This window comes from Lynx canadensis, chromosome C1 (assembly GCF_007474595.2).
Source record: "Lynx canadensis isolate LIC74 chromosome C1, mLynCan4.pri.v2, whole genome shotgun sequence".
Taxonomy (NCBI): Eukaryota; Metazoa; Chordata; class Mammalia; order Carnivora; family Felidae; genus Lynx; species Lynx canadensis.
This window is the reverse complement of record NC_044310.1, coordinates 171919704-172063882: the sequence shown is the minus strand read 5'-3', so window position 1 is coordinate 172063882 and position 144179 is coordinate 171919704. Positions and strand designations below refer to the sequence as shown.

Below are 144179 nucleotides of genomic sequence, written 5' to 3'. Positions count from 1 at the left end.
TCATGATTTCCAAATAGAAAATCTGAATAGACCAATATCGAATAAGGAGTTTGAAGCATCACAAAAACCTTTCAATAAAGAAAAGCCCAGGAACAGATAACTGTACTGGTAACTTCTATCAAACATATAAAAAAATTAATACCAATACTTCTCAAATTCTTCCATGAAACTCAAAGTAGGGGGAGGGGGAACATTTCTCAACTCATTTTATGAAGCCAACATCACCCTGATACCAAAACCAGTCAAGAACACTAAAAAAAAAAAAAAAAAAAAAAAAAAAAAAAAAAAAAAGAAAAGAAAGAAAGAAAACTACAGGGCAAGATCCTTGACTAACAAAGGTGCAAAAATTCTCAACAAAATATTACAACAACAAAGAATCACTAGCACATCAAAAAGATCATATACCATAATTAAGTGGGATTTAATCTGGGATGCAAGGGTAGTCCAATCTACACAAATAAATAAATGTGATATATCACATTAACAGAATGATAAAAATCATATAATCACCTCAATTCATATAAAAAAAAGCATTTGAAAATATTCAACATGTTATCATGGTAAGAACTGTTAACAAATTTGGTGCGGGTGGAATGTAAGTCAGCCACAATAAAGACTGTATATGACAAACCCATAGTAACATCACACTAAATGGTAAAATGTTTTCTAAGATGAGGAAAATCAGGAACAAGTCAAGGATGCCCACTCTTGCCCTTTCAATTCAATGTAGTACTGGAAGGCCTAGCCAGAGCAACTAGTTAGGAAAAAAAAAAAAAAAAAAAAAGGCATCTGAATCAGAAAAGAAGTAATATGTCTCTGTTAGAAGATGGCCTGATCTTACACATAGAAAATCCATCAAAAAACTGTTATAATACATGAATTCATTCAATAAATTTTATGATATGAAATCAATATACAAAAATTAGTTGTGTTTCTATATAGTAACAATGATATACAGAAAGAGAAATTAAGAAAACAACACTGCTTACAATAGCATCAGAGAGAAAAATATAATAAGCATAAATAAAAATAAATTTAACCAAGGAGATGAAAGATCTATACAGTTGATTCTTGAACAACATGAGAATTAGGGGTGCTAACCCCTCACCACATAGTTGAAAATCTGCATAGAACTCTTGACTCCCTATCAAAATTCACTATAGATATCACCTACTTCTGTTAGGATATCTATTATCAAAAAGACAAGAGAAAATGTTACTGAGAGAGAATGTGGAGAAAAGGAACTTTTGGGCATTGCTGGCAGGAATGTAAATGGGTACAACCCATATGAAAAATAGTTTGTAGGGTCCTGAAGAGATTAGAAGAAGCAATCCCACTTCTGTTTATATACCCCAAGGAAACAAAATCACTATCTCAAAGAGATATCTGTAGTCCCATGTTCGTTGCATCATTATTCACAATAAATAGCAAGATATGGGAACAACCCAAGTGTCTACTGACAGTAGATAAAGAAAATGTGGTATATATAGTGGAATATTATTCAGCCTTAAAAAAGAAGGAAATCCTGCCATTTGTGATAACATGGATGAATATGGAGGGCCAAACAGAGAAAGACAGATCCTGCACGGTATTTCATATATGTGGAATAACCAAAAAAAAAAAAAAAAAAGAAAAGTCAAACTCATACAGAGAGTAAAATCATGGCTGTCAGGGGCACGGTGTGGGGGAAATGGAAAGTGTAAAAAGATACAAAGTTTCAGTTTTAAGATTAATAAATTCTGAAGACCTAATACATAGCATGGTGACTATAGTAGGTAATGCTATATTGCATAATTGAAATTTGCTAAGATCATATATATTAATGTTCTCACACACAAAAAAGTTAACTATGTGAAGTGATGGATTAATTAACTTGATTGTGGGAATCCTTTCACAATGTATACATGTATGAAATCATCACATTCCACCTTTTAAATATATTACAATTTTATCAGTTGTGCTTTGATAAAATTGGGAAAAATACAAAAAAATATTGTCACTTTGATTACTTATTTAAATTCACCACTTCTGGCTTATTTTTCTGATTAGTCTAGTTATCAATGGGTAAATCACCACCATATTAGGCTATACTGAAGTGTCATTTTTTTTTTGAGGTAAGTAGGATATCCTATTGTTGTAGGAGAAAAAGAATATCCAATACATCCATCAGCATGTTGAGAACATACTTTTTATCATATTTGGTGACTAATCAGAATTCACATTTAATGATTCCAGAATTTTAACAGGAAAGTGTGACAATCACCTTATAATATTACCCTATGCTTATGCCATCATAACTATTGTTTTTTGTTTTTTAGTTTTATTTACAAATATTCAGCTAAGTAAAGGTATAGTGAATTGTGGTTAATTACTAACAGGTTGTAGAAAATTCAGTGCTTCTTGTGATTCAAATATTTGGAAGACACATCTAAATTACCTTTTTTTTTGTTTTACATATTCAATATTAATTAAACATACTAATATGTTTTCTTCCTAGATAATCACTTTAAAATATATAATTAGCTCATTGTTTTCATTAAAGAGGTATCAGTATAATCTTTGTTGTGGTGAAGCCATCATCAAGTAGACACAAGCATCTTTCCTTTGCAGATGGCCTTATTTTTAGAGTCTCCTCAAATAACATCACTTCACAATTTGATTTATTTATTTATTTATTATTTAATTGATTGATTTTGTAAAGCATATTTATTTATTTTGAGAGAGAGAGAGAGAGAGAGAGAGTGCAAGTAAGGGAAGGTCCAAGAGAGAGGGAGAGTGAGAATCCTAAGCAGGCTCCACACCGTCAGCACAGAGCCCAACTCAGGGCTCGAACTCATAAACTGTGAAACCAAGACCTAAGCCAAAATCAAGAGTCAGATGTTTAACAGAATGATCCATCCAGGCGCCCCTCACTTCACAAATTTAATTTCAAGTCAGCTTGACCAGTATGAAGCCATTCAGTGATCTTTTTATAACCAGTGCTAAACCTTTAGTATATGTGCACGTGTGTGAGAGAGAAATAACAGAAAGCTAATTATATTCATATTTCTCCAAATGCTTCAGGACATATTAAGAATGGCCACAAGTTTCTGGGATGTAACATTTCAAACTGGGTTTAAAAAATTTATATAGACATAGATACATATAGTCTTGTCTCATTTCTTATTGCTTTTTATCAATCTAAGTTAACTTCCACTGTGGGCGTGTTGATAGAAAAAGAATCATCTGTAAAATTTTTCCACCCTATTCCATAGCTCTCAAATTGTTGTTGACATGCTAGCAACCTCAACATCACTTGGGAACTGGTTGGTAATGTTAATTCTTAGGCCTTCACCCCAGTCCTGCTGAATCAGAATGTCTAGGAGTGGATTCAGGAATCTATATTTTAATAAGCATTACATTCGTCTTGTATGCATATTTAAATGTGAGAACCACGGCCCTATGCTATTCCCAACCCGAGGTAACAACTTTTCAAAAGATGTTGATATACTATTCTATGAAATGGAAATGTCCTCAGATATCTTAATTGTTCCACTCATTTTCATAGAAAGATAATATTTTTTATTTTATATTAAAACATGTAAGGATATATGAATAAACATTTGAACTTTCTGCATACAAATCCTTTGAGATGATACTATAACCATGAACACTAGCACTTAAGGAAGTGAAATATGGCTATTTATGATCATTCAGGTGATTTCTGAAAATTGTCAGTCTAAGACAATTTTAATTAGGAGTTTGAACAGACTTGTCTGAGAAAATGTTTTGTAGACATGCTGCAAATGGAAAACTAAAGATCATTGCTTTGTCCTCTTTTCCCTTCACTCATATTATATCAACTGGAATAAAAATTCCACCCAAATAGCCTCACCAGTTAATTTCATACCTGGCTGCACAGAAAATGCTAACTAGAGAGGATCTCTTTAAGCAATAAGTACAACAACTATAACCATACTGGCAATTGGTATATTTTCTTTAGCCAGAGAAACGAAGCATGAATTTGCAAGGGAAATTTGAGTTAATTGTCCTTTATATAAGATGTTACCATATCCTGGGCCGTAACACCAATGATGTGGCAGTGATCACTGCAGATGAATTGCAAGTATGAATTATCTAGCCATTGGTGAAAACATTATTTTTATGATAAACCTGAGTGATTAAGCCAAATGTAGTCTATTTCTTACTTTACTTGTGTTAATGCTTAAGTATAATCAAAAATACATGTTCATTATTAAAGTAATGGAGAATAATATTTTCAATATTGAGTTTATTCAGAAATATTTAATAATGTTTAGAAATCGTTTGTTTAGCTCTGGTCCCTTTAGTGAATACGTCGCCCTGTGTATATTCACACAAAATACGGATGCAGATTCAAGTAATCATAAACTACTTGTAAGTCATTCACATCTGTGTCGAGATGAGAATGTGCCCTCAAGGAGACATGTGAATTGCTTTGCCTTTACCTTCCACTGTGATCCCACAGAAATCCATGGAAACACACTCTTACAAAGTACTTCATTCCACTGCAGGTGATGTGAATGAAATACAAGTTCTTAGCAGGTGTCACAAAATGATATTAGGATGATGAGGAAGCAAGGAAAGTATAAGAAACAAATTTTAAAAATAGGAAAAAGGCTCAGTTTTTAAGCATATTAAACTGGGGACTAGAAAGACAACAAGGTGAAGAGAAAAATAAAGACACAGAAACAGGAGATTACTTCATTGTCATTGTTATTGTCAGGGAGGAAACATTTTTTCCCTACTCCTTTAGGACTGGTCACTGTGGTCCGTAAATTAAACTGATAAAAGACAAATTAACAGGAGAAAGGACAAAGTTTATTCTCTTAGGTTCATGGAAGTTCACAAGGGAAGTGGCTTATAAAAGTGGCTAAAATTTAGAGTTTATATACCATCCTAATAGGAGGAGGACAGGGGAAGAAAGGTCACTTAAAAAAAAAATCATGACTTTTAGGTAAAGACAAATGGAACTTTAGGAGCTTCTATAGGAAGTGTGATAGCTTTGTGACCATGTTTGTTTTTACGATTTCTCATCTAGGTGCTGGCTTCTCGTTTCCAGTGATAGCAGTCAATTTCCTTGAAGGGAGATTTATGGCAGTTGAATTTTATTTTTGGAAGGCTCTACTTTTAGGCAGACAATTGGGGCAGTGTTCAGACAAAGCCTTTCTGCTGAGAATCTGTTGATTCTCAGGTGTCTTCAAATCAAAATAATCTTTATGGCATAGTAGTAAATTCTGCATCATTTTGTCTTCTCATTAAAAGTCCCAGGTGAAGAAAGAATAGAGGGACAAAAGTGCTAATTGTACTTCTTGCTGTCATCAATGTGCGATACTTGGCATTCACATTTATTTTATTCCTGAAGGGATTCCTATCATACCTGCTAATTAATCATCTTTAATTTATTACAATCTTTTTATATTGAATTCTTTTTCTTTCCAGACATTTAGTCAACAACAAATCTAGCAATAGCAAAAACAAGATTCTGTTTCAATTTGGCACTTGTTAGGTTTCTTCTGATAGTGTATGAACCTCTATTTTCAGTTATGTGAAGAAAGAGTTCTCACAATGGAAGAAAGTAATGACAATGATATAAGATGACAAAATGTGCATATACTTGAAAAAATGGAATATGTTTGAATTTATCAAGAATTTTATAATGCCTAAATCGTTCGTCTTATTATTTGAAAAGTCAACTACCTTAAAAGGTATGCATGATTTTTAGCCCCTGAAAATTGGTGTAATCATACAGACAAAACAAAATCACTGGCAGTGTACTTAAAAAAAAAAAAAAAGGCATAGCATAGTGGAATGACTTTTATATTCAGCCATTGGTATAAGAGTCCGCTTATGAAATCAGAATTAATATATCAGTATGTTTTTTATTTATTCAAAAAAATTCTTGACATATGGAATCAAAGCCTGGGTGGAAATCCATTTCAGTCACCTGGAGAGAAATATATGAGCTAATAGAATAATCTGTTAATTAAAAATTCTAAAATGTCAAGCAAAGCTATTTAGTTCTAAATTACATAGTTTTTTGATTTGAACAGCATTCTAAATGCAATGTGATTAGAAACTCTCTTCCTTTTGTGTCTCAGTTGTTTCTGAACACAATCAATTTGACAAGTATCCCAGGAGTTACCCTCCAGCAGATGCTCTCTGTACTGTCTCAATCAGCTGTCCAGAGCTCCAGAAAATGAAGATAAAACAATTTCACACTTGTCCTTAAGAGTCTCAGACACAGTGTCTATTGAATTATTTTCAAGCGTGGGTATTATTTTCACAAAGCAGATGTTGTTCTAATGAAAATATAAGTATATAAACATGCGAATCATGGCATGGGGTTCCACAGCCTATAGAGTTGCTTTTAAAAAGTCTTAAAATTATCTACAATACTGGATTTGTCATCTTTAACTATAGTAGATACTTTTTTCTAAATATGATATCACGAAGAATACTAATCGATTGAACAAATTAAATTGCTCCAAGAAATAAGTTTCATTTCTTATTGTGAAACAATCCATTAAATAACCCATAATTCACTAAGGTAAATGCAGGGAAATTGCTACATTTTGCCAGAAATACTTTAATAATCTTGAACATGCACTTTTTAATATTCTAACCTGTAGTCATACTGGTTTAGTTTTACTTTAGCACACACAATAATGAGAACAAACTAAAAAGACGTCTTGAATTTTTCTATAAACCTCATTTAATACATAGCAATAACTTACATTTTACCACAGGCAGTAGATTGGGGCAGGGGGATAGAATAATTTTCAGAGAAAGTAGACTGGATTTCAAGTTTAAGGAAACAAAAATGTTTTTATAATGCAATGAGATCTTTAGCGATTTAAGGATGTTTTAGTAAAGGTACACTTGACATTAAATCCACATTACAGATTAAAATTATATACTGGAAGATCAGGAAAATTATCAGTTATTAGTAAGTTTTTAGAGAAATATCTTACTTATTAATAGAAAATTAACCAATTTTTACTAGCCAGCTAAATCAAAGAACCCATTCCTATGCAATCCTTCTCACTCTACTTTCATGCCTAATTCAGTATTTCAGAGAGCAAAAATATGCAAATACATATGACAGAACTTTGTAAATTGGCTTGGCTATGTAAATATGTAAATATGGCATTTGTAGTAAAGAGTCCTGCTTAGCCATCAACATTCTTTCTCTGATAAATATATTCCTCTCAAATATATTCCTCAGAGCATAGAAGCTTAGAAAATCAGCATGTGTACACTCACATCATTAATTTAATCATGGAAGGACAAAGAACAAGGCATATTTTTGCATTAACATATATATTGTCCTGAGATAGATATTTTCAAAAATTTCCAATTGATATCTCTGAATCTATGAACTATTCCTTTTTTCATAAAGGTAGCAATAATTAAATATAATGATGTAAGAAAATTTAAAATAAACAATATTTTCTTGACTGCTTTAACAGTAATGTGATGTATTACTGTCTTTGTTTGCCTTCCCTCAGAGTAAACCTGGAGGGAAGGTTTCCAGGGAAAGTAGTTTATTTGGAAGATGATCATATGAGAAACCAGTAGGGGAGTAGTAAGTGTCACTAAAGAGTAGATTATCAAACCAGTATACCTGTAGGCAAATGGAACTAAATCCCACTCAGAAACTCTGAGAGCCAGAGTAGGATACAGAGCCTAGAGTAAGTCTGCCCTAGGTGCTGGAGACTGTGCTACATCCCACCAACACTCATTCATCTGTGGCTGAGGGCTCTTTGGGAGGTGCCAGTGAAACCCCTGGCTCTGCCAGCCTGGCCCACCAGTGGGGAGAATGTCCTCTTTCTGCTAGAGAAAGGCCTCTGTTAAGGCTTTTATGATATGTCAACTTGACTAGACTCTAGTCCCCAGTTATTCAGTCAAACATAATTCTAGGTACTACTGTTAAGGGATTTTGCAGATGTAATTAAAGTTCCTCTCCACTGACTTTAAGTAAAGATTATCCTGGATAATCTGGCTGGTCCTGATGGAATCTGTTGAAAGACTTTACATGTGGGCCTGAGACTTCCTGCAAGAGAGAAGAAATTCTCTCTGTGAGCAAGAGCTTTGACCCTTGTTCATGTGTTCCAGCCTGCTGAGTTTTCCCCTTCCTGATTCTGCCTGCCCTATGGGTTTCAGACGTTCTTAGCCCACTCTTGCAATCATGTAAGTCAAGCCAATGGCCAATGCTTGGAGAGAGAGGAGAGAGAGAGATTCTACTTCTGCTTCTCTGGTTGAAACTTGACTCATATGCTCTCTGCCAAAGATACAGAGATACAGTTGCAGGCAATTGAACCTTGAGCTGATGTGCATGGAAATGATGTGTCAAGTTGATATAGGCAGGGCACTGATACATTCATAGCCCATGTTAAATTCATTCCATCTTATCACTGATTTCCCAAGGTGACTGCTAGTGACATTCTTTAAAAAACAGATCTCCATTAAAAGGTTTAGTTTATATAAGCTATAGTAACCTTGCCATTTTGGTCTTGGGGATGCAACTGGTATTTATCATCTTCCCTCTTCCACCATCTATTCCAGATATCCCTCATTGTTAAGTTAGGTGCCGGCTTTAGTTGCCTGCCTCATAGGGTGACCCAGATCTTTATCCCTGAGGGGTCTGAGACCCTGGTTATGGTGCCCCTGTCATGTTCTGGTTGACTTGGCCCTCATGATTGCTCTAGAAATAACAGCAGTGGGAATTGAGGTCAGAAGTTCAGAAGGACAAGTCCTATGCCTCAGTTGTTTTTTCATGGTTTCCAATCAAAGGTAATTTGATATCCTCTAGCAAGAGCAAGAAAGCCACTTACAGCAGCCTAGGGGGTTCACGGAAACCTGGGGGGTTCAAGATTCTCAAGTGCATCCACTGAGGTGTTCTATTTCAGGTATTACTCCTTCCCTATCAGTGTCATTACTTTTAAATAAATGAAGTTTTTCCTGCTAATTTTGTTGGAAGAGGTCAGCAAGAAAATGTGACTGCTTGTTGGTCTGCAAGCTGAGCGTGAGTGATAGGAGGCTCTTCACATCCTCTCCTGTCCTTAGAATGCATTCTGCCCACCATCCCCACACTGGGAGCTGTTTTATAGACACAGCCTTGAGAGAGCAATGTATTGTTGACACCATCTGGACTGAATACATGACTGAACTCAATTTAAAGCTTCTACAAAAACTTTTCCAGAGTCTGGCAGGTAGGTGCAGAGCTCTATTCATCTTGTGGCCACCCAAGACAAACCTCATATATAAGTTCCCTTGCTGATTAAAGAGGTTACTTACCAACCTAGATCTCCTTGTCTTCCACATATGGGGAGGTGTCGGAGTGGCAGAGAGTTGTAGTTTCAGATTTCACTCAGGAATCTCCCAATGTGGGGACCAACAAATACAACCAAATTATACGTCAGTTTTCTGCACAGTCTGCCTTGTGACTGCAGATCAGAGTTCACTGCTACAGAAGGCTTATGACTTTCACAGTGTGCTCTGAATTCATAGATGGCTGACCACTTCCTATTTGTTTGTTTGTTGTTTCTTTCAAGGAATCAATAGCAGTTAGCCAAAAAAAATAAAAATAAAAAAGTAAAACAAAAAACTTATTTCTTATAATTTCCCCTTGTAGCTCTCAAATGTTAGAGGTTCTAGATAAGAAAGTATATCCTCTTTTACCTGCATTCTGTTTCAAATCACCATGCCAGAGAATATCATTATCTCCTTACTACTGATAACAGTGTCTTTCTTTCTTTCTTTTTTTTAAATCTGCTTGAAAAGTGATCACATTTCAGAACTCAATCCTAAGGCTTTGCTTAGGACCACAAATGATATCATCTTATGTATGGTTTCCCCCCAAACAGAGCCTGAGACAAAAAGGTAAGTGCTGGTAGTTATGCAATAAAATATCATAGAAATATTGAGAGAATAATATATAGATTTGAATTTGGGTAGAATTGATACAGAAAGGGAAAAAATCAGCAGAGTAAATTGTCAATCATGTTATAATATTTAGGAGGTAGTAAGGAACAAACCCCTCAGAATAAGTCTGCCAAATGAGTAACGGAGCTGCCAGATTATGCACCAGCTTCTGCCACTCATTGGTTGGGCTGATGGGGAAGCATTTCTATGTCCCCAGTGTCTGGCTTACAATTCACATAGGTAGTGCATTCTTCTTTGACAAGACAAAGGTCTTATGTGAAGAGGCACAGGTGCTGACAAAAGGTAGACAAGCAGGCCTGCAATATTCAAAATAAAATAAAACACAGTAAATAATTAGTAGATATGGATAGAGCACCAATATCTGTCCCATTTACCTTAAATACTAATGGTGTATATTCGACATAATCTGTCAACCGTTGATTACTTGGAAAGGCAAAATGTACATTTACAGTGATCATTAAGAAAGCACAGTAACAATTTTGAGAGAGTCATTGGGAACCATTACTTATAGTAGATGAGGCAGCACCATAAGTAATGATGTATGCAGCGTCAGCATTGAATAAATTCTAAAAGGAACTAGAGGGGCAGGAACAGCTACATTATCATTTCAAAACAAATATCCATATGAACATGGGTGAGAAAAGACTTTTTTAAAAATTTAAAAAATTAATATAAACAATTGAATTAGCATCTGGGTGATTCTCATTCAACTGGTCCATCACCACATTAGTATTATTTTTTAAATCTTTCTTGTCTCAGGTTCATAAAGGCATGTTTTTGTCTACAAAAATGTAAAGTATGTAATTGATGTAAAATAGATTTTTATACAGGATGTAAAGTAGAAATTATTTTTATTTTTAATATAATTATATTTCCTAGAAATATATATTTCTATATTTATATTTTTGCATGGCTGTTTGTCTGAACAATTCTTACAAGAATGTATTACAAGATTTATGCATCCATGTGAAGTAGAATGCTTTTTTGATGAAGATTTAGAATAATGGATAAAGATATTTAAGTATTTGCTTATTGTCCTGTCTTGCCTGTGAAGATTCTTTGTAACATGTAGGAACTATCTTTTACTGTTTAGATCCAGGAAACAACTCTTCATATTCTTTATTGTTAAATGTGTGTGTGTGCCATCATGAACAAAGGGTACCAATGCAGTTATTATTTATAACATCATGGTAATTGAGAACTTTTGAAAATGTAATATAGATCTTGACTTTTCAGTTTCTTTCAGCATTTTTTCATTCTGATGCTGATTATATCCTTACCCAAGGTGCTGCATCCCCCATCATGAATACTAGTTTCTAATTATTCTCTTCAAAGTTGTTACAGTTTTCTTAGCGATGACCACAAATGGACATCTTACCAAAAGTATGCAGGGAAATGTTAATGAAAATTTCTTTTCTGGCCATGTCAAATTTACCATTCAGAATTGTATAGTATTGCTGCAGAACAACACATCTCCTAAACATTTTTTCTCTTGAATACTTTGGGCCATAATTACTCTATTTCTAGAATGTGATCTCTTTCAGTGATGATCAATCACACTGCAGCCTTCCATACACCGTCAAGGAGCATAGGTAAGTCCCGTGAGCAGAGTACAAAAAGTGATCTCCTTCAGGAAGGAGTGTCCATCCTCCTCTGACCAGGCTTAACATTGATTAGAGAGAAAACAATGATATCATACCTATCAAAGTTAAGAGTCACTGTATGTGGGAAGGCTGGGAACAGGTGTGAACTTGGTGAAAGTATCTTTCTGTGGCTGAGGCCATCTCTGAAAGGAGGTGACAGCAAGACTATCTGCAGGCAGAACTCCCATCAGGTGGTTATTCAGGGAGTGTTTCATTCATGCAGAGGAAATATGGTCAATATATCACAACATCCTCCACAGGCATTTTTTCTAAATCAATTTCCAACTATTGGTTATAGATATATGGTAAAGAAATTGGATTTTTAATTTTGATTATATATTCAGCACATCCACTAAACTTTCTTGTTACATCAAATAAATGTGGAAACTTTGATCCAATAACTATGAATTACTTATTTTATGTTGAACCAACTTTAAATTCTTTAAACAATATTCAACATATTCATAATATATTTATTTTTGTGCATATAAAACTTTATTTTGCTGGTTCTATGTTCATGGTTATCTAAAAATTTTTCCAATATTATGGTTACATTCATTTCTTAAATTATTTAGAATATTTCTTATTTTATGTTCTCTGAAAATATACTATGAAATACTATGATTATCGATCTTTGAATATTTGTAGGAACCAACAAAACAGAAAATGCTATTTTATTTGGTTTATTTGTGGCAACATTTGTACTGGCTTAATTTTTTTAGTGATTCTACAGAAGTTCAAGTTTTCTATCATTGTCTAAGAAATTTTCTACTTTACCTAAGCTAATACATGTAATGCCACACAGTCCTGGTAGTTTGGGCTTGTTTTTGGCTTTTTTAACTTTGAAATCTCTTCTGCATGCTTAATAATGTCTTTTTTCACGGTGAAATGGGCACCAAGCAATCAGAAGTGATAATGGTTATCAAACACTAGTACAGATATACTAGTGAATATTTGAATAAGTGATTCTCACTGTAATATGACTACATTAATTTCCATTTCCCTCTATTTTTTGTTCTATTACTGACTAACCGCTTAGGGTTTGGCTCATGTAAATTTAACCTCTCTTGTTTGTAGTAATAGCTTTTTGTTTTTTCTTAGTTGACAGTTGTGCCTGAAGAGTTACCTTGAATAATTCCTTATTAGTCAGATTATTTTATAGCTTAAGCATTACATCGCAAAGTGATGCCACCAAATTAAAATTATCCTTAAAAAAAAAAATACAGAAGTTATGACTAGCACTGTATTGTTTGTTTTCCAGCCCCAGAAATTCTATTTATAATGTGCAACACCAATCATAATTAAATGATGGTCTTTCCTAGTTTTCACATTTTTTAAATTGGTGAAATTTTTTGGTGCTAAATAAAGATCTAATAGGTGCTTAGATATATGAAACACATATTATATATTCAGTGGATTGAAAACCAAAAATTAAAACTTCTATGAAGTATGAAGTACTGGTCTAAAGTCTTTATGGTAATATCTACTTGTGTGTATGGTTGTCTGGGATTCTAATACCTAAAGATGGGATTATATATCTGCTGTACAAACTAATTATGCTTTCATTACACCCAGCATATGAAACCAGAATATGTATATAATCCTTGTATGTGATGGTATGAACATCAACAATAATTTACATCATAGTAATAATAATTGTGAAGCAGCATAAAATAGCCTATAATAAAAATACTATTGTGTGAAGTCTTTGTGTTTTAATGTGTTTCATTATAATGTGGTTTTTAGAAAATTGCTGATCTGTGGTTCATGTTTGTAGTAACTTCATAAAAATAAAAAGATTCTTTACAAACCATTCCTGATCTGCTAGGGAAGATCGTTTTTACCATAATTTTTCAAAAACTTGTAACTGTAGCTGAAGCTCTTTTAAAGAGAGATAAGACCAAGTAGCAGATACAGTTTGTCTGAGTACCTGGTTCAGAGTATGGGGTGGTTTAAGTTTGGACATAAAAAAAAATAAGTAAACAAAGATATATATTAAACTTCCACAAATCAAGTTATTAGATATTTACTAAGAAATTGGATATGGTTTCATTTCACTGTACTCTATAAATGTTTTATTTCTTTGAAAAAAGTTTTTGTTGTTGTTGCACTTGTGGGATTTTTTTCTTTTAAGTTTTCTCTCACACATCATCTTTTATTTGATCTAATTTGTGAAACAGTTTAAATAAGTCAGCACACTTTTAATCCTCTCAAGATGACAAATAACTGAGATGCTTAGTGAATGATGAGTTTCTTGAAAAACATTATGTTAAAATGATTTAGATTATCTAATTCTAAGCTATGACTTAATACAGCTATATGAAAATGATTGTCAAAAGGCTGAATCTTCTGAAGCACCAATACTTGGAAACAACTATATAAATCCATTAGAGTTACAACTCTAAATTGTAGAAAAATAGCGTAGAAAATTTACTGAAATAATTTTTATTCAAACAGCAAATATAAACAACTGTGGATTAAAAATTAGTGCCCAACAAACATATAATGCAAAATTATTATTCCAAATTATTTTAAAGTAAATATCATCAATAACTCAAATGAAATACACAGATTAGTTTAAATATATATTAAAATGAATTTCATACGCCATATTGAATATAAAAGCACTTTTTGATTATTTATACATGACTGATTTTTAAAAGTTCTAACACTATGGGGGAAATACAAAGGCATTTTTAAAAAGCACCTAGTGTCAGGGGTGCCTGGGTGGCTCAGTAGGTTGGGCACCTGACTCTTGATTTCAGTTCAAGTCATGATCCCAGGGTTGTGCGATTGAGCCCCAAGTCAGGCTTCATGTTGAGCATGGAGCCTACTTAAGATTCTCAATCTTTCTCTTTCTCTCTCTCTCTCTCTCTCTCCTCTTCTCCCTCCCTCCCTCCCTCTGTCCCTCTACCCTGCTCATGATCTCTCTGTCTCTTAAAAATGAAAAAATTAAAAAAAAGTTTAATAAATAAAAAGCACCTAGAATAGGGGCGCCTGGGTGGCGCAGTCGGTTAAGCGTCCGACTTCAGCCAGGTCACGATCTCGCGGTCCGTGTGTTCGAGCCCCGCGTCGGGCTCTGGGCTGATGGCTCGGAGCCTGGAGCCTGTTTCCGATTCTGTGTCTCCCTCTCTCTCTGCCCCTCCCCCGTTCATGCTCTGTCTCTCTCTGTCCCAAAAATAAATAAACGTTGAAAAAAAAAATATTAAAAAAAAAGCACCTAGAATAAAAAAATAAAGTTCTATGCAACATACTATAAGAAAAACTATATTTAAAGCATTCTAAAATTAAGCCTAGGTAATTATAAAATAAGAAATTGGTAGAGCTGATATTAAATACAGACTTTGAGGAGAATAAGTTCCAAGTTCTTTTTTTTTTTTCAAGCTCCAAGCTCTTACATAGCTGGTTGTAGTGATATCCCTCACTTATGACTAAAAATAATGTTAATAGTAATTAAAATGACATTGAAACTCAAATTATTGGACCAAGATTTGGAATTGTCTTACCACTGTAGTTGTACAATACAATTAATTACTTGTAAGCATGAAAGAAATCTGAAATGTTGTGACTCATGCTATCTAGAAACAAATATAAATTGACATTGAGATTCGCAACAAAAGCAATAGTTGCTTTCATATCTACAACAAAAATGCTATGTTGTGAAAAGAAAAATAGTTTATTTTTCTCAAATTTAAAAAGAAAATATAAAGACAGAGGTATTATTAAAATATTAGCTATCCAAATATTATAATACTTATGAATGAAAATTGGGTAATATTTTTACATATGATAAAAAATACAATAACAAAAGTTTAGAATTAGGCTTTTCTACCAATTTGAGGACTATTTCTTTCTAAAAACCAAGTCTAGTTTATCCTGAAGTACAAATAACAGGTTCTAATGACATCTAGTCAGCATGTGATCAAGTAAATACATGATTGGCTTTTAAACAGCATTCAATTCTTCTCTTTCATCTTTCTCTACTCCTCATAATTGCCTCTGCTCTAATTCATTGCCAGTGAAGATCAAAGGCAAAGCCTCTCCATTTTAAAATAATAAGTGAAGCCATAACCTTGATTAATTTGACTCAAGCCCATGGGTTGAACCAATTTTTTAAAAAGTAGAAATCTTGAATTTGTCACAAAGTCAGCATATATGAATAAGTTGACTTTCTTAGGTCTTTTCCTTCTATGTACCCAGGATAAAAAGAGTTTGGGTCAGGCTAGTCAACTCCCCTCTTTAAATTCTGTGTCATTCAGGAGGCCACTGGTGTGTGCCTGCTACCTGCACGTGAAGATTCAGGCTGACATCTAAGCTATCCATTTGGAGGCATTAAAACGACCTTGCTCACTCATTCTTCCTTTAGCTCTCTCTGATTCCATTGCTTCTTTACTAATGGATGTGCTTTCATTTCACTGAATTAGAAGTTTCCAGTCTCACATTTGGACTCACAAACCTATAAAATGAAATTTATAATACTTTTATTTTTAGGAGATTTATACTGATTCAGTTAGCTAATTTAAGTAAGTTTTGTTTGTTTTTTTTTTGTTTTGTTTTTTGTTTTGTTTTGTTTTTCAAATGGCCCAGAGTAGTTAATAGAGTTCTGGAATTGAATTATAAGACCAAGAACATGAGTAATAAAGTATTCTGCGGTTTGTTTTTCCATTGTACCCTATACTTATATTTTAAGACAGAAAAAAGGAGGGGTGGATGACTGAAATCATATTAGGAATGTATCTTGAATTTCTGTTAATATTTGCAAATAACTGCATAAATATTTTACTAGAACACAATATCGTAATATTTCATAGAAAAAAGTGATATAGTGATTTGGTGAAACAGGTATTACTACTTTGCCACTCTTTAGTTTACCATTAATTTTCAGATACTTATTGAGCATTTGCTACATTTCAGGTATTATAGTAAGACAAGTAATATAAGACCAGTACTGTTCTTACAGATCACAGTTATAAAGGTGAGGTAATAATAAGGGGTGCTCAGGTGGCTCAGTTGGTTAAGCATCTGATTCTTGGTCTCTGATCAAGTCATGATCTCGTGGTTTCATGAGTTTAAGCCCCATGTCGGGCTCTGCGCTGACAGCACAGAACCTGATTGGGATCCTTTCCCCCTCCCTCTCTCCTCCTTCCCCACTCACACTGTCTCAGTCTCTCTCAAAATAAGTAAACTTTAAAAAAAAGGTAATAATAAGTAAAATACACTATGGTAAATGTTTACACTTATCTCTATTATCAGTACTTCATGTTCATAGTGAAGACTCAGGACCCTGACAAATCACAAAGAAAATTCTCCAGTTTAGAAAGATCATATAATCTTTAACATAATTTTAATATTCAGATTATTTTATATAAAGTGATGATTTAAATGTCTATTCCATACAAAGAAGTTATAATAACTCTCTATTATCCAGAGTGTCACCATTAATTGGGTTTGGAGGTTAATGAGATTCAACTAAAGAAAAGAAGAGACAGGGAAAAAATATTGAAGGAGAGGCTGTGACCAAGGACTGAACATAAGGGGAAAAGAGAATGCTTTTTCATGCAGTAACTAAAACTTTAGCTGAACTTTTCAGTAAATGTTTTTATTGAGCAAGACATTATTTTAAATGATTTGTTTTCTTTTTTCATTTACTGATATATAATCTCCTAAATTTGAAATTAAGATTGTTTCATTATAACTATTAATATATTACTTAAAATAAAACACTGTATTTAACACAATGAAACACTTTTTAGGATGTTTAACTTGAAACAAAGACTTTTCATTTTTTTCTTTCTCTCTTTCTCAGCATTCATAATGGGGACAAAAGATCCTACCTCTTATACTTTAAAAAATTCTTTCAAGGTATGACATATAGTGCTTATAACCACATGCCTGATATAAACAGTCGAGAGATCCTCCATAGTTTGTGAATCCCAAGCAGTAGAAAAGTGATTTAAAAAGTCAGATTAGGCCAAGGGATATTGAATAGTGAGTGCAACTGAAACAGACTTTCTTGGTCTCATTCTCCCTGTATCTAAGATGAAGAACTTAAATAGCATGTTTTCTAAAGAATACATTGGTAGATTTCTCTTCACTGTAAGGTAGGAAGGCTATGATTTCTATTTTATCCTTTTTCCTATCACATCTGTTTGATATAGATTAGTGAATCTCAATTGTTGATAATTGCATCATATAATTCAGACTGCAAATTTGCCCATCTTCTTAGCACAATTTTTTGATTCCTATTTCTACATACAGTGTGAATCCAAGAACAGGACAGAAAAACACATAGTCATCTAAGCAGGAAAACTTTAGTGAAAATAATTATTCATATGAGATCGTATTAATGGAATATTGGCTAGGGGCGCCTGGGTGGCGCAGTCGGTTAAGCGTCCGACTTCAGCCAGGTCACGATCTCGCGGTCCGTGAGTTCGAGCCCCGCGTCAGGCTCTGGGCTGATGGCTCAGAGCCTGGAGCCTGTTTCCGATTCTGTGTCTCCCTCTCTCTCTGCCCCTCCCCCGTTCATGCTCTGTCTCTCTCTGTCCCAAAAATAAATAAACGTTGAAAAAAAAATTAAAAAAAAATGGAATATTGGCTAAAATATAAACTGAAGAATGACTTAGGGATTGTGGGAGAAATTGAGAAGAGAAGAATCCTCCAAGGATTCCCATCCAAGGATTGGATTCATATTAGAGAAAATAGGGTTTCAGCCCCTGGATATCACATGAGTTCACTGGATTGTCCTTGGCCAGTGATGCTTTATACACAAAGGGTCAAAAGTGATAGTTCAGGAATCAACTGTTGTGAGATCAAGGAAATGTGATTGGAAACCAGTGGAGGAGAGACAAGGCTGTTTGCTGTCAAACTTGATGGAAAATCACAGGAGGTGTGATGTGTTCATGAATTCCTTCAACCGAGTGTTAGAAGAAAAACTGCAGAGGTGTAGCAGTGTAATTTGGGAGCGTATATTTCCAATTGATAAGTTGCAGATTTATAATTATTATAGGCAGATTTATAGGTGAAAATATAAGCTAAACCAAATAACAAGCAAATAAAATAGCATTTTCATGTAAAACCCAAACAACTATATCTGAACACAAAAACTGATAGGCTCCTGGACAGCTGAAAACAAATGGACATACATCCCTATTTTAGTTTTTGTGTTTACTGTACCAGATGTGCTAGATTACTTAAAGATATTCAAGATGAATAATAATGACAAAGACAAGAAAGAAATTCCATTTTCTCTACCTCAGGTAAAGTTAGTTTAAAAAGACTTTGTAAGAGGGCGCCTGAGTGGCTCAGTTGTTTAAGCGTCCAGCTTTGGCTCAAGTCATGACAGCACAGTTCGTGAGTTTGACACCCACATCAGGCTCTCTGCTATCAGCATAGGGCCTAACTCAGATCCTCTGTCCGTCTCTCTTTCTGCCCCTCCCCTGCTCTCTCTCTCTCTCAAAAATAAACAAACATTTAAAAAAGATTTTTTTTAAGTCTTTGTAAAGAAATTCACAAAAATAAATGATATACTATCATTAAATCTTCCTCTACACTTTGATAATTATCAATATAAGATATTCTGTAGTATATTAAGAAAGGATTTTATACATATATATAAATTTCCCTCCCCAAAACTACTCATAACAAATATGTTTTTAAAGCCTATAATTGTTATTATTTCATTTTGGAAATTAAAAACAGTAGAGCATTACTATTTTTAAATTCTAAGAAGTAAAACTATAATCTTATCCTGCCCTATATTTAAATCTATCTCTATGTATATCTGATATGTGTATATTTATCAGTGTGTTTTCAAAGCAAGATAAATTATTTCATCTAGGAACATAAATAACTTTTTTGCTTCCATGGTTGGGCTCAGAGTTTATTCTAAATTAGAATTTTTTTTTTATCCTAGGATTTAGTATGCTGTATGTTTCCCTTCACAGCAAAAACTTTAAGAGGAATAACTGATACAATTAATAGTATTAAAAACTTAAATTGGCAGTATATGAGAGTAAAATAAAGATGGCACGACAATTGCAATTTTATGAAGTTCTTTAGAAAAGCCTAAAGGGGGTCAAAAGATGTGATTACTATCTACAAGAACTAGGCATTATGGAAGACATTCTTTTGTGTAGAAACAAGAAAAATAATGTGAACAATTGATTTTCCTGACTGATTTGTTTAGTGATGTATATATCATCTTTTGAATGCTGAAGTACTGAAGAAAGAGAGAAAGGTAGGTGAAATGTGGGATCTTTTAAAATAAGGAAAACATTGGGCTAATCAATGAGAATTCATCTCTAAATCCTTGTTGCAAAAATTTTAGTTCACCAGGAATCATTAATAAATGCTATTACTTATAATTGATATAAAATAGAAATGGGTTTATAAAATTAAAATACAAAATATTTAATCAAAGAAAATGTATTTGTTAATACTCTTGATGCAATATTTATGCATGTTAAAAGATTTAGAGATGTCTGACTTTTGCTTCCTCAGTGTGCATATCTGAGACATTTAAATGAGGTGGTTTATGTTGACTAATGAATAATTTCTTATTGCCACAGGGTACCAAGATGGATTTTCCCCACATAATTTCATTCTCCCTTTGCTCACCATCCCCATCATCCCCAACCACCCATTTTTGTACTGGGAATCAGTTTGTAATATGTAAATGAGATTTAATATTACTCTGAGTATCTGCTAAAAACAGCCAATATTGGAGTTTATAGTTATAAGCAAGGGCATTAGAGTCTGAAATTTAAGGATGTAGTTATATGTTCGAACAAGAACAGGAAAGAATTCTCAGGGACTAATAGAATGATTTACTTAAAGGCAGGCATCTTTGACCTTGAGGAAAACTATAACTTGCTCAGACAATAAATATTTAAGTGGCTTTGGAAAGGAAAAACACCTGGTAAAATCTCTCATAATGCATTAGCAAATCAAGTCACCCTTAGCCAATGTAATGTATTGGGTCTAAGAGCAGACAAGTTACCCAATGTATCTAATTATACAGAGCTTATACCCTCTGACCTCTTGTCAGTCCACCCTCACTTTGCCTGTAATGGACATAATGATGAATATTCTAAATCACAAATTGTGTCATTACCAATCCATTTCAACTTCTTTATAAGTAAAAAAAAAAATAACTTAAAAAATACTGCTTACTCTTGCAACTACTGACTCATTTGGTAAGAGCTATATTAGGAATTGTTTCTATTTGCAAATTTCCCAACATACATGTGTAGAAAGAGTTTCACACTATGTCTTCTCTATCAGAGCACAGAAATTCACACTATGTCTTCTCTATCAGGGCACAGGGAATTGGTTCTATTTGCAAATTTCCCAACGTACATGTGTAGAAAGAGTTTCATACTATGTCTTCTCTATCGGGGCACACAAAAATAATTTCTGTATACACACACACACACACACACACACACACACACACAATTTCTCTAGAAAGTCTATCCCTGACTGGACTTGTAAAGAATTAGTACCATCACAGACATGTTCAAACTCCTCTCTTTGGAAAGAGTTATCATTCTAGAAAAGAGAGAAATTAGAGCAATCTCATTCTTTCTCCTTTCCACACTGATAATTAAAATGAGTGTAATTAGATTATCCAAACATTTAAATAACATGGAGATAAGTGTCACATAAATAGATCTTTGATTAAAATCATCAAAATGAGCACATCTGCCTACATTATATTCTACATATATATTGAAATGACAACATGTGTGACCATGATTGCTGTATCAAGCCCCAAAGTAATTAATGTAGTTGCAAGGAAAACCATTAATCTTACTGTGTCATTTTCCCTCATTTTAGAAACTTTAAACTTGCACACTATATTAATCTGATATCCAGCTGTCAGAAAGTACATATTTGTCCCTCAGGGTTTTAAGTGCATTCCATATATTTATTCAACTAGAGTATTTAAGAATATTTTGACCTGTTCCTGAGTTTATTGCAAATTTATTTACTTAATATTCTAGTTTGTCATAAAAATACAGGAGACCAGAACTTGCTAGGCCACATGGGAGACATTAAAATACTATGAGGAGTTACTTTTCCTTCCCTTCCTCCCATGAAGCCAAGACCCAGAGAAAAAAAACAAAAACAGAAAAATATATTTCTATAATTATGTGCTAAGTTGTATGGTTCAGAATGTTAGTGTTATAAAAGCGCTGAGAGGCACCAATATTGGATGAGAACTAAGTAGTTGGTAAAGAAACCTTGGAGGCTGCAAGTCTCTGGAAGGGGAAAAAAATGGGGAAGAACATTCTGATTGTGGAAGCATAAGGAAGAAAACTAATTGGGTGGTAGTTGAAAATAAGGCAAATAAATGTAGGTTAGATGTTGGTAGGAATTAATTGTGACTTTCTAAGCCATTAATTACATGATGAAAGTCCAATTTTAAGAATTTTAACACAGCCATGGAACATAGGATCAGTTGTAGGCAGGACAGACTCAAAATTTCTTTTCTAATGTGTTGCTCTTGAGGGTAACTCTGTAGTTGATCAGTTAATTTTGAGTCCACAGTTGGGTTTGTTGGAATGTATTTATCGAATATTTTAATGAATTAATTGAGTGAATGTGTCTGAAGAAAATAAGAGGATAATTCCACTTCTGCTTGTTTGTAGCTAGCTGAAAAAGTATCATTTCTACTCTAATAACTAGAAGTAGGCCAGAAAAAAAAAATTGTAAATTTTCTTGAACCCATAAGGAAGCTGAGCTTTCAGGGAGCCACATACATAGTTTGAAATAGGACAGCTCCTTCCCCTAAGAAGAAATTGCATGCCTAAACCTTCTCAACAAGAAAGAAAGGCAGGGCCAACATATAAACAAGGAGGATCAAGTGAGATAAAATATTAATAAAAATCTAAAGGCCAACTGTGAGCTGATTTGACAGTGTGGAGCCCACGAGAATGAGATGCAAAGGGAGTTTGCCCCCATCCACGGTCTCTTTCTTTCGGAACCTTATGGTACAGTCATAAGAAAACAGAGAACAAGGCTGGAAAACACCTAGAGCTACCCCTCTGTGTGGCAAGCATAGGGAAAAGGATCAGGCCTCTGTAGAGAAAATGGACTGTCTCTGAAAAGCATTTCACATCAAAGGGAGGGATAGCAAACCCCAAGAGCAGAGGGAAGGATATAGAAGAAAGATCTCTAACCATGAGGAAGCTGAGGAAAAATTCCCAAGGCAGGGATGTTATATCAAAAATGGTCTCCCCAACAAGAACCAGAGAAACACAAGGCAGAATTCTGGCTGTCTGCCATAGGGAAAATGACAGAAATGCTGAGAAAATCTCACATTGGAGGCCCACTATTGAGGCTGGAACAGTCTTCCTCCTGCCCCAGGCCCTAGCAGAATCCTAGCAAGACACAAATTTGCAAACATCAGAAATCTACTCCTGGGGAAAGGTTACATGTTTTAAGAGAGAGAATGAGCTCTTCTGTTGTGCAAGCATACATGGATAATTCAAAAGTGAGGTTGTAGCACAAACATTAAGAAGTGCTCTCTGAGGAGTACCTGGGTGGCTCAGTTGGTTAAGCCAACTGACGCTCGGTTTTGGCTCAGGTCATGATCTTGCAGTTAGTGAGTTCGAGCTCTGCATCAGGCTCTGTGCTGACAGTGCAGAGCCTGCCTGGGGTTCTCTCTCTCTGCCCCTTCCCTACTCATGCCCTCTTCCTCTCTCTCTCTCTCTCTCTCTCAAAAATACATAAATAAACTTAAGAAAAAAAGAAAAGAATTGCTCTCTGAATCCCAGACCCCCACCTAAGTACAAGGCACCAGTAGACTAATTTTAAGTTTGAATTTTGACAAGATTGATTCAGTACCCCCATGCTACTGCATGAAAGAGGAGAACATATTTCCAGTTATAAATACTATTTACCTCAATCTTTCCTCTTTTACATATGAATCCTAGTATCCAATAAAAATTTGACTCAAACACACACAGTCACACAAACAAAATAAGAGGAAATGAAACAAACTCATGGTCAAGAGACAAAGCAATTGGCAGAATCAAACTCAGAAATAATCCAGATATTGCGACTAACAGTGTGATTTTTTTTCTTTTTTAAATGTTTATTCATTTATTTTGAGAGAGAGGGAGAGAGAGTGCAAGTGGGGGAGGGGCAGAGAGAAAGGAAGAGAAAGAATAACAAGCAGGACCCACGCTCAGCTGATGCAGGGCTCAACCTCAGGACCATAAGATCATGACCTGAGCTGAGATCAAGAGTCGGATGCTTAACTGATGGAGCCCCCCCAGGTACCTCCAGTGTGAATTTTAAAATAATGAATATGCTTAGAATCAATATGCTTGGAATCTAGTAGAAAACATGGACATGTGCGAACGTGGGAGAATCCCGGTAGAGAGGTAAAACTTTTAAATCAAATATAATGTTAGAAATGCAAGTGATAATGCCAGAGATGGAGAGTTATGTTGGCACAATTGAGTAAATGATCAGTGACCTTAAAGATAGGTTAGTGGAAATCATTCAAATGAATACACTGAGAACAAACAGTGGGAAAAAAAATCATGTAAACAAATCATGATGATATAGAAGAAAAATATTTTTACTATTAACAATTAATACAATACATACATAAGTAGATACATCATGTTTAAATTGACGAAGGCAAAACATAAGAAAAAAATCTTGAAAGCAGCCAAAGAAAAAGACACATTACCTATAGATGAGCAAAGAAACAAATATGCAAGATTTCTTGCCAGAAACAATGCAACCTCAAAGACAATACTGTAATATTTTTAAGCAGTGGAAGAAAACAAAACCTGTCATTTACACTCAGTGAGAATATGTTTATAACTAAAAGTGAAATAGATTTTTCCCAATAAATAATAGCTGCTAGAATTTATTTCTGGCAGACCTGGCTTCAAAAAATGTTCAAAGAAGTTTTCAAGCACAAGGAACAATACCAGAGAGAAACACACATCTACAAAAACAAATGAAGTACCCTGGAATTGGTAAAAATAAAGATAAATGTAAAAGTCAGTTTGCTTACTTTTAATTGCTGTAAGAGGTGATTTATTACTAAAGACCAAAAAAAAAAAAAAAAGTATCAAGGGATGGGGTATATAACACATGTAAAATATGGGATGCGATAAGACAAAGGCTAGGAAGGAGAATTGAAAGTCTGTTGACTAAGATTCGTAGACTATATGTGAACTGATATATTATCTAAAAGTAGACTGTAATAAGATAGTCCAAATCTAGAGAAACTTCTAAAACTTAGAAAAATAGATACAACAGAAAGCCAGTAATGGATGTAATGATAAAATATATCCAGTCCAAAAACAGAGGAATAAGGAGCAAAGAGTAATTAAAACAACTAGAAAATAAGCACAGGGTGGGAAACTAGAAAATAAGCACAGGGTGGGAAATTAAATTCAATCATTGCAACACTTAAATGTAAATTGTCTCAACATCTCAATTAAAAGTAGTGACAATTCAGCTGACTTTATAAAAGGCCCTACTATATTCTCCCCATAAGAAATACACTTTATGTATGAAGACATATATAAGTTAAAAGCTACAAGATGAAAAACGTAATACAAAATCAAAAATTAATTTCAATTAATTCCCCAAAATTAATCAAAAGAAATGTAGAACAGCTATATTAATATCAGAGAAAGTAGACTTCAGCACATGGAATATTGCCAGAGAAAAAAGAGGGACTTTACATGATGACAAGAATGATAAATCACCAAGAAGATATAATGATGCTGAATGTATAAGCACATAACAGAGCTTTGCAATGAAACTAATATCAAAATGAGTAAAAGGAGAAATAGACAAATGCACCCATGGTGTTGAATTGTCTTTTTTTACTTTCTATATTTCTGGTGGCTTTGACATTGGAAGTCTTGTTAACCCTGAAGAGACTGTGCCCTAAGGGCTAGTCAGTTCCTACAGATGGTAAATTATTTGTCTTTGCGCACACTTTTCATATGCAAACTAATCAGTCAAGAGCCCATATCCCCCAACTGCCTTCTTTATCAGGCTCTTACAGTCAGGACCACTGATAACCCACCTGGGCTAGGTAGCAGCAACTAGCAACAGTTCCTATGTCCTAGAGATCACTGCAATTATTCAAAATAGCTAATTCTTAAACCTGCTTATACTATGTCACCTGTTTTTTTTTTTTTTTCCCACAGAAACCACAATTAAGGCCCTTGTCCATATTTTCCCCCTGGTCCCTCGACCTCCTGACCAACCCTGATGTTTCCTTGTGTAGTTCTGTGTGGCCTGGCATATCCTCTCTTGGAAGCTGTGAGGAGCAAACTATCTTTTCAATGTCAGTCATCACCTGACCTATTGGTCTCACCATACCTCAATAATAGTAAAACCTACATTTAAAAATGTACTTAAAGACTTCAACACTTGTCCCTCATGAGTTGAGAGTAGGAAACAGAATACCGCTAAGGATATAGAAGAACTGAATGACAAAACATTCTACCCAAGATCAGCAGAACACACTTTCAGGTACAAATGAAACATTCACCAAAAAGACCCTACACAAGACATAAAACAAACCTGAACACATTTAAAGAACGGAAATCATACAAAGTATTCTCTGACCAAAATTAAAATGCAAATCAAGAATAGAAAGATATCTGGAAAATCTCCAGATATTTGGAAACTAAACAATATTCTACTAACCAAGCCATGAATAGTCACAAAGAAAATTAGAAAATATTTTAATTAATAAAAATGAAAACATACCACGAATATTTATAGAATGCAACTAAAACAGTGCTTAGAAGGGAAATTATAGGGCGAAATGTTTATCTTACAAAAGAAGAAAGGACTCCAAAGAATTATTTAGAGAAAGAAGAGAGAAACTCAAAACAATCCAAAGAAAGAAAATAATAAAAATGAGATCATTGGTAAATGAAATCCTGAACCAAATATATCAATAAAACCAAATGCTCGTTCTTTGAAAAGATTGATACATTTGATAAACCTCTAGCTACACTTGTAGTAGAATTCTCACACAGAGAGTCACGATGCAACGGCCTTTCTTTCCAGGAAGGAACTTTATTCGTGCCAGCGCAGGCTCAGTTGGGTTCTTACTGAAAAACTGAGCCCCAAACACCACGTGGTGTAGCCTTTTATATATTTTCTACTGTTTTGTCTCCCATATACGGGGTAATGTATAGACATACAGTCTGATTGGGTGGTCTCATGTTACAGGGTCGTGAGGGATGTCACCTACGCACTTAGCCAGGTTGCCTTCCCTTATCTTGAGGTTTCTTTCTCACCACATTCTTTAGGGAGGGCACTCAATCACACACTGATGAGAATTGAAGGGGTTCAGAATAGTACCCCTCCCCAGAAGGTGCCACTTGGGCATGTGGATTATTTTGAGCTGAGCTGAAGGCACTTGAGACCCTCCCTTAACTACACAGAAGAATCTAAATTTGGGGGGGGGTCTTTCCAGAATAGGGTTATTTGCAGAGATAAATTTTATCTGAATGACCCAAGTATATGGTAGGGCAAACATCAAATTACCAAACATCTGCTCTTTTATCACCCTGTGAATTGCATTTTTTCCTCTGAAGTCCCAGACCCCCAACCCCTTCTCCTTAGCTCAGGATGACACATATACTTCATTTTGCCTATCTTTGGAGTTTCCATGTCTATGTGGATTCCCTATATGTACCAATTTGATTTTCTCCTGTTAATGTCTCATGTCAGTTCGATTCTTGGTCCAGCCTGAAGGACCTTTGAGGGGACAGGAATTCTTGCTCCCAAAAAGAATGAAAGATATAAAATAAAATTACCAATATGAGTAATGAAACAAGGTTGTCACTACAGATATACAGGCATTAAATGGATAATAATGGAATATTATAAATGACTTTATTCCACTAAATTTGACAATTTATGTGAATTAAACCTTTGACAGCCACAAACTTTCAAAAGTTGCTCATAAAAATATATAAGACTTATTTGAAAATATTCAGAGTAAAAAGTGAAAAAAGTTAGATCACATAACGTCTCTGCTCAAACCCTCAATCACTTCCATTTTATTAACAGTAAAAGTGTTTAAAATTCTGCACAAAGTCTTGTATAAACTGTTTCCTTTCCATCTTCTATGACAATATCTCCTACTTCTTCTATTTATTTCAGTCTGTTCCAAAAATGAGCCTCTTTGTTATTATTTGAATGCACAAAGTATGCTCTTATTTCAGGGCCTTTACACCATGTACCTGGCTTGGAACATTCTTCTCCCAATAGTCAGTTTTCTCCATTACCTCTTTCAGCTGGCCTCTGACCAAAGGATGCCTTCCCCAATTATTCTATTTAAACTAGCACTCTTGGGGCACCTGGGTGGCTCAGTCGATTAAGCACCCAACTTCAGTTCAGGTCATAATCTTGTCATTTGCGAGGTCGAGCCCCACATCGGGCTCTCTGCTATCAGTGAAAAGCCCCATTTGGATCCTCTGTGCCCCCCCTTTCTGCCCCTCCTCCACTTATGTGCATGAGTGCTCTCTTTCTCTCTCTCCCCAAAATAAATAAACATTAAAAATAAATAAACTAGCGCTCTTCTCTCAAGTCAACAGTACCTATCCTGTCTTGGCTATCAGATAGTAAAAACATAACTTGAAAATATAGCATGGGATATTTTCAGTAAGTTTCAATCATCAGGACTTTGAGATACATTTGGCCGCTGAGCTTTAAACTAGTCAAATTTACCTAGATGACTCCATGTTTCTCATATGCATGAATCTGACACATAGCAGATGCTATTCTTAGAAAAAGTACTAAGAAGAAAGACTGCGTTCCTCAGGGTATGGCAAGGTTTTCCAAGAACTGAACTATGCCTTTTATAAACTAGAAATTAAATTATACAAAGTATTGTATACCATTATTTTGTCATCTGTAATTAATCTAAATTTCTTCTTTTTTTTTTTTTTTTTTGAACTCCCACTGAAAACCTAGAGACTTGCAAGGATGGGCAAGAAAGGAGAGGTAGATTGAGAACTTTAAAATTCCTAGCAATTTATCACCATACACTATAATGTAAAACAACTTTACAGGTCTGTTTACTTTTTCTTTCACCACTGTCCTTATGATACAAGTGTCTGGGTAGGGCAGAAATTTTAAATGTCTTTGTGATTAATAGGCAAGGAATATGGCTCAGATCTGTGTGTGCACACACACACACACATATATATATATATACATATATATATATATACACACACAGATATGTAATAGTTATATGTGTGTGTATATATATATATGTCTGTATTATATACAACCTACATTGCCCCATTTTTTTATCTGGTACAATTCAAGGCATATTCTCTCCATGATGCTTCCAGGGGTCTTCATCATCCCCCAGGTTGATTAGACCCTGCTGCAATTCTTGATAGCCCATAGGTCTTTTTTAAGTTTGAACATGACACACATCCAATCTCTGTGCCCCAAATTAAACCTGCAACAAAATCCTTCATTGTTTTGCTTTTCTTTTTCTTTTTTTCTTTTTTCTTTTCCTCATAAGAGTCACATTCTACAGGTTCAATGCCAGGATAAAAGAGCTGTAGGAGAAAAGTAGAAATTAATTTTTAATTCTTTCCTCTCTTCCACTCCAAAGGATCTGTTTCTTCCCTGTTCTATCTTGGATTAAGTGTGATTACTCTTTAGCTAGATATGCTACTAGGTTATATGCATTATCTCTGGTGGCACTAAGCCTCATGTCTTATTCCAAAGGATAGGCAGGGTAAAGAGGAAAAGAGATTCACAGGAAGGTGAGAGAAAAATTCAAGATTCAAATTTTTCCAAAAGATAATATTTACTATTTTATAAAATAAGTAAGCAGATTACTCAAATCGTCTAGAATTCTTTATTGCTACTTATTTTTAGCATCAATTTCTGTCTTACTATTTTCAGTTTCTATACTCAAGAATAGTCATCAGTAATTGCCATTCTTCACTTCTATAATTGAATTGTTTTTAAACTTTGTTAGAATCTAGCAATTTTTCTCTTTTTTTTTTTAGATTTTCTTTTCTTTTTCTCAGCTTCTTTCACATAACTAAGGCCTCATATGGATTGATACTAGCTTTAATCTTTGCTGCCGTTCAATAATCCACTTCTGTTAAGTCCACATAAATCCTATCTACTAGTAATAGATCAACAAACAGCTGTTTATCTCAAGATTCCCATTTTTTTATATTTGATTTTTAATCATCATCTTCTCAAATTTAGTAAGTTCTGTTCAGACACTTTTTGGAGACAATCAGACTACCCCATTAATTAGGTGAATGTACAGCAAATTTAAAAGAATTTGAAATTATAACTGTTCACATTTGATACAATATAAGAATCCCCATATGCTTTAACACTGTGTAAATTGGGAAATACAAATGCTGGTAAGCTAAATGGTGTCTGAACAAGAATGACTTAAAGATATACTCACTGTATTAGTCAGGGCTCTCCAGAGAAACAGAACCAACAGGACGTGTGTATACATAGAGAGAGATTGATTTTAAATAATTGGCTCACACAATTGTGGAGGTACAAGTCAAAAATCTTCAGGGTACACTGACAGTCACGAGACCAGGAGTCTGCAAACTGAATTCCCTTTTGCTTAGGGGAGGTCAGTCTTTGTTCTGCTAAGGCCTTCAACTGATTGGGTGAGGTCCACCCACACTACGGAGAATAATCTGCTTTATTCAAAGTCCATCTGCGTATATATTAATATCATTCAAAAAACGCTTTCACAGCTATCCAAAATAGTGTTTGGCCAAATATTTGGGCAATATGTCTCAGCCATGTTAGTACGTAATACTTAACACCACCTGAAACCCTTTATAACTTAAGTATGAACTATGTAGATTAATTGGTAAATATTACAATCATAGATACCTACACACATTTGTTGTTCAAACAGTGGAAAATATAAGATATAAGACATACCAATTAGTTCATTTTTACAACCTTAAAATGACAAAGGCCTTCTGTTCACAGTCACACCTTGCAGACAGCACGATGTTATTTTGCAAATACCATTTACATGAGTTAGACAGCAGGCAATACTGGATGTGCACGTAACAGGTAAGGTTTAAATTCCATTAAGACTGTAAACAAGGGGAGCTCAAAGGCTGCAACTCCGCAGCTCATTACCTGGTGGTGCTCTGGTGGGAAGGACGAATCCCCAGGAACAGAGTGGGGTCCGGGAGGTTCTCAGACCACATGGGGAAAAGCGGTTCCACTGCTGGAAGGACATTCGGTAGAGACTGTTGAAGCTACCTGGTCCCAGCAGACCCCAGAAAACGGCCACATTCGCTGGTGCTGGAACAAGGTCGTTGAGGGTGAAGCCTGGTGCCAGATGTGTGTTGTGATTTTCCATAATCCCTGAAACGCTGCTGCTACACTGTCTCACGAACTTTTTCTGGGGCGGGCTGGCACCTGGCCGCAGTCTCGGGGCACCGGCAGCAGCAGGGTCCAGCAAGCGTTCCTGGGTGCAGCCGACATTCGGCCATTGCTCATTCGGCCACTGCTCGGTGAGACCCTCCCACAGAGGGGCGGAACGGGTCAAAGCCGCAGCCCTTCGGAAGTAATGGGTCGGGGAAAACAGCCAAATCTGAGTCAAAACTCGGGACAGAGGTACTGCCTGGGGCTGGTCATGGAGAGTGAAAAAGCAGGGAGTGGACAGAAAGCTGAAGGCAGAGGACAGCGCAATTGCTGATCTCAGGAAAACAGATTGGTGAGCTGGCTGGCGCCATTTTTCACTGTTCCCACGCATGCGCACCTAGGAGGGCTGCAAGTATACACCCCAGTAGGCTGTCAGCGCCATCTAGTGGAGAGCGGAGATTTTACAATGAGCCCCGGCCAACTGGGCCAACTTCGCTCTTCAAGAACACAAGTCTCACCATCCCCCTCTTAGTTTATGCACTATAAAGCGCTACATCAACTGACTTTTAGGGGAAAATGAAGTAACTTCAGTCTTATTTATATCTGTTAGCAGGTTCATGTACTCAATTTTCTTTCTTTTTTTTCTTTTTCTCTTTTACACTTCTTTTCTTTTTCTTGAATACAGAAAGAAAAAATTCATTTTTATTTTCAATTTTTATTGAAAATATTTTCTTTAATTTTCATTGCTATATTTTTACTTTTGTGTAATTTTTTTCAAATTCTATTTTACTTCCATCATGTTATTTTAGTTGACTTCAGTGTATTCACCTTTCCAAATTTTCAAAAAAATTCCTTTTATTTCTTTTTTTTCTCTTTTTCATTTCTTTTTCTTGAATGCAGAAAGAGAAAAAATTATTTTTACTTTCAATTTGCATTAAAAATATTTTTATTTAATTTTTAACTATATTTTTGCTTTTATGTAAATTTTGTCAAATTCTATTTTACTCCCATTATTTTATATTAGTCTACTACAGTGTATTCACTTTTTCAAATATTCAAACGATTTCCTTTTTTTCCTTTTTTCTTTTTCTTATCTTTTTTCTCTTTCATTTTTTTCTTGAATAGAGAAAAAGAAAAAATCATATTTTTAATTTTTATTAAAATATTTTTCTTTAATTTTTTTCTACTGCAGTATTTACTTTTGTGTATATTTTTTCAAATTCAATTTTACCCCATCATCTCATTTTAGTCTACTTCAGTGTATTCATTTTTTCAAATTCTCAAACAATTTCCTTTTTTTTTCTTTCCTCCTTCCCTTTTTTTTCCTCTAATCTGTCAAACCACTTTCAACACCCAGACCAAAACATACCTAGGATCTAGCATCATCTATTCCATTTGTGTGTGTGTGTGTGTGTGTGTGTGTGTGCGTTTAATTTTTAATTTAACATTTTTTTATTTTAATTTTTTTAATTTCAATTTTTCTACCTCATTAATTCCTTTTCTCCCTTCAAAATGACAAAACGAAGGAATTCACCCAAAAGAAAGAGCACGAAGAAATGACAGCCAGGGATTTAAACAACACAGATACAAGCAAGATGTCTGAACCAGAATTTAAAATCAGAATAATAAGAATATTAGCTGGAGTCAAAAATAGATTAGAATCCCTTTCTGCAGAGATAAAAGAAGTAAAAAATAGCCAGAATGAAATAAAAAATGCTATAATTGAACTGCAATCATGGAGGGATGCAGCGGCGGCAAGGATGGACAAAGCAGAACAGAGAATCAGTGATATAGAGGACAAACTTATAGAGAATAATGAAGCAGGAAAAAGGGGGGAGATTAAGGCAAAAGAGCACAATTTAAGAACTAGAGAAATCAGTGACACATTATAAAGGAACATCAGAATCATAGGGGTCCCAGAAGAGGAAGGGAGAGAAATAGGGGTAGAAGGGTTATGTGAGCAAATCATAGTGGAAAACTTTCCTAACCTGGGGAAAGACACAGACATCAAAATCCAGGAAGCACAGAGGACCCTCGTTAGATTCAACAAAAACCGACCATCAACAAGGCATATCATAGTCAAACTCACAAAATACTGAGGCAAGGAAAGAATCATGAAAGCAGCAAGGGAAAAAAAGTCCCTAACCTACAAGGGAAGACAGATCAGGTTTGCAGCAAACCTATCCAGAAAGGAGTGGCAGGATATATTCAGTGTGCTGAATCAGAAAAATATGCAGCCAAGAATTTTTATCCAGCAAGGCTGTCATTCAAAATAGGAGAGATAGTTTTCCAGAAAAAAATTACAGGATTGTGTGACCTCTAAACCAGCCCTGCAAGAAATTTTAATGGAACTCTCTGAGGGGAGAAAAGATGAAAAAAAAAAAAAAATATATATATATATATATATATAAACAAATAAATAAATACCAAAAGCAACAAAGATTAGAAAGGACCAGAGAACACCACCAGAAACTCCAACTCACAAGCATCATAATGGCAATAAATTCATATATTTCAGTACTCACTCTTAATGTCAATGGACTCAATGGTCCAATCAAACGACATAGGGTCACAGAATGGATAATAAAACAAGATCCATCTATATGCTGTTTAAGAGAGACCCACTTTAGACCTAAAGGCACCTTCAGATTGAAAATCAGGGGATGGAGAACCATCTATCATGCTAATGGTCAACAAAAGAAAGCCGGAGTAGCCGTACTTATATCAGAAAATCTATACTTTAAAATAAAGACTGTATCAAGAGATACAGAAGATCATTATATCATAATCAAGGAGTCTATCCACCAAGAAGACCTAACAATTGTAAACATTTATGTGCCAAATGTGAAGGCACCCAAATATACAAATCAGTTATTTACAAACACAAAGAAACTCATCAATTGTAATACCATAATAGTAGGAGACTTCAACACCCCACTCACAGCAATTGACAGATAATCTAATAAAAAAATCAACAAGGAAACAATGGCTTTGAATGACACACTGGACCAGATGGACTTAACAGATATATTCAGAACATTTCATCCTAAAGCACCAGAATATACATTCTTCTCCAGTGCACATGGAACGTTCTCCAGAATAGACCATATACTGGGACACAAATCAGCCCTAAGTAAGTACAAAAAGATCAAGATCATATCATGCATATTTTCAGACCACAACGCTATGAAACTCAAAATCAACCACAAGAAAAAATTTGGAAAGGTAACAAATACTTGGAGACTGAAGAACATCCCACTAAAGAATGAATGGGCTAACCAAGCAGTTAAAGAGGAAATTAAAAAGTATATGGAAGCCAATGAAAATGATAACACCACACCCAAAATCTCTGGGACGCAGCAAAGGCAGTCATAAGAGGAAAGTATATAGCAATCCAGGCCTTCCTAAAAAAGGAAGAAAGATCTCAGATACACAACCTAACCTTATGCCTTAAGGAGCTGGAAAAAGAACAGCAAATAAAACCCCAAACCAGCAGAAGACAGGAAATAATAAAGATTAGAGCAGAAATTAATACTATCGAAACCAAAAAATCTGTAGAACAGATCAATGAAACCAGATGCTGGTTCTTTGAAAGAATTAACAAAATTGACAAACAAATTGATAAACAAAATTGATAAACAAAAGCAAAACTGAACTACTGGGACCTCATCAAAATAAAAAGCTTCTGCACGGTGAAGGAAATAATCAGCAAAACTAAAAGGCAGCCAACAGAATGGGAGAAGATATTTGCAAACGACATATCAGATAAAGAGTTAGTATCCAAAATCTATAAAGAACTTATCAAACTCAACACCCAAAAGAAAAATAATCCAGTGAAGAAATGGGCAAAAGACATGAATAGACACTTCTCCAAAGAAGACATCTAGATGGCCAAATGACACATGAAAAAATGCTCAACATCACTCATCATCAGGGAAATACAAATCAAAAGAACAATGAGATACTACCTGATACCTGTCAGAATGGCTAACATTAACAACTCAGGCAACAACAGCATTTGGTGAGGATACAGAGAAAGAGGATCTCTTTTGCATTGTTGGTGGGAATGCAAGCTGGTGCAGCCACTCTGGAAAACAGTATGGAGGTTCCTCAAAAAACTAAAAATAGAACTACCCTACGACCCAGCAAGTGCACTACTAGGCATTTATCCACGAGATACAGGTGTGCTGTTTCGAAGGGACACATGCACCCCCATGTTTATAGCAGCACTATCAACAATAGCTAAAGTATGGAAAGAGCTCAAATGTCCATCGATGGATGATTGGATAAAGAAAATGTGGCATATATATATACAATGGAATATTACTCAGCAATCAAAAAGAATGAAATCTTGCCATTTGCAACTACGTGGATGGAAATGGAGGGTATTATGTTAAGTGAAATTAGTCAAAGACAAATATCATATAACTTCACTCATCTGAGGACTTTAAGAGACAAAACAGATGAACATAAGGGAAGGGAAACAAAAATAATATGAAAACAGGGACGGGGACAGAACAGAAGAGACTCATAAATATGGAGACCAAGCTGAGGGTTACTGGAGGGGTTGTGGGAGGGGGGGATGGGCTAAATGGGTAAGGGGCACTAAGGAATCTACTCCTGAAATCATTGTTGCACTATATGCTAACTAATTTGGATATAAATTTTAAAAACTAAAAAATAAAATTAAAAAAAATAATCTACACTGTGATGGCTTTTCATGAGCCTTTGCTACCTTATATTTTTTCAGTAACTACCAGGATCCAGCCTAGGTGAGGGTATAAGTAATAAAGTGATTTGAACAGCCTCCAGAATAATGGATAGGATGATCTCAGATAAAACCATGACGTAGAATTTTCAAATAAAAACAGAACACAATTTCATAATACTGCCATTTAGATATGTATTTCTTACACATTGCCACATATACCTCCCAGAAGACTTTTTTGGATCTACACTTTTCATTGCTGATGTCAGTGGTTTTCAAACTTCTTTCTCTCAGCATTGTAAGTTCAGTGTGAAAACCACTCAGTCCTGGGCAAACCACAGGGCTTGTCACCCTAATACCAGTGACTGATTCGGACATTGACTCTCAGTATGGAGTGCATTTATAGGGGTGGGGAGGACATAGACCTGTAATACCCATATTTAAGTTTCAGTTTTTGAAAAGAATAAAAAAAAGAATTTTAGCACATAAGATTACAAAAACAAAATCCAATACTGTAGTTACCACTATTGTTCAATAAAAGAAATCAGAGTTTAAGGTTTAAATATGGCAAAATAGAAAAATATGATCTCAGAATAAAAGACAATCCTTAAAATTGAGAACACTGTATTTTCTCATTTTATCATAGGTGGCTGAAAATTTCCCCCACTGGAGGGAAGGGGGCATCTGGGTGGCTCTGTTGGTTGAACCTCCCACTTCATCTCAGGTCATGATCTAAAGGCTTATGAGTTGGAGCCCCACGTCAGGCTCTGTGCTGACGGCTCAGAGCCTGGTGCCTGCTTCGGATTCTGTGTCTCCCTCTCTCTCAGCCCCTCCCCTGCTTGTGCTCTCTCCCTCAAAAATAAATATTAAAAATAAAATTAAAAAAATTCCCCCCCTCATGTGACTAATAAGCTTTATCTCTCCTCCTTTCTGTCACATGAGCCTGTCCCTTCCCCTTAAGGATACATATCACATCTATTTTTTTTTCTTTTCTTTTTGAAAATACAAGTAATTCTTCTTTAATTTGAAAGAACAGGGTAAGTGGTCCTTAATACTTGAGGAAGGGAGAGTACATGGCAGTAATGCTTTAGGGTTTCAAAAGAATCTACTCCTTCTGAAAAAAAAATGCACACATGCACACACACAGAAAATATCGCCTATAATTTCAGGGACTTCACAAAGCCTCTGGAACCCAGGGATCCTGGGATCAGAGCTCTTGTTCAAACACAGCTGACAAATGTTTAATTATCTTCTAGTCAAATACAATCAAATGGCTTCCTTGTGCCTCACAACAGCAGTGATGAGAAAACGCTTGTACTTCTCTGAGGCCTCCACTGACACACATCCCCGAGATCAGCCACATCAAATACACCAGCTAGGTGAAACTCATAACACCACGGAATAAGAGTGAATGAGGCAACTGGCCTGGATAGATTTTTGTCACAGAGCAGCATGACAACGGAGGGACTTTATAACACTTAAATTTCAAATAAATATTAGTCTCAGGCATACAGAGCCTTTATACATGGGTTAACAGAGTTTTGCTTTCTGGGGAAAAGATTCAGGTAGATGTTTGCTATTTAAATCTTCTCAGGTAATTAGTCCCTAAGGTGCCTTCTCTTTCAGCCTCCAGCTGTTCATGCTAATGAGATGTTACTCGGTGTCAGGAATTCCCATCCTCCAGCATTAAGTGGTTAACCAATAATGGGGTGCTTGAGAAAGCTGGGCACATAAAAGGAGGTGATGAACAACTTAAACTTAGTTACCTCTGCTTTTATCCACCAAAATAATAATAATAATAAGGCAGATTACATCTATAAAATTAGTATTAGTACTAAGTCCTTCTCTAATAAAGCACGTATTTTAAAAGAGAAGAAAAGATAAAAGGTTAATATTTCAGCCACAACTTTAGATATACCACCTGATTTCTGAAAATATTAAGCCCGCAAAAGTGATTGAATGTTTCTAAAACATCATGTCTTGTCTCTCATATTGACAATACTTACGTGGAAAATTCTAGCTGGCCCACATAAAGGGCTGTAGAAAGTGAGTTATGAGCTTCACATTGTGTGTGCTGTGCTTTCACAACACTGTTTAGCCTGCCCTAGCCTGGCACTGAGTGCATCATAGTTTGAGAAACTGATCATCTGTGCGAAAAGTCTTGAATTTGATATTTAACTTATAATTTAAAGATAATGCATTGTCACAGAGACACATTTAGTAATTTCTAAATAGTCATATTGCAGAGCACATGCTGATCAAAATGCAATAAAAAAGAAAGTGAAGCTGGACTTAAAGATATATGAAAAAACTAACATCAATGTTTAAAATACTTAGATGAATGAGTAAAACAAAATTAAAAATACAAAATGAAAGTTTGAAAAATAAAGTGAATTAAATCCAACTTCTGGGTATTGTGAAGGCTATGCTTTTATTATTAAACAGGAAAATGTAAATAAATTCATTAAATTTTAAATAAAGGAAACAGGAACAAAAATGAAAGGTTAAGGAACTATAATATAAAAGGAAAACTAACAAATTACAGTATATAGAAGAAATGTCAAAAAAGACATATAGCAATCCTCTAAGCTGGTTATAGAAAGATAGTAGAAATTACACTGAAAATTACTCCTTGGACAGCATGCCCAATAGAAAGGATAGAGAGACAAAGACAGAGAGAGAAGAGAGAGAGAGAAACTGAATTTACATTAGGATAGAGAATGGGATAAAACTAAATATACTGAGAAAAATAAAAGATTTACAAGTGGATAAAAGGAGAAAATTTTGTCAATAAATTTAAAAATATAATAAGTTATAAAAAGATTGATCTACTGGGACACCTGGGTGGCTCTGTGGGTTGAGAGACTGACTTTGGTTCAGGTTATGATCTTACAGTTCATGAGTTTGAGCCCCACATGGGTTTCTGAGCTCACAGTGCAGAGCCTGCTTCGGATTCTCTCCTCTTTCTGCCGTTCCCCCACTCGTGCTTTCTCTCTCTCTCTCAAAATAAATAAACTTAAAAAAAAAGATTGATCTACAGAGTATGAAAGGATATTTGCCATAAAATTAAAAACAAAGATTTATAGTTCAATCTACTATTAATTAAAATGTATTTTGGGGGGTGCCTGGGTGAGTCAGTCGGTTGAGTGTCCGACTTCGACTCAAGTCATGATCTCACAGTTTGTGAGTTTGAGCCCCCTGTCGGGCTCTCTGCTGACATCTCAGAGCCTGGAGCCTCCTTCAGATTCTGTGTATCTCTCTCTCTCTCTCTCTCTCTTTTTCTCTCTCCCTCTGCTCTCCCCTGCTTTCACTCTGTCTTTCTCTCTCAAAAATTAAAAATTAAATAATTAAAAAAAATAAAATGCATTTTTATGTAGACATTGTATATATTTATGTGTGTGTGCAGACACAGAGATGTATAGGCATAATTTTATAGACAGAAGCACAATAAAAAATAATCTTAAATTCCTGACAAGGTTGTAGGTTTTGTATTGTTTTGTTTTGTTTTGTTTTAAGGCGGTAGGTTTTGATATCATTGGCCATCATATTTAACTTTGTATTTTAAGTGGAAAATGTATTTTAAATTTAATCTTTACCTTTTTAATTTTTAATTCATAAAAAAGCCACATTAACAAAAAATAAATCTGAAAAGTTACAGCTATATTAGGTAAGTATAAATTGGGTTACAATTTATATGCTTGGAGACATTATTCTAATTATTACAATCATTTTTATTGTTACATAGTTCCTATACTATACATAGAGAAGCATTAGCAAAAACATTTAAAACAAATTAGAAATCTTTACAATGACACAATTTAATTTAGGAAAAAGTATACAGTAAAAATATAGGCATTCTACTCTTTCTTAAATAAAGGAAACCCCATTTCTGAATAATCAACTGTCATTTTTCTCAGCGATAGATCTGGCTAGTATCATGATGATGTTTGCTATAGAAACCTGTGGTTCATCACAGTAAATTCCACAAATACCCCTGTTCAAAACTCTTTCAAATGTAAGAAAAATTACCTGTTGGATTTAAGGCCAAGAGAAGATGTAGATTAGACAGGAAGATTCATGTCTTACAGAGAGGAAGAAAACAAAAAGAAAGGAAGGAAAATATTCAGGTGTTAACAGCTGGATAATTGTCTTTTAACTGTCCTTCTATTAAAAAAAAAAAGTAATAAAATTCTGTCTTTGGGAAGCCCAGCATCGCCATTCCATTCACTTCTTTTCTGGTTTTATTCTAATGTGGAGGGTTTCAGTCCTCATTGGATAATAGAATTCAATGGGGAGAGCATAGGAAATATTTAGTTGAATGATATAAGGATGTTACTATTTCAGAAAAAATGACTACTCGTTGTCTGACAGCTGATGTAAAAGAATCACTGTTCTCTATTTTTCTTAATGGACTAAGACTAGAAATAATATGTTTAATGTAAAAAAACAAATTGGGATGGGAATTTTCAGTCCTGTCTACAGTCATTGTCTACAATAATCTAGGAATTCCCTCAGGTCTTTTTTTTGTTTGTTTGTTTTTGTTTTTGTTTTTGTTTTTGTTTTTTTGTTATTGGCTTTGGATAATTTTGGATAGCCAATGATCTTTCCTTAGCTAATGTGCCATCTTCAGCTGGCAAATCACTACCAAGGTAATGAACTACAGCTCTGTAGTTTTAGAAACTTTCTGCTCCTTCCTAGCCAATAAATTTCTCTGTATTTATGATCCTTTGGTTTTGTTTCTATTTCAGAGTCCAGTTTTTTTCTGAAAAGCCATGTTTGCTTTGGTTCTTAGCTTTTCAGTTTTCTAAAGCCTCTGAAAATATTTGTCCTTAAATTAAAGATTGTTCAGGACTGAAAATTCCCATCCCAATTTGTTTTTTTAAATTAAATATATTATTTCTGGTCTTAGTCCATTAATAAAAATAGAGAACAGTGATTCTTTTACATCAGCTGTCAGGGATACCTCAAGATATATTTTGAAAATATTTTCAAGCCAACCATTAAAATTTAGGTAGCACTCTGCAGAAAATCTTAAATAAAAGGGTGGTTCATATATAGATTTAAGAGAGCATGGAAGGGGAGGCAAGCTATAAAAATAGGAGGTAAGATTAAAGTAAGGTATAGGATTTGGAGCAGAGGAAAGACATTTTAGATGATTTCAAGGCTAGTTGTTTCTTTCCTTTGGCCTTTCCAGAATTTCTCTGAGGGAGGAGATGTTGGATTTGAATTTCATTTTAAAGCCTCAGCATAATAATAATAAATAATGATAATAATAATAATAAGGCCAACTATTATTGCTTAATACTTCCCCTCCATTTTTTTTTCCTATGGCTTCTGTTAGATGTATTATACTTAAGATGCCAAAAGGCTCCCACAATAGCCACCAAAATTCTAAATCATCCCTATGCCATTTGGCAAGTCAATTATTGGAATTTAGATTACAGTGAAAAACATTTTGGAGTAGACATTCTATAGGAATAGGAGAGTGGCTGTAAGTTAAAAACAAAAAGAATCACTTTCTCTCTCACACACCCATGCACACAAACACATCATGATAGCCAATTTCTACTAATATTTCCTGAAACAACAACTTGGATTCTTGATTATTTTTGTCAAGACCAGATGACTAATAACCAAAAAACCTGTTAGTTCACAATGTATTAGAATGGAGAAGAAAGACCTTCAATGTTAAGGAGAGTAACATTTCTTTGAATAGGCAAGGCAGATAATTAGATAATTTTCTCATATTTTTTTTATGGGATGTTTGTTTATAATTCATTATTATATGTATTTGCTAAATTCATAATTAACGATTACATATTTCATAATATTTTGGCATATGAAACCTATTTATTTGAAAAAAATGACTTTTTTATTATAAAATGCTCACGAGAGAATATATAATTATTAAAGTGATAATAAAAGTAATGGGATGATCAGAAATTCCAAGAGATGTCTCTTGAACATACAATAGAAAGTTGGTGTAAATGAAAGAGAAAAATGGCAAATTTAGCAACGGCATAAAAAATTGTCTGCATACTCTCTCAGGAATTAAGAAAGGTAATTTGTGGGGCTCAGTCAGTTAAGCAACTGATTTCGGCTCAGGTCATGATCCCATGGTCCGTTCGAACCCGGTGTTGGGCCCTGTGATGACAGTGAGAACCTGGAGTCTGCTTTGGATTCTGTATCTCCCTCTCTCTGTCCCTCCCTAGCTTGTGCTCCCTCTCTCTCTCTCTCTCTCTCTCTCTCTGTGTGTGTCTCTCTCTCTCAAAAATAAATAAAATATTTTTTTAAAAAAAGAAAAGGTAATTTGTAAAACTATTTAACAAAATTATTAATCAGAAGAAATAAAAAATTGTGGAAATTGGTAAGAAATATATGATTCGCAAAAGAATTGTCATATGTAGGCTTGTATACCAACATGCCATCTTTCAAAAATTTAGAGTTTTTCCAATATTTCTTCTCATGCTTACCCTTCATAAATGTTTATGCCTAACTATGAATAAATATTGATCAGATGTTGTGGGCATCTTTCTTTCTTTCTTTCTTTCTTGTGGATACAGTAGAAAGGAACAATGTTAAACATACTATCCACACAGGGCAATGGTGTTAAAAACATTTGATCCTACCACTAAGAAACCAGAATTATGGTTAAAATATGGCAATTTGTGGGAACACAATATATGAAATAAATAATATAATATTCCTTTATATATAATCTAATAAATCTATGTGATGGTGCCTTCTCAATCAGTGAAATACACAATAATCACATTATGTTTTCCCTGAACTTGTCCTTTGGGAATAACTCTGTCACCATGATATATTGTATCAATGAGGGTACAGTCAAGATATAAACCACAAAGTAATTCAAAAAGGGAGTGTAACTATAGAGCTTCTATAGGGGTCTAATGAATAGCCTGGAGATACCCTAGAGTACTTAAGGAAGAAACAAACTTGGAAGGGCATTATTCCCAAGGCTAGGATTCAGACCTCATTGGAGAAGTGTGGCTTTAACCACAGTTTAACTAGAAGACAGAAACGCTCTCTGAGTTTCTCCTGGTAAGAGCTGGTGTGCAGTCATCAAGCAAGCAAGAAATATTTCTCTAGGGTGCAGTTGGGCTAAGGCCAGTGGGCATGAAACTAATTGGAAAATAGAAGACACCTTTTCAGGGTACAGGTGGGCTGATCTAGCATACACTTCTGGGAGCAAGGGGGGCAGGAAATTATGGTGAGAGTGGCAAGGAGAAAACAGCCGTCCAGGCTGAGGTAGGCCGAGGTTGGAGGGCAGGTGTAAGAAAGAAACAGAAGCATCGAGAGATCATGAGCTGGCTGGATAGTGCACAGTTCAGATGTGTGGCACTGGTGTACGAATGGCTTCACTGAGGTGGTCACTGAGCCAGAGCTGTAAGCTTATTGAGAGGCTAGTTTCTCTGCATGTATAGCTGGGCTGTCCCAAACCAACACATAATACTGGCAACAGTAAGAGCAGAAAAAAATAAAAAATAGAAGTACATTAGAACCAGAAGGAGATGACCTTTTCTCCAAGCCTGTACTTACATCATCCTATACTGACAAAAATTAACATCTTGCTCTCTACAAAGGAGAAATCTTAAGGGTCCAGATCCATTATTGCAGAACAGGAAAGAAAATAGTGGATTTGGAGTTGAGAGGTAATAAATTGATAGTTGATATACACGTGGTCCTTTTGGGATTCCAAACATCATGCTTCACCTCCTACCTCACTGGGATAAAAAAAAAAAAAAAAAAAAAAAAAAAAACCCTGAATATGGTTTTTGGGCCCCTGACTCTAGTCAAGCTGAATGTAAACTTGGCCTTGGGACGTCCACTCATACAAGTAATATTAATCTTTGGCTCCGGCTAAACTGAGTCGTCTATTTGTCGTTTGTACCTGAAGAATTCCTAGTTGGAACAAAAACAATTTTCTAAACAGAGGGAAAGATGGTACTGAAGACAGCAAGTAAATTTTAGGTCTAAGATTTTTTTCCTAGTGTTTCACTTAGAGACTTTCATTCCTTACAGGGAATTTCTTCATGAACAATTGAATATAGTTTCATTATTCAGAATCATACTTAACAGATGTTAAAAAATCCTTTCACAGACTTCTCTGTTATCATATAAAGAGTTGGGAATTCATTATCCCCATCTTCACAAGAAGATAAAATTGAGAAAACCAAAAATTTTGGCCTTTTTTTAGATCCTCCAGAGAACTGAGACCCTAGGACAACAGTCCCTCAGAAATCTGGAGAGACAGGCAAGTAAAGATGAGTACAGACATGAATAACTTACCGGGAGCTGACGTGGCTGGAGCCGGTAACTGGTAGAAACACTTAACTGGTAATTTTGATGAATTTCTGCAGGCTGAATGTGCACTGGCTTGACAGATAGAGACTCCTGGGGTCCAGTCCTAGTGGTGGTCCTAAATTTTCATGGGTTTTATCTTTAGTAACCTTACAAGGTACTCACTGAGAGTTGCAGAAATATCTCCCTAGTATTTAGTACAGGCAGAGGAGAAAAGTTCCCATTTTGAAATATACTTAGAATATAAGTAACCATTTTGAAATATGCCCAGAGCTGTCTCCATAATGAAAGTTTACCATCCAGGGGAGACAATATTATCAGAGCATTATGTGACCTGCGGAAGGGCAGTTAGACAACTCCTTACCCCTCTATCCATTCTGTCTTATGTAAAGAGAGAAAAAAAGGTGGCGGTGGGGGGAAGGTATGAAGTGCTTCTGAGCCGCAGCCCAGTGATTCAAGCTAACTAAAAACTGAGATTTAACTCTTGGATTTTAGAATGTTTCTACTTCCCAAATTCTTGACACCATATCAACAAGGTTCTAGAAAAATAATGGTGGATTATAACTGAGCTGTAAGGCACAGACTCTGTTTAAGAACTTGTTATGGAAATCCACAGCCAAGAAAGGGAAAAAGTGACAGTGAGGACCCTGAAGCCTCTGGCACCCACAACTACAGCAAATATTAAACACAGTCCAGCACTTGGCCAAGTTGACATAGATCCTCACATGAGATGCCTAATTACTTCAGTTTCTATTACCCAACATAGCATGTCCAGTTTTCAACAATGACAACAAAATACAAGACATGCTAAAAGACATGCAATAACATGGTCTTAAGAGGCAAAGTAAGCATTAGAACAAGGCTGACAGACAAATCAGATTTTAGAATAATTAGGTAGGAAATTCAAAATCACCACAATTAATATCTTCAAGGTGCTAATGCAAAATGTAGGCAGCGTGTATGAACAGATGCTTAATGTAAGCAGAGAGATGTAAACTCAAGGCAAGTTTCAGAAGGACATGCTAAAAACCAAAGACTAACAGAAGTGAAGGATATGGATATGGACAAAGAAAGTATCAGTGAGCTTGAAACATGTCAATAGAAAATTTCCAACATGAATGCAAACAGATAAAAGTTTAAGAAGAAGAAAAGAAAGAAAAAATCCAAGAACTATGGAACAATCATTAAAAACCTATGGGTAATATCATACTTAAGAACTTATATGTTTTTCCCCTAAGATCAGAAAAAAGGCAAAGATACCCCTCTTATTCAACATTGTACTGGAAGTCCTAGTTAATACAATGTGAAAATAATATACTGAGATATGAAGAATGGAAACGAAGAAATAAAACTTTTTGTTTGTAGATGACATTATTGCCTATGTAGAAAATCCTAAGCTATCAACCAAAACATTATTTTTTCAATGTTTATTTATTTTTGAGACAGAGCATGAGCAGGGGACAGGCAGAGAGAGATAGGGAGACACAGAACCCAAAGCAGGCTCCAGCCTCTGAGTGGTCAGCACAGACACTGATGCGGGGCTCAAACTCACAAACTGTGAGATCATGATCTGAGCTGAAGTCAGACACTTAAACGACTGAGCCACCCAGCCATCAGAACCCCAAAACATTCCTGATTGTAAGTGATTTTTTAAATTTTTATTTACTTATTTATTTTAATTTCTTTTTTGAGAGAGAGAGAGCAGGAATAAGAGGGGAAGGGGAAGAGAAACGGAGAGGGAGAATCCCAAGCAGGCTCCATGCTCATTGCAGAGCCAGATGGAGGTCTCGATCCCATGACCATGATACCATGACTTGAGCTGAAATCAAGAGTCGGCTCAACCTACAAAGCTACTCAGGTGCCCCTCTAAGTGATTATGCATACAGGGTCACAGTACACAAGGTTAATACACAAAAGTCAATTGCTTTTCTAAATGCCAGCAATGAATAATTCAAATCTGAAATTAAAAACACCACTGTATCAGACTGCTCAGGATACCATAACAAAATACCACAGACTAAGTAACTTAAACAACAGAATTTTATTTTCTCACAGTTTGGGGAGCTGAAAGTCCAAAATCAAAGTGCTGAGTAGGATTGGTTTCTGGTGAGAAGTCTCTCCGTGGTTTGCAGACACCTGTTTTCTCATTGTGTCTTCACGAGACCTTTTCTTTGAGTGTACACAGTCCTGGTACTTCTTCATCTTTTGATAAGACATTAGTTCTATTGAATTAGGGCCACATCCTTATAACCTCATTTAGCCTTAGTTACCTTCTTAAAGGCCCTGTCTCCAAATACAGTCATGCGGGGAGTTAGGACTTCAACCTATGAGTCTGGGTGGGGGTGGGGGGGGATACAGTTTAGTCTATAAAACAACTTACATTAGGACAACAAAAAATGAAGTATGTGTAAATAAATGTAGGATTTATAGGTGGAAATTATAAAAACCCAACTGAAATAAATCAAAGATGGTCTAAATAAGTGGAGAAATATTTCACTTTCATGAGTAGAAAGACACAATATTATTAAGATGTCAATTTCCCCATCCCCAAAAAGATGTTAATTTTCCCAATTTGAGCTATAGATTCAACACATTCCGGTCAAAATCTCAGCAAACTATTTTGCGAATATTGAGAAACTGATTCCATATTTCTATGGAAAGAATAGCCAGCATAATCTTAAAGAAGAAAAGAGCTAGAATACTGACGACATTCAACTGTAAGATTTACTATAAAGCTATAGTAATGAAGATAATGTGGTACTGCTGAAAGAAGAGATAAATAGGTCAGTAGAACAGAATAAAGAACCCGGAAATAAAATAGAAGAACCCAGAAACAACATAAAAACCTACACATGAATGTTTACAATTCACAATTACCAAAAATTGGAAATCACTAATATGCCCTTCAGTATGTGAATGAACTATGATATATCTGTGTAAAGGCATACAATGGAGTGTTTAAAAGAATGAGCTATCAAGTCATGGAAATACACTAATAAAATTTAAATGCACATTGTTATGTGAAGAAGCCAATAATGAAAAGCCACATACTGTATGATCCCAACTGTATGACATTCTGGAAAAAGCAAAACTGTAGAGAAAGTAAAAAGATCAGTGATTGTTAGCAGTTCAGGGGAAGGAGGAAGGGATCAGTAGATGTATACATCTTATGTATCTTATTAACTCTGTCAAGGAGGATTTCAGTCAACTGAAATTTGCCAAAAATAAAAAGTTCAATTTCATAAGATACAAACAAGGAAGACTTATTATTTTATCTATCAGGGGTTATATGAATAAAGAGTGGCCACTTGAATAAAAATATCTTATAATAATTTATATTTTATTGTGGCATTATGTGAAATATAGCCTTTTCACTCTAATTTGTTTTAAAACTACCTCAATTATAAGTATATATTTGTCTCTTCCTTGACAAATTTGTACAGTTACAATGTCTATAATGTTCTTTATAGTAATCTCCTTATTTATTTTTGCCTCCAGAGAATGAACAGTGTTTTTGTTGACACACAGTTGTACCTGGTTTTCAGTCATGTTATTTCTGCAGTATATCTCAGTTGGGAGTGCCAGAGATTTATGGCAAAGGCATAACACGATTATTAAATCCATTCTACTTTTCTAAGAGTGTTGTGAGACTGCAGCCAAAAGGAGTAAAGTCTACATTGCTCATTGTTCTGATAAACATTTCTTTTTTTAAAGACTATGACCAATGCTATTATTCCCCTTCATTCACAATATATTTTTATGCCCAGACTATCAGGATAAAAATTGCTTCAGGTTAATAAATTAGAATTTTGGAAAACATTTCTATATTTCAGGTGAACAAAACCACTGTTAACTTCTATTTTTTAAATTTTTAAGTTATAAAGATCAACAGAAAATCACTTAAAATCTACTTGTGCGAGTAATTAGTTTATAGAGCAACTATGATACCCTATCTTTTGAATCCAGAGGGTACCAGAATGCAATATGTATTATACACTAGTTACTATTCCAGACATATGTTCTCTTTTAAAAGACTTGAGCCAATTATTTTAAATTGAGTGCTATTTTAAGAATTATTATAATTTCTTATTAAGGTTTCCTGGGCCAGAACATAGATAGATCCAGTGATAGATAAAGGTGTAATTTAGAACAAATAATGTAATTTCTTACAAAATATGGTCATCAAATCATGAAGCATCATTTAATTTGGATCCCTAATTATAATGGGGGAAAATCCCTAAATCACAGGAAGATTCCCTTATTAAAGATTATATTCCTCGTTATTATAATAGCTATAAAATAAAAATTATGTTTCTGACCCATTTTCAGGTTAATACCCTACCACCCCCCACAAGAGGAGAGTCTACCATACCGCCAAAAGAATACAGAAAACATATTGGTTTATGGCCTATAAGGGAATTTTCCAAACATTGAAACCGTCTTTGTTCATTGGTTGAGAAAATTCTTACAAGGCTTTAGCCATATGTTTCATCATTTTCATATGCTATTTCCTTTTCTTTTTTTAAAATTTTTTTAGTGTTTATTTATTATTTTGAGAGAGAGAAAGACGGAGCAAAAATAGGAGGAGGGACAGAGAGGGAGACACAGAATCTGAAACAGGCTCCAGGCTCTGAGCTGCCAGAACAGAGCCCGACACAGGGCTCAAACCCACAAACCTTGAGCTCATGACCTGAGCCGAAGTCAGACACTTAACTGAGCCACCCAGGTGCCCCACGTATTTCCTTTTCTATCTGCCTATCTCTGTTTTAATTGTCCTTGTTGGAATTTTGCAAAGGAGGGGTCCCCAGTAAGTTTCAAAAGTGATGTTTATAGAAAGGGATCTGTACACAAGATGTTCTGATATTTCTGGTGTCCTCTCCACAGTACTGGACACTAGAGACTTACTTATCTCTCTGAGGCAATGCCTTTGCGGTGGTCTCAACATCTTGACACCCTGGAATTATTATGCTTATCATCTATAAACATATAAAAACAATGAAAGAAAAAAGTTACATTCAACAGATAAAATTATTTTTGTAATAATTTTTATGTTGTGAATAATGTATTCTAAGACATAGAAATAATTTTTCTTCTAATATTTTTAGGCTAAGCATTTCCTTTATTTTAATTGTAATTTATTCATGATAAAGAGAGTCAAGTCTATCAGAGAAAATGACTAAAATAAAAAAAAAACAAGAATAAATTTTACCAATAATAAATGATATAAACAATATTATGTGGAATCCTTTCAATCAAAAGCTGTGAAGGGTTTGAGATTTAACCTTCTTGAAAGATAACAAGTTAGCCTGCCACCATTTTTTGGGTTCTGGTAGAAGACAAGACACTCTAAGGTTAGAGATGAAGGACAACACTTATTATTTGCAGAAAAATCCTGAGTGTCAGCATTTTCATGCAAGTACTCTGAACCCCAGTTTCAAACAGTCAATGTGAAAAAGAACCAGATGACATCTGCACACAGTTGGTTGCATTGAATAAGAGGAATTCTGTGTCTAGAGAACCTGATGTGTATGTTTTTAATACCAGACAGTAGGCATGATTACCCTTTTCTCCAGAGAAACTATCATTCTTTTCCAAGTTAGTTCACTATTCAAACATTGCTGAAAATAATTCAAAACTAAAAGCAGTCAGTGCCTCCCTTATAAAGCATGTAAAAATGTGTGGGCCAAGAGGAGAATTATCTTTTATCTAATAATTTTTTTTTTAGGCTCTCTAAGGTAAAATAATTTTTGGAAACTTTTAGAGATGGATAGTAGAAAAGTCAAATAAACCCTATTTGAAAACAAAGGAGTGTTATATGATCCTAATGAGGGGAAGTATAAAAGAAAAATAGAAAATAAAGCTTGTCTAGCAGACACTGGAATTTCTTTTACTCTTTATGTGTGCCACTTGTCTGGTTTCTCTGCAATTGTACGTCTAAGGGTCTGTACCAGCAACTCTTTTCAGAAAAACTTCCCTTGCAATACTTGCGCCACTCTGCCTACACTTGCAGAGAGTTGAAAGAGGCTGAGTTTGTGTTTCCTGAGGGCTACTCTTGGCCAATGATTGATTGGTGATTGAATTGAAAACTCACTGCACTTCTAATCAAGACAAACACTGAAGTGGATCTTACACTTCCAAGTTCTCCCGAGGCATCAGGCTGCATTTACTCTTGATGGAACTTTCTGGAAATAACGTACTTATTGATTTATATTTCTTTTCTGTTTTTCCTTTTACCTTCTTGCTTTCTCCTGGAAGCACTTTTTAAATAAGTCTTTTTCACAAAAATTCTTATCTCAGATTCTGCTTCTCAGTAACTATCCAAGAAAGGCAAGAAAGATAAAAAGAAAAAAAAAACGATAGCTGCCACTAGTGAGTGCTTACTATATGCCAGCATTTTATCCTTATGACAAACACTATGAGATAGGTATTATCATTCTGTCTTACTTAGGAGAAACAGAGGTCCAGAGAGGTTAACTAAGCTGTCCAAATTCCATAGATAGTAAGTGGCACAGCCTCATGCTGGAGCCATCTCCATCCAAAGACTGTGTTTCTAAATATTATACTATAAGTTGTGAGGAAGGTAATCTCTACCCCCCTCTCTCTTTCTCTTCCCCCCTTCCCTCCCTCACCAGAGTTTAGGAAATTTTGTTCTACTTTTAGTCTTCTGAACTTTACTCTTGAAATAAAAGAGCAGCTCTGAAGATATTTTCATGAATCTTCTGGTTAAAATGTTAACAGTTGAAGAAAATAACCCATGAAGATATTTTAGCAGTGACATATTTATGTGGATAATGCTTCCCAGATGCTACTGATGTCACTCTATTCCATAGTCACATAGTCCATCTAAGAGTAACTTTGTAATCAGTGTTCCTCAAATAATAGAGTGAATAAAAATAGAAGAGTTGTTTCATCCACAGAGGTAGAAGTTACTGAGTCTAGTTATAGAAAATCCAGATCCATTTGGTGTCAACCCTAGAGATTTTGACTCAACAAGTCTGTAATATAGCTCAGGTAACTTTAGTTGCATTATGGAATTGAATTACGGAAAGTCAAAAGAGGTGAATGAGAAAATCAATTAATACTTAAAACATAGACAATTAATCCTAAGAGTGATATACTAGAAAATATCTCTAAATTCATTTTTAATATTCCAATATTATTTTCTTTTTTGTTGTTGTATATTCTCATTGTCTTTTTTCCTTTTTACCTTATTTTCAATATATACAAACTTCAATTGGGGGTACAAGAGCTGATTTTTAGAAAATGTTAGATTATGTAACCTATTATATTAGAAAACTCATAATGAGGTTCCCAGTTTTTCTGCATACAGAGGGAGTAGAGGCAACTGAGATGAGCCACTCTAAATTGTCCAAGAATACAAGCTTTGTAAGGGAATATATATTTCCAGAAGTGTCTAGTTGGATATTTTGCTAAATTCTAACTCACCAGGCTGATTGACACAGAAACAGATTTCTTGATGTCATATCTTTGTATCATCAGCAACTAATCGAAATGAATTAATCCTGAATGAATGAGTCTTGTAGCCTTCCCCTACTCTCAATATAAGATTGCCTTTATTTGATTATGGTACCTGTGTGGATAAGAAAAGGAATAGAAAGCCTACGATCCAGTCCTGATGCTCCCATTCTACAGACAGGTAGAAAGTTCGAAATGCTGGATTGAATGCCACTTATAATCCAACTTATTTAAAATTAATATCCTTTTTAATAAACAAAACCATTACAATGGCCTTATAAATTATAAACATGTCTTAAGTTATAGTTTACTAATTAAAGAAAAAAAGCAAAGTAGCAACAAGGACACAGGAAAGAATTAAAGTCTTACTCTTTCCTAAGAAATAATATATGAAATTATTCCACAGAAGTTTATCCTATCATTTTGATTGGTCAAAGAATAGAAGGGAACATAAAATTATATTATTAAATATTTGAGGTTATGTAATTTAAAGTTGAAAATTTTAAAAAATTGACTTTATGAAAATGATAAATTTTGAATAATTTTAATTTAATATGTCATCTTAGTAGAAGCATGTTAAGTGATAAAGAATATGAAATATTTGATCCTCATAGTATGATACTAAGTAAAATATATTCAGTACATTGAAATTTATATTCATTGTGAATTATAAAAGAACAGATATCTCATATAAAGTGAGACCTTTAAAAAAAAGCTCTGATTTCCTTATGCCTATTTCCTGTATTGTTCAATGAATGCTTTTGGGCTTATGAGTACCCACATTTTTCATACGGTATAGTATGTTAGTCTTATTCAGATTTTCTTATATAGTGATGTTTTGTCACACTGCTCAAATTCAACTGTGCCATAAATGATGATACTAAAAGATTCAATAAATCATATTTGTTTTACCAGAAAACCACCATCTCATCACTTTAATTGTATAATGTCAATTCACAACATGAAACTGCTTTATAGAATTTGATCCCGGGGCGCCTGGGTGGCGCAGTCGGTTAAGCGTCCGACTTCAGCCAGGTCACGATCTCGCGGTCCGTGAGTTCGAGCCCCGCGTCAGGCTCTGGGCTGATGGCTCAGAGCCTGGAGCCTGTTTCCGATTCTGTGTCTCCCTCTCTCTCTCTGCCCCTCCCCCGTTCATGCTCTGTCTCTCTCTGTCCCAAAAATAAATAAATGTTGAATTTGATCCCAGCAGATGCCCTACAAATACATTCAAATTTCTAATTTGGTATATGAGAAATAGAAGTAACCCATAATAAATTGACTAACACTTGGTTTCATAACTAGTCAAATTTTCATGTATTTACAGTAGAGTTGGGCATCATTATAAAATTTAAAACTATTTTTCATAGTCTTTACAACCATGGTTCCATCTTTTTTTTATTGTCCTTTCATAGAAATTCTAAAAAGTTTTGCTTATATATTCTTGCTAAATTTCTGTCTTACACTCAATGCAATACAGCCTCTAGATCCACCATTCTATTGATATTGCTGTATCAAAATTGACAAACAAAAATGACTTAGGTCATTGAATGAAAAATGCAGTTCCTATTTACTTAACCATTTAATGCTATTGACAACTCTTTCATTCTTTCACTTAAAACTCTCTAACATTATTTCCATGGTACTATAATTCTCTAGTTTATATTCTAGCACTATGGACACTTTGTGTTTTTCTTAGTTTCTTTCTCCTCTTCTCAAGCTTTAAATGTTGTTTGTTATTTCCAGAATCCACTTCTCCCTTTATACATTTTCCCAGGGGCTAATCTTAAACCTTCTAGCACTTTAATTAAAATGATCAGGGTGATGATTTCTAAGTAAATTTCTTTAGTGTATGTCTCTTTTTAACTTTAAACCTGTGTAGTAGTTTTTTCCCCCACAAATGTTTCTATCTCAGAGTGATTAAATTCTTCATTTCACATTTTCTTTTTTCCTTTTAATTTTTAATGTTTATTTATTTTTTAGGAAGAGAGAGAGACAGAATATGAGCGGGGGAAAGGCAGAGGGAGAGAGAGAGAATCCCAAGCAGGCTCCGGGCTCTGAGCTGTCAGCACAGAGCCCGACACAAGGCTAGATTTCACAAACCATGCACGATCATGACCTGAGCTGAAGTCAGACGCTTAACTCAGCCACCCAGGCACCCCTTCATTTCATATTTTCTATAAAACTGAATCCCAACACAGAATGTGAAGCTAATAGGCTATTCTGTGGGATGCCATTATACTTACTTTCTTTGCTGTTGATAATTTACTTGCAAAGATTCAGATTTTGTTCTCAAATCTCTTTGTGCATGTTGCATTTATTATTATCACCACATAATTTAATTCAAGTTTATGTAAGATAAAGAAATATGAGTACAAGGAGAGTTTATTCCTGCAACAATGAAGTTTAATGCTTTAGAAGTTCTAAATTAAGGTGAGTTGCTAAATAATTGTGTCAACTATGGTATCGGTGTGGCAACAGAGTAAGACTGAAGAAAATAAGGAGTTAAAAGATATTTTGATTTGATTATAGTGCACATTAAATAAACAAGTCTGGGAGTCGTGGATAATTTATTTTAAGTATAGACTTCATAAGAAAAGATGACCAATAACTTCAGTGGGTAAACAAATAGGCCTGGACCTGCAGTACAATATTGGTGAATTTCACATACAGTGAGATAATGTGACTTAATATATGATGTTTAGACTGTCTCAGTGTTTATGTATATCTTAATGTGTACTTTCCCACTTTAATCAAATAACTGACAACAAACCAGTTCTGAAGTTTCAGATAAGAGAATTTCAACTACATATTAAAGTATTTGTAAAACAACTCTACCTGGATATACTCTGGGTGCTTCAAATATAATGTGTCTGAAAATTGAACATAGCATCTTCCATTCCCCTAAGAATGCTTCCAACTTTTGTGAATTTTCTTCCCTTCCTGTCTTCTGTCTTTCCATACTTTGTGAATGACCACATCAACCTAATTGCCCAGGACAGAAGTTTAAATTTCATTTTAAAACTTCTCTCACTTTCTTCCAAAACTCCCCCTCTAAAGTCAACTCCTAAATAGCACTAGATTATCTAACCTCTACTTCATCTAACATCGTTTCTATTTGTTTGCTGCATGTTTAAACTCCCTTTATTCTTCTAGTATCCTAAACACTCCCTAACAAATGCATACATACCAATTCATTCTTCCTTGTGTAATCCTGGTGATATTTCTAATCTGCTACTCTGATAAAAAGAGTTTAAAAACTGTTAAGGAGTATCATCCCAAGTATAAAGTCCTAATCATGTCTCTGCTTTATTTTTCACCCTTACCTATCAAAATTTCCCTTTCACTCCGTGTTTCTTTATTGTAATGTCTCTCATAACATACTATTTATTGTATTTATTGTATTCCACAACTCATCTTATGAAAATTGCTTATTTAGGGGGCGCCTGGGTGGCGCAGTCGGTTAAGCGTCCGACTTCAGTCAGGTCACGATCTCGCGGTCCGTGAGTTCGAGCCCCGCGTCGGGCTCTGTGCTGACAGCTCAGAGCCTGGAGCCTGTTTCAGATTCTGTGTCTCCCTCTCTCTGACCCTCCCCTGTTCATGCTCTGTCTCTCTGTTTCAAAAATAAATAAACATTAAAAAAAATTAAAAAAATTGCTTATTTAGTTATCTATTTCCTTCTTTTGACTTTAAGCTCATTATTGATAGGCTTACTTCTTTTTCTATCTCTCCAGAGCCTAAAGGTCCCTGGAACATATTAGATATAAATGATTATAAGAGATAAGTTTGCCTAAATAAGGTACTAAATTAAAAGAGTATCTCAAAGAAGAGAATAGTATAGTCATAGCCGGAAATTCTATTATTAGGCATAAATACTTCATTCCACATTCTCATCCCTGATCAAAACTGAGGACAAACAACCTTGACTAAACATTTATTCAATTATTTACTGGAAAAGTTTCATGATATTTTTCATGGAAGAACTAAGGAGAGATGAGAATTATTGATGACATGAAAAAGGAAGGCATCATACAGTTCTCCAAACAGTTAGGAACTATGTTTTTCCATCTTAGACTATATGTTTCTAAGAATATCCCATACCTCCTGATTGTGACTGTGGAGAGACAGAGAGTAGCATCCTATTAAGAAGACAACATCTAGGTATTCCAGACAGTGACCATCAGACAGGCAGGCCTTGGGAGGATGTGTGTGTGCGTGTGTGTGCGTGTATGTGTGTGTTGCACAAAGTATGCCTGGAGAATCCAAAACTTTTTTGTGGATTTGGAATACCAATGCCATGAGCTCTACACTCTTGTGGAATTAGGAGTGGCTACCATCTGAGAACAGTTCTCTCCGTAGATGCTAACGTTAACTGAATGATTTGGACTTTGGATTTTGGAAAATGTATTTGCTGAAGCAGGAATGGCAGTTAGTGTCTCTTAGAATAAAGATGTGAAGGTGAGAGAAAAACAGCACACTTGAGGGCAAGTGAGACTGGTTGGTTACTAGAACATTAACCTCCCTATGGGTAGCTGAGTTTATTACCAGGGATGTTGTATTCAGTGCCTGTTGTTAACTTTATAATCCCTCCCCCCCCTCAGAATGTCCCAAACCTTTAATTTGGAAAGTTATATATGTATTCTAGGAAGTCCTTAGGGACAGTGTGACACAGGCATAGTATGGCCTGCTCCACTCTACCTCTTGACTGTAGTTGTAAGGAGAGAGAGAAGCATCGTCCAAGAATCATGTCCAGGAGTCCCAGGCAGTCACTAGCATTCAGTACAATGTGCACTCTTTGCCGGGGGGGGGGGGGGGGGTGGAGGGGGAGAAAGCATCTGGTCCCATAAAACATGTTGCTCCTAAGCTTCCAAATAACTACTCAGGATATTTAAAACCACAACAAAAACACTTCCCTCACTAAGCTCTGAGCTCACAGTGTACAGGTGAATTTAATTTAAGTTTATATATAAAAATATTATAATTTGTTATTTTTCATGTAGACACAATTCACTTTTTGATTCCACCTAAAAGTCTATATTTGAAGCCGTTTTTTTTTTTTAATTTTTTTTTTCAACGTTTATTTATTTTTGGGACAGCGAGAGACAGAGCATGAATGGGGGAGGGGCAGAGAGAGAGGGAGACACAGAATCGGAAACAGGCTCCAGGCTCTGAGCCATCAGCCCAGAGCCTGACGCGGGGCTCGAACTCACGGACCGCGAGATCGTGACCTGGCTGAAGTTGGACGCTTAACCGACTGCGCCACCCAGGCGCCCCTTGAAGCCGTTTTTAAAAACATCTTTACTATGAGTAAACCCATTTCCCAATAAAAATGCATAAGCTATTCTTGACATAGATGTGGACTCCCAACAACTTGACAGTTTTACTATAATGAGGCTTAATAGTTACCTGCAACTGTAGCTACATTTACCACTATGCAAATGAATTTCTGTAGAGTCCTTTCTATGCTGTTACGTTTAGGCAAAAATTATCCACATAAGAAAATAATATTATATGAATACTGGAGAAACATTTTGATTCTCAATTTCACAAATAAATCTTTGTTTAGCAATTAAAAAAAGACAATGTCAAAGTAGTATTATATATTAGCACGGGGGAAAGGCAAGTACATTGGCAATCCTTGAGTATACAAAATGCAGTTAAAACCGCTAATATATAAAATGTATATAAAATACTACATTGTGTTTGACTCTACCTAAGAAATAGTATGGCTTCATAAAGGTCATGGTCAGGACAGTTGCATTTCAGGACAGAAAATAGATTTCTCATATCAGTAGAACATATTTCTATCATTTTTGTTTTAGTACAACTGTTCTGGGGATGCAAGCCATTTAATAAAACCTATAATCAGTTTTGCTTTCACCATTTTAATGTGAAGATTAATGTCTTACCAACTTACATAAGTTAAAGTAGTAGCCTCTTGTAAAATAATTTCGATTAAAAAATATGCTGAAATGTAAGCAGATTAGTTGAAACTGAAAGCATTAATTTGAAACTTAGTTTTCAAAAGATTGTTATAAATTTAACATAGGTTGCAAAACTGAGGCAGCTAAAATGTTGGTTTTTTTAAAACTCACTCTCTGTGAGTTCAAGAGATATGATGGGAATTTATTAAAAAGGGGGTAATGGGCAATAAAAGTCAATAAGCATTTAGGGCTGATATAATCAGCTTAGGTACAGAGGTTAGCTTCAACAAGTACAATTAGGTGGATAAGACACAGTGTCTAGGTAGCAAGTTCAGGCAATGAAAAGAGGTTGGATCATTTGGGAGCAATACAAAAGGAAACCATACAAAAGCAAAACAATTGGGAGCACTATAAACACCAGGCAGCAGGAAGTGCGGACAGGAGCTTGGAAGGAGCCAAAGAGCTAGTCTTTTTTTTTTTTTTTTTTTTTTTTTTTTTTATGAAATTTATTGACAAATTGGTTTCCATACAACACCCAGTGTTCATCCCAAAAGGTGCCCTCCTCAATACCCATCACCCACCCTCCCCTCCCTCCCACCCCCCATCAACCCTCAGTTTGTTCTCAGTTTTTAACAGTCTCTTATGCTTTGGCTCTCTCCCACTCTAACCTCTTTTTTTTTTTTTTTCCTTCCCCTCCCCCATGGGTTCCTGTTAAGTTTCTCAGGATCCACATAAGAGTGAAACCATATGGTATCTGTCTTTCTCTGTATGGCTTATTTCACTTAGCATTACACTCTCCAGTTCCATCCACGTTGCTACAAAGGGCCATATTTCATTTTTTCTCATTGCCACGTAGTATTCCATTGTGTATATAAACCACAATTTCTTTATCCATTCATCAGTTGATGGACATAGCAGCACTCTCAACAATAGCCAAATTATGGAAAGAGCCTAAATGTCCATCAACTGATGAATGGATAAAGAGCTAGTCTTTTTTAAAGTGGATCATGGACTAAGTAGGGTATCCAATGAGCTTGCTTATTCATTGAGAGGGTTTGCCAGTTAGAAGTCCAGTTGTTGAACCAAGGCAGTGAGGCAGGGGGATGTGCTGTTTCATGCATGAACATTAGAATCTTTCTCCTAGGTCACTGAATCTGACTTCCTAGATGACTGTTCAGTTCTGAGAGTAGTTGCTGGTTATAGAAATTGAATATGGAAGAGAATAGGAGAACCTATTTGGAGAAGACTGAAGGCTAAATGTAAGTCCTGTCTTTAAAACTCCTTCACGCAATATAGATACCTCTCAAAGAACCTATACTTTCTCCCTATATTACCAATAAACATATTGAAGAATAAAATACAATTTGTATTCAATGAGAGAATTAAAATAGTCTTAGAGATAATCAGTACAACAAAGATGGAAACAATATTAAACAGAAATTATGATTAGTTCAATGGCATGTGATGAGATCTATATTTTAAAATCTAAAATATATTTTAAATGCTGCGAAGATACTAAAGATATAGAAAATATACTCCATAAAAATGTTAGAAAGAAATTTATAAAAAATAAAATGCAGCCATTAAAACCAGAATCCAAAAAAGGAAAATATTAGTAAAATATGTAAACAACATATTCAAAATATTACCATAAAATTATATAATTGATAAAAATAATTAGGTCAATTAAAAGTAAGATTTTAGGAGATTAAAAAAGGAGAAAAGTCTGTTACATTACTAGTTTTTGTTTGTTTGTTTGTTTGTTTGTTTGTTTGTTTTGTCCAGAGCTCCCAGGCTCAAGTAGATTCCAAGCTCATGTTCTCAAGTATTGAAGGCTCAGGACAGGTGCTAGTATACAAGACGCATCTATGAATAAATAAAAGGATCTTGCTCTAGGCATTTGGCTTAGTGAGCAATGTTGCCTTTGTGTGAAAAAACAAACAAAAAAAAAAAACAAAAAAAAAACCCTTTTCCTCTGTACCAATGCAAAGGATGCTGGGTGGGAGGGGGGACACAATCCATAGAGCCGGCAGACGGTGGGGTAGATTTAAGTCATATTTGACACCTCAGAACAAATTGCACAGCTTTTTACTGCTAACTCTAAAGCAAACCCTGGGCCTCAACTGATGATATAAGTGAGCCTTAAGCCTTTATCTAATTTTATTTGTGACAGAAAATAAACAGCTTATTGGAAAGCTTCCCTGATAACAAATTTCACTCCCAAGGACAGTGGCTTAGGTAGGCAAATAAGCAGCGTGTGTGTGTGTGTGTGTGTGTGTGTGTGTTGGGGGGGACAAGAATGAGAAATGGAGACTGACACACAGTGGGGAAAAAAGGGCATCAGTGAATATAAATTCAATCCATTTTGATCGACTAATAATAACATACCAAACTGGATGGCTAAATATAAGATTTTGTATGTCTGTTCTTTTTTTTTTTCCAGACTTGAATATCTGAGTAACATGAGGGGTCCTTTTTGTTTCTTTATCCCCCAAATTTAGTGTCTGACACATCATGTGTTAATGCTTGATGACAAGTACTAAAAGAAATATGAGAAATAGATGATAGATGATGATAGATAGATAGATAGATGATAGATATAGTGAAGCTTGCGCCTTCTTCTCGGGGTGGGGAAAAAGGTTCAAGTCATACTTTGATTATTGATTATGGAATTCTATTTGAAATGATTCGTAATTCCTTTAAAAAGAAGTTAATTCATGCTAAATGGTGTCTTGAAGTTCTAGTTTGTGGAAAAAAAATACATTTTCATTTAAACTGTTGTAGGACCAGTTTGGAGTAAAAATGGATAACAGTTCTGGAACTCTGTAATGCAATCTGTATAGGCCTTAATTACATTTTTTCCAACTCATTTTATTCCCTCATTCAACAAACTTTTACTGAGGTTTTATTGAGTCACATGCTACATTGACTCAAGGAACTCAATCTTGTGAGTGTGAAAAACACAATAATATATTCAACACAGTGTTTATAACAAAATTTGTGCACAGCATGCTATGTGAGCCTAGAGAATAAGAAGCTAACTTATCTGGGGGACAAAGGGAATCTGGGAAAGAAGGACCAAAGAAACTGACACTCAAGTGGAGCGTGACACGGTACTAGTTATTCAAGTAAAGAAAAATACGAGGAAGAAAGCATTCAGGATAACAAAACATGATCACACAAACTCAGAGATGAGTGTAACTAAGTCAATTAGAATGGATGGTCTAGAGGAGTGCTGGACCGGATGGTCCTGAGTAGAGAGGCTGACATCTAATTCACCATAGATTTCCCACGACATTCTCAGGGCTTTCATGCTTATTCTGAGAATAATTGAGATTCCATAACAGGTTTTAAAATAAGGGAGCATCTTAAAAGGTCTGCATTTTAAAAATGTATTCCTGGCAGCAGTGGAAACAATGCCTAGGAGGAACGGGAAATTGGGCAAAGAGACATTAATTTATAACAACAAATCAGGAATTCAGCTTATGGACTACTAGGGCTAGAACTATATAGAGTGTACAGACAGAAAAAAAAAAACTTAGAAAATAATTAAGGAAATAGAGCCAAAATGGTTCATTGATTGATTTGATGTGGGCATGACACTCTGGCTTCTGATTCAGATAACAAGATTGTGTTTTGCGCTGCTGTTGCTGCTGCTTCGTCTTCTTTTTCTTCTTCTTCTTTTTCTTCTTCTCTTTTTCTTCTTCTTTTAATGGCATTCACAGAGCTTAGAAATACAAGACAAAGACCAGGTTTCAGTGGGACCAATAATGAAAGGTCTTGACTTTGAGTTTTGAGTTCAAAACACTTGGCAGATATTCAGGTTGAGATGCCCTATGGGCAGTTTGATATGCTGTTCAACTCATAAAAGAATTTGGAGATACATCTATATCTGTATCTATATAATTAGACTTAATGAAAGAGAGAGAGAGAGCGATGGTTGTCGAAGTGGTGAATGAGTTCCCTTTCTGTCATCCAATGTGAATCCTTTTGTTGCCTGGCTGCAGTTTCTTTCCATGTTCAGATTTATTCTATATTCCAAATCATTCATCTTTAAAATAACAAATATAGCAATGCTTGTAACTAGCAGACTAGAGATGGTGGGTAAGAGATAGTGTTGGAATTGTTTAAACCTCCCAATTGTATAGAATGTACAATAATTTGCACCTGTATAGGACTCGGACTTCAGCTCCAGAACCCATGAACAAGCCATCAGCCAGTGACCAAACCTACTTCCAGAGTATGGCTGTTACATTGGCCTGATTCCTGCTGCCAACAATATGAGCATGACTGGTGGTCCTCTGACAGCCCCACTGACTATTGAGTCCACCCTAACTTAACCTGTCTGATTGCTTTGCTCATTGTTGATCTTCAGTCCATCAGCCTGATTCCCTTGATTCTGGGATTGGTGTTATCAGAACAGGTAACAAGTGTCTCATCATACATTCATTTTGAGTCCTGGATGTATAACAGATGCTCCAACTATGTAAGCAATATCTTATCAAATATACTGAATATTAAGTTAATTATTTATAATCAGAATGGCTTTGGTGTGCTTAACTAACATTCACTTCTTCTCCAGCCTTTGATGTACATGAGAACCAATTAATTTGTCTGTCAAGTTGAATTTCAGTAGTTTTAACTGAGAACTTCCTTCCTCAAACTTTCTAGAAATCTCTGTCACATAATTAATAACTTGATTGCAAGTCATCAAGTATATTCTGTTACAACTAAATACAACTTGGCTTAACCAAGTCATTTAACAAAAAGAAAAGCACAATTCTGGTGCTCTCTCTGGTAGGAGAGAGCACCAGAATTGAAGAAAAAAAGTAAAAGGAATAATTAACATGGAGAAAGAAAAATGGGAGACACACATACACACAAATGGTGTCCACAATGAAATTGAGAGGGAAAAGATCAAAGGAAAGAGGAATTAAAGAATAAGAACAAGAGGTAAGAGAAGTACAAGGGGCATATAGGAGATGACAAAAAGAAGAGAGAAAATCTGCATATTTAAAGCTGAACACTCGGTTTGATTTTAAACAGCAGAAACAACAATCCTGATCTGACAGATTAAAAATGAACTGGGTCAGCATTCCCCAGTAGATATTCCCATCTATTTTATCTTCAAAGATAGTTTCAAACATTTTGCTTGGGGAAAAATCATCCGTTCCAATTTTAGTTCCCATTTTTGGAACATGTTATCTCAGAACATTTGAAATGGAATTGCTTCCCTTACTATTTTTATTTTCTTATTTGTCAATCATGAAATGGCATATGCAATCTCTCACAACCATTTTTCAGGAAAACATTTACATCAATGATTATTATGGCAAATACTCAAGAAAGTAAACGACCTAGATCTTCTCCTTTCTCCCACTCTGTTTAAAATAAAATTCAATACAGATGATTCTGTTATGGGAAGATACCTTTATGCTCAATATCACTTAGGATAACACATTCCTACAGTAGACATAGGAATTAGCATTTTCTCAGTACAGCATGGCATAAATGTTGCTCTCCCTCTGGAAGAACTCAGTTGTCCTCTCTGATGCTGGGATTCATTCCTAGACTGCCATAACCCTTTATCATTTGCACATGGTCACGTGAAACTTCTCTACGAATCACATAGACTTTCTCACCAAGTGGCACGGACCGGGGCACGTACATATTGGAAGAGTGTGATGTTCCCTGGTTTTCTATTGAATAATTATATTCTTTAGTACATGTAGAAGCACTTGAGTGAATAATCATGCAGAGCTCTTTAAAAATAAAGCAGAATCTGGAAGGGTGATGTGAAATTTTTCTAATTGCTCTTTGGTGATTTGGAAATATGATACAAACATGACTACTAGAAAGATGTGCAGAAGGAAGAGCTATTTATTTACTCTCCTTCCCACTTCCAGATTCTCAATTAAGAGTATATCCAGATACAGATTGTGTTTACGCCATTCTGCCCAAGATGTTATATATGGATAGTGATTTATTAATTAAACCCATTCCTTAATCCATGCCAATATTATTATATACATATATTTCCTGCAACGATTAAAAATAAACATAATACATTTGAGAACTTTAACATACAAAGATGTTATAAGAATTTATATTGGTTATTTGCTATTTCTTGTCCACTAGTGCTATTTTACAGTTCCTGAAAGAATACTATGTACTTTGCATTTTTTTTGAGTTATCCCTCCCCCCAATACTGACATTACTTTTACAAAAATGGTTTATTGACTAGAGGGCCAATTGTTCAGGAAATATAGTAAACTCTGAGTATAAGCAGCATTAGAACAAACAGAAAAAACAAATGGAGCTGTTATTATAATTATTCTGAAAGATGATATCACAGTTTAAGTATTGGTGGACTCCGAAGATATTCTCTTGAGCCTCTGAGGTTCAGAGATGCCAATGGACAGAAGAAACAATGTAAATCCAAAACCTACTGTTACTGTACATTCCCAAAACAGCGAAAACGAACTAAAACAAAGTTTGAGTTACTTAAATACTTAACAAAAATTTATTGCAAGAGATATATTTCACTGAATTTACAGTTTCAAGGAACATGGTACAAAACGTAGTGCCATCAGCTTTGTCTAAACATTAAATAGGTGCAAATACACAAAGATTTAAAAAAAACCAAGGAGCATACTTTACAACATAAATTACAGTACTATAAATATATCTTATGTACATTATACATACTCTTAAGACACCATTTTAATGTACAGCGTATATTGGTTTTCAAACTATTCAGTGCCTTAATAATATTATATATCAGAAACTTAATAATTTATTTGCATCATTACACTTACAGTAAGTGATTTCCTATCAATGAGGCCATAGTTTGGCTAGTTTATTTCCACCATTTCAATACGCAATTATCCACTTAGATGAGCGTTGACGCAGATAGCAATAGGTTTCACGTGAACATTTTCTCTCCCTTTCATGGCGAGGACTAGAACAGGGGTTGCAGTGGGATGACAGTAGGGTGTGGGGCAAGCAGTGAAGGGAAGAGGGCATGGGGTAAAGGTGGGAAAGCCAGATGGCTAGGATGAAGAACGGACGCTGGAATGATTGGCATCTGAGGAGGAGCCACAAAAGTTGGCTGGTTGCCAGGACAAAGCCTTGGTCCGACCGGTCCCACTGAGATCTGAGGTAACGCTGTTCTGGTGAGAGCTGGGGCGTGGGAAAGAAACTGTTGGTGGGGCTGAAGCACTTTGAAGGTTCCTGCGGCCGCAGCGGCGGCGGCGGCGGCGGCGGCGGCCGCGTGCTGCTGCAGAACCGCGTGGTGCAGAGTGGTTACAGAGGTAGAACAGAAGGGCTGCTGCAGAGGCAGAGGCTGCAGAGGCTGCAGAGGCGGGCTGGGCGGGGGGAGGGCGGCCGGAGCAAAAGTAAACTTGACCTTGTTGGCCAGCATGTTGGGCGGGAGGATGTGCTGGTAGACCTCACAAGGCAGATTTCTGAATTTATCGTGGTTTTCTATGGGGATCAGCAGCGCCTGATCCGGCAGAGCTAATGGAGCCAGGATTTGCTCCGTCGTTACGAAGGTGTGACCGCTGACATGTGCTTCCTTGAACGGTAATGGTGGCTGTGTGTTAAGGATTCCCGAATTGAAACGCAGCCACTCGGTCGAGGCCTCGTTCACCTTTCCTTGTGGAAGGGCCTCTGCCAGTTCGTAATGGCAGAGGTACGATTTCGGCTGCGACTGTCTGAAGTTCCTGTCGGTATTAGGCACCTTGAAAGGAATTTGCTTTTCATGAATATTTATACCCTCACCTCTTTCTTTCTGTTGCAGCAAGGTATTGCCAATTTCTTCTTTTGTTGCGGCACTGGCTACGTGGTAGACAGAGGTGGCGCGTGGGTAGGAGATGTCCCTCGAGTCCCCAGAAGGTGTCTCCAGCACTGATTGCGCAGCCTCACCACCGGCTTCAGGAGGAAGGGGACCGCCCAGGGGCAAAGTCGCCTGGTTTTCTTCTCCCTCTGCTTCTTCTGAGTTCTTCTCAGCATTCGCAACTTCTTGTGGTTTTACGTCCCCTGTTTTGTCTTCACTTACTAACTCCTCCTGGTGACATAAGGAAGAATTGCCCTTCTTGGGATGATCTGTGTTCTCTTTGAGTTCCAAAGCTTCAAACCCGATGTGGAATCTGCTTCTTTTTCTCCTCCGTTTCCTTTTAGGCTTGCAGGGAGCGGAAGCACGTGGGGGCCTCAAGAATTCTTCTGGTAAATAATTCTGTCGATTTAAACTTTCATCCGAAGAATAAGAATATGAATGTTGTCTACGTTTTCGATGGAATCTTTCTGATTCATTAATGAGAGAATTATAACCTCTTTTAACAGCCTGGTTCTGGCTCAGGCAGCTCATGTCGTTTTGAAGAACTAGGCATCTGTGATCCTGACTACAGCCGGATATTTTGGCTTTCCAACTACAGTAAGTTCTGGAGTAAGTTAAATTATGTTTTCCAGACTGTATCACTGTTGGATTGGATTGTTCACTGAAAACAACTGAGCTCTTTGTACAGTGGTTTTTAGAACTGTTAGCGTCATTGCTATCATTTTCAGTGTTTTGAGCTTTACACATTTCTTCATTTTCACTTAAGTATATGGATGATGGTTTGGGCCTTTTATCAGGTAATTGTTGTGAGTCTAATAATTGCCCTGCAGCTAAATACTGCTTTTCTGAAATTGTTTCCAGTAGATTCTTCCTAGTTATATCAGTGTAACTGTTTTCCGTTTCCATTTGGAAGTGAATTTCCGACTCTTTGGTTTTCTCCCCATGATGGTGCTGACATAACTTTTTTCTTCTTTTCTTCCTTCTACTTTTATGGAACCAGTGTTCATGAGTATCTTTCAATCTTATTTTGTGATATTTCTCATCTAGAGTGCCCTGTTTCATTTGACATTTAGTAAAATTGTATTTTTTTGTGTTTCTGATCCTACAGGAAATATTTTTATACCTCTGACCCATATTCCCATTTTTTCCAGAATTACAGGTATTGGAAAGAGTACCACCAACCAAAAGAGGAATGACCTGGGTGCATTGATTTCTGCTGCCTCCAGTGTCATAATCAGTGAGTCCTACAATAGGTGTGTCCTTGCATTCTGAAACTGGTCTCTTGCAAATGTCTTCTCCCTTCTGCTGAGAAGAAAGACCATTTAAGGGCAGCTTATTCTTATCTAGATTGTTGTTTAATTTAGTGGACTTGAAGTCAAAACAGAGAGGGTTACAGCTATAGGAAATTGATGGTTGAGTCGATGTATAAATCAGCATTTCTGATGGCCACTGAAGAATTGTGGTTCCATCTTTGTTAAGTACGGGTACAAATGGTTCACATGGTCTTTTATATAAATCTTTTTTTTTATGGAAGGTTATATTTTCCTCTTCAGAATTTGAAGGGGCCAACATCTCAGGACCATAATTTTTATTGTCAGCTTCAACTATAGATGTATCATGGTCCTTAACATTTTCCTCTGTGATAGCTTGCAAAGATATGCATTCATTAGCTATATCGAGAACTGTGGATTTATTTCCTAACAATTCGGAACTGTTATCACTCATAGGTATGCCTTCATTAATAATAACATCGCCCAGTGGTATTTGATCTGCTAATGGGATTGAATTTTGGCAATTATCTGCATCCGAAGATAAAGGGAGTTGAAACTGGCAAAATGAAGGTAATAAAAATGTATCTTTTTCACTAGAAACTTCTTTCATCTCTTGAGTTTGAGCAGTTTCTTTCTCAGTGCACATTCCTTCTGGTGGATGAAAAGAGTTAGCTTTCTCCTCAGAACTCAAAAGCACATCTGTTGGTGAAGATAGTTGAAGATGACAAGTACCAGGGACAAATCTACTTTTTCTGCTAAATCCTTTTTCCACAGAGGCATCATCATTGTATTCAGAGAAGGCTGCAGCTGAGGACTCCAGCTTCACTGCTGCTTTCTTTGGAAATGCAAAAGAAAAGCCAATTTTGTGTCTGTGAATTCCTTGGGCTTGATCCCCAAGTTGGTTATTTTTTGCTGTATAATTATTTGCACTTTCTGGATCTTCAGCAACAGTGGTAACATCTTTAGTATTCTCTTCACTATGAATCAAAGTATATTTGAAATCTTCCTGGTTATTAACTGAATCCACAGCAACTCTTTGGGAAATTTCATTACAATTTTCTTTCACAGTAACAGTTGTTGACTTGAACATGGGGCCACTTCCAGGAGCACTAGAAACAGAAAAGTACATATTAGATAGGACACTTCTGAGGAAAAATATTCAAACACCCCATTTCAGACACATCATTATAAGATTTCTTTTTCAAATTTTAAGATCTGTATAGGAGAATTACTTTCATTTCGTAAGGTTCTCTTTCATAGTGCTACAGTTGCGTTTAGTTACTGATTATTGTTTGGGATAACTTGGAGAAGCTGTCTCGAAGTTATTTCTATAACTATTAACAGCAATATCAAGGACATTCCTATGTTCTCAACCAGTGCTTCCTGACCAAGGTTCTTTATCCCATGGCCTCTTCAGTGATATTTTGGAATATTGTAGAATCTCTACAGTTATCTAAATTTACAAATACTTAACATCGTTAATACTACATGGAGAATATGAAGACAGCTTTAAAAAATTATAACTTCAGAAGGGCTGGGAATTCGGTTCAACAATTCAATTCAATCAATGTTCACTAAGAGTCTACACCAGGCCAAGTAGAGTCCTGCCATGCAAAATTAACTGAGATAATACTGGCTTTAGAATTTTATTTAGAATTGCTATTCTTAATATTTAAAAAAATTACCCTGAAGTTGTAAATAATATAATATAATAGTAAGTGTAGGACAAAAGACTATTTACTTAAGATGCAATTTCTATTTATTTGGCATTGCAGGACACCATAAATAGTGAGCTTTTCATAAAAGAACTGTACTGTGTGGCATATAAACAAGGAGTTACCTAAATATCATCTTTACCCAAAGAGAGTCATGCTGTGCAGAATTTTCCATTCTATTAACTTTAGTTTCTTAGAAGTTATAAGTGTCCCCCAATATTTTTAGTTGAATGTTTTCTTTATTGAATCTCTAACACAATGGATTGTTTCACTGCACATCTTTAGAGGCCTCAAATTAATAGGAAAAGTGTGTGTGTGTGTGTGTGTGTGTGTGTGTGTGTGTGTAATGCGAAATAAGTACTATTGCTGAGGAAAGTAATTTAGGTAAGTTTTGCTCTTTTTTTTATACATATCTTATTATTAACTCTAGTTCTCTAAATGTTTCAGAATTTACATTTGCAAATGCTACTTCTAGGACATTTAATTGCATAGGCCCTATGGTTCTCTATAACATTAACTTGAAGTTCTATAATTTTTCACTTACTGCCACACAGAGAAAAAATATCTGTTGGTATGACTGAATAGCAGTTATATTGGTCTTTGACAGTTCCCTAGAGGATTAAAAATACATTAAATTTTATTTTGAGTTTTTCAAATTTGACATTCCAAAGAATGTTATGATATACCAATATATTCCCCAACACTATATTCAGCATAAAATAGATTTGCTATGAAATAGTTTTGTTTTAAACAAAAAAAGAGAGGCCTATTTGTTTTGGGGTGGAGGGAGAGAACACTCTAAAAAGTTGTCTTCTTTTTATGACAGTTCCCTGTCCTGTATTGTAAATTCTGAATTATAACATTATAACTACACACTGGAGAAGCAGGTCAAAGTGTAAGAGCTTTGAACTTCTAACAGTTATTACTGTTTATTCACAATGAAACTAATTTTGACCTGCCTCTGCAGTTCACAGGGCCTTCTTGATCTTTATTTTTTTTAAATAAAAGATACTTTCAAATAAAAGTCCTCCAAATTTTCAATCATAAATAATTTTCTCTTAAAACTCCTTTTATAATAAAGGTCATGAGATGGTGCTTTGTTTTCTTCTTCAATCAAATATTTTGAATTTCCACCAAGAAACAGAAGAGGTTTCAACTAAGTGTAAATAGCAGAGCAATGTGAAATTAATTTTCTTGAAAACTAAAATTATAGGAATGTTGCCTTTTTATTGAAATGTATATTAAACAGGTGTTTGCATAAAATTCAAATTCAAGTTACTGTTTACAGCCCACAGAAAGCCATGAAAATGTGAGTGCCTTATTCTGGGTACAGAAATAAATAGATTTGCGCCCTTTATTTCTGTGTCTTTTTTTTTTTCCTTTGGTCATCATGTTTTAAGAAAAGTTAAGCTTTTATTGCACACTCACCACACAGTTTCCTTTCTTAGCTCGGCCAGCTTGTGCAGGCGTTGGAGTGCCTTTTCCTGTTTTCTTTCATCTTTCCTGGATTTAGATGCTACATTTCGAGCAAATTCCCTTTGTTTCAGTTCTTTGAGCCTCTATTAAGAAATATGGAAATGATTAATAGTATTTGGCTCTATGGCAATGTTAAAGTTACTATTGTTACTGTTGGAATTTTCCAGTACATTATCTTTTACCTCATCTAAGGAAAAGACATTTGTGACAACTCATTTCTAGCAAAAATATTTTTTGTATCTTTGGCTTGTGAAAATACCAAAGCATATTATTACATTATATCAAAGATATCTAAGCCTTATATAAATTGGAATTGAAAATTTTCATTTCTGCTTACTATTTTCTGCTAAGGTGCCTAATTCTGTGCCTAATTCACATCAAGTACTAGAGTCTTGTAAACCCCTAATTTTCAAACAAATTTAACTAGATGGTATATTTCAGTTATATATAATAAGTATCATCATTTTGATGTGCTATATATTAGAAAAGTATCTGGTCCTTTCCATATTTTCTAAGAATAAATGTTTTATGTTAATCCATAAGGCAAATAATCTCTACTAATATGCTTTAAAACAATCCCTCCCCTCAAATATCAGGCCTATTTCCCAAATAATTCAAGATTTGGGAAGAAAATAAATAGTGCTCTTTTCGAAATTCTTTTTACATCGGGCATATTTTCATCTGTATTAAAGGGGGTCAGTTTTTGGATTGAAAAGTTTTGGCCAGGAAAAGCATGTCAACTTGAATAGAATCAATAAATAGCCATGTATGTGGCATGATTTAAGAGACACCAAAGTGGTCCTTTGCCCCAAATATTTTCACTATAGTCTTCCACAGAGACAGTGTATGGTTATTAAAAATAATTAAAGTACTGGGGCGCCTGGGTGGCTCAATTGGGTAAGCATCCAGCTCTTGATTTCAGCTCAGGTTATGACCTCATGGTTTGTGGGTTAGAGCTCCATGTCAGGCACTGCGCTGACAGCACAGAACCTGCCTGGGATTCTCTATCTCCCTCTCTCTCTCTGCCCCTCCCCTGCTCTCTCTTTGCAAAAATAAATAAATAAACATTTTTAAAAAATAATTAAATTACTATTTTTTCTGGGGCACCTGGGTGGCTCAGTTGGTTAAGTGTCTGACTTCGGCTCAGGTCATGATCTCATAGTTCCTGCGTTCAAGCCTGCATCGGGCTCCATGTTGTGGGGAGGCTGCTTGGGATTGTCTCTCTCTCTCTCTCTCTCTCTCTGTCTGTCTGTCTCTCTCAATAAATACACTTAAATTTTTATAAAGTACTATTTTTTCTTATGAATGCTCATGGTGTTATGCATTGTGATATGTCAGAGTCTTCCAGTAGGACACTAAGAGAATAAAATATACACTAATCACATTTTTATTAAGTGATTGAATAAAATCTTAATAAATGCCTTATACATGTACATTGACATATTCCAGGGGCTTGGAACAATGCTTGGTATATACAATACCTGCTCAATAAATATTTGTTAATTTATATGTGAATCAGATTCTCCAAAGTAAGAATTTTCCCACCTCAAAAAAAGTTAGTCATACTGATGAAATAATGTTGGATCCCAAATGATCTTGCATTATGCCTACTTAATTTCACCTACATGGTATGATAGCTCAAGCTTCAGATAGTCTCTACTATTTTAACTGATGAGATTTATATGAGGTGTGTGTGTATATATATATATATATATATATATACGATTATTCCAGAATAATTTTTTTGAAATAATGTAGATGATATTTTTGAGAATGCTTCTTTGACTGACATATCTGTGAAGAAAACTATTTAGAGTTAAATTTAGATAAAAGGTAGATCATGTCATAAACATCTAAATTATACAAGTATTTTAAAGAAAATAAAACTTTGATATCATTGTTTTGGTGCGACTATTAAAAGTAGCTACATTTTTATAATATGCATTACATTATTATTGATCATTAAAAAAAGACCTAGAATTACAGTATAATAGGCCGAGGAAGTTTTAGCTCTAAGTTTTAGGTATTTATATTCTTGGACATCTCTATTTCCTAAAACTTTGAAGTCATATCAAGACTTAATCAATAGACAATTATTGAGCAGTAAAAACAGCCATTCTGTTTAAAGGCTAGGGTTTTTTAAAAAGATTAAGGAAAATATTTTTACCTTTCTCCGGTTTATGTCTGTATGTCTGTAACTGTGTGGGTAAGTGTATTTGAGTGTATGTGTATTTGGATTTTGCAGAAAAAAGAACACAGATAGGAAAAGATAACAGCAGTTATTGGTTGAGTTATTTTATTGTGCAATATAAGGGCGGAACTGGGGTGCCCAAAAAATCCCAAGAATGTTACCTGAGAAAAGTGACATCTGATGTGGGTGTTCAAGGATATAAAAAAGCATGAAGAAGAAGGGATAGATGTTGGAGGTAAGAGAATATTTCAGGAAAGTTTTGTGTAAATGTAGAAATAGGAGCATGCATATTCTAAAAATGAAATGCAGGTAGAAACAAGTATGGTTAGAGCAGATTGTATGTGTGGAAATGATGAGAAATGATGAATTACAAGGTCTAACCAAACCAAACCTGCCTATCATATTGTGAAATGTGATTGGAGGAAACACTGAAGGATTTTAAACAATGCAGTGTTACAATGGAATTTTCATTTTTTCAAGAATCATTTGGCATCAGTATGCATGAGATTTTGCCATGGAACAAGATTAAAGAGAAAGACATGCGTAAGTAGGATATTACAATGGTCTAGGTAAGAAACATTAAGAGTCTTTCCTAAGGCAGTTGCAGTAGGGAGGAAAAAGTCGAATTGGTGACTTATTCGATGTGCAGAATTGAGTGGCCTAAAAGGATATGCATTACCTTTACTGAAAATACTACCTGCCATTGTAAGAAAGAGGCATTCAATCAAGAGGGTTTGGGTGCTAGGAGGTGGATGCTAACAGAGAATTTGAAAGAAAATAGAAGTCAAGTTCTCTAAAATAAACATTTAAAAGAATCAAAGTGCCAAAGAAAGCAAAAAAATGTTGAAATACCAATGTAAGAACTAATGTTCAAATAATTTTTTAATTATTTATAAATAATGGTATTTTAACAAATAGGGCTAATTTTATGTCCTACCAGATCCCTTGGGAAACTAGAGACAATAAACAAGAAAGTTAGACTTGACCATTTTTAACAAAATCTTTAGGATATAAATTAATTTCTATTATACACATTATATATATATATATGTGTGTGTGTATATATATATATATATATATATATATTAGAAAGCTAAGTTAAAAGTACAGTGCTTCTAACAAAAAACAAAGCTCTTCTAAAGCAAGTATATGAAATGTCAAGAATTTCACTATACTGTTTCAAATTAGCCATTATGATTTGAATTAACTTGTTTCCATTGACATAGTTAAATATCAAGGAGTCCATCAATTATCAAATGCCAGTACTGTTATATTTTCTGTGAATGACATGGCTGGAATCAGACTTCGAATGTGCATTTAGAGAACTGTGTATATTTACAATGTAAATGTTGCTTTAATCTTGTAGAGGTTGTTAAGAAGCACCACGCTACATTCAAGTGTTCCTACTGATGTCACTCTCCCTCTATGTACACATAATTCTCGCAGTGACACACTTCCTGATATCAAGGTATCAGGAGCTTGATAAGGTAAACGAGCTTGGCTAATATTGGTGGTCTCTTTAGCTGCAGAGCTTATAGGCCTGGCCAAATACTTTGGTTAGTTTAAGCTGGAATTTATCAGCCGTTATATCCTTTCTTGTATTTTTCTGCAGCAAAAATGAAGTCCTACATCATATTTTATATCTAGCAGAATAATTTTGAAAGGTAAATAATAGAAACCAAGTAAATTCTTTTGAGAATGCCAAATGAAAAGAAAATTTAAGTTCAAGTTCCACACAAAGAAATGTACAAGATAATACCTGGGAGACTTATGGAAATATCAATGCTATTTCAAAAGCTTTCTGAACAATTTATTGGCAGTCATTCAAAACAAATTCTTAGTGTTAAATGTCAAGATAGGGATGACAGTCAGCAAGAATTAGAAAATTAGAAGAATGTTAAAAAGAATTTGTGGGAAGATATGGTCTAGCTACAGTATTACAAAACAAATTACAGTATATAATGGCATATTATTCAATTTATATTTTTGGAAATATACAAGTAGACAATGGAAAAACAAAAAGAATCAACAGCATTTGGTTCTACTGTCTCAGAGGGTCTACTCTACCTTTCACTGTTTTACTTCTATTAGTCTATTAAGAACCAAAATGTCACAATCACATAGGTCATTGATCCTCAGATATGGTCACAGGAAACTCATGTAGTTGGATGGTTGGGAAAGTTATGATGATCCTGGTCTCAACTTAGTGATGATGTTTTCAGAGACTGGCAAAGCCTTAAACAATGTGAGAAAGCTTGATAGAGAAAGAGAGAGAGGGAGAGAGATAACCATTTAGATAACTCATCAGTTTGTGCTTAGCATTTAGGTAAATTAAACTGTTTTATAATTGCAAACCAAACTTTCATGAATATTCTCATATTTTGTACATTTGTCTAATTATATCCAAAAGATACGTTCCCACACAAACAAAACTGCTAGAATAAAAGATATGTATTTGCCCTTTTTGAGGTTTTTCAAACTGCTATTCTTAACTTTAAACCATATTTGTATTCCTCCCAACAGTATATGAGAGTATATATCATATCCAATACTGGGTAGCATCATTCTTAATTTGTTTAATTAATAGGCAATATGTGATATATCATTAATGTTTTGCCTATAATTCTTTTATTAAGAATGCTAGAATATTTTTGTATACATATTAGCCACCTATATTTCATTTAGAATTAATATTGTTCCTTAAAATTTATTAAGCAATACTGTATATGTTACTTTGTTTAGTTCTGAAAATAAACATATATGCAAACAAGGCTACCATTATGATCCATATTTAGAGAAGACAAAACTGAAGCTAAGCAGATTTTAGAAACTGGTCCAGAATCACATGAAAGTGGTAGAACCAGGACTGGAATCAGGATTTCTGTGGGGAATAAGTTCTGTGGGGAAATTCCTTGAGCTTGCACCAATGGGTTAACAAGGTTTAGGACTAAAGCTTCCGAGATTAAGTAAACAGGGCGAAACACCCCCAGCATAGAATAAAAGCACAGGAATAGGAAGCCACAGGATGAAAGCATCTAAGATTATGTAAACAGGGCAAAAGCACCCCAGCATATTACAAAAGCATAAAGCTGCTTTCACATGGTGGAAGCTTCCAGAATAGGTTAACAGGCAAACAGGGCAATAGACCTCTGCAGCAGGGTGAAATTGCCCAGAGCTAATCAGCAAAAGAAAGGTGCTGCTTTGTTGACCCTGAGGTAGCATCTTGCTCTGTCTTATCCCCTAGGCAAGTTAAGATAAACAGCCTGGTGCCTGCTGTAAACAGCCATCTGTTTTTGGCATCAGGATTTTGTTTTGTATTGACCCAAACCCCTAACACCACATAGCTTCAAAACCCCCTTTTTCTCACATACATGAATTAATAATCACTATTTCATTGTCTCTTTCTGCATTCCATCATGTTTGTAACCCTTCTGATCCTAATAAACATGGAGCAAGGACCCTTACTCAGGGCTCTTGTCTCCTCCCAGATACTAGCCTCTCTTGTATTCAATTCTGCATCTGCTCTCTTGCTGGACAAGAGAGACCTCCAGACTCAAAGTCTGCGACAGATTTTTTGGAACATTACCTATGATTTATCTCTTATATTTACTTGGCTATATGTTTTTCAAGCTGTCTAACTCTTTGGGTTGGGTTGAGGTGCATATATCCATTTATCTCTCAGAAATTATTAATTGAGTGTACATTATGTGTCAGCTGTTATCCTAAGCATAGTCTATACATATGGGACACAGAAGAATGAAATCCTGTTTGTTTCTCGATGTTTTCACAATACTTGAGAAAGAGAGACATTACAACAATCAAATAAGTTCACCTTATGCTTTAGTAGAGCATGAAGATCATGGTGGAGGAAAGTTGAACCAAGAGTGTATGTGGCGAGGGCGAGGATACCGGTATCAAATACAGTAATGAAAGCAGGTTTTCTATTAGGTTAGTTTGCTCTTTCTTTCTTTCTTCCTTCCTTTCTTCCTTCCTTTCTTTCTTTTTAAACTTTTAATGTTTTTATTTAATTTTGAGACAGAGCATGAGCAGGTGAGGGGCAGAGAGGAAGACACAGAATCTGAAGCAGGCTCCAGGATCTGAGCTGTCAGCACACAGCCCGACGCGGGGCTCGAACTCACAGACTGTGGGATCATGACCTGAGCTGAAGTCGGATGCCTAACCGACTGAGCCACCAAGGTGCCCCAGGTTGCTATTTCTGTTTAACAATGACCATAAATGTAACACCTTAAAATGGCACACATTTATCATAGGCCTATGCTTCACACAACCAGTGTTGGCCAGGCCGTATTCTCAGCTACAAGCTTGTCTTGGGAAAAATCATCTCCCAAGCTTCCGGGAACCTGTTGGTAGAATTCACTTCCTTGTGGAGGTAGGACTACTCGCAGATAGCCAGGGCCACTCTCCGCAACTGGAGCTGCCAGCGGTTTCTTGCCTGTAACACGTGCACGAGCCATTGCAACATTGCAGCAATGCAACATTGCAGTTTCTTCACCATCAGCAGTCTCTCCATTCTGCTAAGATTGAATCTTATATCATACAATCTATATATAAAGCAACTTAATTAATGGAGTGACATCACATCACTTTTTTTTTCACATTTTATCAGTTAGAAACAAATCACAGTTTTCATCCATATGCAAGGGAAGACTCACTGGGGTCAACTCAGGGTGTGTTCTCCCCTAGAAGATGTGTCTCCTCATTGAGAAGGTGATATTTGAGTAAAGATTTTTGTTCTTTTCACATAGACAGAATAGTCAGAGTAAAAGTACCAGGGAATTGCAGATTATTTTGTTTCAATTACTGCTCTTAGCTGCATGTTAGTGCTGACATTCCTTAGCTGCAAGTTTATAAAGGGCGGGATAAAGAATAATCGGATCCACAACACTAGGCAAGTGACAGATGATAGAGGAGGAGAAAACTCAGACCCAGTTTCCAGACAGTTCTGCACTGTATGCAGGCACCATCCAAAAATGGACAGAGCAACACTACAGCTTTCCTCTGGGACATCTCTGAAGTGCAGTGATGATATCCTCCCAAAAGAGAGAGTTTTGAGCAGTGAGTCTGGTTGTTCATTTTGGTTGGGAGGAGAAATGGCCAGAAGAGATATACTGATTCATGTGTTGTGGCCCATGGGTTAGCTGGATGGTTAGAAACTTGGAAAGCACATAATTAGAAAATTAGTGACAAGGAGGTCTGGGGAAGAGATATGTGGCTAAATTCCTCTGAATGGACTAAAAAAAGATGTTTGTGTCCCACAAGAATGTTCTACAAAGGGTCATCTCAACAGAAGAGGATTTTTATAATTATTTAGATAGGATAACCTGTTCTGTGGATACAAGATAGTCTCTTTCCTCAGCCACCCCTGTCACTGTCCCATGAGCTCAGGAACAGAATGGCCATGGTGGCAGGGATGGTTGTTATGCATGGGCTCAGCAACATGGAACGTTTTCCTCAAGGATGACTCTCTGTAGCTATTCTGAGTGCCCAATCTGCCAGCAACAAATCAGTACTGAGCCAAAACAAATGGACAAAGAAAACAAAACAGAAACACACTCATTAATACAGAGTACAGACTGGTTGTTACCAGAGGGGAGGTGGAGGAGATAATGGGAAAAAATAGATAAAGGAGATTAAGAGGTACAAACTTTCAGTTATAAAATAAATAAGTCATGAGGATATAAAGTACTACATAGGGAATATTATCAATAATATTGTAATAACTTTGTGGTGACAGATGGTAACTAGACTTATCATGATCATTTTATAATGTCAAATCATTGTTTTCATACCTGAAACTAATATAATATTGTATGTCAACTTTATTTCCATTAAAATTTTTTTAAATACATAAAAAGTTGAAACAAAGCAAATAAACAAAAAACACAGAGCCCCCAATATGGCACCATTCCCAGGAGTGATCAGCCAGTTCAATTTAATCAATTTAAGCCAATTGATTAAATTGGGACAGCTTCCTTCATGAAAATGGCAGTATTTTGTTCTCCCTGGAATACATGATTACTCTGGATATGGACCTCTCATTCTTCCATGCGATGCTTCTGCCAAGACTATAGGCCATAGACTTATAAGATGCCTTATTCACTATCATGGTATTCCACCCAGCATTGTTTTTGATCAAGGAACTCACCTCACAGCAAATAAAGTGTGACAATGGGCCTATGTTCATGTAATTATGATTTTATTGTGTTCCCCATCATCCTGAAGTAGCTGGTTTGATAGAGTGGCAGAACGGCCTATTGAATACTCAGTCACAGCTCTAGCTGGATGGCAATACCTTGCGGCACTGGGGCAATATTATCTAGGTGGCTATATATGCTGTGAATCAAGTTCCTATATATGGTGCTGTTCCCCGCATAACCATATTAAAAGGTTAAAAATCAAGTGGTAGAAATAGGGATGGCACCACTCAATATTACCTCTAGTGACCCACTAGCAAATATATCCTTATGATCCAGGGGAAAACAGACTGCCACCCCACAAAGAGGGTAAGGAAAATTATGTCTGGAATATAGGAGATCCCTTTTGATGTCACTTAAAATTGCCATGTCCTGTGATTAGAGTCAGTGGAAATCTACAACAGCCCCATTCACGCAGGATTACTAATAGCCCTCACCCTTCAGGAATGAAAGTTTGGGTCACTTCACTAAAGAACCACAACCAGCAGAGGTGATTGCTGAGGGAAAAGGGAATAGGTAGTGGAAGAAGGCAGTTATAAGTACTAACAATATCCATGTGCCTAGTCACAGAAATGTAGGCTATAACTGTGATGGATAGTTCCTCTACACATTATTATGAATATGAATATATATTATGAGTATGAATATTTATGAATACATATAACCCTTCTTTGCTCCTTTATTCATTTTATTATATAACATAAGATATATCAAATTTACACCATACATCATAGTATTAAAATCAAGGAGAAGAGGGAACATCAACCGGCACTCTGCATCCTCTTCTGGGGAGTTAGTGTGTTTTTGGTTGCATGCAGGATAATTGTATCATGTTAGGCAGCATATGACCTGTTATTATCTTTATTTGAAGATTAACTATAGTTTAAGGTGATGTCTATGAGTGACAAGTCAACTAGGAGTGGACTTGTGATGGTTAACTCTATATGTCAACCTGGCTAAACCATAATATTTGGTCAAATATTTGGTTAATATTTAGTCAAAGTGAAGTACTTGGTCAAATATCTCTGAAATCACTAGGAAAGAACTTTTTGGGTAAGATTAATGTTTCAGATGAGTAATCAGACTTACTCATTAAATCATAGTAAAGCAGATTGCCCTCCATAACCCATTCAATCAGTTGAAGGCCTTAAGGGCTAAGACTGAAGTCTCTCTAGATGAAAGAATTATACCTCCAGACAGACTGTAACATGAACTCTTTCCTGATTTTCCAGGCCAGTAGTTTGCCCTGTCAATTCTGGACTTGTCAGCTCCCATAATTGTGTGAGCAAATTCTTAATATCTCTCTTTGTCTATCTGTCAACCTATCATCTATCTACTATCTATCTATCTATCTATCTATCTATCTATCATCTATCTATCTATCTATCATCTTTTTCTTCTATATATCTCTCCCTCTACATATATAAATGCATACATGGTTCTGTTTCTCTGATTAATACAGTTTTTCACCAGAGTATGGGTAGTCTAGCTGTGATGTCTGTGGTAAACCTTGCAAATTGCCTTCACTTTATCTATTATATATCTTTCTACTTCATTAACAGAATTCCAGTTTGGAGGCTAAGAAAGGTACTCACTAAAATAGTAAAATCCCAGCCTCCCTTGTAAATAAGAATGGTGATGTGACACAGTCTTCACTAACTGAATTGTCAGCAAATTTATCTGAGGAGGATATCCCTGAAAAAACTTTTTTTTTAAAGGAAAGTCTTGGGGTGCCTAGGTGCCTCTGTCTGTTAAGCATCCAACTTCAGCTCAGGTCATGATCTTGGAGTTCATGAGCCTGGAGCCTGCTTCGGATTCTGTGTCTCCCTCTCTCTCTGCCCCTTCCCTACTCACGCTCTGTCTCTCCTTCAAAAAATAAATAAACACTAAAAAAATAATTTAAAAAAGGGAAGTCTTATTAAAAGAAAAATCCCCTTTCTGTTTTTTTAACCATGTTGTCTACTTCCTGCCCCTGTGTACTTGTGAGACTTAGATGGGCAGCGGCCATCTTTCAATTTTGAGGCTATCAGCTTGGCAGAGAAGATCTAGATGCTAAAGACAGCAGAGCAAATAAATAAATATTCCTGTTTCCTAATAGCATCATTGAATTACTGTATCATCCTTGGACAGATTACCTATGTAGTTTTGGAGAACAAAAAAGAAAAAAAAAAGCCAGCTTATTTGAGTTTTCTGTTACCTGCAGCTGAATATAACCTTAACTTACATACCCACTTAGTAGATGTGTGACTGGATAATTCACTTCATATACTAAGACCTTTGTCTCTGCAGATGAAGATGCTGATGATATCTAAAATTCTTTCCAATTTTTACATTCTAAGATCAATGCTTTCAGTGTCATCATTTAAGCTGGATTTAGGTGGTACTAAGTAACATATATTTAGAGCAACAAGAAGAATTGCCTTGTTAGGTGATTTCCCTTCTATAAGTAAATCCATTACTGTTTTGAATTACTCTAATACTTCTTTTTCTAGTTTCATATTTCTTAGTACGTTAATATATCACCCACTATTACTGTTTCCAGTTTCAAATTTCTTTTGAATTGCCAAGAGTAGTTTCTACCAAGAACTATTTTCAATGGCTTTTGAAAAATCTAAGTATGATTTCTATCTTACAGAGAAGTGATACCCTCAAAGAATTACAACTCAATCACCATCTCTATTTCCTGAATCAATTTGGCTCTCTTGGAAGACACAATGCAGTAGGTACTATTAGAATATTAGCAAATATGTTTCTTCAGAGGAAGTTAAGATGTTCAAGCGAATGGTATCACACTTCATTGTGTAATTTCCTTCCAGTCATTATTTAATCAATGGCATTATGCTGAGTGAACCTGTGGAAGACTCTTTTTAAAATTTCTTTTCCCATTACTATCATGAATGTGTATCATTTGGACATTTCTCATGGAAGCTTTAAAAGCATCTAATCTTTTAATGGCATATCAGATCTGAACAATATCTTTCCCCAAGGCCTCTCATTCTTCAGATTCCATTAACTCAAGTTTCTCTTTGTGGACAAAAAAGTCATTCTAGTTTTAATATAAAAGTCTTTGCAATCTGTATGTGTTATGTCTACAACTGATTTTCCAACTATTCAGTTCATTTTCTTAAGTGCTGAATCAGAAGTGTCTCGTGCATTGTAAGTACTCATGAATGCTTGTCAAATTGAATTGGCCCAGGATGGCAATGATTAATTTCCTCATACAATAGGAGGCTCTGGAAATTTACTAACAAAAATCTCAATCAGATCTTTGATAGTGCAAGGAAAGCCATGTAAACTCGTATAAGAAATATTGACACTTATATTTAAAACTACGCAAACAACTTGAGGGACCCGAAGTTGAAGAATAGTTAAAAATTATGGTTTGATTTTAAAAGGAAATATCATGCAGCTATCACCAATAAGAACTGCAAAATAGTAGGATATTGATGTATTTTGCTATTTTTAAAAATAACATGCTAATAACTTACAATATAATCAACTATATCTGCATCTAGAGTAAAAATGCCAGAAAATAGGCAACATATTAATGATGTTTCACTTTGTAACATAAAATCAAAAGAATTGTACTTTTATTTTCCACTATATGGTGTTTTCCCATTTTTTTCTTATTAGTACACTTTACTTTTATTTTGAGGAGAGATTTTTAAAATTATATTTGAAATATTAAAATTATATATATTTCAAAACTGAAACAAAAATTACCAGTATGTGGATCCTTTCATCATATGCTCATATTTATGGTTCGATAAATAACTACATTGGTCTAAATATTTCTAAGCTCTCTCAACATGCAGAAGTAAATCAATATAACCCAATAAAAATAATAACATCAAACTGGTGATTTTTTACATATGTGATTTTTAACAACATGAAATATTTGTGGATTAATATTTTTTATCATCTCTTTGGTATAAATATAGTGGAAAATAATATATAGGGCAATAGTCAAAACTGTGGAAAATACAATCTTATTATTATTATATTATATTATATTATATTATATTATACATATGTATCCTTTTACTTTTTATTTTTCTTGCACTCAAAAATATTTATATATGTAATTACAAGTGACTGATTACTTAGCATATAATGAAGAAATTATACATGAAGGATTAGCAAACATTTTCTATCCTATGGAGGAATTTACTTTGATGTAACTTTATAGCTGTGTTTCTTAGGCATGTAATAAAGGTAGATATCAATTGTGTTATTAGGCAATTTTGCCTCTGATTGAAAATAATTTCTGTTTGGCAAATTGTGTCTGGGCTGAGAAGAATGTGAAGGAGTTATTAACACTTGATAAGAAGCCATCAACTGGTGCCCTCCCAGACAAAACTAGGTTTGTCTCTTGCCAGAACCATGGTAGTTATACCCATGGAAACTTTTGCAAGACAGAATAATTCCTAATTTGTGAGATGCGGCTTCTAAGCCACAGTGGCTCACATATCTACCCATTTGATCCTCTCTCTCACCAACTAAATTGTAACTTGGAATGCCGAAGGACAGAGCTACAGAACTGCTGTGGGAATATAAAGATCCCAGCTGGGGAGAAAAAACCTGGTGTGAGATGATGGCCTGTATTTTTAAAGTGAATATGTGGTATAACTCCAGGAGGATGGACTTTTAGTATTTAGTTGAGCACATTACTATCCCAAATAAAGTGAAGTTGTAGATTTATCAAGAAATTGCCCAAACTCTACATTTAATTTCTGTGGTGATATCTTGTTAATATTATCCCCCCCCCAAACCTATGTTACTAATATCAAGTATCTAGGAAGGCAGTATTTATCATGGAAAAATTATGAGTTTGGGAATATTTCAAGAGATTGAATTAGACCTCACCATTTGTTGTCTGTGTGATCTTTAGTGATTTTGTCTTCATTTGTAAAAAGAAAACAAAAACACCTAGGTAAAGCACATTTACTTCCCTCCACTCAATAAATATCAGTTTCTTTCTCTTCCTTGTTCTAACTGTGAAATTAAAAGTAGAATTCTACCTATTGTGTGTAGATCTCATATGAGACTGAGTTCATTGGACCAAAGCCTACTTTATCTTATAAACTTGGACAAAAACTCTTTCTCAAAAATAGTAATTAACCAACTGACATAATATTTAAAGAAACAAATATCAGAAATATTTTGAATTAGGTTAGCTTAAATGTATAGATTTGTATGTTTTTTTATTAATAAATATGACATTTCATTTGTGTAACACAGAGATGTTAAGTAAATTTGTAGAGATAGACGACATTTTAGAATGAACTTGGATTTGTTTTAAGTTTATTTATTTATGTTAAGAGAAAGAGAGAGAACGAGCAGGGGAAGGGCAGAGAGAGAGAATCCCAAGCACTGACAGTGTGGAGCCCAATGAAGGGATCAAACTCACAAATCACGAGATCATGACCTGAGCCGAAACCAAGAGTTGGATGCTTAACTGACTGAGCCACCCAGGCACCTCTAGATGAACTTAGATCTTTTTTTTAAATTTCTTAAAAAATCTTTATTTTTGAGAGAGAGACAGAGTGTGAACAGGGGAGGAACTGAGGGGAGGGAGACACAGAATCAGAAGCAGGCTCCAGGCCCTGAGCAGTCAGCACAGAGCCTGATGCGGGGCCCGAAATCATGAACCATGAGATCATGACCTGAGCCAAAGTTAGATGCTTAACCGACTGAGTCACCCAGGCACCCCTAGATCTTATATTTTAGAAAATCAATATTATATTTCATTTGTCTGAATTTTTCAATTTGATTCATATGTTTGTTTTGCAGCAATGGTTCCTATATGTATGTTTTAAGAAATTAAAAAATAAATGTATAAAGAATGCATATAATATTTTATTTTGCTCATTTTTGTATAAATTATTAATACTCTCAATATTAATACTCTCAGTAGATAATTATAAAAGAACTAATTTTTTTTAACATGTCAGGTAGTTTTGCTGCATTTTCTTAATGAAACTAATGGGATTGAGTTAATACTACTTCACTATTGCTTTCAGTTGACAATAGGCTTGTTCCTGATACAACAGTACAACTGTCCTCACAAGGGTTCTAAAAAAGCATAATAAAAAAATAGGCTTGTAACTTAATCACTTTAAAGTTTGAGCAGCTTCTGAAGGAACTATTGTATTAAAATTTCAAGTTAGAGTTATAAGTATGAAGAAGAGTGTTGGTGGAATTTTAACTCCAAACACTGAAATTAGTTGTAAACTTGGTCAAAGTAACAGAACAAAAGCAAGTTATATTTTTTGCTTTTATTTTTATTTATCCAGTGCTATTCTGACCTCTTTTATTGGATATCTATTTAAAAATAATTCACTGAACTGATTTCTGGAGAAGATGGTGGTGTAGGAGGACACTGGGCTCACCGCGTCCTGCTGATCACTTAGATTCCACTCATATCTGCCTAAATAATCCAGAAAACCACCAGAAGACTAGCAGAACAGACTCTGTGGAGCCAAGCATAGACAAGAGGCCCACAGAAGAGGGTGGGAAGGGCAGAGAGGAGGTGCTCGCTATATGGACTGGCGGGAGGGAGACGGGGCAGTGTAGGGGCAGCCCGCTCGACAAGGCAGAGCTCCCAAGTCTGACTTGCAAAGGTGAAGGGGCAAGACTGCGTGAGTTCTGACAGCCAGCAGGACTGAACATCTGGAATGTTAAAAGTGAACAGATCTACTCTTGGAGAACGGAGAGTGGGGAGAGCGAGAGGACACTGGGAGGGAGAGGTGTTGAGCCTCAGAAGACAGAACTCAGCTCGGTGGGGGACAAAGGCACTGGCCAGCGCCATCTCCCTCTCCCATCCCTCAGCTGAAATCCCAAAGGGAACCAGTTCCCATCACTGAACTTGCTTGCACCACGCAAACACACAACACTGTACTTCTGTGGATCTATCCACAGACCTGGGAGGGTCTGCCTGCCTCCCTCCCAGTGGTGCAGGGCCCCTCCTGCAGGGGACCACCAACTGCAAAGCGAGCTAAGCCTGCCCCTCCCACCACTGCGCACCTTGTGGATCCATCCCAGCTAATATGCCAGATACTATCAAAGCAGCACCACAAGCCTGGCAGTGTGCAAGTATCCCACACAGGGGACACACCACTTCACATTGAGTCCTGCCCCTGGGAGAGGGGAAGATAAGGTACACACCAGTCTCACTGTGGCCCCAGCAGTGGGCTGGGGACAGACATCAGGTCTGACTGCAGCCCAGCCCACCAACAAAAGTTTCTCTGGACAGTACATGGGAAGTACCCTGCAGTTTGGAGCCTCCCAGGAACTACTCAAAATGATGAAACGGAAGAATTCTCCTCAAAAGAAACTCCAGGAAGTAATGACAGCTAATGAATTGATCAAAAACGATATAAGCAATATAACAGAACAAGAATTTAGAATAATAGTCATAAAATTAATCACTAGGCTTGAAAAAAGAATAGAGGACAGCAGAGAATCTATTGCTATGGAGATCAAGGGATTAAGAAATAGTCATGAGGAGATAAAAAATGCTATAAACAATGTGCAAAAATAAAATGAAGATGACCACAGCTTGGATTGAAGAGGCAGAGGAGAGAATAGGTGAATTAGAAGATAAAATTATGGAAAAAGAGGAAGCTGAGAAAAAGAGAGATAAAAAAAAAATCCAGGAGTATGAGGGGAGAATTAGGGAACTAAGTGACGCAATCAAATGGAACAATATCTGTATCATAGGAATTCCAGAAGATGAAGACAGAGAGAAAGGGGCTGGCTGAAGGTGTACTTGAACATATCATAGCTGAGAACTTCCCTGAATCTGGGGAAGGAAAAAGGCATGAAATCAAAGAGGCACAGAGAACCCCCTTCAGATGTAACTTGAATCGATCTTCTGCATGACATATCATAGTGAAACTGGCAAAATACAAGGATAAAGAGAAAATTCTGAAAGCAGCTAGGGATAAACAGGCTCTAACCTACAAAGGGAGACTCATAAGACTAGGGGCAGACCTATCTACTGAAACTTGGCAGGCCAGAAAGGAATGGCAGGAAATCTTAAATGTGATGAACAGAAAAAATATGCAGCCGAGAATCCTTTATCCAGCAAGTCTGTTATTCAGAATAGAAGGAGAGATAAAGGTCTTCCCAAACAAACAAAAACTGAAGGAATTCATCACCACTAAACCAGCCCTACAAGAGATCCTAAGGGGGATTCTGTGAGTGAAATGTTGCAAGGACCACAAAGTACCAGAGACATCAATACAAGCATGAAACCTACAGATACCACAATGACTCTAAAGCCATATCTTTCAATGATAACACTGAATGTAAATGGAATAAATGCGCCAACCAAAAGACATAGGGTATCAAAATGGATAAAAAAAAAAACAAGACACATCTACTTCCTGTCTACAAGAGACTCATTTTAGACCTGAGGACACCTTCAGATTGAAAGTGAGGGGATGGGGAACTATCTATCATGCCACTGGAAGTCAAAAGAAAGCTGGAGTAGCCATACTTATATCAGACAAACTAGACTCTAAATTAAAGGCTGTAACAAGAGATGAAGAAGGGCATTATATAATAATTACAGGGTCTATCCATCAGCAAGGGTTAACAATTATAAATGTCTATGTGCCAAATACGGGAGCCCCCAAATATATAAAACAATTACTCACAAATGTAAGCAACCTTATTGATAAGACTGTGGTAATTGCAGGGGACTTTAACACTCCACTTACAGAAATGGATAGATCATCTAGACACACGGTCAATAAAGAAACAAGGGCCCTGAATGATACATTGGATCAGATGGACTTGACAGATATATTTAGAACTCTGCATCCCAAAGCAACAGAATATACTTTCTTCTCTAGTGCACATGGAACAGTCTCCAAGATAGATCACATACTGGGTCACAAAACAACCCTTCACAAGTATAAAATAATTGAGATCATACCATGCACACTTTCAGACCACAATGCTATGAAGCTTGGAAATCAATCACAGGAAAAAGTCTGGAAAACCTCCAAAAGCATGGAGGTTAAAAAACACCCTACTAAAGAATGAATGGGTCAACCAGGCAATTAGAGAAGAAATTAAAAAATATATGGAAACAAATGAAAATGAAAATACAATAATCCAAACGCTTTGGGATGCAGCGAAGGCAGTCCTGAGAGGAAAATACATTGCAATCCAGGCCTATCTCAACAAACAAGAAAAACCCCAAATACAAAATCTAACAGCACACCTAAAGGAAATAGAAGCAGAACAGCAAAGATACCCAAAACCCAGGAGAAGAAGAGAAATAATAAATATCAGAGCAGAAATAAACAATATAGAATCTAAAAAAAAATGTAGAGCAGATCAATGAAAGCAAGAGTTGGTTTTTTGAAAAAAATAAACAAAATTGAGAAACCTCTAGCCAGGCTTCTCAAAAAGAAAAGGGAGATGACCCAAATAGATAAAGTCATGAATGAAAATGGAATTATTACAACCAATCCCTCAGAAATACAAGCAATAATCAGGGAATACTATGAAAAATTATATGCCAACAAACTGGACAACCTGGAAGAAATGGACAAATTCCTAAGCACCTACCAACTTCCAAAACCCAAACAGGAAGAAATAGAAAGTTTGAACAGACCCATAACCAGTGAAGGAATTGAATCCGTTATCAAAAATCTTCCAACAAATAAGAGTCCAGGACCAGATGGCTTCCCAGGGGAATTCTACCAGACATTTACAGCAGAGATAATACCTATCCTTCTCAAGCTGTTCCAAAAAATAGAAAGGGAAGGAAAACTTCCAGACTCATTCTATGAAGCCAGCATTACTTTGATTCCTAAACCAGACAGAGACCAAGCAAAAAAAGAGAACTACAGGCCAATATCCCTATGACTATGGATGCAAAAATTCTCAATAAGATACTAGCAAATCAAATTCAACAGCATATAAAAAGAATTATTCACCATGATCAAGTGGGATTCATTCCTGGGATGCAGGGCTGGTTCAACATTCTCAAATCAATCAATGTGATACATCGCATCACATATTCATCGCATGAGAAAAGATAAGAACCATATGATCCTGTCAATCGATGCAGAAAAAGCATTTGACAAAATTCACCATCCTTTCTTAATAAAAACCTTTGTGAAAATCGGGATAGAAGGAACATACTTAAACATCATAAAAGCCATTTATGAAAAGCCCACAGCTAATATCATCCTCAATGGGGAAAAACTGAGAGTTTTCCCCCTGAGATCAGGAACATGACAAGGCTGTCCACTCTCACTGCTGTTGTTTAACATAGTGTTGGAAGTTCTAGAATCAGCAGTCAGACAACAAAAGGAAATCAAAGGCATCAAAATTGGCAAAGATGAAGTCAAGCTTTCACTTCTTGCAGATGACATATTATACATGGAAAACCTGATAGACTCCACCACATGTCTGGTAGAACTGATACATGAATTCAGCAAAGTCGCAGGATACAAAGTTAATGTAGAGAAATCAGTTGCATTCTTATACACTAATAATGAAGCAACAGAAAGACAAATAAAGAAGCTGATCCCATTCACAATTGCACCAAGAAGCATAAAATACCTGGGAATAAACCTAACCAAAGATGTAAAAGATCTGTATGCTGAAAACTATAGAAAACTTATGAAGGTAATTGAAGAAGATCTAAAGAAATGGAAAAACATTCCATGCTCATGGGTTGGAGGAATAAATATTGTTAAAATGTCAATACGCCCCAAAGCTATCTATACATTCAATGCAGTCCCAATCAAAATTGCACCAGCATTCTTCTTGAGGCTAGAACAAGTAATCCTAAAATTTGTATGGAACCACAAAAGACCCCGAATAGCCAAAGGAATTTTGAAGAAGAAGACCAAAGCAGGAGGCATCACAATCCCAGACTTTAGCCTCTACTATAAAGCTGTAATCATAAAGACAGCATGGTATTGGCACAAAAACAGACACATAGACCAATGGAATAGAATAGAAACCCCAGGATTAGACCCACAAACATATGGCCAACTAATCTTTGACAAAGCAGGAAAGAATATCCAATGGAAAAAAGACAAATGGTGCTGGGAGAACTGGACAGCAACATGCAGAAGCATGAAACTAGACCACTTTCTTACACCATTCACAAAAATAAACTCGAAATTGATAAAGGACTTGAATGTGAGACAGGAAACCATCAAAACCCTAGAGGAGAAAGCAGGAAAAAACCTCTCTGACCTCAGCCACAGCAATTTCTTACTTGAAACATCCCCAAAGACAAGGGAATTAAAAGCAAAAATGAACTACTGAGACCTCATGAAGTTAAAAAGCTTCTGCACTGCAAAGGAAACAATCAACAATACTAAAAGGCAACCAACAAAATGGGAAAAGATATTTGCAAATGACATATCGGACAAAGGGCTAGTACCCAAAATCTATAAAGAACTCACCAAACTCCATACCTGAAAAACAAAGAATCCAGTGAAGAAATGGGCAGAAAACATGAATAGACACTTCTTTAAAGAAGACATCCAGATGGCCAACAGGCACATGAAAAGATGCTCAACATCGCTCCTCATCAGGGAAATACAAATCAAAACCACACTCAGATATCACCTCACGCCAGCCAGAGTGGCTAAAATGAACAAATCAGGAGACTATAGATGCTGGCGAGGATGAGGAGAAACGGGAACCCTCTTTCACTGTTGGTGGGAATGCAAAGTGGTCAGCTGCTCTGGAAAACAGTGTGGAGTTTCCTCAAAAAATTAAAAATAGATCTACCCTATGACCCAGCAATAGCACTGGTAGGAATTTACCCACAGGATACAGGAGTGCTGATGCATAGGGACACTTGTACCCCAATGTTTATAGCAGCACTCTCAATCATAGCCAAATTATGGAAAGAGCCTAAATGTCCATCAACTGATGAATGGATAAGAAATTGTGGTTTATATACACAATGGAATACTACATGGCAATGAGAAAGAATGAAATATGCCCATTTGTAGCAACGTGGATGGAACTGGAGAGTGTGATGCTAAGTGAAATAAGTCATACAGAGAAAGACAGATACCATATGTTTTCACTCTTTTGTGGATCCTGAGAAACTTAATAGAAGACCATGGGGGAGGGGAAGGAAAAAAAAAAGAGGTTAGAGAGGGAGGCAGCCAAAACATAAGAGACTCTTAAAAACTGAGAACAAACTGAGGATTGATGGGGGGTGGGAGTGAGGGGAGGGTGGTTGATGGGTATTGAGGAGGGCACCAGTTGGGATGAGCACTGAGTGTTGTATGGAAACCAATTTGACAATAAATTTCATATTAAAAACATAATAATAATTCACTGAACTTAAACAGCAGGTGCAGCTTGCATTTTGTGTGAACCCAATTTTGTATCATCATGGAAAAATTATAAATAGCTGTTTACTGAAAATATGTATTATTGTAGGTAAACAAAGTATATTCAATAAAGCAAATCTTCTATACTAATTTTCTACTGAGTTTCATATTTCTTAAGTTTAATATGTGGGGATACCTGAGTGGCTCAGTCACTTAATGTCCAATTCTTGATTTGGGCTCAGGTCATGGTCTCATGCTCATGAGATAGAGCTCTGCATTGGACTCTGTGCTGGGATTGGAGCCCACTTAACGATTCTCTTTCTGCATTTCCTCTGCCCCTCCCCTTCTTGGGCTCTGTCTCTCAAAAAAACAAAAACAAAAATAAAAGTTTAATATATTAATATATGGAACTGTGTAAGTGTAGTGGTTTTAATGAGTTGTCTTTCTAAAGTCAGCTAGTCCTAATACCTATTGATGTAGCTGTCCTAGAGCTCTAATCATGGATATCTGTCTGTGGTAGACGTAATAATGGTCCCCCTAAGACTTTACCACAATAACAACCAATACTTGCAAATAGGTTACCTTGAATAGCAAAAAGACTTTTTAGATATGTTTAACGTAAGGACCTTGAAAGAGGGGATATTTTCCTTGATTATCCAGGTGGCCAGATATAATCACAAACATTATTATAAATGAAAGAGGGATAAAAAGAGTCACTCAGAGAAAGAGATGTGATAACAGAAGCACAAGTGAAAGAGAGAGAGATGTGAATATGTTATGCTGCTGCTACTGACTTTGAAAATGGGCGAAAGAAGTTACAACCTAAGGAATGAAGGTGGCCTCTTAAGGCTGGAAAGACCAGGAAATGGTTTCTCCTCTAACTCCTCCAGAAGGATCCCAATCCTGCTGACACCTTGCTTTTAGGACTTCTGACATCCAGATGTAAGATGAATTTACGTTGTTTTAAACCACTACATTTGTAGTAATTTGTTGCAGCAACAATGGGAAACTAATAAAGTACCTGAGATATAGTTATTTTCTAGCACAAACTTACCAAAATATAACACAATAGTATGTTTGGGGGAAAGATTAAATTCAAGCCACAAGATTGATTAACATTTATTTGTATGATTTTATAAATAATATCATAAAGAAATTTTTGCCCTCATATATTACATGTAAACTTCCTACTTTTTAGAATTTTTTTGGAAAATCAAAATAAAACAATATATATGATAATACTTCTCAAACTATAAAATGTTGTGTACTTATGACATAACTTTTACCATTTTTATTGTTTACATGATAAAGCCTTTCATAATCTAAATCTTTAAGCCTAAATTTCTGTCAGCATTCCTCTTAGAGTCAGCAATGTGATTATTTTATTTTAGAATCAGTAAAGTCTATCCTCTATGTGTTTAACTTGTTTATCCCTGCAATGTCATGATTTAATTCAACAATATGATTTATTTCCTAGGTAGAAGACACTATTGAAGGTGCTACAGAAGCAAAGAGGTGGATAAAGGAATGCTTCCTAATTTCAGCAACAAAAAATTTGGCAAAATAAAGTATATTATATGTGGGATACAGAGTCATATTTTTTTCAGAAGAGGAAGGTATCATATTTCTCAGAAAGCATTTTTAAGAAATCGTAAATGAGCTTTGGGTAAATGTCAAAAACAAAACAAAACAAAACAACAACAAAAACAGAAAGGAAAGATAGAAAAACGGGCATCACAGGTAGTTTTAAAGTCAGAAACAATGATGGCAGGATGCACAAAAGAATGTTTAGAGTTTAGCATAACAGATGTAGAATGGTGAGATAATGTATAAGTTTTCTACTTCTGCCTAAAATAATCATTGGCTAAATGATTAAAATTTAGCCAAACTAAATGGCTTAAAATGACACACATGTATTAGCCACAGGTCCTTCAGTCAAAAGTTAGGCACAGAGTGGCTGTTTTCTGCTCAGTATACAGAGCTGAAATCAGAGTGAGTTTTCATCTGGACACTCTAGGGAAAAATCCACTTCCAAGTTAATTCTTATTGTTGGCAGAATTCAGTTCTTTGTGATTGTAGGACTGAGACATCTGTCTCCTTGTTGGCTGTCAGCTAGAGACCTCTCCTGGCTACTAGAAGCAGCAGTATTCCTTGTCCTATAGTGTCTGCCATCTTCAAAGCCATCAACTGAGAAGTTTTCATGTGTCAAATTTCCCTCATTTTTCAAATGTCTGAATTCTTCTTAGACAAGCCAGAGAAAACTGTTTTTAAAGGGCTTATGGGATTAGGTCAAGCCCAATGAGATAATCTTAAAGTAAACTAATTTGGGATCTTAATTGCATCTGCAAATTCACTGCACAGTAGAATGTAGATTAATGCATAACTGAATAACTGGGAGACGATGAGTGTACATAAGGGGCCAGGCATCTTGAGGGTCATATAGAATCCTACCTACCACAGGAATAAAGCAAAGATGATATTAAAAAGGAAATGCATTACTCATAGGATAGAAAATCTTGAATATTATGTTAAAATGCTTGGATTCTGTTCTATAATTACACAACATTGGAGCAATAATCCCCCTATATATATTTTTTGAAGCTTTTGGAAAACCAGCTATTTCAAATGAGTTGAAAAATGGGTGACTCAGCAAATATTTTCTTTCCCTTCCTTTGTAGTGATTGAATAAGATAAAATATAATTAAGAAAAATAAAAATAACAGTTCTTTAAACCAAGACAATGAGATGGAAGTGGACCTAACTAAATGTTTGAAGAAATCTGGATTACAGATAGCCAATGAGATGACATGGATAGGAAATACAGATAAGGAACACGGCATCCCAGAACACTGAGGTTGAGTGTGGTAATTCCAGAAGAGAAAACCAGGGAATCCACAAGCTGGATTGATAAATATAAAAATAATGAGTGTGGTTGGATGTCATTATCAGCCTAATTTTAAAACTGGACTGTGAAACACCTAGACCAGTAGGTCTCTTCCAGGAAAATAAAGACCTTCTACTTTAGCAATGAAAGAGGGGCACATCTCTTCTAGCTAGATATTTACCATAAAATCACTCCAGATGGGAACATGCTTCTAAACACACCACCTATAAACACAAAGTCCAAAATCTGCACTACACTGGAATGACAAGGTACATTCGAATTAGATTTATAGACTCCATGTTATTAATCATGCTAGCCCTGCTGGAGAAAAAAACCCAAAAAAACAAAAAAACAAATCACCTATAAAGAAATGAGAATGACACTGAGATAATCAGCCCACTGAATGACAGGGAAAAAATGACTAACAATTCAAATTTCTGAGGAAAAATATTTGAATCCACAATTCTATAATCCAGCAAATTTTGAGAGCAGAGAAAAATTTACCAGAGCAAAAAAAAATGTTCCCATAAATATGATTTTTTTTTTGGTCAGAATATACCACAGTAAAAGAAAAAAGAAGTACCTAAGAAAGAACATGAAATACAAGAATCAATGGCAGGTGAGTATTACCAAAAAGAATGAAAGAAAGCTTGCAGGAAGTTGAAAGGAAGCTCTTTGAATCTTGAAGGTAAGGATAGTCTCTTTTAAGCAAGAGAAGTTAGTAACAAAGGGTTACAGTTCTTTCTTTATGTGTTCAGTCCCCAAATTGCTTCCGTGAAAACAATGACTTATCATAATAACATGTATATTGATGTTGGGCAAAAAATGATTCAGTGTAAAACAGCACATTAAAGGATTACTTATAGTTGTAGAACAGACCAGTTTAATAGTATTCTTTTAACGTCTTCGCAGTGTCTAACCTAAAGAACCATGAAGTAAGGGAAAAGTTAAAATGTAGGCATACTAAGTTCTTTATCTTTTATGTCAGTGGGTCAGTATTTAATCTTTAATGTTGATGGTTCAAGAAATTAAGAAGACTTTTAAAGTATAAAGGAAGCTAGCAGGTACCATATGGATAATAGTATACTTAAAAATCATCGGTGGATGGAGAAAAGAAAGAAAAATACCATATTTTTTTATCGTTCATAAAGGTACATCAGGTATCAGGGTAAAATTCAAAAACAAAAAAATAGGATAATATATAATTTTAATAAGAAAGACTTTGAAAAATGGTTAAATTTGGTTACCATTTACATCCAAGAATGAGATGGAGAGATAAAAACAGTATTTCTACATATAATTCTGGACCATTCTATATGTTGTAATATAAGTATTTGTATATATTTTATTAACAACTTTAAACCTGTTTTACATAAAAAAATTCAAATATTTAAATGGTCATGAGAAGACATTTAAAATATAATAACAATATGGGGCACCTGGTTGGCTCAGTCGGTTAAGCATCCAACTCTTGACTTCAGCTTAGGTCATGATTGTATGGTTCATGAGATCTAGCCCCATATCAGGCTCTGTGCTGACAGCATGGAGCCTACTTAGGATTTTCTCTGTCTCCCTCTCTCAGCCCTTCCCCCACTCATGCTTCCTCTCTCCTCAAAATAAATTAAATAATAAATAAATAAATAAATAAATAATAATAAATTGGAAGATTTTATATGGACAGAACTTAATTACCCCTACATAATACTGTCTTTACTGCCTTTAACATATAATGGTTCTATTTTAAAACCTGGTAAAGATAGACGGAGTTCCATTTCTAAGTGTCACAAATACTAATGAACTAATACTATAAACAAGCTCTCCATCAGTCCTTGCTTTGAAATAGTGCTAAGACTAAGTCATGACTTAATTAAAATTATTAATGATGGATTAATAAGAAACACAGGACTTAATGTTTTACCCTTTTGGAGATGAGACTATTATACATGATTAAAATATTTTAACTCCTTCTAAGCTAATGAAACAATTCCTCATTGACTGAAAGAAATAGATTTTACACCCTTAGAAAATATAATGCTGTAATCATGATTGTAAATTTCAACACATATTGACTTTCAAATGCCAAACCATGGTAAAAAAACAAAAAAAATTAATCAACTGGTTAGCTGGTGTCTGTACCTCTAAATTATGTAATTAGACAATGATTGACAATAAAGCACTGGATTCTAACAAAGTTTTTTTTTTCTAATTCCCCATTCTATCATTTTTTAACTGTTGAATTCGTTTCCTTATTTGTAAGATGGAGACAATAATTATATATACTTGATACAATTGTGGTAAAAATTAAATGAACAAAACGGTTCAAAACATTTAGCACTATTTCTGGTTTAGAGTAAGAGTTCTGAAATGTTACAAACTTTTATAATATATATACATATATGTACACATGCGTATATATATGTATATATACATACATAAATACATACGTGTAAACATATGTATGTATATGTACGTATATGTACATTATAGTGACCTTAATGTAATAAAGGGTAGGTTTCTACTGATTTGTATTTAATGAGCATTAAATCAGATACACACATTCCCAGGGATAGTTGAGAATAAGAGACATAGATGGGGCTGATAAAGCCAGAGTAACATGAATCTACACGAGAAAACTGACCTACTATGGCATTGAAACTTGGCCAAGCTACAGCTGGAGACAATTCATAACTCTTTTAAGAAAATAAGTTCTTATGGCAGGAATTCCTTCTTTGTTTTTCCTGAATAATATTCCATTGTAAATATATAAATGCTACATCTTTTTATCCTTTCATTCATCAGTAGACACTTAGGTTGTTTCCCTATCTTGGCTATTGTGAATAATGTTGCAAAAAACATGTGGGTGCAGATATCTCTTCAAGATATTGACTTAATTTCCTTTGGATATATACCCACAGGAGGGGTTTCTGTATCATATTGTAGTTCTATTCTTATTTTTTGAGTAATCTCCACACTGTTTTCCATAGTGGCTGCACCAGTTTACACTGCAGTCAACAGAGGACAGGGGTTCCTTTTACTCCACAACTTTGACAACACTTGTCATCTCTTGTCTTTAACAAGACATCTTTTACAGCCATTCTAACAGATGTAATTGTGATTTTCATCCCTTAATGATAGTGCTATTTGCAACACCATGGATGAATCTGGGGGATATCATGCTTAGTGAGGTAAGTCACATACAGAAAGACAAATACTGTATGATCTCACTAATAGGTGGGATTTAAAAAGTGTAACTCATAAAATCAGAGAATAGAATGGCGATTTCCAGGGGCTGGGGGTGGAAGAAATGGGGAGATGATGGTCAAAGGGTACAAAGGTTCAGTTATGCAAGATGAATAAATTCCAGAGACCTAATGTACAGCATGGTGACTATAGTTAATAATATTGTAATACCGTATTGTATACTTGAAGTTTGATAAGAAAGTAGATATTAATGTTCTCACCACACACACACACACACACACACACACACACACACGTAACTATGTGAGATGATGGATGTGAAAATTAACTTGATTTGGTAATCATTTCATGATATATATGTATCCACATACAATCATCATGTTGCTCACCTTAAAAGCATCATGTTGCACAATCTAAAACATGCACAATTCTTGTCAATCATACTTCAGTAAACTGAGAAAAGTTCCTCTGATGTTTTATTTCTAATATATAGTGCTCACTGCAGGGGGAGCAATTAAGGCATAGTCTTTTTTTTATCTGATTTGATTTGGTACAATGGTTTTAAAAACTGCAATAGTGCATTTCTTAGCTAAGATTACTGGTCAGAGTAAAAGGCAGAGTGTTCACACAAAAACAACAATGAATATTATGTCAAATAAATTTCATTTACCTCAGAAAATTGGATTTAAGCTTATAGCATAACTAATGATAAAGGAAATAAGATCAGTTACAAATGCCATGGTTTCTATAATGTAAAAATAAGAAGAGACCACTCAGATGTACAACTCAGCTGAACTGTGACCAATACACATTTCCCATTTGAACTGTCACGAAGGCTCTAAGGAAAACGAGCAATATCCTAGATACAAGAACAAGAAAAAAACAATATACTTTCAGACACTAGCTGACCTAATTTGTAGAAGTTTCATTTTGATATGTTTTTAAGCACATCTCAGGGGAAAAGAGAGCCAAATGTGTATGCAATTTGGGGATTTTTAAAAAGTCAAATGAGGGGCACCTGGGTGGCTCAGTCGGTTAAGCGTCCGACTTCGGCTCAGGTCATGATCTCGTGGTTCGTGAGTTCGAGCCCCGCGTCGGGCTCTGTGCTGAAGGCTCAGAACCTGGAGCCTGTTTCAGATTCTGTGTCTCCCTCTCTCTCTCTGACCCTCCCCCATTCATGCTCTGTCTCTCTCTGTCTCAAAAAAAAATAAATAAACGTTAAAAAAAATTAAAAAAAAAAGTCAAATGAAAATTAAGAAAATGTCCTGCAGGGGTGCCTGGGTGACTCAGTCGGTGGAGCGTCTGACCTCAGCTCATGATCTCACAGCTCATGAGTTTGAGCCCCGCGTCGGGCTCTGTGCTGACAACCTAGAGCCTGGAGCCTGCTTCGGATTCTGTGTCTTCCTCTCTCTCTCTGCCCCTAACCCACTCGCATTCTGTCTCTGTCTCTCTCAAAAATAAATAAACATTAGAAAAAAAAAAAAGAAAGTGTCATGCAATATTGCAAATACATACACATATGGGTAAATTATCTCAAATCTCACTTCTATTTTGAAAATACACCCATTAGTACATAACAAGCTCTAAGATAAAAGTTTTCAGTTAACAAAGCATAAAAAAGAAAAAAAAATAATAAGAGCATAAAGTCCATCATCTTGATAAGTCTGAACAGTTTTTGAGAGTTTATGATAATATTTAAAGAAAAAATATGTATTGATAGTTTATTAAATCACAAAAGTCTTTCATACCATCACAACCTATTCATGCCCATAAGAATCAATACCCAGAGTGATAAGCATGAACATTCACCATTCAGCTCTCCAGTTGAGGACAGTGTAATTGAACTATGGACTCTACTGGTTGACTTGAAGAGGAATCACCATGTTCATGCAGAGGCTATGCTTCCCACCAACTTCTTTCAGTGTGACTGAGCATGGCATCAGCATGCATTCAGACCCATTCCTGTAAGACCTGGGGTTTCTGTAATGCTGAAATTGACTTAAAGGTCCCACATAAGCCAGCCAAAGTTCTCATATTCTGCTCCAGTCTTAGACTCCATCTACTTCAGTCTCCTTTTTTATCATCTCCATCTTTAATAGGTTTCACATTTTCACTGTAGTCTGAAGTTTCCTCCTACTTTTTCTGGTTCCTTCTTCTTTATCATTTATAGTCATTTACTCCAATAAATATCTTAAATGCCCAATCTAGTCTTACAGTGAGCTTCATGGAAAACCCTAACCAACACAAGTTATGCCAGGAATAATCTGAGAAAATAGGTGGCAAGATGGAGTTTTATAACTGGCTCAAAGACTGTTTGGTGGGTAACTAGTGTGGGGGGTATGGATACTTCTTGGCGTAAGGTGGGAGCTTCATTGCTAATGGTCTCCTTCCTGGTTAAGTGGACTGCTCTTGCCCCTACATTGATTGCAACATTTGAAGATACGGAGTGAAAAATCCCTATAAGAACTCATCATTGGCTATTTACAGCTAAGCTATATGTAAGTTCCACCGACGGATAAAGAAAAACTGAGATCCATAAACAGCTAGTTAAAGGCAAAACATTAAGAGCCAGAAAGCCTCACTGGTGCTGAATAAACAGGCCTTTATCTCTTGCAGTGGAAGAGCTGACAAGGCTGAACAACATAAGATCCAATGGACTCTTCTAACCCAATCTTCTTTCCTTTTGTTCCTGTTTCTTTCACATGTGCCAGACTTGTATTACAGTCTGGAAGGCTTTCTCAGCCTTCTCCGGCTCCATGCTCTTTATCATTCCTGGCATTTCCCTGTCCCCCAGTAAATATTCATTTATTTCCCTCTGTTAAACATTTATTTTCATTTGACCTCCATGTTTGAGGACCCAAATTAATACACCTACGATTTGACAAAACAGCAAGTAATTATTTAAAAAGGAGGAAAAAGTATTTGTTATTGGGCGAACATTTCTGAAGGCTTATCTAGAATCTACTTTTTTTCCTGCTAAATTGTATGGCAGATAGGAGGCTTTGAAGGGTCTGCCAGAGCCCCTACACTGAGAGTATGCCCTGAATGGCCTCCCCACACCTCTTCATTAATGGGTTAAATGAGTCATGACTTACAGTATTCCCACAATATAATGCCCAAAGTGGGCACTGGGCCTAAATATATCCAATAATGTGAAACATGTTTTTTTTCAAAGAGTAAGGAAATAATATTTCCATCAGCTATGAATAAGAAAACACCCTGCAGATATGGGAAGAGCTAGCAGGACAAACTAGCAGCAATGAAAAGGCAGAGATTGGGAAAGATTCGGAGCTGGTGTCCCAAGCAAAGTGAACTTCAAGTTCACCCACCCCCTTTGATGTTTTCTCTCATGTAGAAGTTTTTCTCACATTCTATTTTTCAAAATTACGTATATTTTTCTCTCAATTGTCCTCAAAAGTTTCCTAAATGACCCAAATACATTTTTGTATTTGCTGCCTTTATTTAAGCACAGGTTAAATAGCAAATATAAATTAAAAAAAGAAAAACAGTTCTATTTATCTTATAAAAATGTGTCTAGGTTTCTTTTATTTAAAGAAAAATCCAATTTAACCACACTGCAAAGCTATCACAATATCAGTGTGTAGCTATACACGTTTGTAATATCTTGAGGCAGTATTTGCAGTTGACTCTCATCACAATATACTATGATTTCTTTATATTTACTTTAAATGGTAAAAGATACAGAATTTTTTTAAAAAAAGTAATAAGTATCAGAAAATATTTATGTTTTTAATATTACTCTTACCTTTGAAGTTATTATTTTTCTTAATGTATTTTTGAATGAACTAGATTGAAATTAGAAAAAGGATTCAATATGCAAATACATTTTTCCTTCTACTTTCTCATTGTAGGACATGGCTTCATCTTAAGTGCTCCAATAAATATTCCCTACTTTAAAATCTATCTATATCTATATCCATATCCATATCCATATCCATATCCATATCCATATTTATATCTTTTTAAAAAATCCTCCAGGACCTGTCTATCTGCATTAGGACACCATGTTTTTAGAAAATAAGTGGGACTATTCCATTCACAAATTCCTTGCTTGGATTTATCAAGAAAAATAAATAAGAATTCTACCTTTATTTTTCTCTACCATATAAACACATAATTTTAGAAATAATAAATATGCTTATATGCCTTTAAAATCTGTGGGACTCATATTGACCTCAATTAACAATATCTGTGTATTATATCAGTTGAAAAGCCAACACTTGATTCTACAAATAGTCACACATACATACACACATTTGATATTTCAATGTAAATAAGAAGGGGCACCTGAGTGTCTCCATTGGTTAAGCACCTGACTGTTGATTTGTCTCAGGTAATGATCCCAGGGTTGTAGGATCAAGCCTTGCACCAGGCTCCTTGCTGAATGTGGAGCCTACTTAAAGATTCTCTCTCTCTCTCTCCCTCTGCCCCACTACTCTGCTCATGTGCTCGCTCTCTCTCTCTCTCCAAAAATAATGTACATAAAAATATAGTTAAGTAGTTAGAATTGCAAGTAGATTAATTAGAATATAAATTGGAAGTCCATTTTTTTTGAAACATTCTTTTTTAATTTTTTTTAAAGTTTATTTATTTTTGAGAGAAAGGGCAGGGGAGGGCAGAGAGAGAGAGTGACAGAGAATCTTAAGCTGGCTCCATGCCCAGTGGGGCTCGATCTCAAGAACCATCAAATCATGACCTGAACCCGAATTGAGAGCAAGACACTTCATAGACTGAGCCACTCAGGTGCCCTTCTATTTTTTTTGGAACTTCTTTTAAAATAATAAGTATTGGACGGCAACATGCAGAAGATTGAAACTAGAACACTTTCTCACACCATTCACAAAAATAAACTCAAAATGGATAAAGGACCTGAATGTGAGACAGGAAACCATCAAAACCCTAGAGGAGAAAGCAGGAAAAAACCTCTCTGACCTCAGCTGTAGCAATTTCTTACTTGACACATCCCCAAAGGCAAGGGAATTAAAAGCAAAAATGAATTACTGGGACCTCATGAAGATAAAAAGCTTCTGCACAGCAAAGGAAGCAACCAACAAAACTAAAAGGCAACCAGCAGAATGGGAAAAGATATTTGCAAATGACATATCGGACAAAGGGCTAGTATCCAAAATCTATAAAGAGCTCACCAAACTCCACACCCAAAAAACAAATAACCCAGTGAAGAAATGGGCAGAAAACATGAATAGACACTTCTCTAAAGAAGACATCCGGATGGCCAGCAGGCACATGGAAAGATGCTCAACGTTGCTCCTCATCAGGGAAATACAAATCAAAACCACACTCAGATATCACCTCACGCCAGTCAGAGTGGCCAAAATGAACAAATCAGGAGACCAGATGCTGGCGAGAATGTGGAGAAACGGGAACCCTCTTGCACTGCTGGTGGGAATGCAAATTGGTGCAGCCACTCTGAAAACAGTGTGGAGGTTCCTCAAAAAATTAAAAATAGACCTACCCTATGACCCAGCAATAGCACTGTTAGGAATTTACCCAAGGGATACAGGAGTACTGATGCATAGGGGCACTTGTACCCCAATGTTTATAGCAGCACTCTCAACAATAGCCAAATTATGGAAAGAGACTAAATGTCCATCAACTGATGAATGGATTAAAAAAATTGTGGTTTATATACACAATGGAATACTACGTGGCAATGAGAAAGAATGAAATATGGCTCTTTGTAGCAACAGGGATGGAACTGGAGAGTGTTATGCTAACTGAAATAAGCCATACAGAGAAAGACAGATACCATATGGTTTCACTCTTATGTGGATCCTGAGAAACTTAACAGAAACCCATGGGGGAGGGGAAGGAAAAAAAAATGAGGTTAGAGTGGGAGAGAGCCAAAGCATAAGAGACCCTTAAAAACTGAGAACAAACTGAGGGTTGATGGGGGGTGGGAGGGAGGGGAGGGTGGGTGGTCGGTATTGAGGAGGGCACATTTTGGGATGAGCACTGGGTGTTGTATGGAAACCAATTTGACAATAAACTTCATATATTGAAAAAAATAAATAAAATTAAAAAAATAAAATAAAATAATAAGTATTAACAATATATTAAATAAACACCTTTGACATGATTTTTCTTATATAAAAATCTTGAATAATATTACTTTCACCATCATAATGATTTTTTAAAAATAAAAGTAAACACCAATTTATATATTTTTTAAAAAGTGTCATGTTTAACCACATTTATATACACAAGCGTAATTAATAGCACTACAATTACTAGTAATCATAGCCATTATTGTACAATAGGTATCTGGTGAGAACTTCAATGCCTTTACATATATATAAATTGAATAATGGAGTTAACAAAAATTTTACATTTATAAACCTGGAAATGACTCAACACTGGAGTATTTTCCATAAGTATTTCTTCCTCTGGGAGAAATAAGAGCTGGGTTATGAGAAAATAATAAAAATTAAGTGCTCTTTCTATACTTAAGAAGTTTATTTATAATCCGTATAAAGGTAAACTATCAATTATTTTCAAATTCTATCTTTACAAGCCACTTAAATTCAATCTGGGACAAGGTGAAATAAAACAGATCGAACAATTTTTTTCCAGTGCTTCTTTGGTCCCTTTATGCTATCTTTTACTATCTATAAAGATTTCTTGCACTATGTGAGAAATTTCCTATTGAATATGAATCCTTTATCATCTCTCCAGGCCCAGATTGGGTATGAACTGGAAAGACAGAGTTTCGATAAGAAAAACTGTTACTTTGTAGCTGGTATTTTATATTCCTTGAAGAGGTGATGAGCAAATTTTCAGCACAGACTTTAACAAGCTTTTGAATGGGAAAACAAAGTAAAAACACAAAAGTTCTTCATTATTCATTGCTGTTATATCCACTATTACTGCAGCTTCATATTTCTTTGCAAATTATGCAAAGTGGAAGAATAGAACTCACCTATAATCAAATATCATTGTAATGCATTTCCAAACCAAAATTGGGTGACTTGCTAATGCTCTCTTTCTTTATTATCTGTTTGTCACTAATGCTTATGAACCATAGAATAACACGGGGTTAAGTATTTTCAAATAAAAACATAAATTTTTTATTATATTAAAATAATAAAACATTTAAATGGCTTATGATTTGTATCTAAAATATAAAACAGATTCTTGGATGTCTACATTAAGAAAACAATTGAATTTAGAAATGGGCAAAAGATCTGAAAACACATCTCACCAAGGAAGAATACAGAAAGCAAATAAACATATGCAAATATGCTCAACATTTGTCATTAGAATATTAGAAAATAAAACAACAGTGAGATATCAAAAAATGACAATACCAAATATTGATGAGGAAGAGGAGTAACAAAACCTCTTTCTCAGGGCGCCTGGCTGGCTCAGTCAGTTAAGCATCCTACTATAGGTTTCTGCTCACGTCATGATCTCACAGTTTGGGAGTTGGAGCCCCACATCAGAGTCTGTGCTGACAGTGCAGAGCCTGCTTGGAATTCTCTCTTCCTTTCTCTCTGCCCCTCCCCTGCTCACTCTCTCTGTCCCTCTCTCAAAAATAAATTAATAAACTTGAAAAATTAAAAAATAAAACCTTATCTTTAAAACAAAACAAAACAAAACCTCTTCCTCACTGTTGGTGGGATTTCAGTTTGGTGGGTGGATAGTTCAGTGGTCTTATAAAAGCATACATACTCTTAACATATGATCCAGCAATCATTCTCCTTGGAATTTACCCAAAGGAGCTGGAACTCTCAATCATTGTTGGTGGGAATGCTTAATGGTGCAGCCACTTTGGAACACAGTTTACAATTTCTTAAAGAGCTAAAACATAGTCTTACCATACAATCCAGTAATCACACTTCTAAATATTTACCAATTCAGTTGAAATATATGTCCACTCAAACATTTCCATGCAGATATTTATAAGGAGCATTACTCATAATTGCCCCAAACTAGAAGCAACCAAACACCCTTCTATAGCTGAATGGATGAAGAATTTTGTTACATCTGCACAATAGAATATTATTTCATAATAAAAAGAAATGAGCCATCATGCCACTAGAAGATATAGAGAAAATTTAAACACATATTGATAAATAAAAGAAGTCAATCTGAAAGGACTACATATTCTATGATTTCAATTATATGACATTGTATAAAGGACAAAACTATAGAGGCAGTTAAAAAGATTAGTGGTCACCAGGCATTCAAGGAGAGGAAGAGAGAAATGAATAGATGAAGCATAGGAGACTTTTAGTGCAGTGAAACTATTGTGTGATACTGTAGTGATAAATACATGAAGTTATATATTTTAAAACCCATAACCTCACAATACAAAGAATAAGCCTTCTGTAAATTTAAAAAATCACTTAGGAAGTTGGGATCTTGCAGACTGCAACAAGAAAATCTAACTTTGTCATAAATGTACAAACCAATCTCATCAAAGCGGTTTGGGGAAAGGTGCTGACATCAATCTTCTCACACTAGCTAAAAGGGCTAAGAACATTGGCACCCAAGTGCAAGGAGCAGAACTAGAGTCCAGATCTCAGCCTGTAATACCATTCTCTAATTAAAGTAATCAGGGCCCCTTGGAACAATGAATGATTCTAAGTCTGGAGAAGAAAATATAAAAGAAGAGCATGGATCATCAGAAAGTAAATGCTAAAAACAAAGAAAGAAACACACAAAACAATAGGAGTATGGAAGTGTGTCAAAGGGACACAAGAGCCAACTGAAAGAGTTCCTAAAAGCTAACGCTGGAATAATTTCAACAAGAACATAGGTAGTCTTATATTACCACCCAAAGTATAAAACAAATAAACATACCAATATGAATGAATGAATTAATGAATGTGGAAGAAAGGGCAAGTGCCCCATACAGAAAAATTCCAGAATGATGTATATAGATACTTTCTTTCAAGGAAGTGGATTGTAACACCTCATTCATTAAGTGTGGCCTGCACAATGATTCCATCCAAAAAATTACAGCATAGAAAGGGGAAAAAGAAGAGTAAATTTACACTGGAGAAACCTGATATTTATTACTTTACCCAGGTGATGAAGTTAAAATCAATTCATAATAATTCATTGTGATAGTTCGATACCTGAAATGATGTGACAAAAATGTCAATTTCCTTTGGTGTTTTCCTTACACCCAAAACATAACCCAGTCTAATGGAAAAAGAAAAAAAAAAAAACAAATCTCCATTGAGGGGGCATTGTACAAAATACCTGATCAGTATTCTTCAAAACTGTAAAGGTCATCAAAAACAAGGAAAATCTAAGACAATTTCACAGCCAAGAGATGCCTAAAAAGACAAAGCAATTTTATGTATTGTGGGATCTTGGATGGGATCACAGAACAGAAAAATAATATTTGGTAAAAACTAAGGAAATATGAATCAACTAGGACATACAGTGCCAAGATTTTTAGTTAACGATAATATGTCAACTTTGGTTTGTTATTTGTAGCACATATACCACACTGAGGTAAGATGTTACTGAAAGGGTAAATTTTCAGAAGAGTGCATGTATAGGAGAATACTTTGTACAATCTGCTCAACTGTGTGTAAATCTAAAACTGTGCTGTAAATAAAGTCTATTAATAATAGATGAGGGAAAAGATAACCAGAAGAAAATATGTTCAGAAATTATAAAACATATAAGTGACTTGTGGGTTAAAATAGTTTTCTTAGAAAATATTTAGAAATGAAATAAAAATGCTGCACAGCAAGTAGAAAAACCGACATTATAAAACAAAACCTGGAAGGGAATTAAAAAAAAGTACTGTTTATTTTCGAGAGAGAGAGAGAGAGAGAGAGAGAGAGAGAGAGAGTGGGGGAGGGGCAAAGAGAGAGGGAGACACAGAATCTGAAGCAGGCTCCAGGCTCTGAGCTGTCATCACAGAGACTGATGCTGGGCTCAAACTCATGAACTGCAAGATCATAACCTGAGCCGAAGTCAAATGCTTAACTGACTGAGCTACCCAGGTGTCCCTGGAAGGTATTTTTTTTCTAAATATAATTTATTGTCAAGTTAGCTAACATACAGTGTATACAGTGTGATCATGGTTTCCAAAGTAGATTACCACAATTCATCACTTATACACAACACCCAGTGTCCATCCCCAAATTCCCTCCTCACTGCCCATCACCCATTCCCCCCACCTCAAGCTCTCAGTTTGTTCTCAATATTTAAGAGTCTCTTATGGTTTGCCTCCCTGTCTGAAACCATTTTTTTTTTTGGTTTCAAGAGTAGATTCCCACAATTCATCACTTACATACAACACCCAGTGCTCATCCCAACAAGTACCCTCCTCAATGCCCATCACCCATTTCCCTCTCCCCCACCTTACCCTTCAGCCCTCAGTTTGTTCTCAGTATTTAAGAGTCTCTTATGGTTTGCCTCCCTCTTTGAAGCCATTTTTCCCCTTCCCTTCCCCCCATGGTCTTCTGTTAAGTTTCTCAAATTCCACATATGAGTGAAAACATATGATATCTGCCTTTCTCTGACTAACTTAGTTCACTTAGCATAATACCCTCCAGTTTCAGCCACGTTGCTGCAAATGGCAAGATTTCATTCTTTCTTATTGTCAAGTAGTATTCCATTGTATAAATATTAACCACATCTTCTTTATCCATTCATCAGTTGATGGACACTTGGGGAAGGTAATTTTGAACTTAAATGTCTATATTAGAAACTGACAAAGGCTAAAATTTGATGTTACTAAGAAATTTCTAAGAAAGTGATTAAAAATTAGAAGAGTAAATTTAAGAAAATAGAAGAAAGTAAACAATAAGCGTGTAAGAAGAAATTAAAAATACAGAAAACAATTATACAATTGTTTTGTAGACGGTTTGTCACTGAAGCCATAAATTGGTTTTTTTGAAAAGACTAATAAATTGGCAAACAGGGCAAGCCTGTCAAAGAGACTGAGAATGATAATACATAAGAAAACTTTATGAAGATCCTTATTCTAAAAAATGTAAACTTTGTGTGAAATGGACAAATTTTAGACGATTGCTACTTACTCAAACTTACTTGAGGGCAAATAGATGCTTGAACAGATCTATTATTATTAAATGTATTGAGTAGGTAATTAAAATTTCCTTCCTGCCACTCATAAAAATTAAAAACCACAAGCAAATAAAACAAAGAAGTTAATGAACAAACAGTATATTTAAGGTCCAAATATGAAGGAACAAATAATTCCAATCTTGCACAATTATTTCAGAGTAATGAATATGAGGAAATATTCCCTATCCCCATCCTAAAACCTGTCTAGATCAGTTTGAGGAAGCAAAATTATAGGCTAATAATATGCATAGACATAACTGCAAACATTCTAAAAAATGTTTACTAGTATATATTAAAAAATAATACAACCTGAACAATTTTAGTTATTCTAGAAATTTGTTACAATTTACATCAAGAAATCAATTTAAAAAACTCAACATACTTAGAAGTTAAGATAAAAAATAATCACTTTGGCAAATATGAAGTTCAGATAAAATTTATTAGCCATTCCTCATAAAACTCCTAGAAAAATTAATCAGGGAAAACTTCCTAAGTTTGATAAAAGGTATCAAATGCAAATCCATAGCATATATCTCTTGTAATGGTGAATTTAGATGTTTCTCCTGTGCTTTATGAGTGAGGATTACTTTTATTCCATATTATACTGTATTGACTAGCTAATCTAGTAAGAAAGAAAGCAAAAATACAGATCTTCCTTGACTTACAATAAGATTATGTCTCCATAAATCCATCATTAGCTAAAAATATCCTAAGTCAAAAATGCTTTTAAGACACGTAACCTATTAAACACTATAGCTTAGCCTAGCCTACCTTAAACATGCTCAAAGCCGTAACAGTTGGGTAAAATCATCTGACACAAAGCCTATTTTATAATACACTGTTGAATAGCTCACATAATTTACTGAATACCATACTGAAAGTGGAAATCAGAATGGCTCTATAGGTACAGACAAGTTGTAAGTGTATTGTTGTTTACCCTTGTGATCACGTGGCTGACTGGGAGTCGCGGCTTGCTGTCTCTAATCAGCATCACAAGACAGTAGCTTACTGAATATTGCTAGCCCAGGAAAAGATCAAAATTCAAAATTCGAAGTATGGTGTCTATTGAACATATATCACTTTAGTACCCTTTAAAGTCAAAAACTCGTAAGTTGAATCATCATTAAATCTGGAACCATCTATACATTTTTTTTTGTAGAGAAAAATTGATCAGTGATGTTTTGTCTATGTGATAAAAAATGGCTAAGTGGCAGGTTGAAAAATGAAAGAGCACAGGGGACCCAGTCAAATCTCCTTACAAACATGCTAATGGCATAGTTCTAGTAAACAAGTGCCTAGTATTTACTAGCAATAGAGTTGTTATTTACGGAATGCTTTCAGCAGGATACACCTGATTATCTAATTCATAACAACAAACAATGAAGAGATCTATTGATCTATGTATGGGTAATGACTCTCTAGAAAATGTCAGGTAAGCTCTGCCTCTATCAGAGCATAACATGAATGGCCCTTTATATGTAAATGATAAGAATCACATATATTACTTAGGACCTTGTATGTAACTTTAGGACATCCCAATAGGGAAACAGACAACCTGCATTTGAGTCCTCATACCTCTGTCTGCTTTACTAATTATTCACGAATACTTGTGTCCTGAAATTATTAGCAATGTTGTATACTAGGCAAGACCTCTGTTTTGTGCCAATCTGATTTGATAATCCAATTATTTTATTATCTCATATTTACTTAATACTCAAAATCAGCAGAAATTTATGGAAATTAATAAGATATTGCAAATAGCATTGCACAATGATATATTTTTGCAGTATTTAATCATATATGTTTATATGTCCATCTTCATTTTACCATAATGCATATTTACAATCTACTTTTACTACCTAAAGAGTAGAGATTCAAAGATTCAAAAAAAGGGGAGGGTTTAATGTCCACATACACTAAAGAGCACAACAAAAACAAATACATTTTGGGAAGAAGATGCTTATTCAGTAGTGAACTGAAGACAGCATTTTAGATTTACTTGTTTTTTCATAATGAGATCACTGAACACTTTAAGTTGGACATAGAAAAAAATCAAAGTGTAATTTAAGTCCCATGGTGTTTCTTTGCTAGAGTTGAGAACTTCAAGCACATTTCCTTCTCCTAGTTCAGAATCATTTTAATTAAATGACCCTGGAGCCTTTCGGGAAAGATAAGGCACAGAATTAAAACTGTGTTTTAGACTAGTATTGAGTGAGAAAACAGTACAATTCCCTTTGAATGAATATATCTTGCTGTTTATTTCTGTTTCTGTTTTAATGAGCACTTAGCTGCATGATTCTTTTGGCAAAGGACGAGTGATCGCTCTGCTTTTGTTAATGAGTCAGTATGAACAGCTCACTGGGATATTCAAACTTCACAGACTTCTGCAAATGATTTAATAGTATTTTCAGCTCATCATTATTGCTATGTGTCAAAACAGAGTATCTAGAAAGATCACTTAACTCCAATTTTAATCATGTTTCTGTTTAGTTTCATGTTCTTTTTAAAATTCAAAAGAAATAATATTTTATCTACATTAAGAAGCTACAAAAGGAAATGGGGGAATCAGGGTGGAAGAGACTCTGTATGAATAGGATATTAGCTAAATCTAATATATATTTACATGGCATCCTTTTATTTTAAAAGGTCAGAAGTGCTCTGATAAGGCAGAGAAGAACAAATAATTATCTGAATTCAGAATGCCATATTATTAAGATTGGAAGAAACTGGTGTGTTTTTGTTTGTTTGTTTTGTTTTTTAATAGTCACCATGCTGGACATTATATCCCCAGGACTTATTTACCTTACAACTGGAAGAAACTTTTGAGATATTTAATGCTCACATAAATTAATGAAGAATAAGAAATAATTAAAAGCTACATTTAAAAATTGCAAAAATAATGTTTTCACTCATACGTGGATCTTGAGAAACTTAACAGGAGACCATGGGGTGAGGGAAGGGGAAAAAATAGTTACAAACAGAGAGGGAGGGAGGCAAACCATAAGAGCCTTTAAATACAGAGAACAAACTGAGGGTTGGAGGGGGGTGGGGGGTGGGGGAGAGGGGAAAATGGGTGATGGGCATTGAGGAGGGCACTTGTTGGGATGAACACTGGGTGTTGTATGTAAGCGATGAACCACGGGAATCTACCCCCAAAACCAAGAGCACACATTACACACTAAATGTTAGCCAATTTGACAATAAATTATACTAAAAAAGTAATATTTAAAAAAATGAAAGAGTTGATTTCAAAGGTTTGCAAACATATTTTGACCAATTAATAGGTCAGAGAAAGATAAACAGTTAATCTTAGCCAAAATTCTGAGTCCAGGCCATGTGATACCATTTCAATGAGAACTTCTTTAATGTAAGTCTTAGTAATTTGTTTGCTTTTCAACTTCTAAGGCTCATGATAGATTGCTCAGGTTAAAACCTGTCCTTATAAGCCTTAGAATGTAATTTTTCATTTTTATAATTATTTCCAATCAAATCTTAAAACTGGAGGACATAAGTCTTTAATAGTTCCTTCATAGTCAATTAAAAGTGCTCGAATAAATGAATGACTACATGAATGAAACAAACAAAAAACCCCAAAGTTAATTCCTTCTCTGATAAACATTTGAACATATTTGAGTTACTACTTTAAAAATTCCAAATGTTTTTAGTATCTTTAGAAAAGATGATTTCTTTTAGAATAAGTGTTCTTAACAGGATTAATAATCATAATAAGTAACGTGCAGATGGAGCAAATAAAATTTTTTTCAGCCTTTAATATAGTTTAGGGTTCATCTTATTATGCAAGTCATGAAAGTAAGAGAATGAATGGTATCTTTTATATGATCTCTAGAATTTCTGCTCAAAGACTAATGATTATGTAGTTAAAGCAAATACACTAGGAGATATGAATTCTGATATTATTATTCTAATTTTATGTATATTTTTATTCATATGTATACATTTAATAATTTTCTTGAAGTACATTGTAAATAATGGAGATCTTGTTAATGTAAAGCCTTCATCCCATTTATTCATACACAAAGTGATGGATAAAATGAAAGAAAAATTACATCCCAGGTGATAGTGTTTACAGCAAATGATGCATAATTAAAAACATTTTTTTGCTACTCACATTATCATTTGATGAAATGGCCTCATTTTAATGAGGGAGGGTATAACTAAGTCCTATAATCAGAGGTTTTGCTGTGATCTCAACTATGAATTGATGTGTATAAAAACAATCTGTCCAAACTTCAAGCTTTGGAATATTTATATTAGCTTCAGCAAAATTCTATACAGGGTAGTTTTTGAACATTAAGATTTCTACTAAATAGACAAATACAAAGATAATGAGTAGCTTAATATATTATTCTCACTTAATAAGTAAAGAATGAAATAGTTTAGTCTAATAAGTGACTGGAAACGATAAATCTTAGATGATGGTTTTATTTGTATAAGTAAAATTTGTATATTTGAAATATATTTAAGATATTCTAAAATTTTGATTAAAAGAAATTCTCTTCAATCTTTACTCCTTATTCTATTTTTTAGCTAATTGTTCAAACTGAATGAAACCATCCAATGATATTAGATTTTAGTTTATTATTACATTTTTTGTTTTTTAAAGAGAGAGAGAGTGTGTGAGCATGGGATAGAGGCAAAGTGAGAGAGAAAGAGAATCTTAAGCAGGCTCCATGTTTAGTGCAGAACCCCACATGGGGCCCCTATCCTACTACTCTAAGATCGTGACCTGAGCCAAAATTGAGTAGGATGCTCAACAGAGCCACTGAGGCACTCCAGTTTTAAGACTTTAAAATGACAAATATCATCTTTTATAAATTAGCTTTATAAAGCAAACTCTAAAATTAGTTAACTAACCCATAATACAATGAAAGGCTTTGCAAATATCTACTCTAAATCTATATTTCATTTATTTGTCTTCTCTAAAACACCTTTTATGGTATGCATTGTAGATACTGAATATTTTTCTCTCTAAATGAATAAAATAATGAATCTAGAGTCTAAAATATTTTGAACTAATTTTTTTCTGCAGTAAATTAATAACTCTTTTTTATTAAAAAATTTTTGTTTAATGTTTATTTTTGATAGAGTGACAGAGCGTGAGTGGGGGATGGGGAGAGAGAAAGGAAGACACTGAATCCGAAGCAGGCTCCAGGCTCTGAGCTGTCAGCACAGAGCCCGATGCAGGGCTCGAACCCACGAGCTGTGAAATCATGATCTGAGCCAAAGTCAGATGCTTAACTGACTTAGCCACCCAGGCACCCCTCTATGATATACTTCTATGCCAAAAGAAATGAATCTTATAAGCACATAAATTCAGTGTTTGAAAATTTAGGATACAAATTAAGAAATGCTTTCAAATGATCTAAACATTCAAACCATAACAACTGAGTATGAACACAAGTACCAAGTAACTGAGTGCCTTATTTCCAATGTTAAACCTTGTTACCCTTTGTCAAATTTTTTATATATTCTGGAACAAACACTCATTATCATCAGACATATATGTTTATTTTCTGCTTAATGTTATGTTCTTAAGTCTTTAGAATGTATAGTATTACAGTGGATACTTTTAAGATATAATAGTGGATAATATCCCTTACATATTAAATTGAAAATAAATACATAAATAATGAAATTTATCTTCAACTGACTATTGAAGCATTTTTAAAGAATATCTCTGAACTTTCAAATAGGTATGAAAAATTATTTTTTATTTGGCTATGGTAATAAAACAGGATGGTATTGATGAAAGAATAAACACATAGATGAATGGTACATAAGAGAGAACCTAGAAATAGACCTCCATAAACATAGACAAATGATCTTTGACAAAGGAGCAAAGGCAACACAATGGAGAAAGACAGTCTCTTCAACAAATGTTGTTGGAATACCTGAACATACACATGCAAAATAATGAATCTAGGCACAGACCTTACACTTTCACAAAAATTAACTCAAAATGGATGATAGATCTAAATATAAAACTCCTAGAAGGCAACACAGAAAGCCCAGGTGACATTGGGTATGGTGATACCTTTTTATTTATTTTTTTTAATTTTTTTTTTCAACGTTTATTTATTTTTGGGACAGAGAGAGACAGAGCATGAACGGGGGAGGGGCAGAGAGAGGGAGACACAGAATCGGAAACAGGCTCCAGGCTCTGAGCTGTCAGCCCAGAGCCTGACGCGGGGCTGGAACTCCCGGACCGCGAGATCGTGACCTGGCTGAAGTCGGACGCTCAACCGACTGCGCCACCCAGGCGCCCCTGGTGATACCTTTTTAGATACAACACCAAAGACATGATCCATGAAAGAAATAAATGACAAGCTGGGTTTTATTAAAATTAAAATACCTCTGCTCTGCAAAAGACAATGGTAAGAGAATTAGGAAACAAGCCAAAGATTGGGAAAAAAAATATTCACAAACAAGACATCTGATAAAGGATTGTTTTCCAAATATACAAAATATTCTTAAAACTTAACAATAAGAAAATAAGCATCCCAATTAAAAAAATGGGCCAAAGACTTTTAACAGACAATTCGACAAAGAAGATATGCAGTGATAAATGAACATATGAAAGGATACTTCATATTATATGTTATCAGGGAAATGTGAATTAAAACAACACTGAGATAGCACTCATATCTGTTAGAATGTCCAAGAGCCAGAGCACTGACAACACCAAATGCTGGTGAGCAACAGAAACTCTCACACATTGCTGGTGACAATGCAAAACGGTATGGCCACTCTGGAGAAAAGTTTGGTGCTTTCTTACAAAACTTAAATCTTACATATAATCCAGCAATCACACTCTTTGGTATTTACTCAAAGGAGTTGAAAACATCCTCATCAAAACTGCATACAGACATTTATAGCCACTTTACCACAATTGTAAACATTTGAAAGTAACCAAGAAAGAAATTAGCTATCAAGCCATGAAAAGACATGAAGGAAACTTAAGTGCATATTACTAAGTAGAAGTCAATCTAAAAAGTCTACATAATATATGATTACAACTACACGAAAAGACAAAATGGAGACATGGAGACAGTAAAAAGATCAATGGTTTCTAAAAATGAAGTTGGGAGAGATGAACATGCAGGGCACAGGATTTTTAGGACAGTGGACATACTCTATATGATATTGTAATGATGGATATGCCATTATACGTTTTTTCCCAAACCCATGGGATATATAACACCAAGAGTAAACCCTAAAATATATTATGGACTTAGGTGATGATAATGTATCCATGTAGGTTCATCGCTGGTAAAAAATGTACTGTTCTGGGGTGCCTGGGTTGCTCAGTTGGTTGAGCACACGACTCTTGATTTTGGCTCAGGTCACGATCTCATGGTTCCTGGGATAGAATCCTGTGTTAGTCTGTGCACTGGCAGAGTAGAGGCTGCTTGGGATTCTCTCTCTCTCCCTCTCTCTCTGCCCTTCCCCCGCTCACACACGTGCTCTCTCTCTCTCTCAAAATAAATAAACTTTATACACACACACACACACCATTCTGATGAGTGATGTTGACAACAGGTAAAGCTATGTATGTAAGGGGGCAGAGTATATGGGAAAACTCTACCTTTCTCTAAATTTTGTTGTAAACCTAAAACTTCTCTACAAATAAAGTCTAAAAAATTATATTTATTCAGGGGGCGCCTGGGTGGCTCAGTCAATTAAGCATCTGACTTCAGCTCAGGTCATGATCTCACGGTTGGTGAGTTTAATCCCCAGTCAGGCTCTGTGCTGACAGTTCAGAGCCTGGAGCCTGCTACAGATTCTGTGTCTCCCTGTCTCTCTGTCCCTCTCTTGCTCATGCTCTGGCTCTCTGTCTCTCTCCTACAAAAATAAAATAAACATTAAAAAATAATATTTTAAAAAGTATATTCAGGGAAAAGGAAAAAATAAAACTATGTTCAATAAGTTTGTTTCTATCTTTCCTGCTAAATATTTTTTCCTTTACAAATAAACAATGAAACCACCAATATTATTTATGACACAGGTAATAGTGAACAAAAATCTAATCAGAAATATAACTAGACAGAATTAAAGTGCCCTTTTGTAGGCAGATATATGAGAATAGAATTTCAGGTTTGCATATCTGTTTGTATTCAGAGAAAGGCAATACAAGGAACAGAAGGTGGAGAAAAAGAAGTCAGGACATCTTTGCTCTTCCATCATTTCTCATCCTCTCTCATTCAATCCACACAGCCTTTTCATCAACAAAGAGCTGTATATTAACCTGTCTTTCTCAGACTCTTTTACTATTGGCACAACATGTGGCCTGGATTCACTAAAATTACTGAACAAAGATTTGCACTTTAGGAACACCTTTCCCACTAAACAATTAGAATGTGATAGAAAGTTGAGAGAAAATGCCCTTACGTGTCAAACATCAATTTTTCTTTGCAGTAGAATCTTATTTAAAAAAATAACAAATTTATGTGGAAATGTTGCTTTGATTTCCAGAAATAATAGTTATGAAATAAATTTTGATGAATAGAAGCAAAAAATTCCTGCAGAGGCTGACCTTCAGAAAGTTCAATCATAACCTGTCAAATAGTTTTTATTCCTCATTGTAATTTCTTTCTGTTATTTCCACACACAATGAGCAAGATTTTCAACTGTTAGCAGTTTGGGTTTTCCTAGAAGTATTGACTTCAAGTCATTTTTTGTTTTAGAAAAAAACACTGCAATGTGACTAAGCTTCTGTCAAGGTCATACCAACTTACAATTTTGAATTAGTGAGCTGAAAACCAAAAGGACACTCACTATTCTACATAACAATTTTTTAAAAAAATGTTTTCCATGTTTATTTATTTTTGAATGACAGAGAGAGTGTGAGAGGGGAAGGGACAGAGACAGAGGGAGGCATAGAATCTGAAGCAGGCTCCAGACTCTGAGCTGTCAGCACAGAGTCTGATACAGGGCTCAAACCCATGAACCATGAGATCATGACCTGAGACGAAGTTGGATGCTTAACCGACTGAGCCACCTAGGCACCCCTTCAATATGTATTGTTAATCCTGGGTAAAGTTACATTTTGCAGACTATTAGGCATATGTACAATCTAGACAGAACTAATAAATAGGAACAAATTTTCCCATCCATTTAATTTCAATACCCTAGATTTTGGTTAAAAAAACATAGGAAAATGCCTTTGAAATTAGAGAAACAAGTGGACCCTTTTCCTGAAAGTAAAATAAACCCAAGAAAAAAAGAAAAACAATTGGAGTTTCCCTACAGGGGACAATGACTTAGAGACATCAGAAATAATATGTTAAATAGACATAAGAGAACTCAATCAATTTGCTGGATATCTTAAATTAATTTTTGTTTCAGTTTATGAACTAAACTGACATGGTTTTAGAATAGATTTTCCTTGAACCTCAGAAGAAAAAGGTGGAGATATTTAAATTGGGCTTTAACTAAGCCATAATGAAGTATCTTTGATAGCTATAACTGAAAATATAAGCTTAAAAATAAATATTTTGAAGATTTATAATTGAACAAAAATGGCTTCTTGCACTCTAACCAAGGCTAGTTTACAAAAAAATCTAAAACCACACTAAAACTTTTAAAATATTTATGCTTTTATTCACTCTCTCTACTGTTAATGTATTCTCCAGCGCCATTAAGTTTTAAGAAGCATTTGTTTCTAAGTAGCAGAGATTGAACTCACTTCTCTTTTTACATTCCTACTTAAACCTATTATTGTCAGGCATTGGTTTCCAACCATTCCGAAAAACCTCTCGTCAAGTTGTCCACGTTTCCAAATCCAAAATCAGGTAATTCTCTCTTTGTGACTCAGTTGTTCACTGCTACTCCTTGACTATCTTCTTTGTCTCTATCCTCATGGCCACACTTGTTCAAGCCCCATAGTTAGGTCCTTTACATTTTCCCAACTTCTAGTTGTATGCTAAGGGTTTATTCCTTTTCTCATACCTCTTCTCTATCTCTACTTACTACCTAGATGACTATCAGCTTCATGGTTAACTCCGTGGTTACACTATATTTAACTGCATAATTACCATCTCCATTTAGATGCTTAGTAGGCACCTCAAATCTGACATGGCCACAAATGCCTCACTCTTGCCCCACAAACATTTATTTTTGTTAGTTTTCTTCAGCACACAATATCTGATTTATCTACATACCTGTTGGCATTTCCATGCCGTTCAAACATCAGATTCTCACCAATTTTCACAGTGGGTACAATTATTCCTTAACTCAAGCAACTGTCATGAATGTAGCATTAATCTCCCACTGTCTTCTTTTTGCCATTATTACTTCCTTCCTTCCAATTCACTCTCTTCATAACAACTAGAGTGATTTTTTCAAAACAGCAAGGCACATGATCTTACTTTCCAGATGGAAATCTTTTTTTTTTTTTTAATTTTTTTTTCAACGTTTTTTATTTATTTTTGGGACAGAGCGAGACAGAGCATGAACGGGGGAGGGGCAGAGAGAGAGGGAGACACAGAATCGGAAACAGGCTCCAGGCTCTGGGCCATCAGCCCAGAGCCCGATGCGGGGCTCGAACCCACGGACCGTGAGATCATGACCTGGCTGAAGTCGGACGCTTAACCGACTGCGCCACCCAGGCGCCCCCAGATGGAAATCTTTTAATCATCCCACAGCATTTAGAATAAATCCTATAATCTTTGTCACGGCCTACAAAAATCTACCTAATCTGGCCCCAAATTTCTTTTCCGAATTTATCTCCTATAGATTTCCCTAGCCTATGCTTTCTGGTAGTCTCATTGGCTTTCCTTTGTTCTTTAAAGAATCTAATTACAATCTTGTCCCTGTGTATTTTAAGAAGTATTCCTCCTAAAGTATTCCTTTAGCACTTGTTGGCTCACTTTAAAGTTTTGCTTAACTGCCACCTCATCAGAGAGGTTTTCACTTCTCTCCTTATGTAAAATGACAGCTATCTACCATTTAGCAACTCTCTTTTTATTTTTTCCTCAAAGTTGTAAATATCTAGATTTAAAAAGTGAGTTGTTAGTTTGCTTCTTGACTTACCAAAATTAAATTCTGTGAAAATAAAATTTTGTTTTTTTTTCACCATTACTCACCTAGATTAGTTCTTCATTTGTATATTTGTAAATATACACATTTGCTGACTAAATGTGTGTATAGTATGCATCTGTGTATGTGTGCCTATATATGTGTGTGCACAAGTACACACATACACACACACACAAATATAAAGAGAGAATTCTGCCTGGTTTCTTTCTCCTTTCCTCCCCCTCCTCCTCCTCCTCCTCCTCCTTTTTTGTTTTGTTTTGTTTTGTGGTTTTGGTTTCTTTCTTTTCTAGTTTGCTCAATGAGCTTTGGAAAGATGAAATGAGTCAGAAGATGACAATAGTTAGTTGGAAAATTTGTATTTCCTATTTCCTTCATTGTAACAAAATTTAATCATCTCAGTAAATATGTTTCTTGTGTTAAAACTATGTATTAGAAAGTATATACTATTTACAATAGCCAAGACGTGGAAACAACCTACATGTCTATTGACAGATGAACGGATAAAGAAAATGTGATATATATACATATATACATATATATATGTATATTGAAAAATTATTTGGGCATAAAAATGAAAGAAATTCTGCCATTTGCAACAACACAGAACTTCAGGGAATTATGCTAAGTGGATTAAGTCAGACAGAGAAAGAAATACTGTTATGCTCTGACTTACAGGGTCTTAAATAAATGAACTCTGAAGCAGAGAACACATTGGTGGTTGCTATAAGCAGGGGGTGGGGTGGGGAACATGGGTGAAAGTGGTGAAAAGGTACAGATTTCCAGTTATAAGATAAATAAGTTCTGGGTAATGTGCAGCATGGCAGCTATTATTAAAAATACTGTATTTTATATTTGAAAGTTGTTAAAAGAGTAGATCTTAAAAGTTTTCATCAGAAAGCTTTTTCTCATGGTAACTATATGAGGTGATGGATATTAACTAAACTTATTGTGGTAATCATTTCACAATATACACATACAATAAATAATTATGTTGTACACTTTAAAAAAGAAAGACAGTATTAAATACATCCATGTCCATCTTTCTTGAATACATTCATAATCTGAAAATTTCTGATGAAGTCATTGCATAGTTCCCTTTTGTCCTGCCAGTTCTCTTTATGATTTCAGGAAATGCATATAATTACAATAAATATATTAGAAACATGCATTGTATTTACCATAAAATAACATCTTTCGTAAAGATATAAAGTATCTTTTCCTCTCTCAGCTACCAATGACGGTCTTAATATTATTATTCTTCCATGAAAGAAAGAGACAATTTCCTGAAGGTTTTTCACAGTATAAAATTACAAAAGCTCAGCTTCAAGATGAAGTTCCCTGAGTTACATAGCACAATTTTCACTACACTGGTGCGTTGCGATTTAATATGCTACTGATCTGACAGATATTGGACATACCATGAGGGAGGAACGTTGCTTGAACTCACAGTGAATTTTTTCTTCAGGTGCTTGAAAAGCCCACAATGTGGATGTTAATGTCAGTCACTCTTGCACTCAAAATTATAATAAGGGGTTTCTAGGGCTTGGAAATAGTCAAAAAAGTGTATTTTCAGTGAAGTGGTGGTCTTTGTATACAGAACCCTCCGAGGATAATCTGAAACTACAAGGATGGTCATCTTTGTGTTTCCATTGACTAGGCAATTTTAGAATTTAGTAAGTTAAGTTGTAGAAAGTGGAGAGTAATGCACATGATTATTGACTATTGCAATACAAATACACTTTGCCCAATAGAGATACAATTGATTTTGCGCTTTACAAAAGATGACCCAAAATATTACATTTTATTGTCCTATATGGTATCAACCAGCTTTTATGCATTAAAATATTAATACCAGCATTCCTTACTGACTATATAGCATATATATGTTATAGCATATGTATTATGAAACTATATAGTTGGTTCTTTAAATGATCCTTTGAATAAGCTTAGTGTCTTATTGCTTTCCTAATTAAACAGCTGAATAAAATGTTTGAACATGTTATTTTACATTTTATGAAGGTCATGATTTTACCTTTTGAGGGAAAAGAGGTAAGAAATATAAACCATGCATATGTATACATATATGTGCATGTGTTAATTTATGTGTGTGACACTTCCAAAATAAATCTTTCATCATTTCATTGCTATATTTCTTTGTTTTACTGTATAAAAACATTGTGGCCAGAGATAAGCTAAATAAACACTGTGTGGTATTTTCTTTGAAACATTTTGTCCTGACACTTTTTAAAACAATGCTATATATATATACATATTATTTTCCCCCTTATTTCAACCACAGTTGGATTACAACATTGATAATAACATTTCTTATGCACTCAAGGGCAAAAAAGCTTGTAGCCCATAGAAATATTTGGGGTAAAAATAGAGTTGGGGTTAACATCTAGCACATTTTCTTTTTATCAAATATGTCACTTAAGCTTTTAGCACACATCTTTGTTGATACAAAATGACATATTTTGTAAATTAAAAATTTCACTGGGGTGCCTGGGTGGCTCAATGGGTTAAGCGTCCAACTTTGGCTCAGGTCAGATCTCATAGTGGGTTTGGGCCCCACTTTGGGCTCTGGGCTAACAGCTCAGAGCCTGGTGCCTGCTTCAGATTCTGTGTCTCCCTCTCTCTGCCCCTCCCCTGCTTGTGCTCCAACTATTTTTCTCCCAAAAATAAATAAACAGTAAAAAAACTTTTTTAAATTTCACTGATCTGCTAGCAAAAGCAGTTTTTAGTATTGTGGAGAGAATTTTTGTCAGATTTTGTGACATGAATCATGCTTCCTTAGTTGGAAACATCATGCTGATGATTTGAACTTTACTTTTGATGCATTGGGGAGTGTCAATAAAGAGGTGTCAACTGTTTCCCTATTAATATCCTACAAATAATAAAAATAGTTGTCCCCAACTGAGTCACAGGCAGCATTTTCCAAATTGCTACAAATAAACTGAGATAAAATTTGAGCAGGATGAGGGAGTATTGCACCATATCATATCAGAATTTCCTAAAGAGCAAAATCTGTATGAAGACAATAATTTGGGAGTTAATATATTTATTTAGACAGATTTTTTAATTGAATGTATTTTGTATGTATTATAGTGCCTATTGGATCCAAGGTATTTAGGTAAGCAAGTAATTGATAAGAAGTAACATTAAATAACAGTGGCAATGGTTTCCCCAAAAAACAAAAGCATAGACACAGACATATGTATTTGTGTGTGCACCTTACATATATATTGACATATTATTTATGTCTATATTTCAATGTACAAATACACATGTACATTAACACACATCTTTAATACATGAAGCTAATATACTATGGTATGTCAACTATACTTCAATTAAAAATAAAACAAACAAATAAAGATACACCACTTTGGCTTAAAATGATTTTTGTTGTTTTACAAAATAAAATTTTTACTGGTAACAAACACAAAGGGGTAGAGGGACATTCTTTTCGTGGTTTACAATTCATAACTGACAATTATAAAATGAAATCTCTCATACTAGTTGTATTTTTCTACTGTAGTCTAGTTCTTTAACGCTTTTTCTCATAATTATATTTAGATAACATAGAGCAGAAACATTTAGTATTTTCACACCCTCAACAATGACTACTCAACAGACAGTCACCATCAGCCTAATAGATGGTGGAAGCTGGAAAGGAACGACTTGAACTTCGCTGGGAAAGGTTTATGAAAATGGCTTCAGTTCAGATACTGGAAATGATTATTTTATCCAGAGTATGCCTCAAACTCAATAATGGACAAGATTTCCAGTTTAATTCTATTCAAATCGTGCCCTTGAATAGGAAATGTCAAAGCAATACAGTTCCATGATTAGCTAGACACATACGTGTACTTCTGTTGGGGCAGGCACTTTTTGACAGTGGGCAGGCTCTGCAGGAGGAAATTCTATGTCCTTTTGTTGTTCTTAACCTCAAAATGATTAAACAAAATAATAATGGTACAATTAGACTGAAGCACACACCACAAGAAAAATCCCAGGGAAGATGTTTGAAATGAATTGAATCATGCATTGCTTTATGCATACCTCATATTTTCTTATTAACTTTTAAATACTTTTTTGCAGGTGAAAACTTGGACCCAACTATCAAGAAGTGATTCTTTTCTCAAGTATCAGATTAGTGAACAGAAGTTTAAATTACTAGGAATGTTCACATTTGAGAATAAGTCTGCTCCATTTTTATAGCAATACAAGTCCCTGCAGGACCAGCAAATTCCAACAACCTGGCCTGACCGTGACTTCCTCTGGAGCAGAGAACAAAACAGCATGCTGTAAAGCACCGAATCTTGACTTGCTGGGGAAGGTCACTTCAGTGCCTTTTGGGAGATACTTCAGCCATACTGAAGCCGCTAAAGCAAAAATCAAAATGTTTGTGGGGCAGCAGCAATAAGGCAATCATTCCCTTTCCTATCTCTTCATAGCATCAGTGTGACAAATCTCTTACAGTGAAAATAACTCTGAATTGCCCATAGGCTGCCAGGTGAGAAGACAGACACAGTGTGGCTTTAGTTTAAAGGCAGATGAATAGGTCAAGGGTTTAGAGGAAAACTTTTTCTTTTTACCAGATGCTGAGTTTCCCACTTAAAAAAAAATTTTGTTTTAATCTCACTGACTAGAATTCAGAATGACATAACTTCACTGGCAACTATTCTAATCATCATTTTTAACAGTATGGTTAACATACTGTTATATTTGTTTCCAGTGTGCAGAATGAAGATTCAACAATGCTATGTACTACTCAGTGCTTCTCTATCTCGAAACTGTGGCTTATTACAAAATCTTAAATGCAATTTTGACTGTAGCCCTTTTATATTCATATGGGAAGCACTAATTAGGTGTCTAAACTGTGCAAGATGTTGCACTAGATGCTGTGAGGAATGAAGACATAAAGAAATAATCCTTGCCATTAAAGGGTTATAATCCAATGGCTTTCAAGTTTCAAAGTTAAAAAGAAAATATTCTAAAAATGAACCCTGAATTGTGAACTTGTGATCACCTCTGTACACCTGTGCCTCTTCCTCTTTTTTAATTCTCTGTTAGCAAGTCTTAGCGATGAGAGCTTGAGAGAGAGTTTGAAGTTACCCAAAGAGCATGGGGATGAGAGAAACAGATTTTCCTTTGAAGCTTAGAGTTCAAATGCAACACATAGTCTGTCATAACACAGATTTGCAAAGCTACACGAGGCAGGCACACTGCTCTTAGGTCAAGATTACCTGGATATGTTTTAGACTTTATCAGCCTTTTTGAAGCAAAAATAGATCCTTATTGGGAAGCCTAAATAAAGGCAGTCTCAAAGGCAAAGTGTTAGTGTCCCAAACATTCTAGGAGAAAAGAAATTTTAGTAAGTAGTAATAATGAAACTAGTTAAATCTTAAGCTTTTACTATTTTCCATGTACTCTGCAAGTGTGGTCATGCTCATTCTCTCATTTATTGTCCCTAACAATGAATATTTGAGTTAATCGAGCCTTCGCATATTTTACCCAAGGCTGGTAATGGTAGGGCTAGGATTCATTCCACCAATAACTCCTCCATTTTTCCCTGAATGTGGTGGCCCTTGGAATCACATCTGTATAGCAATGCATCGATTGTGGTCTCTTTGTCTTTTTTAATTCCATTCAGGAAGTATCCAAATCACATGTAGGGTTTTCCTACCTGAAAGTTAAGTGCTGGTAATATGGACTTTGTTTCTTGTGGAGGATTTTTTTTTCTATTGGAAGCCAAAGTGATTGCTTTTTTCCTCAGATAGGTGAATGTGTTTTTGTTTTGTTTTGTTTTGTTTTGTTTTGGTTGCAAGTAATAAGTATTAATCCAGGGTTTGTTATGTTTTTCCTTTAAGTTCATTTACATGTAGCAAGGTGAAATATCTCTCAGAATCCCAGGAAAGGGTCTATACATAAGTTGTTGGAAGGATTACTTTTATCTGAAAGCTACTCAAAATCAGTATTGCCATTTCCATACGCTCCTTCACTTGTCACATGGCCACTCACATCTCATTCTTTGTGTATTGTTTTTGTTCTTTTTGCAAACCAGCTTTCTCAACTTTTCAATGTACTTAGCCACAACTCCATTATATTTTCAAGTGTTAGATCTAACCATTGTCAGACAGTAGACAGATTTTTTTTTATCTCAACTTTAAGTTCTCAAGAAAAAGATCTGAATTATTTACCTACAAATTTCATTTCTCCTACTTCATTCAAAGTAGCCAAGGTGTGGAATCATGTGGTAGCACCACTGGTAGCAGTCATAAGGGTGAGGCTGTTGCTCAGAAAAGGAAGAATATATTTTTGGAAGACATGCCAAAAGATTTGTCAGTATCCTACGGAGAGGGGTTATGATGATCATAGAGATTTTAAATATTTTCAGCTACTACAACATTGATTCATGCTAAATTAATCAACTAAAACAGTCTATCAGAGTTCATGGCCATTCAGATAGATACCCTGTCTCTAGGCCCCGATCCCTCTGCACATTATCAAAAGTGACTCTTTGGACTTTCAAAATAACAATGCAGACCCAGCCTGAATTTCCTTAGCTTATCTGTGTACAGTATATAGTATGCTAACTACACTAAGAATTTGGAACTAGAAGGGTCTTCATGATAATTTTTGTGAGTTTGATCTTCCAGGAAATCTATGATCAAATAAAACATTCTTTGGCAAAGGATATTAATAACTGGTAAGATATTCTTAAAATATATATACACATGTTTCCCAATACACAACGAAACATATATGTAATATATATCTTGTGCTTTTAGATACTTAGGAAAAATCAGAAGAACAACTTTCTCAGATTTACCTCAGAGTTACATCAGACAGGCATTCCAGAATCTTTTTATAAAATATATGCCACTAACTGTAAAATTAAGTCAATACTATTTCCTGATGGATTTTAATGTTCAAATCAAGTATCAATATGTGAATATTGATATATTATGCATACATACATATATATTATGCATTATTATGTAAGAAAAAGAATGATATTTCCATCAAAAACTTTCCCTTAACTAGTGTGCAAGTGGACCTGGAAAAAAAAAAAGAAGGCAAGGCCAGGTCATTGAGTTTAGTATGCATTAGTTAGTGATACATGTAAATGAAGGCTAATATACTCCATACAACAGCCTTTTCAAGCATAGTTTTATTGGCACGAAAGAACAGAAGGAATAAAAACAAAAAAGAAACAGCAAAAGAAAACACATCTACCATTGATTCATAAGCCCTCAACATGATCACTTCCCCCTTTTCTTTCTTATGCTAAGTAACTCTAATGTTAATGGAAAGTTAGTGCAAATTCATGGGTTAAAAATGTACCTTTTGTGGGGCGCCTGGTGGCACAGTCAATTAAGCGTCCGACCAGCTCAGGTCATGATCTCATGGTTGGTGAGTTCAAGCCCCACATCGGGCTCTGTGCTGACAGCTCAGAGCCTGGAGCCTACTTGCATTCTGTGTCTCCCTCTCTCTATTTGCTCCTTCCCCACTCACACTGTCTCTCTCTCTCTCTCTCTCTCTCTCAAAAATAAATAAACATTAAAAAAAGTTAAAAAAATGTACCTTTGATTAATACCCAAATGATATGTAGATGACATTTGTGAGTGATGAGTCAAAAAGGAAAATATTTATAAATTAGTGATAAGTAAAACTGCTATATCATATCAAGTTAGTTAAATATATGAAGTTGCACTGATAAATGTAAAACATATGAGAAAATTGTACTATTCACTTCGGACATCACCATTTTAAACACATCTTTATATAGAGTGTTGAAAAAAATCAATCTTGGATTTACAAATGATAGGGAAATGAAAATAATATTAAAATGAACTATATTATACACATATTAAGTACTTGTTTCATCAGTAAGCATGGATTATTTTTACCATGTTAAATTAGCTGTTTTTCATTGTAATGGTAGTTCAAATGGGAAATGGTTTCTCTAGAGAATAATGAATAAATTTATTTACATTTAATAAATATCATTAGTTGTTTAAAACACTTAAAAATTAATAAATTTGAAGACATTTAGAGGATCACCACCTGTAGAATATAATTTTAAAATTACTATCAATTATTAAAAGGCAACTCACTGGTATTTTTTCGTACTGGTTATTTATTTCAGACTTTACCTTTGGTGCTTTTTTTTTGTTTTTAATTGTCTTAAGTCATCAAATTATCATTCCAGAATGACATCTATAAAAATTATGTAACAAAAAATAATAAAAGTATCATATTTAAATAGTTTATACCATTTAAATTATTATACAACAACAGAAATATCAGATTTTTTTGGACACTTCTTTCTTACCTGCTTGTGAGCATGGTCATATGAATTAATGTGATTGTCAAACTCTTGATGCTTATAGTACTGCTTGTCACAGAGTTCACAGTAAAAGTTGGCCTTCAGATCTTCCAGAGCTTTTGCTATGGTGTTCTCCTTCTCAGCATAATCCTAAAAATTAAAATTGCAAGGAAGGCAGCAATTAGTTCTTCCCTAAATTGACTTTGTTCTGACAGTTGTCAACTTTAGCATAATAATTAGAGTTAGAAACAGAATATAACAAAGAAAAATAAAGCAAATGCCAGCAGACTAAGTCAGAAGAAATTATGAGCTGAAGAGCATAAAAGATTAACACAAGAAGCCAAGATAAATGGTGGGAAGAGTAGCAAAAATGTGCAGAAGCAAATCAGACGGAGAAATAGAAGCCCCTTGTTTGAACAATTTCCTGTGCTGTGTTGGCAAAGAAGAAACCAAAAATCATATAGTTATGTTGATTCAACTGCTGACTTCTGGCAATGGCTTAGTTAATATAAAACTTGTAAATTCTAAGCAACATCTAAAATGTGTCCTGCATGAAGAAGTCCATATTGGTGCACAAATATTCAAGTTTGGTATTTTTGTTTGCTTGTTTCTTTAAATATCTAAATAGTAACATACTCATCCCAAGTAGATTTCATTTGACTAATGTTTTCATCTTGACCCATATCATTTTAAGTCGAACTTTAAAAAATTCTCTAGTCTTTAGAAAATAGGATTCTTTTCTGCAAGTTATTTGCCTAAACTGAAAAGGATTAAACTGTATAAGCAGATTGCTTTCATCATGCTCACAGTAAATAAAGATGGCTATATAATCAAACCACTGAAAAAACGAAAAATGTAGTCAGTTATTAGCTTTCATTTATGAAGCATAAAATAGCAAAATGTTTGTGGTTTTTAGGTTTTCTCAACTCTAAATTTACTTGCTGTTTCACTGAACCTTAAATGTCAATGTTGTTAGACATAAATAAATTTTACATGTTGAAACATTGTTCAAGTCTTTTGCTGAAGTGCTGATATGAAGATCTAAACTTCAGTTCTTGCCAGAGAATATATTATGTTTCTAACTTAAAGACTCATACTCAACTCCTTTACAATTCAAATTAAGGACATATTCAGGCCTTTTATGTGCTAGTATAAGAAACTAACTGTCTCAGCCAGTGGGATATGGAGATGAAATGACATAGTCCTCTCTATATCAATGGCCATTGTCCTCTCTCTAAATACACAAGCTAAAAAGGACTCACAGTTTGAATGTTTAAATTGCTTCTATAAAATACAAAAGTGGTTTACTAATTGTAATTTAATGAATGACTAATACTTCCCTTAATTTATTGTACTATGTGCACACATCACATATCAAAATTCACCCTACTTTTGTATATTCATCTTCTGATATACATTATAGTAACTGATAAATATATTTGCCATAGTCTATAAATACATAACTCAGTTTCTCACTATAAAGACAACAATCTATTGTTCTATTAGTTTTCTCAACTGCACAGAGGTGGTAAATTGCAAAATCATTCAAATTGTTTATTTATAATTTATCAATTCAATAATTAATTTACCATTTCTCATCAGGTTTGTGAAATATTTCCTATTACTCTTTTTGATTACTTAAGATATGTTTTTTTTTAAAAATAAACAGCTAGTTTAAAAACATGAAAATGAGTCATATATAACTAAACTCGTTACTGAAAATTTACAAAACCTTTAAAATAATACATTGTGGATTAGCCAATTTAAATGAAACAAAAATTAAGTACTATGATTTCATGGCTAAAGTGTGTGAAGCAGAGATAAAATTCCAATCAATATGAGTTATATTATAATGGCAATAGATTTTGGCTCAAAGCTGAATTAGCCTTCAAAATAATATTCTTGAACAGCAATTTCTTTGCAAACTAGTTGATTCTCCCCATTAATTATAATTACAGTTAAGCTACTTCATCTCTCAAAATATTTCATTATTTCTTATTATTCTGTAGGTTTATTTTGTTCTGCCTAAGATTGATATTCCCTCAGAGAAGCAATAATTGTTTCTTACTTATTATTTCCACAAAAATTGGAGAATTTTTGACTAAAGTAAACTGAAATTCTCAGGTAAATTGCATTCTTCCAAAATACTAGCCTTAGCCTAAGTTTGAAGAGAAAAACAAATCTGAAAACAATGAAACATTTGAAAAACAATGAAACATTTGAAAACAATGAAACAATGAAAACATTTACTCAGTGTTTGTTTAGGATCAGTCCCAATTAAGAGTGTACATGTATTAACTCCCTTAATCCTGATTAAAATTATAGAGATGTGTATTTTAGACATTTTCTCATTTTATGGTGAAGGTACCAGGAAGTGAAATAATTAGCTCAAGGATATATAGTGAATAAATGTGCAGCCCATATTTGAACGCAAATAATCTGGTTCATAGGATTTCATTACGTTTAAACTTTTCAGCACATAAAAAAAGTAGAAATGGTACAATAATCTGCACATACCCATCAACTGAATTCAATTATCAACTCAAGGCCAACCTTGTTTCAATGTACCTATCCTATCTCATACCCTTTCCTCTGCCTCAGATAATTTATAAGGAAATGCCCAAGTTCCTATATTACCTGCAAAATTTTTAAAATGTATTTCTAAAACAGGATTTTTTAGAAATATCATCACAAAATCAATATGAGGCCTAAATAAACAGAAACATTGAAGAAACCACAATCATTCCTTACTATCATCAAATACCCAGTCAGTGTGTTCAAACAACTACAATCATCTAATAGTTTAAACTAGTTTGATCAAAACAGATTTCAAGTCTTTTATCATAAGTCTTCCTTCTGTTTTTTAATCATTACAATTTATTTCTTAGAAAAACTTTTAAGTGATATTTCACATTTTGAAAATATCTTGAGAACTATAGAAATGTTCAAAGAATATGATAACAAACTCATATGATTTTTACTTACTTAAAATCATTGCTAATATTTTGATATACATTGGTTCTATTATCTATCTATCTATCTATCTATCTACCTGTCTGTCATCTATCTATTATCTATCTATCTATTATCTATCTATCTATCTATCTATCTATCTATCTATCTATCTATCATTTATCTTCCTCTAAGACATTAAAAGAAATATAGCAAAGTGGAATGGGGCACCTGGGTAGCTCAGTTGGTTAAGTGGCCGACTCTTGATTCTGGCTCAGGTCATGACCAGCCCCACGCTGGACTCTCTGCTGTCAGCATGGAGCCCACTTTGGATCATCTGTCCCCCTTTCGCTCTGCTCCTTCCCCTCGTGCACCCTCTCTTTCTTTCTTTCTCTCCCTGTCTCAAAAATGAATAAATATTAAAAAAAAAAGAAATATACAAAACTGAAGGTAAGGTTGCAACAGATTGCACAGTAAGAAATATTTTTGTGCTAGAACTTTCCATTTGAAATGAGCTACACTGGAGTCAGGGTCGTGTTCTAGAAAATGTTAGACAATAGAAGAATAGGTTATTGTATGTGTGTCATAAGGGAAAGGAATCATATGTTTTATCTTTGATTATACATTTTTTCAAATGTATACAGACAAAATCAACCCTCATTAGGTGACATGCCCAATGCCCCATAACCCTTCTCCTTCATTGTGGGTGATACTGAAAGAGGCATTGACTGAGATTATAAAGCACAGTGACAAATATTCAACACAACCATTCCACTGCAGAAGTATGAAACACATTTGACTGAAGTGAAAAAGGAACACAGCTGTTCATATAACCTCAAACTCAAAATTTCCCCTTCCATCTGACAAACCCATTCTATTCAACTACATGTGCAATGTCTGTAATGTCCCACTAAATGTGATGATAGAGTGAAGAAGGGATAAGTTTCTTGTAGCTAGTCAGGTCATCCAAACCCATTGCATTTTATTTATTTATTTTTATTTTATTTTATTATTATTATTTTTAATGTTTATTTTTGAGAGAGAGAGAAAGAGTATGAATGGGGGTGGAGCAGAGAGAGTGGAAGACACAAAATCTGAAGCAGGGTCCAGACTCTGAGTTGTCAGCACAGAGCCTGATGTGGGGTTCAGGCCCAGGAACCATGATATCATGACCTGAGTCAAAGTCGGAAGTTTAACTGACTGAGCCACCTAGGCGTCCCAACATTTTAGACCTATCTAAAAAGAGTAAAGGTTGAATCCCTAATTTCAGGAAAGTGGCATATAATTCTAAAGTTATAAAGTTAAGAATCTTTTATTATGCAACATTAGCAATTGCACCTCGCAATACATTTTACAGCTCAGCAAACTGAAACATAGAAGTTAATGGTTTGTCCACAGTCCTGGGGCTACTCCATCCACCATGTATTTAAAAATGAATAGTACTTGGGGCGCATGGATGGCTCAGTTGGTTGAGCGTCTGACTTTGGCTCAGGTCATGATCTTGCGGTCTGTGAGTTCAAGCCCCGCGTCGGGCTCTGTGCTGACAGCTCAGAGCCTGGAGCCTGTTTCAGATTCTGTGTCTCCCTCTCTCTCTGACCCTCCCCCGTTCATGCTCTGTCTCTCTCTGTCTCAAAAATAAATAAACATTAAAAAAAATTTTAAAGAAATGAATAGTACTGAAGTGGGACTTTGAAGGGAGAAAAGTTTGTTTTCCAAGATGACACATTTTGTGGTGGCTTCAGCATAACATATGGTGTCAAATAATATTCAGCCTCCCTTAAAAAGGCATCGATAATTCAGTGCACTCAAGTACTTTTCCCTGAGGATGTGAGGTCCATGAGGGACGGGATTTGTGTTAGTTTTGTTTACTTCTCTATCTCCAGTACTTTTAACAGAACCCGGCATTGGCAGACATTCAACATATATATAAACACTTTTGCACACGTATAGAAAAGCAAACAAAACAGGAACTAGCAGCACTGGATATGTAATATTATTAAAATAATTGTGCTCATGCTTGGGTTTGTGGTATCCAGTTATTTCCAGTTATTTGGGGAATGCTTTCAGAGCTAATACCAAATTATGCTGTATATAAATTATCATTGCTAATAGTAGTTGTAATCATATATTACATCCTAATATTTCTGCTAGGATACTCTTTTTAAAGACGTTAAAATTTTGAAGATACAAATAGATTCAGCACAGTTAATACATAATTATTTTCAATGCCGCAAAGGAACATTTGTATGTAATTGACACTTAAAATACCTAGGAAACACACACACTGTCTCTCTCTACTATTACCTCATCAAGAATAAAAGCAGCATGTGATTTGTATCCAGGATAAATTTTATCATAAGTCCTTTTAAAAGAGGAAGCAAAAACAACTCTTTGTTAAATTTTAATTGTAGTGAAAAAAATTAATCAAAGAGATGGCAAAACTATTCTTTCCTAGAAGAATATCCAGACAGAAGATGTATTATTTGGAAATCCATAGTCCACAATCTATATTTCCTATAAAATAGTGCACATCTTCCAGGTCATGTCTCTTGGTCTAGTCATTACTTAAGTGACTCATTCTGAGTGGTCCAGCAGCTTCACAGAGTACTACCCTGACTGCATTTTGCCCTAGCCTATGTTGAGACATCTTCCTGTCCAGGGGCTTCTCTGACACACGAGATGGAAGTTTGCAGGAAATTACTCACTACTAAAAAAATGCAAAACCCAGGAGTGCTGAGGAATTAATACAATATAGATCCACTCTTGACCATTGTGGAAGGTAAGAACTCCAGGATAAATTATATCCTTTTTTATCTAACAGGCAGTCATTTCTGAGATTCATTTCTACGATCCCACAGAAGGTCCCAGCAAGACAGAGTGCCAGTACCTGTAATAGTACTTGTAAGGCAAACAGTACAGCTTCATATTAGTTTTCTTAGCTTACCTGTTTTATTTTTCTGAAACTTCATTTCTGCCTCCTGAAATAATTTCCCTACTAATTAACTGAATAGAAGCCTTTGTCTTAAGCTTTCCTTTCAAGAAGAAAGTGAAGCTAAGATTATAAGTTTTGTTTTAGTGTTTCCTCTGAATGCCTTGCTTACAAACTACATTACCTAGAATAATTTAAGATGATATCATTCTTCAGTTCAAAACTCTCTACTAGTCTCCCATCGTTATTAGAATAAGTATTTTTACAATGACCTACATACAATTCCTACTCTACCTGATTCCTGGCTACATCTCTGCTATCATCTTCTAGCATTCTCTCTCTCACTGTGCTTTAGCCACACTTATTTCCTTAATGTTTCTGAAACTTTCTCAACCATACACCCACTTCCATACTTAAATTTGGTATTTATTCTCCATGGAATGTTTTTACAGCAAATGTTAGTATGAAACACTCATTAACTTCCAGTGGATCTCTGCTAAAATGCTATTTCCTTGATGATGAATTACTTTGTCATCCTTCTAGAAGAAAAACATTTTTTATTCTCTGTCTTCTTTCCCTTTTTGTAATTATATATGTTGCAGGTGCACAGCTTTATGATTTAATATCTGTACACACTACAGGGAGATAAGCAAAGTCCAGTTACCATCTATCCCCATACAGTTGACCTCTTTCACTCATTCTGCATACTCCAACCCCCTTCTCCTCTGGTTACCATTAGTCTGTTCTATATACCTGTGAATTTTGTGAATTTATTTTTGCTTTGTATTGTTTGTTCATTTGTTTTAGATTCCACATGAGTGAAATCATATAGTATTTGTCTTTCTCCATCTGAGTTAATTCACTTAGCATAGTACCTTCAAGGTCCATCCATGTTGTCACTAATAATAGGGTTGCATTCTTTTTATGGTTTTCCCTCTTTTATCTTCCCCTTTAATATGAAGAAGAGAAAGTTTATTCAGGAAGAAAACAGTTATAGAGCACCTCTGGGTATTGGAGTCTGAAAGCTGTATTAACAATAAGGAGAGATTGAGTAGAAAAGAAGGCATGCAGAAAAACTGACGTTAGTCTTTTTCTGATTTAAATCCCTTCCCTATTAGACAGGAGGGCAACCATTTCTGGGTGACAAAAGCTGTGTCACTGTCTCAAAAATATATGCCATTCTCTTCTTAAAGGCTGGGTTCTATTATTTCAAGTGCTGAAAAATGGATAACAAGATAATTTTGAAGCATGGAGAATGGACAACTAAAAGTTGAGTCAGAAAGTTATGATTTTATCAAAAGTCACAGATGTATTGAATGGAAATATAATAAAATATATGCATTTAAATGTGTTTATTTTTAAACTGTTCCACAGAAATGCAAACTCATCTATACCACCATGGAAGGTGAAGGCTGAGGTAGAATACAGAAAACAACTGAGTATTGAATAGCATATTTCTATGGGCACCTCTGGTGAGCAAAATTGAGTGCAACCTAACAGAAAGGACGAAGAATACCTTATGTCCACATTTATGAGAATTGGAGAAGGTAAAGTTGTTTCTCAAAATTGGTAACTCCTTTCCAAGTTAGTTTCGAAGCAAGAGTATTCACTCATAAGGTTTTACCTATTTTTTTTTCCTGTTGTTTAGCTGACAACAACCATTGGATAATCAGCATAGTTTCTAACCACAGAACCTGTTCATGTAAAAAGAGAATGGATTCCCAAGCTTTAGCTATCAGAGTACACTCTTATTCACCTCAACTGGCTTGCCTCTTTGAAGGCATCTGTTTCTGTTTTCATCCATGGGTCCTAGAGGAAGCTCTATCCTATGACTAGGGATTGTTAGACCCTCTGGTTAATTTAAGCAAGTATTTAGTCTAATTTGAGAACGTAATAGAAAATTGAGTTACACTTTTCCCTTCATGTTGGCAAGATCTGAGGGACAGCATGTTCTAATAATTGGCTGAAATTTAACATTACTCTGCAGTCTCCCTGTGCATAAAGCAAGGCGGTAGGGGATCTCATTTTCAAGGCAAATTACAAAAAAGTATATCAGGTTTTCTGAAGCTGAATGTTAGCTGAGGTGTGTAGAATTCTAGTTCATATTTATGAAACCACATATGGAGATTAATGGTACCAACATGGAAATTGTATATAAATAGATTCTGCAAAGAGTCCAGTGTAGAATATGAATAATAATAATTTAGAGTACTTGTTTCAGCTTAGACATCTCTTAACCTTACAGGCAGCAGCCATTTTCTCTGAAAGGTATTGGAAAGGGGTGTAATGATCTGATGCATATCTGTTACTGTCTCAGTTGTAACAGTCACCTAGGGTAAGACAGAACAATTTCTCTAGTAAAATGTCTCACTGGTTATCCCAGCTTGAGGTCTCCCAGAAATAGACAGTGACACAAGGAGCTGAGATTAAGTGGTTTACTTGAGATCTCAGGAAAAACTGGCAGAACAGTGGCAAAATGTAAGAGAGTAGGAATGAAGGAAAGATTTCTGGCTTCAGCTCTGAACATGTACAGAGCTTGGAAGTCATTGCTCCTGTCCTTACGACAAGAACAATCTATGAAAAGTGAAAATCAATTCTTTCTCTCAGAACTGTGAGAGAACTGAGGTCATAGGGTGAAACACCACTTGAAAATCTGGAGAGACAAGCACATCCAGGGATGTAGTGACAAATAGCCGCTTACTTGGATGCGAAATTGCTGGAGCCACGAACTGGTAGGAACTCTCAAATGTTAACTGATGAATTCTATGGCCTGATTACAGTCTATGAGACAGAAACTCCTGGTGGCTGAAGTCTTAGAGGGACCCCAAACACTTCTGTAGCTTTTCATGAATTCCACCAGGTTCTCATGAGGATAATCTGAGAAAGTCCCTTGTGTCCCCGAAAGGGATTTGGGAGTTAAAACTATTGTGAAATAAGCCAAGAGTCCTATATATAACTAAAACCCACTCCCAAGGGATAGTGTGCTTCCATGTCACAATTCAAAGACCTTATTCTAACCAGGAAAAGGAATTTACTTTCTCTATAGTCTTCCTGCCTCATTAAAGTTGTGGAGTCAATATGGTCAACAAGGGTCATGGCTTCAAAAAAGTAGACTAGGGATTTTATGGCCAAAAAATGGAGTAGGGGCTTGGGAAACAGAGAGATACAGTAGTTATATCACAGGAGAAACAAATATGGCAGTCATAGCCCTGATACAGAGACATATTAGAAGCTGAATATTGAAAGGTTATAAAATTCTCCTTCTCCCCATACCTTCCTGACACAGCTACAGGGTTCCAGTATCATAGTGAATTAGAGCTGAAGGAGTTGTACAATACACACTTTCTTTGAGGAGATGTACATAGGGGAACACAAGGCTAAAAAAGCACACGCAGTCAAGGACACTAGGGGACCTCAGTTCCTATTCCCGAATCATGTCCAGCTTTTAACAGAAAATTACAAAGCATTCTAAAAGGTAAGAAAGAGAAACAGTCTGAAGAGAAAAGATAAATACAAGAACAAAGTTCAGAATTTAGATATTATGTAGATGTTGGTGTTATCAGAGAGGGAATTTAAAACAATTATGATAAATGTGTTAAAGTCTCTAATAAGAAAAGTAGGCAAAATGCAAGAATAGGTGGGTCATGTAAACAAAGAAATGAAAATTTTAAAAAAGAATCATATGAAAATGATATAAATTTAAAAAAAGTTTAACTAAAATGAAGAACGATGTGTCAATTGAATCTTTACCAAATTGAAATGCAGATAGGAATGAAAGAAGGAAGAAAACAGAACAGAACATCCAAGAACTGTAGGATAACATCGAACAGTATAACATATGTGTATTTGGAGTAGCAGAAGAGAGACAATGGAGCAGAAAGAATATTTATGTAGTAAGAATGGCTGATTTTTTTTCCAGTGAATAACACATACCAAACTACAGATTTAGGAAGCTCAGAGAACACCAAATGAATATAAATAACAGTACAACAGCAACAATCACCTAGACATATCATATTTGTCTACATCCCTTAAAAGTATACAACTAGAAGTGAAAGGTATAGTACTAAAAGTAAAAGAACTAGACTTGGATGAACAAAACTGAATTCATTGTCAACACATATGACATGCAAGAAATGTAAAAAGAAGTTCTTCAGAGAGAAAATTATATAGGAAAAGTGTTAGAGGAAAAAAAGATCAAGGTATATCAATTAAAGTATATCTCTATATATCATCTATCTACCTACCTACCTACCTACCTATGTATACATACATACATGTATATTTTTAATTGATCAAAAAGTTAACTATTTGAAACAATAATACTAAAAATGAATTGGTTGATTATTGCATATAGATAAGTAAAATGAATCACAGCAATGTCAAAAAGGCCTGGGGAAAGAATTAGGAATGCTCTGGTAAAAGATACCTTACTGTATGTGAAATGGTACAGGGCTATATGAAGGTGGACTTAGATTAATAAATACATATGTTGTAAACTCTAGATCAACCACTAAAAAGTATTAAAAAGAAGTGTAATCTATACTCTAAGAGAGATGATACAGTTAAATTATAAATTGTTCAGTTAGAACCAGAGAAAGTAGAAACAATTAGGGGGGAAAACAAGTAACAAATTCAACAAATTGAAGTAATTACAAAAATGGTAATTATTACAACTATATCAACAATTGCTTTTAATGTGAGTGGTCTAAGTACAAGTAAAATACATAGATTTTCAGAATAGTTAAAAAAACAAAAAACAGACTAACTATATGTTGCCTACAAGAAACCCACTTTTAATATATAGCCTCAGGTTAAAAGCAGAGAAATGGAAGCCAGTAAAGATTATATTTTGAATGGTTACTACAGAAGCAAAGGAAGCTTGCTTATGCTAGAAACTCTGGAAACTAGTGCAGAATACAAACCTCAGAGCTTCTGTAGCCGTGAATCAAGGAAGCTATACCATTTGTCCAATAAATCCCCTTAAGAATTTGTTGGTAGCAGTTTCCAGAGGGCATTTACACTTGGAACTTTGGGGCTTCTCATGTCCAAGAATGGAGTGGTCTCTGGTGCCTGGCAAAAGTTCTCAGGAAAAGAATTCATGTGCTAGCAGTCAGAAGCCAGGACTGTGTGCATGAAAATGATAACTGTTGACAGATTATGGATGAGGCACAAAGAACATATATATGTATTTCACTCCTGTAAGTTCTACGCAGTCAGGATCTTTAATTGCTTTGTTCATTGCCATATCCCCAATGCCTAAAAGACTATTAGAACAAACAAGTGTTTAAAAAAATACTTGTTCTATAAATGAATTAATAAAATGTAGCTATATTTTTAGAGGTTTTACATATCATTTGTTATTTCCAATCTTGAACCATGTTTTTGTGATATGCACTATTTAGTTGGGTGGAAAAACATTTGAAGTACCCCAAGTGCACACTTTTTTTTTTCTACTGAGACTTAGAGGTTTAATACTTATAATCCTTGCTAAGAATCTGTGCTAAATTTAAAGCATATCATACAGTAATATCCTAAAGAATTATTTTAAATATTCTAATATAAATCAACACTGGCAATTCTACATGAAGTTATGGTTTAGTTTGCAATGGTAAGAATAAACGATTTACCCAGATGTACAAATATCTGCCCATTATGATCAGCAAAAACCATGTTCATCATAAAGTGTAAAACATAAATCTATTCACAGAAATAAAATTAAAATAATAAAAATGATAAAAACCACAAATCCATTCATTCAGCAATTATTTATGGAGCAACTGTGGGTATTATCTACACTCAGAGACACTAATATGTATAAAATAATCTCTTTTATATTAATATCATTATTTTGTAGATGCAAAAGAAAGACATCTTTTGCTCATTATGCTATATATAAAGGTTATAATAATTTAGATCCCTAAAGAAGACTATGATGGTCACACAATGGTGAGAAAAATGCTTCCAGTTGAGGGAATCAGTGCAGTCTTTCAATATAATGCTTAATTCATTCAAAACTCAATAGGTGTCAGCAGGTAAAAGAAGGGAGCAGTGGATTTTATACTCCAGGAAAATTAATTATATATAGAACCATGTAATATTACACTTTCGAAAAAGATCACAAGTCTTGTGGTATAGCTGGATAATTTGGTGTATGCTGTGGAATAAGGTGAGGGACTGTTATTGGTGGCAATTGTAGAAAAGGAAGGCCAAGGTCAGATTATGAAGATATTTCTATGTATAATAAGGATTCTGAATGTTTATAAAAGCTGATGGGGGAGGGCGCCCTGGGTGGCTCAGTCAATTAATTGCCCAACTCTGGATTTTGACTCAGGTTATGATCCCATGGTTCCTGAGATAGAGCTTAATCTCAGTAAAGAGTATTAAGCAAGGACTTTAGCTGATCGGGTTTGCATTTAAAAAACAAATATGACCACAAGGTAGAGAATGAAATAGAGATGGAACTAAGACTGGAAGCAAAGAGACTAGTTAGGATCATATTTTTCAGGTAAAATAAGCAAAGTCCTTAATAAAAAAGAGCAGCAACCAGTGCATAGATAACAGGAAGGCATGGAAGATTTGAAACGGTGCCACAAGAAGTTGTGAATGACAAAATGAAGGATACAAAGAGCAGTTCCAGTTGAGTGATGGGGACAGAGGCCAAATTGTTCCACAATGATGAGTGGCTGGAAAGTAAGAAGGTGCATATTCTGAGTATCTTCCTTTTAAAGTAAAAAATATTAGCTACTTATTTCTAGGGTTCCTGTTCTGTTGAATATGTGGAAGTGTTCTTGAGCTTTTTAAGAAGATAAATTTTCTAGAGATTAGATATAAGTTATTTAATATTTTCTGACTGTTGAATTTAATTTCATTTAATTATAATGTCCTATACAATAGTTCTTATTCTTTGTTTTAACTGTTAGATATTATAACATAGCATAATACAATGAATTAAAAGTTTATAACTATTTTATTATTACATAATAACAAAATTTAAAAGATATAAAAACATTTCAAAAGTCAAAGTACTTTGAAGCTTGTTATACCTATTCAGTAAAGTTATTTTCTCTCAAAAGAAGGAGCTAGTCATTCTCCCTCTAATACTTGAGCTGGGATGGTCCATGACTAAATTAAATAAGGACTACTTGGAGGCCAAGATGGTATTATGGATTCTTTTGGATTAGATAAAAAATTCGCATATTTTCAATGCTGCACTGTAGGAATATCTAAGAAGTGTTGCATATTTGTTAGAAGATACAGTACTCATGGGACGCCTGGGTGGCTCAGTTGGTTGAGCACCTACTTCGGCTCAGGACATAATCTCATGGTTCACGAGTGCGAGCCCCGGCTTGGGCTCTGTGCAGACAGCTCAGAGCCCGAAGCCTGCTTCAGATTCTGTGTCTCCCTCCCCTTTGGTCCCTCCCCAGATCTTGCTCTATCTCTCAAAAATAAATAAAAACTTAAAAAAAAAGCAGATACATTACTCAAAAAGATGACCATAAAAAGAGGTAAGAGAATCTGAGAGAGAATGATAGAGATTTCAAAAAAAAAAGGAAAAGATGACATTGATTCTTAATATTAGACTAGTTCTACTACATCCTAAAGTCATGCGTTTCTTTTGTTTTCTTTCTTTTCTTTCCTTTTTTCTTTTTTAAATTTCCTGACTACAAAATGAAATTGTCTTGCTGAGAACAAAATAAAGTGAAATAATAGTCCTCAAAACTTTTAGCTTTATGCATTTTTAGAAAAAATTTTCTGAAAAAGCAAGCATGACATTGTAGGTGTCACATCATAGGGGCTCCACAGATGCCTTGCAAACTCATAATACAACCATGGCTTCCATAATAAGAGGAACAATATATGGAGACCTGCTGTCCATCCCATTAGTGCCTGCTGGATCTGCCCCTGTGGTTAATTCTGCTTTGTCTTGAACTCCAAATGGGAGTGATAGTCTGTGCATTTGATACATTGTTAGCACAGCAGGGAAAGCCCATTTGGAAATAATCATATGTTTCAGGTATCCAAAGAAAAAGGATATTTTGCAAAGAGAAGCATTTTAACTTGAAAAACTTCAAACTAAAATTTGGGTGCAGAAGACATAATAAGAAGGGAAAGACATTAACATTTATTATTGCTGCAAATGAGCAGTTGGCTCAAATTATCTCAGCCCTGGTGATATTAATCCTCATGTGAACATTATCAGCCCCATTTTACATAAGATGAAAGCAAGAGTAAAGGGTAGTGATAACAGCCCTGGGATCTTGTACCAAGCAATGGTGAGTCTGACTTTTAGTTGCTTTTGCTGAGTTACCTGCTAACCCTTCATCTATGCCTGACTCTGTTCTATATCAGTAGGAATCACTAGTGGCCTAAGAGAATTCATACAGCAGGGGTTCCTGAGCGGCTGAGTTGGTTAAGCATCTGATTCTTGAACCACCTCAGGTATGATCTCATAGTTGGTGAGATTGAGCCCCACGTTGGGCTCTGTGCTGATGAAGTGCCCCCCACCCCAACACTTGCTTTCTCTCTCTCTCTTAAAATAAATAAACTTAAAAAAAAAAGAATTTATGCAGCAAAAAGGTAAATGTGAAACACAGATTTTAAGAGAAATAAACTGTTTCAACATAAAGTAACTTTTGTTAAAATATAATTTAAAAAAATTTGAACACATGATAATGAAAACTTTGAAACCTGTCTTTTAATTTAAATGTATGACTGCTGGTTGGTCAGCATATTTTAGGAAGATGTCATTTTATTTTTTTATTTTTTTTTAATGTTTATTATTTTTGAGACAGAGAGAGACAGAGCATGAATGGGGGAGGGTCAGAGAGAGAAGGAGACACAGAATCCGAAGCAGGTTCCAGGCTCTGAGCTGTGGGCACAGAGCCCTATGCGGGGCTTGAACTCACGGACCGTGAGATCATGCCCTGAGCCAAAGTCGGATGCTTAACTGACAGAGCCACGCAGGCGCCCCAGGAAGATGTCATTTTAAATACTAATGTTTATATAAGCCTCAACAAACGTTACAACAAAACTAAACCAAGGTTAAGGAGTAGATCGGTGATTTTTGTTAATTTTTAATTGAAGTATCAATGTTGACATATAGTATCAATGATGTACTTTTACCTAACAATTGTTAAGTTGTTAAAATCCATTAAAAATACAAACGGTCATGGTATTAATTAGGTAATGGAAACCGTATGATGAATTAAAAACATTTATAAAATTTAGCTGTAATTAAACACAAATCAAAGTGTAGTAAGAAATATTTTAAAATATGGAATTAAAATTCTGTTTAGTAAAAGAACAGTGTTTACTGAGAAGATACTTTGATAGATTCTCTCAGGTGAAAGCAGACGAGTCTTCTATCACCACTCCTTTCCATTGCGTCCCTAGAATGGGCTAGAGGGAGGAAAAGTAAGAAAATGCTTTACCTGAAGAAGCTGAGAGATTTCATATTTCTATGGCTCTTGGAAAGAAACATTCAGAGATAAATGGAAAAACAAGCAAACAACATAAAATATAGGGTAGTAATTCCACCAAGATGATTAGGTGACAGGCTTCAAAGGGAAAACAGAGAGAGAAAAAATCTGTACAAAAGGGAAAAACTCATATTGCATTTTCAGTTGTTCACTTGCAGCATTATGACAAAGCTCTTCTCAATTTCCTCTAATCTTTAATACAATTCAGATAGAGACATGGTCTAGAAATGATTCTATTACAAGGGTAAAGTAAAAGAGTAGATAACTATGATGTATGTTGGAATAGAGACAGAAGGTCAGAAAAGAGAGCAGTCAGTGTTAGGCAAAAAGTTAAAAATGATAATTAAGAAGGCAGGAAGCAAAATAAGACATAACCAGGAGAAATAAATTTTCCTTGAAGACAATGGTTTATGAGATGATGTGTGTGTGTGTGTGTGTGTGTGTGTGTGTGTGTGTGTGTGTGTTATGAAGGGGGAATTGGTTGCTACATTTCCTGCTATGTAGGAAGGGTAAGTAAAGGTTTTTTGTTTTGTTGTTGTTATTGTTATTTTTGTTTTGCTAAAAGAAATAAATCTTCTGTGACACTAGAGGACTTAGAGGACACGCAGAATTTGACACTTTAATTAGAAATGATGTTTCTAATTTTCTAACTAAGAGTATCAATTTCAATTCAGTTTTAAATGTTATTTCCTGAGATTTGCAAACAAAAAGTTTGATTTTAAGTTAATTTATGCAGAGAATAAGAGGAAAATAGTTGAAACCTGAGTGTCACTTACTCTTTTCAATTTCTTATGACCTAGCTTAATTCATAGATTAGGCAAATAGGTTTAAATAGATTTATGCAGAGAGTACATCCTAACATTACAAAGGCTCAAACCAGAGTGTTTTAGCAACTGCACAGGCAGACCCAGAGATGAGTTCCTGGGACTCTCAATCTGGTGAAGGGGTTGGTCAGGATTCCTCACATTTTTTTTTCTTTCAACAAATAACTCAGGTCAGATAATTTTTCTTGAAAGATTTTTTTTGTTGTTGAAAACTGGGAAAGGATAATTATTCCAAGATGGAAAAACTTCAAAATTCTCCAACTTTCATGAGTAAACTTTTTACTTCTTATATGTTTTGCTCTAGAATTATTTATGTGTATTGAACATCCTATTCTAGAATACATACGACTCATTGATATCATGAATTCGTTTTCCAGGACATTAGATACTACTACATGATATTTAAAGTATGTATTCAATTCTAGGTACAGTGTTCTTTCTTTTGGTATGGCAAAAAATTATCCTAGATATGGTAATTTTTAGAAACATAAATCAACCTATTTCTAGCTTCTCTGTTCTGCGAAACAGTTATAAGTCAGCTATCAGTATTCTTTTGATAAAGAAATATGATAATTGTAGATACAGATTAATATTTTACCTCAGAAAATACATTTTAAATCAATAATAATATTTTAAATATGGATATATGTAACTTAGCAGAGGGGCCCAGATTTTAAATTATACATGTGTCACTAAAAATTAATTTTAAAGTAATGACATTATACCACAATTTAATAAATTACTATGAGCTATGAAAATGATGATGTGTATTTATTTATTGGCACGTACAGATGTAGCATGAATTTATTTATTGAAATTACAAGCATATATGCATAGGTGCCCATAGCAATTTGTTTATAGCATTTATGCGTTTTGTTGAGGCAATTTAAGTTACATTTACAATTTTCTTTGTCTTTTAAAATACTATTTAAATTATTCAGCA

General features: G+C 35.1%; 1 protein-coding gene across 1 annotated transcript; it reads right to left on the bottom strand.

Moving 5' to 3' along the window:
* Nucleotides 1–63368: 63368 nt before the first annotated feature.
* Nucleotides 63369–128273, bottom strand: ZNF804A (zinc finger protein 804A). Its single transcript, XM_030323752.1, has 4 exons — nt 128214–128273; nt 127056–127199; nt 69689–69819; nt 63369–67654 (listed from the first exon to the last, which is right to left on the bottom strand). Exons 1-4 carry the CDS (start codon nt 128271–128273, stop codon nt 64399–64401), a joined length of 3591 nt encoding a protein of 1196 aa, XP_030179612.1. The 3' UTR covers nt 63369–64398.
* Nucleotides 128274–144179: the final 15906 nt, after the last annotated feature.

Bases quoted from the DNA above. Each gene is read 5' to 3' on its own strand.
- ZNF804A (XM_030323752.1), bottom strand. From the start codon at position 128,273: ATGGCCATTGATATAGAGAGGACTATGTCATTTCATCTCCATATCCCA. The intron at 127,200-128,213 runs GTTAGTTTCTTA...TTTAATTTTTAG, and splicing joins ATATCCCACTGGCTGAGACA to GATTATGCTGAGAAGGAGAA. The intron at 67,655-69,688 runs GTGAGTGTGCAA...TTCTGTTTCTAG, and splicing joins CTAAGAAAGGAAACTGTGTG to TGCTCCTGGAAGTGGCCCCA.